The sequence below is a fragment of the Callospermophilus lateralis genome, chromosome 17 (assembly GCF_048772815.1).
Source record: "Callospermophilus lateralis isolate mCalLat2 chromosome 17, mCalLat2.hap1, whole genome shotgun sequence".
Classification (NCBI taxonomy): domain Eukaryota; kingdom Metazoa; phylum Chordata; class Mammalia; order Rodentia; family Sciuridae; genus Callospermophilus; species Callospermophilus lateralis.
In genome coordinates this window covers 72,977,383-73,121,561 of record NC_135321.1, presented here as the reverse complement: position 1 = coordinate 73,121,561, position 144,179 = coordinate 72,977,383, and the positions used below count along the sequence as shown (strand labels likewise).

The window sequence follows — 144,179 nt, the reverse complement described above, 5'->3', positions numbered from 1 at the left end:
ACTACTATGATGAATTAGGTTGATTGTTTTTAGAATGTTAAACCAACCTTATATTCCTGATATAAACCCTCTTGGTCATGATATGCTAAACTTCTTGTATATTTTGGATTTGATTTACAGTTCAATCCCTAGAATCAAAAAAAAAAAAAAAAAACAAGCAAACAAAATCCAACAACAAAACTAAAACCCCCCCAAAAAATTATTATAGATTTCTTATGTCAATGTTCATAAAAAAATGTTATTGTAATTTTCTTTTTCTGATTTTAGTTTCAGAGTAATACTGGTCTTTCAGAAAGAATTGGGAAGTAACGTCACATCTTCAACTTTCTGGATGTTTCTATGTGTACTGCTTCTTCCCTAAATGTTTGGTAGAATTCACCAGGGAAGCTCTCTGGGCCTTCAGTTTCTATTGTGGAGAAAATTTTAAACTACAAATTTAACTTTAACAGATAAACAGATATTCTGGTAATTTATTTCTTCTTGGGTGAATTTTGATAGTTTGTGCCCCTTACAGAATTTATGAAATTTTGGCATAAAGTTGTTCACAATAGTCCCTTATCATCTGGCATGTCCTTTTGATTGACTGACCCCTTCATTAAAATGCAAGGGCCCTGATAATTATAAATTGTACGCCAAATAGCAAAGAGTCATTTTTACTTTCTTAGGATTTATGTTGTGCTAACATAATAACATGGTCTTTTTCCATTTTTATGAACATTTAAACTATTTTGTGATTACATTTATAGTGCATTTGTGATAAGCAGTGAATAGTTATGTCTTAATTTTTATTCATTCTGAAAAATACTATTGTAATTAGACTGTTTATACCATTTTGATTTAAGGTGGTTTTCAATCTGGATAGGTTTGAGTTCTGTCACCTGGCTATTTGCTTCTATTTGTCCAATCTAGGGTTTGGTTTCTTTCTTCCTTTTTTAAACTTCTTTACAATTAACCATGTCTTTTCTGTGATTCAACTTTATCTCCTTTGCCGGTATTATAGTTTGGATGTGAGGTGTTCCCCAAAAGCTCCCATGTTAATGTAGGAATATTCAGAGATGCAGTGATTGGATGATGAGAGCTGAACCTAGTTAGTCCATCCCAGTTTGAATGGACTAACTGGAGGGTAACTGAAGGCAGGTGGGGTAGGAGTAGAGAGGGTGGATCACTGCAGGAGTGCCCTGGAAGGGTTTCTCTTCCCTATGACCCCTTCCCCTTGCTCCCTCCACTTCCTGGCTGCCATGAGTGGAGCAGAGCTCCTTCACCACAGCCTCCTTCCAAGATGTGCTTCCCCACTTTGGGCCAAGGGCAATGGAATTGCCCACCACAGACTGAAACTTTGAAACTGCCAGTCAAAATAACCCTCTTCTAAACTGCCCTTGTCAGGTATTTTGATCAGAGGAATGACAGGCTAACACAGTTGGATTACTAGATATGACTCTTTCTTTAGTTTGATGGTTGCTTTTGAAAGGTTATGGAAAATAATATTCCTACAAGAAAGCTTTCGGAGAAAAACGGAGGGGCAGTGTGGCTCAGGAGGAGGGAGGGAAATTAGCCAAACATTAACAAAGGGCCCTGAGGAAAAAAGCAGACTTTCATCCCTTCCTGGGTTCACCCCCAGCATCTCCACCAAAAACAAACATTCACCCCTTCCCAAACCACAGCAGGTCCTGAAGGAAGGAGGCAAAATGTCACTGGGCCCTGGACTTTTACCCTTTCCCACAGCCAATGAGTCCTGGAAGGAGAAAAGTAAAGGGTGACGGTCTAGGGTAAGAGCGGGTCCCAGAGATAAGCAGTGAACACTGAGTTGTGAGATTTTCCCAGTGACAACAAGTTTAAAACTTTTTACAATTGCCCTCCAGAGTTAAAATTTTAACCTACACAACTAGTTCCCTGACTGTCCAAACTGCATGTCTGCAGTCTCCAATGATTAATTCACCCTCATTATAATCTATAAAACCCAGATTCCTGGGCTGGGGTTGTGGCTCAGCCGTAGAGTGCTTGCCTGGAGCATGGGAGGCCCTGGGTTCCATCCTCAGCACCACATAAAATAAATAAATAAAAATAAAGGCATTGTGTACAACTAAAAGAAATAAATATTTTTTAAAAAAAACAAAACAGACTCCTTCTGTAACCCCGGGGACCATTTTCATACCCAGAAAATGAGCCCTCCCGTGCCTGATGGATTGACTGCGCTGCAGAATAAAGGAAAGGCTGCTGATCCGAGGATTGCTTTCTGTCTCCTGCCTCCGACACTGGTCGCCTGGTGCTTACAGCCTTAGTGCATATAGTATGCATCATCAACCACCAGTCTACCTAGTGATATTAGACCACTTTAAAAATTAAAACCTTACAATAGTATACTTATATTTTGCCTCTCCTAGTCTTTATCCTATAACTGTCATACATTTTGGGTGGGGGGGTTACTGGGGATTGAACTCAGGGGCATTTGACCACTGAGCCACATCCCCAGCCCTATTTTGTACTTTATTTAGAGATAGGGTCTCACTGAGTTGCTTAGCACCTCGATTTTGCTGAGGTTGGCTTTGAACTTAAGATCCTCCTGCCTCAGCCTCCGGAGCCGCTTGGATTACAGGCGTGCACCACTGCACCAGCCTGTCATACACTTTTATATATTTCATAAATCCTCCAATATATTATTATTTTGAGTAATCTATTCAAGATTTAAATAATATGAAAAAAATATGACTTCCATTTCTGGTGCTTTTCATTCCTTTGTGTAGATCCAGATTTCCTTCTGCTGAAAGAATTTCCTTTAGCATTTCTTATGAGTGATGAATTCTTTCTTTTTTTAATGTTTGAAAATATTTTTGTTTCACTTTCACTTTTAAAAGATATTTTCACTAGATATAGAATTTTAGAGTGCTATCTTTCTTTAGTGCATATTTTTAAGACTCCTTTTGCTCCATTGTCTTCTTGATTGGCTTGTTTCCAAGGAGAAATCTAATGCAATCTTTATATTGTTCCTCTGTACATAACATGCCTTTCCTACGCCACCTGACTATGATGGCACTGGTCTATAATCCCAGCTGCTCAGGATGAGACAGGAAGATTGCAAATTTGAGGTCAGCCTAGACAATTTAGTGAGACCCTGCCTCAAAGTTGTGTCCATCTAGAACTAAAAAATAAAAAAATATTTTTTTAAAAAAGGAAATCTATAAAGTCAGCTGTGGCAGACACAGTTCTGTCCAGATTTCCCTTCAAGGAAGAGCTTTTCACCTCCTGTGGTGGGTGTCATCAGTTTCCAGTTATTAGTTCTGTGGGATTGTCCTCAGCTATGCTAGTCACATCCTGTGACCAGCCATTCCAGCCTCCCAGGGGCTATTTTGATGGGTAATGCTGGTTCCAGAGTCTGCACCACAAAATATAAAGAGCTGGTATAAAGCTCAGTGGTAAAGCACCCCTGGGTTCAATCCCCAGTACCAAGACTTTCTCTTTATTATTAGTTTTCAGCAAATTGAATATGAGATTCCTTAGTACAGTTTTTCAGTGTGCTTTTTGTGCTTGAGTTTTGCCATTCCTATGGCTGTGACTTCGTAGCCTTTATTAAGTTTGGAAACCTTTGGTCATTATTTCTTTAAATAATTATCTTTCCCTCCCTTGACCTATCCTTTCCTTTAGGGACTCTACCTACTCCATATATTTGGGACACTTGCAGTCATTCCACAACTCACTAGTGCTCTTGAATTTAAAAGTAACATGTTCTTGTTTGTTTCACCTTGTATAATTTCCATTGTTATAGCTTCATTTTCACAAATCATTTGTTTCACTTCGAGTAACCTGCTGATAATCCCACTTGGTCTATTTTTTTGTGATACTGTGGATTTCGTCTCTACAAATTCAACCTGAATATTTTTAAATCTTCCATGTCTTTAACTTCTTGGAATATGGGATATAATTATAATACATTTAGTGTCTTTGCTAATTCTAACATCTGTCTAGGTTCTGATTTGATTTTGATTGTGTGGTTATCTTTCTCATTATGGGACATGTTTTCCTTTTTCTTTGCCTGCCTGATAATCTTTAATTGGATGCCAGACATGGTGACTTTGACTTTGTTGGTGCTGGTTATTTTTGCCTCTTATAAATCACACATTTCGCTCTGGGATGCAGCCGAGTTGCTTGGAAAGAGTTTGATCTTTTCTGGTATTGCTGTCATTATTTGCTAAGTGGGCCCACCAGCAGTGGTCAGTCAAGGGCCAATTAGTCCGCACTGCTGAGGCAAGACCCCCCCCCCCCAGAACTCCTCTTAATGTTTCACATGTAATGAGTTTTCCAGTCTTGCTCATGGGGACAGGCTCCCTGTTTAAGCTCCAATCACTGCCCCTCCACCCTTTCATCTGGTTCCTTCCCTGAGCTTGGAGAGTCTCCTCACAAACATGTGCTGATCAGTGTGCTACTGGAGCTCAGGGACACCTGCTGTCTCTCCCCTGGTCTCCAGGTTCTCTCTGTGCAGCCCTCTCCTCTCTGGACTCTGTCCTATGTGCTCTAACTGCCTAGGCCTCCACAACTCTTAGCGCCATCTTTGAAACTCTCACTTATGTATGAGTCCCCTCTTACAGTACCATGGCCTGGAAGCTCACGGTGGCAAGGAGGGGCCAACTGTACCTTCACCTTATGATTCCCAACTTGGGAATTACGGTTTTTCAAAGTCTGAGGTCCAGTGTCTTCAAAACCGTTGACGCATAGGTTTTGTGTTTATCATTGTTGTTTCAAAAGGGAGGGTTTATTCAATCCCTGGCATCCCATCTTAGCCAGAAAAGAAAGTAATAAACCCAGTTTTAACAAATAATTGTTTAGTATTAAAAAGGAAATCTATAAGGGAATGGAGTTATGGTTCAGTGGTGGACTGCTCACCTAGCATGTTCGAGGCCCTGGGTTCCATCCTCAGCAACATACAAATAAATAAGTAAAATAAAAGTATTGGGTCCATCTACAACTAAAAAATAAATAATTATTTTTTTAAAAAGGAAATGTACAAAGTCAGCTGTGGCAGACACAGTTCTGTCCAGATTTCCCTTCAAGGAAGAGCTTTCACCCTACTGTGGTGAGTGTCTTCAGCTTCCAGTTACTAGTTCTATGGGATTGTCCTCAGCTATGCTACTCACATCCTGTGACCAGCCATTCCAGCCTCCCATGGGCTATTTTGATGGACAGTGCTGGTTCCAGAGTCCACACCAGGACGGGCTGCTGCTTTGTCTGGTCTGCGTGGTTACTGAAGTTCCTCTTTGCTTCTTGCTACCTCTCCTCCTTTCCTTTTGCAGGTGTTGATTTACATACCTCGCAACCCAACTCTGTTTGCCTTCTGGAGTTGCTTCTAGAAAACCCAACCTGTGCTACCAATTCCTAGGTAACTTAGGAGCTACTGCCATGACCCATTCCATTAATGTCACTTGTCTACAAGAACTGAAAACTCGCCACTAGAATTTATTTCTAAATGACCACCTAATTTTCACTCTGTGTTTGTGTGTGTGTGTGTGTATGTGTGTGTGTGTGCACATGCACACGCACATGCACATGTGACTTGGAAAATTTTGTTCTCTTGGAAAATATATCCAGAGATTAGCCCTTAACATTTTATTGCAGGGAGGAAAAGTCATAAAATGAGGAAAGAGGGCTCTAGATGACGTGGCATGCCTACTTTTTCATCCTATAAGAGGTTGAATGATGTGGCCTTTAACTTCCCCTATTTGGAAACCCTTAAAGGATTCAGAATTTACCTGTTTCTTAAGTGCACATTTCAAAACTTGAAACATTTCAGGACAAACTTGAGAGCTTGTATCTAGAGAATCTGTAATATCTTCATTGCACTTAAGCACCGCCTCTGTCAGCTGGTGCCTTCAAGGGAAAACTGTTTGAACTGGAACCAAACATTGTCCTGCTGTTTACATGGAGAGGACATGAACCACATGAGCTATAACTCCACTGCCCGGGCTGTGAGCAGCACTGACTAAATATTCCCGGCAAAGCTAGATTTCCTCTCTGTGCAGGCACGAGCCATCTTGGCCACCTAGTGAGACTTGTGAACCCTCAAGAGCTTACAGATTCCACGTGAGGGCTCTTCATCACTTAGGCACGACTAATTGCAGAGAGAAAAATCATTGAAATTTATTTCCCTTCCCATTTCAAGCCTGCCCACTCAAGACCCGCCATAACCCAGGCTGATGACATTCTCGATCTATTCTTAAACAGGCAGGAAGTCAGTGTCACAGGACACCCTGTGGGAGGATAGAGGTGATGCTAGTACCGCTCTGATGATAATTTGGGAAGCGCATGCCACACTTGCCATTTCTTGGAATTCTTACAACAATTCTTTGCTGTAGATAGTGTGATGACTGTTTTTCGGAAGGCTCCAAGATGGTAAGTAACTTTCCAGGGAGGGACAACACTGAGATTAGAAGACAAGGTCTTTCTGATTCCAAGGCCAAAGCTCTTCCCACATTGCCATGCCACTTACCTCATGGGGTTATTGTGAGGGTTACGTGCAAGTGATGGCTATAAAATGCCAAACTGTGTCTTAGCAGGAGAGGCAACAGCTAGAAGGAGGAGCGCAGAGGCCGAGGATGTTCTGAGTGGCCCAGGTGACTGACTGGCTGAGGGTGAAGCATCACAAAGACCCAGACCGGTGAAGGACACACTTTTCATTTGGAACCAAAAGACCTGCTTTCAGAGCCAGCATTTGGATTTGGCTTCAGAGCATCAAGCAACAATGAAATTATGAATCCTCAAAAACGTCTTTGACTTCCTCTAAAGAAATCATCAATTTAACTGAAACTTGATAATTAAAAAAGCAGCCTAAACTTGGTGGCTGATGTTACATAATCACTGAAATGTGAAAATTCTGCCATCATCTGCCCCCGCAGAGTCATTGGGAGAATCAAATGGGCAAAACACTGTGGATATACTTTGTCAACAGTGAAGAATTAAATCTTCAGAAGCATCACGTCGGACACAGGGATGTGTTCTGAAATCAGGGCCAAAGCAGAATCACATTCAGCTCTCCAAACCATCCAACCCTCTTAGGCAATGCAGAAACCAACCAAAAGGAACTGTATGGTCCCATCTGACCTCATTCTCTTTCAGGTGACCAAGTGATGCTGAATTCACACAACTCTGAATGAGCTATGATGCCACTTCACTGTTGCTATTACTTTAACTATTGGAGTTCCATCTACCTGTGGTTTCTTAAATCCTCCTGTGGGCTGCAAGGCTTCACACAGCACACACACACACACACACACACACACACACAAAATCATCCATGGGCTCTCTTGTTAAGAATGAAGGATGCAGTCAACATCGGTGTGTGAATTTATTTATAAAATAGTCCTCTACTATGCTCCTGGTTCCAACTATTTAAGGTTCCAACTATTTAAGGTTGCTGAGTAATTTGACAGATTGGGAAACTAGGCAAAAATAAAAGAGTAAAATGTATAATTGAGTACCAGGTTCCTGATTTCTCTATGCTTTTCACACATTTGAGTGAGCTGTTTTTGCTCCTTGGTGTGAAGTGTTTTATGTGCTTCCTTAAACATTTCCAATACATTTTTGGCCAGGATATTTCTTTGTGATCCATTTGTTCTCTTTCCCCTTAAGTAAATGACCTGAAGCACCCAGAGCATGAATTTGTGGCAAATTCCCATGATTGTTACCTCATCTTGGGGGAAGGCTGAGACACTTCCCTTCTAGAGCACATAAACACTAACCAGGCGGAGGAAAGAACTCATGTCCCACCCTGGAGAACGCTGATAAGACCTTCAAAAGGAAATGACTGTGAGAGGCCTCCCAACCCCCATAAAACGACACCTCAGGCTGGCACTGCTTGTCATTAATATCAGTCACGAGAGCCACCACAATCTCTATCAGATAAAACGGGAACCTGCGTTCTTTTACCCTGCTTTATTAATTATTTTTCATCAGTACCCACTCTGTATCTGTTTAGTCAAATTTTTGCTGCTGTGACCACAAAAGACTTGACAAGAGCAATTAGAGGAGGAAAAGTTTGTTTGGGGGACTCATGGTTTCAGGTATCTCAGTCACATTGCTCTGGACTGAGGTGAGGCAGAACATCATGGCAGAAGGGTGTGGTGGAGGGAGCAGGTCAGGACATGGCCATGAGAAGGGGGGGGGGAGAGAGAGAGAGAGAGAGAGAGAGGGAGAGAGAGAGAGAGAGAGAGAGAGAGAGACATATTTTGTCTATGATGACAGAATATGAACTTCAAAGACACGCCCTCATCAGCCCATCTCCTCCACTCCTATCCTACCTATCTACGGTTAATGCACTGATTAGGTTAAAGCTCTCCTAACCCAATCACTTCACCTCTAAGCTTTTCTTGCATTGTTTCACACATGAGCTTTTGGGGGAACACCTCATACCTAAACCATAACTGTCTTCCATTGGAGATGATGAATGCTCACAATGACTCTGTGGTCGAATGCATGAGGAGGGCACAGAGAAGGAGAGACTGAGGCTCCTTGAGGGTTGAAAGCGGTCAGGGCTGGAGTCTCCAGAACATAACTCCAGAATGAGGCATTGAAGACCCAGTTGTGTTAGCTGTACATTTTATTGTCCATATTCTGATGCTTGGACATCTGTGCCTTGCAAAACCTGGAGGGATTACCTCTTTCAGGGATGGTAAATTTCCAAAAACAGTAAAAGACTCTCCTGAGAATGCTCTTTACAACTGCAAACCAACCTACCCATAACCTACCACCCCACACTCTGCCCTCATCCCCCCAGGGCCAGATATCAGACAACTAGGTATACCTGCGTCTCAAGCTCTGTGCACTCATTCAAACTAGCCAAGCTTGTTAACCACTCTTACCTTTTTCTTCCTGTGGAAACCACAGTAAAGGCTCTGTCCACAGTTGGCTTCTTCCTTGGCCTCACATACTTGGCCTTCACGTGGGCCCTCTGAGCAGTGTGACCCCTCCCCTTGGAGCTGTGAATTACAAACTATCTTTCTCAACAGCAATCATCTCCTGATCTGTTGGCCTCCTCAGAGGCAATGCAGGAGAGTGATTTCTTTTCTACGTCACTCAGAATTTCCCTCTAGAGGTAAGGAGTTGAGAGAGAAGGGTAGGGAAAACACACACACACACACACACACACACACACATTCAGCTCTGGAGGTAGGCACTCTGGGACATTTACAATGTTCTTCAGTTTACTTTGCAAGATCCCAGGTGCTGGTATTGGGTTCTGACCAATTCATCTTCCATGAAGTATTTATTCCACTGAACTATGGAGATTTAGTGGCATTTTACAGTGAGAACTAGGCTGGATCTATGGTTTGCATTCTAAATGACCCCCAAAGGCCCATGTGTTGAAGGCTTGATCAATACCCTGTGGCACATCTGGAAAGGTGGTGGAATTTTTAGAGGTGAGGCCAAGTGGAATGAAGTTAGGTCACTGGGGCTGTGCCCTTGAAGGGGCGATGGAGGCCCTGGCTTTTTTTCTCGTTCACTTGCCTGCCACCATGTGGTGAACAGCTTTGTTCTACCACGTGCTCCCTACCATAATGACCTTCCTTTCCACAGGCCCAAAAGGAATGATGCCAACCCATAGACTGAATCCTCTGAAATGATGAATTAAAATAAACATGTCCTCTTTTTAAGTTTATTATCTCAGGTCTTTTGTCACAGCAATAAAACCTGACTAATGCAGCTAGAATTCAAACCCAGGTCCACCTCCTCTCAAGCCTATATGTTCTTCCTTCCTTCCACCAATATCCAAAGAACCTGGAAATACAAACCATGGACCTTATAATCCAGCTGGGGAAAGAAATGCCAACAAAGTAATTAAACAAAATGTTTCTGCAAGAACCTATGATGTAGGCAATGGTGCACTTTCAAAAGTCAACATTATTAGGGTTACCTTTTCCAGGTTTGACATTTTTATTGGATCCCCATTACTCCAGAATAAAATGCAAGGCCTTTTACTTGACAATTAAACCTCCTTAAATGTGTTGTACTCTACCCTTCTGGTAGTGTATGATTTGGATCTTAATTGTCCCCTAAAACCCTGGTCGCCAGCCTGTGACACTACCAGGAAGTGGAAGAACCTTTAGGTGGTGAGTCCTACTGCAAGAAAGTCAGGTGTGGCTCCTTTCTTCTCTCTCTTTTCACTTCCTGGCTGTCATGAGGTGAACAGGTTTCTGTGCTTCTGCCATGATGCTCCGCTTTGTCCCAGCCCCAAAGCAACCAGGCTGTGACCATGGATTGAAACCTGAAGCCATAAGCCAAAATATACCTTTTCTCCTTATAAGCTGAATTTTCCAGGTATTTTGTTATAGTGACAGAAAGCTGGTTAACATAAGCATGCACTGTAAGTCCCCAGATATCTCCCACAACACCCTACCCTCAAGCCTTTCTTATCTGCTGCCCTTAAACTCATCTTTTCCCAGGCCCTCTTTCTTGGGCCTTGATATCTGCTGCTCTCTTCCGGGGCATGTTCACCATTCATGTCTCCCCTGCTTTATAGATTCTCCCCTGCAGTTGCCTCCTCTGAACAGTGCTGTGTCCTGTAGCACAGGGCAGACCTGCATGATGTGATCTTTTACTATAGGGAAAGCTTGAGCCCTCCTTGGCTTTGTCTCTGGGATCCTACCACAGTGAGAAGGCATCTAGTAGGTGCTCATAAATGAACCCCCATCCCACTGCATACAGACTAAGTGAAAGTTGACCATTCTGTTAGAACATTTTCTCCACCTGACAGGCCACCATGCATGTCCTCCTGTAGTTTCCACCTGTTGGTCCCTCAGTGTCTTTTAAGACTAAAGAAGAAACCTTCTCCAACTGTCCGCCTACAACCTTTCAGAGATGTGTGTTTGGCCCAAAGGACTCCATTTGGGGACCCAACATCCCCTGCTCTTCCATGGGCGAGGGTCTGATGGGTACTGACCAGAAAGAAAACTGCCACTTGACAGCAGAAGTCTCTCTTACTTTCCTGTCCTCTGGACAGAACTGAACACTGACATGGCTGCCATTCTACTAAGCCAGGATCAGCTTCAGGCTCTGTTTGCAGAAGCTGTGGGAGCAGGAGAGCAGTAAAACTGGGGGCGTGAGCAGCTGCACACCCAAGGGCAGGACAACACCACACCCAGTGCCTCCACAACCCTCAGCATGCATGTTCACACACACACACACACACACACACACACACACACACACACACACGCCTGCCTGGCTTCTAGAACAGGCACAGAATCCCTCTCCAGAAGACAACTCACAATAGAGCTGTGGCCAGGCGTGGCTTTCCTCAGGATAGAAGAAGCCAGGAAGTGCCTCAGACACCCCAGGGAACACCGGAACACACAGGGGCCAGCAACCAAATCCAACCCATCGCTCTTTCTGTACAGCTCAGAAACCAAGGAGGGTTCATACACTTTTTTTTAAGACATTGTAAAAACAACAAGCAAAAAAAAAAAAAAAAAAAAAAAAGGACATGCAATAGAAATCATCCATGGTCCACAAAGTCTTAAATATTTATTTGCCAATTTTTTTTTTCAGAAATTTTACGGTCTCTGGTAGTTTAGAAGATAAACATGACAGAAATATTTCTCCTCCTGTGCACACCCATTTGTACATCAATAGTTAGCAGGGACGGGGGACACATGGGGTGTGGGAGGAGTCCTGGGCTCCAGCTTCTAGCCCAGGACTCTCTGCTTGCCATATTATCTTGGGCTGGGAGCCTCCAGATGCTCTTGATCCACTGTCTGTTGAACTAGGTCATCTTGAACCCTTTTCTATTCTTCTGAAAATCCATGGTTTTGGCTTGTTCCTTTTCTTAATGTCTGTTGTGTATGTCTCACCTCCAGGAAGATCTTGGAACTAGGGGCTAGATTATGATTAAGAAGTAAAGTCCCAAGATCTGCAAAGAGATTGACCCAGACTTTGGACATTGATGTCAGTAAACTGCAGAAAGATCCCTGGAACCAATTCCCTGGAAACTTCCTGTAAGTAACAAGACACGCCTTTGGGACTGGAGCCACCATCAGTTGGCGGGTTCTGTTTCTCACTCTTGGCTCATGCACGAGCTTCCTGGAGGATTTGGCATTTGAACTGAGACTTGAAGGATGGGTCATGTTTGGACATGTGGATGTGGAGGAGAGAGTTGGGGAGAGGCATATTCAGGAAAAAGAGCCACTGGGATCCAAGGTGCGGAGCAGGACAGCAGGAGATTCATGATGCAGATAGCTAGTAGTTTGCTTTAACTACCTTAGCAGTTTCCTAGGCACCAAGGAAATTCAGGGCGTCTTTGACAGTTTGCAGGAAACAGTGGGAAAATGGGGCCTGGGCTAGAGGCTCACGGCTTCTCTGGAGGCAGGATCTGCAAAGTGGGGCAAGTAGGGGTCAGAGATAGATATTGGACTCTAAGGCTTGAAGATGCCATGGAAACAAGGGGGCTCCCTGGGTAAGCCTAAGAGGAGGAGCCCAGTTCACATCTACCTTGCAGACGGTCACAGTTGCTCAACAACCACCTGAGCACTGCATTTCCCAGCCTCCTCAAGTCCCTTGGTTCAGTCCAGGCAGCAGGACAGAGGTTAACCCCTGGCTTCCTCCGTCCGTAGCCCCCGTGAAGCAACCCAGGTTCTAGGCCAGCCCAGCCAATCCTCATGGGAGTTTAAAAGGGAAACAGGCTTTGTGGCTAAACCACTGAGATTTAGGAGGGAATCTGTTATGGTGACACAGTTTAGCTCAGGGCTTCTCAAACTATGGTAAAGGGCCAGTTTAAAAAAATTCAATCCTTTTGTAAAGTGAAATAAAAGTTATTAAAAAAAATACAAAAAAAAGGACATTCAGAATACAATCCTAATTTTAAATTCTTCTATTCATCAGCCATGGTCAAATTGGCAGTTTCTAAATCTTCATTCTTGCTTTCTGCACCCCACTTTCCAAATGGGGAATGCCCATGGAGGTGCACTGGCGGGGCCCACCCTGTCTCACCCCAGCTCCTCCATCTGGCCCCACATATGGGATGCCAGCAGAGGGGCAGAGGAAGCCCTGGGCTGAACTTCCTGTCGGTTCACTCTTGCTTGTTTGCCCCCTGAGGACTGTGGATTGTATATTGTACGTGGGAGTGTCCAGCAGGTAACTGGAGGATTGTGAGAGTGGATCAAGGGACAAATTGGGAGGTGTTATTTAAACTATTGAGAGTTGGGTGCTGCATTCGGTGTTCTGGTACACTGTCCCATCTAACCATAGGCAGTTGTGTCACATGACCCTGCTTATTTCTTTCTTTCTCTTTCTTTTTTGCAGTACTGGGGGTCGAATGCAGGCCCTCATGCATGCCAGGCAAAACTACATCCCCAGCCATCTCCCCACCTTTTAAAAAAAAAGAACTTTGTCTTGAAACAGGATATTGCTAAGTTGTCCAAACTGGTCTCAAAGTTGTGATTCTCCTGTCTCAGTGTCTTGAGTAGCTGGGATCACAGTTGTGCACTAATGTACCCAGATTTTTTTCTTTCATTTTTGAAAAAAAATACTAAAACAAAACAAAATTTACCAATTCTTTGGTAATCAGTGCTTCAAAGACTCAGGGGTCAGTGGCCCTCACTGGTGAAAATGAGCTAGGCTCTGGCTGGGGCCTATTTTGCTACCTCTCAAACAAAGCCAAGGACACCTTGGGACCTTGAAATGGGAAGGGATGTGCTAAAAATGTGTCCTTTAGACAGGTTGTGGGGAATGTGGAGAGAAATGGAATGACCCAGAGATTAGTAGAGGGCACGGGGCCAGATGGAGTTGAAAGACATTTGCCCAATAATCTATGGACAAATTAGATGGCCTGCCTCCATTACAAAGAGAAAGATAGAAGTGACTTCCTTAGGGTCGGAAAAGTATCCTGAATAAGAAGACAGGTCTCTGAACTCCTGGAAAATTTTTACCAGGATGTCTGGTTGCAAAGGTCAGACAGAGCCACCACTGTTCACTGTGCAGTGGGGACATGCTTGATGCCTGGGGTTTGCTGTTGCTCCCTGGCGAATATTCAGAGAGCAGCTCTCTGTGTGCTTTGGAAATGCTGGCCTCAGGAACAATTTCTGACTTGAAGGAGAGCAGAGAACCCAGCCCAAATCCAGGGCCCAAGGAACCTTGGCACAATCTTGGAGCCCCAGAATGTCAGAGGGAACATATTTCACCATCCTGGGGGAAGATAAGGGGTGGGTCAGGGTCAATGCTGGTTTGATTTGAAGATAGTAATGAAATGTGATATTTCTTGCTTATGTGTGTGTGTTTGGGGATGTAAAAGAAAGTGAGAGGTGGGGCTCTTTGCAATTTGTCACCAGAATGCCCCTCTAACTTTGCATGCACCCTCAACCTCTCCTCATGGTCCAGGGATAAAGACTTATTTGATCTTCTCAGAACAAAAGTACTCACATATAATGTTTCTTTGTCCAGAATTCACATCCCCCACAAGGCTGAGCCCAGGTGTCCCCTCCTATGTGGTCTCCTCCGTCTTCCCAAAGGACATGTGGCCCATAGGACTTGGCACGTTCCATGGTAAGGACTCATCCTGCCTGGGGAAGCAGCATGTTCCCAGGGTTCACACCCCTCCTTCACTGTGGGCTGCTTGGAGGCAGAACACTCTGCCATGCCCCTAACCCAGGGAGGACACCAAAGGTGAACCAGAGAGAAAGAATTCTGATGGCCCTGTATTTCCTTCAAATCTCTGATCCGTGGCTCTGGCACAGTCCTTCCTGAAGTACCATTTCTCATTAGCCTGAAGGTTTATTTTATACACGGGTTTTCTCCATGACTCAGTTTCTGGGCAGTGGCCAGGAGGCGCTCTGTCAGAATTCCTGCGTAGGAGGCCTCTGAATACCACAGCCTGACCTCCCTCCCTGCTCTGCTCCAGGCAGACAGGCTGAGACCTTTCCTAAGCCCTTTTAATGACATGGAGATTTGGGGGCCTTCAAATTAGTTTGTCCATGCCGATTGTCCAAAAATTTAAGTTGTTGACAAAAAAGTAATGATCGTGGTGATTACAGCTATATCTTCTCTGTAACTTTTAAATATAGAAAGCAGGAAGCTTAACATCTGGTAATAGAGGTTGTGTTCTGAATGGGCGGTGGCCAAAGAAAACCAAAAGGGGAAAAAAAAAAAAAAGCATTAGTCAGAGTCTAGAAAAATAGTATTTTACTTTTACCAAGTAATATTTAGAGATAGGGCTGAGGAGGGAATGTAAGACATCTGCTACAACACAAGGTTTTTTGAAAACTCAGTCCTTTAGAAATTCTCAAGAAAAAACATTTTAAGTAAAAAAAAAAATAAATAAATTCCATTTCATTTAAAAATATTTTAGAGTGTGAAAACAAAACTCCTACTGCAAAAATATTACATAGAGGTTTGTGGAAGATTTAGAATCAACAAACACCAAAGCTCAGTTGTGAAGTAGACCATTTGTTTTAACTTTAAAAAATATCATAGTTACTATGTGGGCACATTTGTGTTAGAAGAATTCATAAATACAGGTAAAGTTCAAATTCCCTGAAATATAACAATCCTTCTCAATCCCCATGGTGACTACTTAAATGATGCCCCTTCCAGAATTTATTTTTACTCATTTACAAATATTCTTTGCTTTCTTTATTTTAACAGACTTATTGAGGTAAAATTGACATGCAATATTTGAAGAGTATGATCGGGTAAGTTTTGAAACTGGGAATTGAACCTAGAGTCTATGCATTCTAATTACGTGGAACGCACATCCTCCACCACTGAGCTACATCCCCAGGCCCCTTTGACAAGTGTTGACATATGTATATACACACCCATGAAATCCAGTGCCACAATCAATGTTGTAGTGGATGTTTCCATAAACCTAAAAGTTTCCTTTATCCTCTTTGTAAGACCTCCTTCCTGCTCCTCCCTCTGCCCCCAGGCAACCACAGATCTGCCTTCTGATACTATAGATGACTTTGCATTTTCTAGAGTTTTAAATAAATGGATTCATACAGTATGTATTTTGTTGTGTGTGTATGGGGGGGAAGGTCTGGCTTCTTTCATTCCATATAATTAGATTGAGATTCACCCTGGTTATTGTAAGCATCAATAATTTATTCATTTTTATTGTTTAATAGTATTTCAAATATTCCACAACTTGTTTATTCATTTACCTATTCAGGGACATGTGAGTTGTTCCCAGTTCGGGGGTATTCCAAGTCAAGCTGCTGTGAACACTTGTGTACGAGTTGTAGGGCATGCATGGATTTTCTTTTGCAAGAATACATAGGAGTGAAATGGCTGGATCACATATTAGGTTTAACTTTTTAACTTTTTTAAGGTATTTTAACATGTTTAACTTTTTAAGGTATTGCCAACTGTTTTCAATGTGATTGGGTCATTGTATCTTCCTACTGACAGTGTACGAGAGTTTCAGTTTCTTTTCATCCTTAACACTTGATATGGTCACTTTTTAATTTGAACTATTTTAAAGCAGTGGTATCTCATTGGTTTTAATTTGCATCTCTCTAATGATGACTAATACTTACCATTTTTTCAGATGTTTACTTTCCACTCTATATTTTTTATGATCTATTAAAACTGTTTGTACTTTTTATAGTTTGTTTTTTTCCCCTTTAAGTTTTTTTTTTTTTTTTTGTGTGTGTGTGTGTGTGTACCGGGGATTGAACTCAGGGGCACTCGGCCACTGAGCCACATCCCCAGCCCTATTTTGAATTTTATTTAGAGAGAGGATCTCGCTGAGTTGTGCTTGGCCCTTCACTTTTGCTGAAGCTGCCTTTGAACTCTCGATTCTCCTGCTTCAGCCTCCCTAGCCTCTGAGATTATACTTGTGGGTCACTGCGCCTGGTGATTATTAAGTTTTGACATGTGCAAGGCCCTGGATTCAATTCCCAGTACCACAAGAACAGAGCAAAAAATATCACTGAGTTTTGAGAGGTTTAAAATAGGCTGAACTCAAATATATCCTTTATCAGATAAATCCTTTTTTTGGCAGGACAGCATGCTGGGGTGTTCCCCAAAAGTTCCTTTGTTAACACAGGAATATTCAGAGGTGAAACAATTAGATTATGAGAGGTGTAACCTAATTAGTCCATGCTAGTTTGGTAATTGTAGGCAGGTGGGCTATGACTTCAGGAGACATGACCTGGAAAGGCTCAGCTTCCCTGTGACTTCCTCCATTTCTTCTCTTGGTTTCCTGGCTGCCATGAACAGAGCAGCTTTCCTCCACCACCCTTCCACCATGATGTGGGGCCTCACTTTGGGTCCAGGGCTGTGGAAACAGCCAACTGTAAGCACAAATAACGGAGACAGGAGCAGACCTCAAGGGATTTTGCAATGTCGTTTATTAAGCTATGGCGTCAATCAGTCAGGCATCAGAGGGGCTCATTTTCAGGGTGGAAAATGACCACCAGTTACAAAAGAGGTCGGTGTTTTTTAGGTTGCAATGAGAGTGACTTAATCTATGGAGACTTCAGTAGCATGTGTGGGTTTGGGCAGTCAGGAAACAGGTTATAAGAGTCCAAACCCCATTATTGGTGGGAAAGGATGAAACATCTGGAACCCAGGGCTCATTGCTTGTCTTCTTCCTCTGGAATCCATTGCCACCGGGAAAGGATTAATGTCTGCCTTCTCCCCAGGGATTGTAATTTTCTGTTACCTTTCACCAACCATGGACTGAACCTCTGAAACTATGAGCACAGATTAACTTTTCTTCTTCTAAGTTGTCCTTGTCGGGTGTTTTGGTCACAGGGAGGAAAAGCTGACTGATACACCAGGCAAGCATTCTACCCCTGAGTCCCACCCTCATCCAGACATATGCTTTGCAAATGTTTTTCATTCTCAATAGTGTTTTTGAAAAGCAAACATTTAAATTTAAATTCAATCCAATTTTCCAATCTGTTCCTTTATGGATTGTACTTTTGGTGTTGTATGTATACAACTGATCTCTGCCTAACCAAGGTCACACAATTTAGCTTTTGTTTTCTTCAGAGATCTTGCAGTTTCAGAGTTTTACATTTAAGTCTATGATCCATTTTGAGTTGAGTTCCTTATATGAAACAAGAAGATACAGATCCAAGATTTTTGGTGCATACAAATATGCAATGGTTCCAACACCATTTGTTGAAAGACTCTCCTTTCTTCATTGCTTTGCCTTTGTCAAAAATCAAGCATTCATATATGTGTGAGTCTATTTCTAGACTTTATCCTGTTACATTAATCTATTTGTCTATCTTTACTTCAATACATTGATTACTGTAGCTTTTTAATAGTTTTGAAATCAGGTAATATTTACCCTCCAACTCTCTTCTTTTTCAAAGTTGTTTTAGCTATTCTAGGTCCTTTGTCTTTCCAGACGAACTTTAGAATCAGCTTGTCCATTTGTGCTAGAAAATCCTGCTTGGATTTTGATTAGCATTTCATTGAAATATACACCAGTGTGTGTGGGGTTAATAATCTTAAGTCCTCTGACTCATAGAAAAGATGTACCTTTCCATTTATTTGAGGTCTATTTAATTCCACTCAGCAATATTTGTAGTTTTTTGTATACAAGTTTAATCATACCCCTTCCCAAAAGACATCTCCATATCCTAATCCCCAGGACCTGAGAATGTGACCGTGCTGGGGACAAAAAGTCCTCTGCAGATGTAGTTAAGGGTCTTGAGATGAGGCAATCATCCCGGCTTATCTAGATAGGCCCTAAATCCACAATGAGATATGTGGATCACAATGTCCTTATATGAGATACACAGAGGAACAGGGCAGGGGGATAGAAAATAGAGGCAGAGACTCGGCACCAAGAAGCACCGAGGAGCATCTGATGCCCACAGAAGGTGAACAGATTGTCCCCTAGAGCCTCTAATAGGACCTTAGCCCCACCAACACCTTTGATCAGAACTGTGAAAGAATAGATTTCCATTGTTTAAAGGCACCAAGTATGTGATAATTTTTCATGGCCACCCTAGGAAATGAACTCAACAGCTCCTTCATATTTTCTGGCCATTTTAAAGCTTAGTACTTTATTTTAGTATAGTATTTTTGATGCTATGGTAAATGGCATTGTTCTTTTCAATTTCAATTTGGGGTTGCTAGTGTGTAGAAATACAATTGACTTTTGAATATGGATGTTTTATTTCTCCATTTTGCTGAACTCATTTCTTACCTCTAATAGTTTTGTTTTTGTAGATTCCAACAGATTTTCTACATGGACAATCATGTCTGAGAATAGAATGTTTTTACTTTCTTCTCTCCAGGCTTGTCATTTCATTTTCTTGCCCAATGGCTCTAGGTAGAGCCTCCAATACACTGTCAGATGGGAGTGGTGAGTGTGTACAAACCTGACTTTGTTAAAACCAGGAATGATGGTTGGATTTTGTCAAGTGTTTTTCTATATCTCTGACAAGGATCACACACTTTTTCTTTTCTCAATTTGTTAATATGGTCATTTCCTTAATTCATTCAACCATAGATCTTTGGGGTTTTCAGCCTATGCATCTCTCTCCTCTCTGTACTCTGCCCTGTCAAGTGGAGCTACTTTGGTCTCCCCAGATGCTCAGCTCCACCTCCCCAAGTCAGAGAACAAGCCAGGTCCTGTCTTGGTCCCTTTTCCTTCATTACTGTCAAGAAAGTTTCTCAAGGTGGATAGCTGTGGCAGTTGGGCAGCTTATGACATTTAGTCCTATCTCTCAAAGATCAATCTTTTGTTGCCTGAGGTCAAGCATCTTAAATACTGTTCTTTGTGTGTGTGTGTGTGTGTGTGTGTGTGTGTGTGTGTGTGTTGTTTTAGGAGGGACGTAAATCTAGTCCCCGTGACTCCATTTTGGCTGAAAGATAGGGTCATATATAGTTTGTGTAAGTTTAAAAAAACATTGTTTTTTCTTAGCTTTATATTATGGAAAATTTCAAATATATATAGAGAAAATTGAATAATAAATTTTCTATATCCATCATGTAACTTTCACAATGAAGAATTTATGGCCAATCTATAATTCTACTTACTTTCAGATCTTATGGAGACCTTTTTTTTTTAATTTTAAATTCTAATAGTTGCTTTGGAAACAAATTGCAGATATTACATCTCAGTCTGGACCCCTATACCATATGACTCAATTGCCTAGCTTATGAAAGGCCCTGGGTTCCTATCCCAGCATGGCAAAATAAATAAATAAACAAAGCAGGCCCTTTGTCCTGCATAGTTTCCCAGAGAATGGATACTCTGGTGGCAACCCCATGTCATCTTCAACATGGTTCTCAGCCACCTGTTAAACCTACAGTGAGGTGCAATTCAAGTTTTAGTTTTGGGCAAATATTTCAAACCTTGTGATGTATAATACCATCAGGAATTCATAATATCTTTTTTAAAAAATATTTTCTGGTTGTTGAGGTACCTTTATTTGTTATTTATTTATATGTGGTGCTGAGGATCAAACCCTGAGTCTCACCCATGCTAGGTACAATCCCAGCCCCTCATAATATCTTATTGTCTGTCGTGTCCTGAGGACATTACGCAGTACAACCACACACCTCAGGCTGCCGTAACAAAACACCACAGGTGAGGTGGCTTAGACAACAGAAATGTATTTTTTCACACTTTTAGAGGCTGGACGTTCAGGATGAAGGTCTGGCAGGGTTAATTTCTGCTGAGGGTTCTCCCTGGCTTGTAAACAATCACCATCTTGTTGTGATCCTCAATCTGTAGGGAAAGAGGTCTGGTGTCTCTTCTTTTTATAAAGGTGCCAGCCCTGTGGATTAGCACTCACCTGACCTTATTTAATCTTTATTAACTCTTCACAGGCCCTAATTCCAAATGTGTCCCATTGGGATTTAGGGCTTCAACATATGAATTTTGGGGAATACAAACATCCAGACTATAATGCACCTTAAAATTGTTCCTTTTAGCTGGGTGTGGGGGCACATGCTTGTAATTCCAGGTACTTGGGAGGCTAAGGAAGGAGGATGGCAAGTTTGAGGCCAGCCTAGGCAATTTAGTGAGATCCTGTCTCAAAAAAAAAAAAAAAAAAAAAAAAAGTCTTTCTTAAAAACAGTATTTTTTTTTTCTTCTTAAAGTTTCCAGTGATCAGAAAATTTGCCAAGACAGTACAGAGCATTCTGGTATGTTCTTGACCCCACTGCCTTATTGTTAGCACTCTATAATACCATGGTATCTTTGTTAATACTAACAAATTAACATTGATATATTGCTATTAATTAAATTTTAGGCTTTATTTAGCTTTTACCCATTTTTCCTTAATGTCCTTTTCCTGTTCCAGAATCTAATCCAGAATATCACAATATATTTAGTCATCAAAAAAAGTCTCCTTAGTCACCTCTGGTCTATGACTATTTCTCACGCTTCACTTGTCCTTAGTCACCATGATAGTTTTGAGGAACACATCCCAGGTTGTTTAAAAAGTTCACCTAATTTGGGATTGCCTAATGATCTTCTCATAATCTGGGATTCAGGGGTTTTTTTGGAGAAAGGCCATAGAGGTAAAGTGTCACTCTTATCCCATCATATCGTGGATACATGCTGTCAGCAAGACTCATCCTGAGGATGTTAGCCTCAGGAACGCAGCTGAGGCAGAGTTTCTCAGATATTTTCACTGTGAAATTACTCTCCATCACCATCCCTTTCCGCCTACTTCTCTACTCTGCATTTTGGAAGCAAGTTACTAAGTACATCCCACATTTAAGCGGGAAGAGAGGCCTATCTATATAAATTAGTTTGGAATTCTTCTGTACTGATTTGTTCCATCTCCCCCACTGACTGAATGTCCAATCATTGATCTGCATGTACATGGGCTCATGGATATTTATTTTATGCTTTTCCTTTGACTCATGCACCAGACAAGAACAAGTGTAGGCCAGATCCGACCTGCAGGAATGAGTCACGCCAACAATATCTCCTGAATTATTTTATGTTCGTACCAATTTGTGCTCTCTATACAGTAAGGTTGCTTTGGCTGGATCCAACATCCTTTTCCACCTATGTAAAGAAATGCCATTAGAATTCTGATGGGAATAGCATTGAGTCTGTAGATCACTTTGGGTAACAGTAATATCCTAACAAGGTATTCACTTGAGTATCTTAAATCACTGTCTTCTCGCACAGTGGTGATTTTGAAAAGCCTGATGTCAGTCTGGCTTTATTTCCCTTATAAATGTCTTGGTCTTTCTGATGGTCCAAAGAAGTTTTTATTTTCCCTTTGAAATCCAACAATTATACTAGAACATTTCATGTTGTCGGTCAGCTGGGTTGATTTCCCTGTGTAAATAGGACTTTCCAGGATAGGGTTTTCTTTTACTGAATTAGGGTGGTTTTTGTTTGTTTGATTGATTTTGCTTTATTTAAAAATATTTATTTTTCCCATCAGTTTTTCTTTTTTGGATGTTCTTCTTGTGTTTATGTTGAATATTCATTTCCTATCTTCTATATCTATTACTTTTTCTATAATGTCTTAAATCCCTATTTTTAAAAATTTAGTTTGTTTTCCTCCTTCAAAATTTTTTCAGAGACTTATTTGCTCTTGTGTTTCATGTAGTTTACTCTTTAGTTTCTGAAAGTTTTCCCTTTTCTAATTTTTTTCTTGAACTCATCATCTTTTTTCATATCTTCCTTTTATTAAATCAGTTCATTTAGGAATCTTTCAAATTCTAAATTTTGCCTTGCTTATATAATTTCATGGTTTTTTTTTAAAGCTCATTTTGAAATGTTAGGTATTGTCTTTACTTTATGAGCACATATTTCTGGCATATTTTCCATATTTATAGGGCTGTTATTTCTACACATTAGTCCATTAATATTTTATTCTATTAATAATTTTATATGGGATTTAACTATGGACCTCTAAGGTTGTTCATGATACTTGAATTGGGGCAGAACTGCTTTCCTAACTTCATGACTCAAGGGCTTCTATCTCTGTGGTTTTTGAAAAATAATGAAAAAAAATGGCCTCGAACTTTCTGTTCCTCTTCCTACTTTTAACTAGACTTTCTCTTTCCTTTGCCCCACATTTCTCCCTTGTCATCAAATTGAGTTCTTCCAGCAGAATCTCCGTAATTTGTAAAGCCAATATACTGTCAGGGATACCCTGGGGGTCCTGAGACCCTTCCAAGATTCTTATAAGGTTAAAATTTTTTATATTATAATACTAAGATATTATCTGCATTTTCACTCATGAATATACAGTGGAACTTTCCAGAGGCTGTGTGATATTTGACACCATGAAGTATGGAGTATATGCAGAAGCAGCTGGCTATAAGAATTCAGCTGTCTTCTATGAAATCAGGCCTGAAAGATACTTGGAAAGAATTAAAGTAATGCTACGTTAGTCAGCTTTTTATCACTGTGACAAAATATCTGAGAAAATCAACTTAAAGAAGGGCAGTTCCGGGGCTGGGGATGTGGCTCAAGCGGTAGCGCGCTCGCCTGGCATGTGTGCGGCCCGGGTTCAATCCTCAGCACCACATACAAACAAGGATGTTGTGTCCACTGAAAAATAAAAAATAAATATTAAAAAAAAAAGAAGGGCAGTTACTTTGGCTTATGGTTTCAGAGACTTTCGTTCATTACTGCCTGATCCCATGACTTGGTGCCAGGGCAGCATGGAGCTTCATGGTGGAAGTGCGTGGCAGAGGAGGTCTGTTCATCCCATGGCAGCAAGATTGCAGAGGGAGGGACAGAGACAGAGAAAAGGGGCCCAACATCTTCCTCTAAGGCACACTCCAGGGACCTAATATCTCCACTAGAGTCACATCTTACAGGTTCCACCACCTCCCAGTAGCATCACAGGCTGCAGTATATAATGTCATTTTTCTCATAGATTTTTTTTTTGGTTTTAGAATATATAGTTATTTTTCATAAAGATATTTATGCTAACAAGTCCCAAATGAGTTCATTATATTCTTTTAAATGAATTACTATTTTAGACTTGTTTTAATTTTTAGTATATAAATATCAATAGAATAATGCACATGAGCAAAACCTCTCTGAGGAATGTCTTTGGTTTTAGAAGAGTAAAAGGGTCCTGAGATAAAGTTAGGACTGCGCTGCAGTAGGAGCTGTTGGGGTGTGTGTGTGTGTGTGTGTGTGTGTGTGTGTGTGTGTGTGTGTGTGTTTCTGTTCTGTGTCCTTGCTAACTTTCTGTCTAGCACTTCTATTATATGCTGAGTGGGGCATGTTAAAGTCTCCAGCTATAAATTGTGGACTTATCTACTTCTCCTTTTATCTATATCAGTTTTTCAAAATACATGAAGCTCTGTTACTGGGTGTACGTAGAGTCTCTGAGAAAGTGATCTTTCTATCATTGTGCAATGTCTGCTAATTGTCTTTGTTCTAAACTGTACTTTGTATGATACAAATCTCTGCTTTTTTTTGGAATTCAACCAAGATATTTTATTGGGGGGTCTGCCTGAAGGAGAGGCAGAGAGCAGAGAGAGAAGAGGAGAAGGGCAGAAAGAAAGGGTAGAGAGGAGAGAAAGAAGAGGAAGAAGGCAGAGAGGAAGAGAGGAAGAGGGCCGATGGCAGGGAGGAAGAGAGGAAGAGGGCAGAGGACAGAAAGAAGAGAGCATGTGCTTATAAGCTTTGGCTGAAGAAGAGTTGCATAGGGGATGTGGTGGGTACTGATTGTCAGGGTGACTCAGGAACAGCAAGAGGACACTGTGTCCTATGGGTACTGGTCAAGAGGAAACCTTTGAATTCAGTGCTCTTGGCTTGGTGCCCTTTGGAGAGGAGGGGGGTAAGGGATTCCGTAATGTTTCTGTGAGAAGGGGGAGTCTCCCACACACCCAATATTCCTCCCTTTTTATTTTTGTGTTGGAAGTAGGTTGACTAGGGTGACAAAAGTTCTCTGGCTACTTCCTGCAGGAGAGGGACATGTGAAGGAAGGGAAGGATGGTCAGGGTACGGGGACAAGAGAAGCATCACTGTGAAGGCCAGGGCGCTGAAGATGTGAATTTCCTTGGGCTGAAACTGATGAAAGTTCCTCGAAGCCATAGGTCATGGATAGTCTCCATCCAATCCTTGTCCCTGCAAATGGGGGGAGTCAGCCAGCTGTCCTGTCGGAGGGCCTCCTTGAACTCCGCAAACCAGGTGTGCCACTCGATGAGCCAATTTGTAGGCCGATGGTGGATGTGAATTAGGCGATGGAGAAGATGGGCGCAGGTTGGTCTCCGCTCAGGTGGTGATCTCCAATGGGATGGGATCCTACTAAAGGTAGGGGAGCCCCATCCGAGTCAGGGCACCAATGAAAGGTGAGTGACTCACCTGAGACAGATATTCAACCAAGAGATTTTATTGGGGGGCTGCCTGAAGGAGGGGCAGAGAGAGAAGAGAAGGAGGACAGAAAGAGAGAGAGAAAGGGTAGAGAGAGGAGAGAAAGAAGAGGAAGAGGGCAGAGAGAACCAAATCTCTGCTTTTTAAAAAAATTAATATTTGAGCCAGACACAGTGGTGCACACCTGTAACCCCAGCTACTCTGGAGGATGAGGCAGGAGAATTGCAAGTTCAAAGCCAATCTCGGCAATTTAGCTTAAAAATTTTAAAAATAAATAAATAAAAAGGGCTGGGGATGTAGTTCAATGGTAAAGCACCCTTGAGTTTAATCCCTGGTAACACACACACACACACACACACACAAACATACACAGCAATTGCGTGATGTCGTTTTTAAAATGGTGTTACTTCTAATCTAGGTATGACATTATTTAGTGAATTCTTAGAGATAGCATGTTGTTAATAATGTTCATTAATAATCCACTTTGCTAATTTGTCTTTTACAACATTTGAATTTGATTATTGGTATATCATAGCTTAGGATAGTTTTTTATGGGAGGGTATGGGAAATTGATCTCAGGGGCACTCGACCACTGAGTCACATCCCCGGCCCTATTTTGCCTATTTTGTATTTTATTTAGAGACGATATCACTGAGTTGTGCAGTGCCTTGCTTTTGCTGAAACTGGCTTTGAAGTGATGATCCTCCTGCCTCAGCCTCCTGAGCTGCTGGGATTACAGGCATGTGCCACCATGCCCAGTTTAGGGTAGCATTTTTTTTTATGTGTGTTCTGCTTGCTTTCTGTGTTTCTCATTCCTCTGTTTCCTTTCTTAATTTCTTGTGTTCAAGGAAAATGTAAAATTCCATCTTGACATATTTGGTTTGAGTGTATGACTTTCCTAGTGATTGCACTAGGTCTTACATATATTTAAATGTAACTCAGAACAGTCAATTGGTATTGATGTTTACCTAGTTGAATGAAGCGGAAAAATCTTACTTCCATAATGTCCCCATGCCTTCCCTAGATTTTTTTTTTTTTCAACTGGGGATTGAACTCAGAGGTGCTCTAACACTGAGTTACATCCTCATCCTTTTTTAAAAAAATTTATTCTGAAGCCAGGCACTGTGGCACATGGCCGTAACCCTAGAGACTTAGGAGGCTGAGGCAGGATGATCACAATTCAAGGCCAGCTTCAGCAACTTAGCAAGGCCTTGTATCAAAAATAAATAAATAAATAAAAATTAAAAATAAAAAGGGCTGGGGATGTAGTTCAGTGGTTAAGCACCCCTGGGTTCAATCCCATGTACCAAAATTATTATTATTTTTTTTTAAATTTGAGACAGAATCTGACTAAATTGCCCTGGCTGGCCTCAAACTTGCCCTCCTCCTGCCTCAGTCTCCTGAGTTGCTAGGATTATAGGCAAGCACCACGCAGCTGGCTCCTTCCTAGTTTTTAAATATAATTGGCTTGGGTATTTCATTTATAGACATTAAACACCACATCAGAGAGTGTTATAACTTTTACCTTAACCATGGAGTATGATTTAATATTATATTTATTATGAGGACAGTCCATCATATTCACTCATCCCAATGTTCTTTTTCTTTTCAGAGGTTCCAGGTGTTCTGGTATCATTTGATTTTGTTTAGAGAACTCCCTTTAACTATTCTTTAATTAGGTAGTTACTTATGAACATTTATGAAATTATCCTCAAAAAATACACTATCACACTGAATTCAGCAGCATTTAAAAAGGATTATTCACCATGACCAAATGGAATTTATTCCAGAAATGCAAGGATGGTTCAACATTAAAAAAAACTTATCAACAGAGCTGGGGATATAGCTCAGTTGGTAGAGTGGTTGCCTCGAATGCATAAGGCCCTGGATTCAATCCCCAGTACCACAAACAAACAAACAGACAAAACACATATCAACAATATACAAAATATACCACATTACAGAACGAAGGGGGAAAATCCCACATGGTCATTTCAATCAATGAAGGGAAAAGTATTTGAGAAAATTTGACACTCTTTAATCATAAAAACACTAAAATAACTAGGAATAGAAGGAAACTACCTTGATAAAATAAAATCTATACATGAAAACCCCATAGCAATCATCATACTTGATGGGGAAAGACTGAAAGCTTTTCCTCTAAGATCAGGAAGAAGGCGAGAATGCTTACTCTTACTACCTTTATTCAAGATATACGGGGAATTGGGCCTGGTGATGCATACCTGTAATTCCAGCTCTTCCTGAGTAGACAGATACACTAAGCCTATGTCTTAGACCATTTTGTGCTTCTGTAACAGAATATTTGAGATGGGGTAGCTCATAAACAACATTTCTCCCAATTCTGGAGGCTGAGAGGGCCAAGATCAAGATGTTGGCCTCAGGTAAGAACTTCTCTCTGCTTCCAAAACAGAGCCTTGAACACTGCCTCCTCTGGGGGGAGGAACATGTCCTCACATGACAGAAGGTGAATGGACCAAAGACAGACTAAACTCCCTGGGTGAAGCTTCTATTATAACAACAGTAATCTATTCACAAGGGCAGAGTCCTAGTGACCAAAACATCTCCTAAAGGGCCCCCCCTACACTGTTGCATTGGGATTAAGTTTCCAAATCTGAAATTTCAGGAACACAAACATTCATACCATTCCATCCCACCCTGACCCCCCATTCAGATCCCAATAGCCTTAAGAGTCTTAACTCATTACAGCATTAATTTGAAAGTAATTATCTAAATCAGGTAGAGGTGAGACTCAAAGTACAATTCATCCTGAGGCAAACTGCTCTCCAGCTGTGAGCCTATGAAATCTAAGTTATGTATTTCCAAACCACAGTGGTGGGAAATGCATTGGATACATATTCCCATTCCAAAAAGGGAGCAAGAGGAAAGAAGGAAAGAGTAATAGGAGCCAAATAAATCCAAACCAACAGATAAACAATATTCAATTATGAGGCTTGAGAATAATCTAGACTCCATATCCTGCTTTCTAGACACACTGGGGTAAGCATTGGTCCCCCAAGGCCAGACAGTCCACCCCATGTCCTTACTGTGCTCAGCCCGTGCCTGCAGCTCTCCCAGCTGGTGGCTGGTAGCTCTCATAGGTTTCATGGACAGCCTTGCTCCCACAGTTCCATTATACATGTTCCTAGTGGGGACACTGCGGTGGCTCTGGCCCTGTAGCAGATCTTTACCAGGCCTGGAGGCTCTCTGAAGCATCCTTTGGAAGCCATGCCCCCACACCTTACATTCTGTGGGCCTGCACAATCAGCCCCACGTGAACCCTGCAGAAGTTCACGGCTTGGGCCTTGGGCCTTCTTGAGCAATGGCCTAGCAGCACTGGAGCCCGCTCGATCCTAACCAGGGTGGATGAAGAGCTCTGTGCTGGAATGTGAGCAGCAGAGACCTGAATTGACCTTGGGCAGCATGCCTCAAAGTCCCCCAGGCATCCTGGTCACCTTCCTGAAACTGTTCTATCCCCAAGGCTCTAGTACTCTGGGCCAGTGACAGGCATGGCTGCCAGAAAGATCTTGGAAATGCTTCCCCCACCCAGCTTTTTTTTTTTTTTTTTTTTTTCCTGCAGTAGGAGTAATGAATCCAGGGGGACTTTACCACTGAGCTACACACCCAGCCCTTTTTATGTTTTATTTAGAGACAAGGTCTTGCCAAAGGCCTGTGCACCACCTGGTCTCCCTTTGCTTTTTTAAAAAATATTTTTATTTTAGCTATAGGTGGATACATACCTTTATTTTATTTATTTATTTTTATGTGGTGCTGAGAATCGAACCCAGTGCCTCACACATGCTGGGCAAGCGCTCCACCACTGAGCTACAGTCCCAGCACCTGTCTTCCTTCCTTTCCTTATCAAAGGGTTACTTGGCCACACATTTGGTCTTCTCTCAATCATGACACAGCCAGGCTGTTGGCTTTGCAAATCTTTGCTTTATGCTTCCCTTTTCATTAGGAATTCTGTCCTTAAGTCATTTCTTTCTTTCATGAGCAATTATGCCACACAGCAGCCTGAATACTTTGCTTAGAAATTTCTTTTGCCAAATATTCTAGTTCATCTTTCTTTAAATATGCCTTCTACAAAGTAGACCTGGGACACAGATATAATTCTGCCAAGTTCTTTGCTACTTTGTTGCAAGGATGGCCTTTCTCCTTGTTTCCAATAAGATATTCCTCATTTCCATTTAAGACTTCATCAGAATGATCTTAACTGTTCATATTTCTACCAACATTCTGATCACAGCCACTACAATAATATCCCAAAATGAGGCTACCATGTTTCTCCTGAGCCCTTACCAGAATCGTTTCAAATGAATGCTGTCTACAGCATTCAAATTTGCTACTCCTTTCTTTCCTTTTTCCTTCCTTCCTCTTTCTTTCACTTTTGCTCCCTCCCTCCCTCCCTTCCTTCTTTCTTTCCAAGAATTCACTTCTAAACTGCTCTGCATTCTACCCATTACCTAGTCCCAAAGCTGCTTTGGTTTTGGTACTCATTATTGCAACACCCCACTCAATCTGGGACCAATTTCTGTCTTAATTCATTTTGTACCATTATAACAGAATACCTGAAACTGAGCAATTTATAACAAACAGAAATTTATTACTCACAATTCTCAAGTCTGAAATTTTATTACTCACAATTCTCAAGATCAAGATGCTGGTATCTGGTAAAGCTGCTTTGTTTCCAAGATGGTACCCTGAATGCTGTTCTCTGGAGAGGAGGAATACTGAATCTCCACATGGCAGAGGGCAAAAAATGACCAAACTCCCTCCATTAGGCCTTTTGTGATGGCATTAGTTCATGACGGAGTTCTCATGATCTAAACACCTCCCAAAAGGTCACCTTAGACTAGTATCTAACACATGAATTTTGGGGGCACATTCAGACCACAGGAGCTTGGCTCCTAGACAGGGGGATGAATGGGTGACTAAACAATTCCTATGTCTCCCCAGCATCAGCCTAGGCCCGAGCACACAGGAGACACAAATCTGTAGCTGAGAGAATGTAGGCTTCATAATGCTCTCTCAAATTTGTGCTGGAAATCTGTGAGCATACAGGATCTGTTGGAAAATAACTGATCTATTCATGACTTTATCAAACTTTAGGAAATGTCATCTACCAGACCCAGGAACATTAAGTTTAATATTAGGTGAACCATATGAAATGGCCAATTATTTGGCAATTTCTTGTTACTTATGAAAATTAAATATGGACCAGTCTAAATCAAAGTCTGCTTATTGATTGATTTATTTTTGGTAACAGGGCATTTAACCACTGAGCCAGAACCCCAGCCCTTTTTATTTTATGAGTTTAGGGTTAGGGTTAGGGTTAGGGTTAGGGTTGCTAGGTTGCTTAGGGCCTTGCTAAGTTGCTGAGGCTGGCTTTCAACTTGAGATCCTCCTGCCTCAGCCTCCAGAGCCACTGGAATTACAGGTATGCCCACGCCCAACAAAGCTTGTTTATTTTTAAGAAGAGAAAGAAAATAATAAAGTAATTCATTAAATCAAAACCAATGGTAATGCGACAAACTGCAATCTAATGGTCAGGTAATTAAGAACCCATCCTAAAAATATGTCACCCTAAAACAGGAAAGCTTAAGGATAAGACTTCTTTTCCTTTTAATTAAGAAAGAAACAAAGGTTTAACAACCTTCTCTCAATGTATTCAAGAAATTTTTTAAGTACAAAAGGTGTTGTGACATTTAAATCTTATTGGGATATTATTTTTAGTGACTGGATGACTTAGAATGAAGACTCATCAAGTCCTACTACTAAGTCCATTGTGCTTATTTATACATTAGTTTTACTGTCAGTAGTGGGCTAACTGGAGATCAACTTATGCCTAAAAGCATATTTAAAAAATAATAACAGGATCAAGGAGCAGGATTTGTTGAATTTCTTTCTGGCCACTTTGTTTCTGTAAACAATTTTCAGCCATCTAGCATTGAGAAGATTCCTGAAGGTAATGTGCTAATTTTGGGCCACATTCATAAAAACATAAAGCACAAAGAAATATTATTCTTGATTTAACCTGCTCTGCTAATTTGGAACAAGGGTCCTATGAGAAAACCCTTTTAATCACTTTTAATCAACCCTTAACATCATTTGGGGGGTTTGAGATGTCAAGAAATTAGTGCATGCATCTTAACACACTGCCCCTGAATATCCTTTTAGACATCTTAGACAATAGTCTGAAATGGCATCCAAGCTTATCAGCAAGCATTCTCCATTTAAGAGAAAATGGAGACACTTTTATGAGTGTGGTCAAAACATGACTATTTGATAAAAAAAAATTATATATATATATTGACTGTTTTCATGAAATCTGGAGTGGCACAACATATACTCATAAAACTGGGAAGCTGGTTGAAAACATGATGAAGTAAATCAGCATATTTGTGAGTTATGCAAATAAATGAAGCTCTACCACCAGCAGCAATTCCTCCCAACAGGCATCAGCAAGTTCACTGAAGTAGGAAAAACCAAGTGGTAAAGGAATCACTTTCCTCTAAATGCAACATGCCAGAGACCATCACATGTTAGGAACAGAGCTGGCTCAGCATTTCCCTAGAGCAGAAGATGTGTCCAGTTTCCACCCCAGTTACGGATAATAGGTACTTCTAATGCCATCGTTGAATCAAGTGCTTGAAGGGACTTTGAGGACCCTGTGGGTACTCTGGGCTGGGCAGCTGCTCCTGATTAAAAGCTGAATAGGCAGGCAGCTCAAGCAGGAAGGAGGGTGTAGTGGGCGTCCATGAGACTTGATGCCTTTTATCATATAAATATGAATAATGCCTTTGTCAAAGTGTTTCAAGAGAATTCAGGGACTTCATGTGGTTGGCCTATGTAGTAAGTTCTTAATGTGTATGTGCTCTCAACCTTCTGATTTCTGTTAAGCTAAATTTTACAACGTTAAAACTTCTCCCAATATGTGAGATTTCTATCCGTTGGGCTAAAAAGAACTCCTCATCTATTCAAATACAGGAAGGCAGGAATTTTATTGGCCTAGAGATTTCCCTCAACCATTCCTTTTAGAATTCACCCTCCATCCTTGGTCATTGTGAACCAACTGCAAGATGGAGTTGGGACTAACTAGAGTTTGGCTAGCTGACTGCTCCGTCTACAACTCAATCTGCCCATCAGATAATCGAAGGGCAAAACCTTGTCTTTACGGTTAGGATATGCGTGATGCCAAGGAGCGTCAAGGTAAAGAAGTACAAGACAAGGTTATGGGTTTTTCTTTTCACTTTTATTCAAATAAATACAACACTTGTACAGAGCTAGTGTACCTGGATTTCCAGATGTGCAGTGCTGTGGTCAAAACATGACTATTCAATAATTTTAAACAAGTACTTTGGACACACAGGCAAATAGCTGGTTTTTTGGTCAAAAAGAGACAGGAAAAAAAGCGCTGTGGTGTCACTTGCCCACTGAGGTTGATGGAGGCAAGGACAAGCATTTTTTTGGTAAAAATCTTATTTTTATAACGTAACTCTGGATAAAATGTGATTGTTTCCTTTCCTTCTTTCCAAGGGTAGGCACTTGCAACATGGGACATTTCAGGAGTGGGCAAGCCGGTTTGTCAATGGCTATTGGATTTGATTTCCTAAGAAAATTCAAACAGTGTGGAAGAAGACCGCAGCTAGCCTTTGCCACTGGAGTTAGTGAGACTGATAATGACTAAAATATTTTCTGATGTGCTAGACCCATAATTCAGAAATGAAAAAGCTAGAGAAATTTCATTCATTTTAAATTAGTCTTGCTTCCCCTGAAATTCCATCTTGAAAATTAAGTAGTAGATTCTTTAGTTTGAAATTGGTCTGATATATGACTTTTGCTCAAAAAGTTAATATCCTTTCTATGGCTTGGCCTTTGCTACTCCCATATATTAATTTAATTTAAATAAAAATTATGGCTTCAAGTGCTGATTGATAGTTTGGCCTATAAGACATGAGTTTGGGCAGTCACCCTTTCTTATCTGAAGCCAGTTAGGATGAATGCAACCTGGGATCAAATTCAATTTCAAAACTGTAATTCCCATAGTAAAAAAGCGGCCAAAGACAGAGGCCTGAGACAAGTGGGCCTGTGAAAGCCCACACACCATTTGGGAGTGTGGGGCCTGTGCCGGGCCATTGTCTGTGTGGATGGGGTATTAGCACAAGCAGGCCGGCCCAGCCCTGACCGCTTCTGGCTCTGAATTGCCTTTACAAAGAGGTTGTTGGAACTGGAAAGAGCAGGGCTGGCATGGAGCCCTGCCCCAGCACGACTGTGCTTTCTGTGGAGTCCCTAGGAGGACAAAGGCAAGTCCTGCTCCTTAGCAACTTCCCACACTGCCCACTCTGATTCCACTTCCTCAGTGAGGTGTGATTTGGCTCAGCAGGAACTCAGGGAGTGGGAATAAGGCCTGGTGTGTGAGAATTGCTCCTGCTTCCTGCGACAGCCAAGGCTGAGAGGTTATCTGGGAGCCCAACAAAGGGCAAGCCCACTTTCTACAAGTAAAAAAAATCACAGTCACTTCACAGTCTATCCACTAAAGTAAAACTAAATCGCTTTGAAAAATAATACACTTTGAAACTCTTTGACACATTTATAAAAAGAAAAACCAAGAAATTTCAAGCAAAGTTTTAAAAAGTCCTTTAAAAATGTATTAATAGCCTCCTTAGTAACAAATATAAAACTGTTTAAGACACTTGGTGACTTTTCTTAGGTCATGTGTCCAGGGGGATGCATACACAGTGAGGTTTTATCTATATGGTAAAATTTCTAGGAAAAGTTCCATCAGGAAAATAAATGTTTTGGAAAGAAGAGTTACTTTTTCCCAAAATGTCAAAAAGAATTAAGAATGTAAACACACATACTTAAAATGTTAACACAACAATATTAATTCAGTCGAATAAATAAAAGAAGGTGGCACCAACTTTATGGCAATTTTTCAAGACTAAGATGTAGCTCAAGGATATTTTAAAATAAATAATTGCTCCAAATAAGAATAATCATTCTTAGCACAAGCCAACAACATTCAAAATAAAGTGCTATGAGAAAAACTTCAGCTTATTCACATATGAACAGAAATGCTATCTTGCTCTTGAGTTCTAAAATATTCATCATGAGAAAAAATTCAGCTTCACAGGAGGCCTGGGTTGGGGCTGTCCTTTGCCATTTTTCTTTTTTCTTCCAAAATGTGCTTAAATATTTTCCTCAGAGTGTTGTAAACTATTGGTCCATTTTCAGAATCAAAATTAACCTGGTGGCAAAGAAAATTTCTATTCAGTCACTACAACATAAACAATTTGGGGAGAAAAAATGGGGTAGAAAAATATTAAGATTATATAAACAAAATTGTATATATTTTTTAAAAAATACACATAATAAATTTCACACATTTTAATTTATAGACGATATTAGAACTGTGTTAATTGTGTCAATACCAAACTATGAGTGAAAACTCAAAAATTAATCTCATGCCTGGATATTTGTTTAATCACATACACCAAAGTCATGAAGAAACCAGTGAATGTGAAGTGCATTTTTAATTTAGAGCTAATCGCTGATGCTGTAAGGAAGTCTCCTATACTAAATAAAGCTCATCAGTGGTAAGTGTGTGCTTCGAGGACGAGAGTCAGGGTGACCTTAGTGTAGCTCTCCACCTGCCAGCTATGTATCCCCATTCATACCGAATTTCTCGGGGCTTCAACTTCCTCCTCCACAAACTAGAGACCAAAATACCCCATGTCTTAGGATTTTTGTGAGAATAAGTGAAACGTGGTACCTGTGAGTATCTAGTATGTGTTCTGTACATATAAAAACCTCAGGAAGAGTTAGTTTTCTTTCTCCTTGCTAGGAAGCAACTATGTAAACATTCTTGGATTCTTTGCCAAGATTTACCACATTTTGCATTAAGAAAAAAACCCAAAGATGAGGATGTAGGAATGATGGAAGGGCTGAGAACCAGGGCGAGTGCCCCTGTACCATTCTCAAAGTAATGTGTGATCCACAGAGAGTTAGGACTTCAGGCTCATAGATTCCTTCTGGAATCACTTCTCAGATAAATTCTACAACTGCAGAGGATCTGAGATTCTATCCTACTTGCCTGCCAGTCATGGACATGGGCAGAAGAAATGAAGCTCCTGGTCAGAGACAGGTAACTTTATTCCTCCTGGTGGTGTGTGCTTTGTATTCTTATGGGTTTCTCTTAGCCTCTGAGTCCCACAGGGGCAACTCAAGGGCCCAGATAGAGTCTGAACAGCAGGGGTTTCTGTGTCACATCTGAGGAGGCCCAATCCTAGGAAATCCCTCTGTCTTTATTTTGCAGTCCTGGAAATCAAACCAGGGCATCATGTCTACTGGGCAAGTGTTTTACCAATGAGCTATACCCCCGCGATCCATGAAATCCCAATATTTTATAAGGAGCTGCAAGCTAACCTGCCAGTCTCTGCACTGTCTTATTATGTGGGAAGGCTGAAAAAGAAGTCTTCTGCCCCGCAGGAAGAGTTGTCAGTGCCCAGGTCACCAGACTACGCATGGATGCAGAGAGCTGTGGTTAATTGTCTTCTAATATTTTTACAGACAGATTCTGAACAACTGATACATCTAACTTTTCATTGGTGTTCCCTTAAAAGAATTCCTCCTGCTTTCTGAAAGGCAAAAACTAAGGATTTTTCTTCCAGGTCCAATTTACAAATATTATCTTAACCACTATAATATCTATCCTATTTGCAAAAATTCCTTATGAGCACTAATGACAGTTTAACTTGTTTACTTTCTTCAACATCAAATTATAACCCTTTTCCCACGAATGGGCAGATCTTCTGGCTACCAAAGTGCACACAGATGTAAAGGACCACGTGAGCTGCGGAAAACAGACTGCAAGTAAGTTGAGTGCTTAGTGCCATAAAACTCTGAGAAGGAACAAGGGAGCCAGCAACAAGGATATCACTTTAGAAAGAGCTGAAGGGAAGGCGATTGGACAAATATTAAAAATGAAGAATGTGGGCTGGGGATGTGGCTCAAGTGGTAGCACACTCACCTGGCATGCTTGGGGCGCTGGGTTTGATCCTCAGCACCACATAAAAGTAAAAAATAAAGATGTTGTGTCCACCGAAAACTAAAAAATAAATACTAAAAAATTCTCTCTTTAAAAAAAAATGAAGAATGTTCATAATGTATGAATGAGTACAAGTAGTAAGTGCTCCTATCATCAATGCTTACCACAGATGTTATCATTCAAAAGCTGAGTTTTCTGTTTAATGACATTTTCATACCACATGTGACAGATAACAAACAAATTATGTAAAGGGGCGAGGGTACTGTTCTCTCGTGGCATGAACCTGGCTGCAAGCCAAAAGGATGTGCACAGAAAGGAAAATTTTTTTTGAATCTTTGCTTAGGATTTGCCAATCAGGACATAGTACTGAATCAGGTATGTTGATGTTTAATTCTCAATAGACGGTTTCTTGTTTAAACCCAAGGTGGAACTGGCTCAACAAGAAAAAGTTCTCTGACTCCTAATAGGCACATGACTTAAAAATATTTAAAGCCCAATTGTTTCTCCTTTCTTCTATATAAAAGCTCTTTGTTCCAACAATCTCTTTCAAAAAAGCCCCAGTTAGCTTTTCCTAATATCATTGGAAACTTTAATTTTTTTAGCTCCAACTCTGTAACTACTTATAGAAATGCCAAACACATTTCCATTAAGGGGAAACACAGCTAGACAGTTTACATTAGAGGAGGAAGGTGACTTCTGGATTCCCAATCTACAAAGATGATGCTAATTTGTAGTGTGGAAAAGGGGTGGGAAGAGTTGGACTCACCTTAGTGAAAGCCTTAATGGCGTGGGCAAGGCAAGCTTCCTCCACTTCCATGGGAATCGTCTGCAGGTTCACTAGACAATGCAACACGCAAAGGATAGTCTGGTGCTGTCCCTGCATTTGCAGAAATTGAAAGCAAAAAGTTGTTTGAAAAATGCTGCAAACAGGAGGATTGTGAGTTCAAAGCCAGCCTCTGTAACTTAGCGAGGCTCTAAGCAACTTAGAGCGACCCTGTCTCTAAATAAGATATTTTAAAAAGGGCTAGGGATGTAGCTCAGTGTTTGAGAGCCCTAGGTTCAATCCCTGGTACCAAAAGAAAAAAAAAAGCCTCAACAAGTCAACTCAAAAAACAACAAGTGAGCAACTGGTTTGTGACCCAACAATCAATCTCAAGTGCTTAATTAAGTATCTACCAGGAGGGGCTGGAGTTGTGGCTCAGTGGTAGTGTGCTCGCCTAGCATGTGCGAGGCCCTGGGTTCGATCCTCAATTCAATTCTCAAAAAAAAAAAAAAAAAGTTAATTTTGTCCAACTACAACTAAAAAAAAAGGGCAAAATACAAAAAAAAAAGTATCTACCAAATATTTACTGTTATGTATTAATATAATCTGAAAACCTTTCAGAGTACATTAGCAAAGCTAGTTAGCTACTGTACAAAAGTACAACTGAAGATCAGTGCAGAAAACAAATGTTTCTCCTGCAGTGTACTGAATAGATTTTTTTCCTTCTTGCTGTTTCTGGATACAATCATTTCGGTTTGGCTAGTAGATGCTGACACATCATGGTGACCTGTGCACTAATCAGTTGGCACCAGGCAATTAGTACCTGTGTGTCCAGCCTGTTGCAGATGCTTCAGGGAGAGGTTGGCAGATGCAGAAAGTGAGAGGCCAGCCCCTTGAAGCAGTACTTAGGGAGACAGCCCCAGCCTGAGGAGGTGAGACTTATAAGGATGGGTCCATTGACTTGACAGCTGGGAGATGCTCCATCACCTGAACAATATATATCCAAGGAGTAACCCACCAATTTCAACTTCTAGAAATCTAAGAGCAAAATATGAAATACAGAAAAACCTGCAAACAGAAATTATCAATTCAGTGATACTTATGAAATAAAGAACCTGAAAGAACGTAAATGTTCTACACAGGGGCTGGGTGAATTATGATAAAACAGGTGTGACAGAGCTTGACTGGCAGAGCTTGCATGGGTTTGTGCCAAGGAGATCTGAGTCTGAATCCTGCTGTGACACCTGCCAGGATCCTTAGCAAGCTGCTCCACCTTGCCTTGTTTATAAGGGGAGTCCTCTATCTCCAAGCACTATCAAGATGAACAGAAGAGCCAGGGCAATGACATCCTCAAGGGCTTGGCCCACAGCTGCCCCACAAAGGTTCATCTCCTGTATCCCTCTCCTGTTTTATCTCTGAAATTTAACTACTGGAAAAAACAACAACAACAACAACAAAGGAACAAACAAACAAACAAACAAAAATACCCTAAGAAAAGGACTCCAGATACAGGAAAAATCTTTTCTTAAAAGATTTGCATCACACAACTGTGTGCTGTCTCTGTGTGCATGCATGTTTGTGAGGGTACGTCTGTGTGTGTGTAGTCAGATTTTTAATGGAGATTTGGAAACAATGAGACATTCTGAAAACAATAAGACATTGCACCATACTAAGTAATTCAAGGTTGTTATGGGATAACATTGTTTTCTGAAACAAAAACTTATTTTTAACAGAAATTTTAGTATCTTTATATTATTTAAAATACTAAATTGTATGAAAGTATTGTAAATGAAAAGTTTCCCTTCCTTCCCAGATCTACTGTCCCCTAGTGTCCTTCCCTGAAGGCAACCACTACAACTAGTTTCTTTTCATTCTACATTCTTCTACATTTTATAATATATAAATTATATATATGTATATGTATGTGAATATATATATATATCACACCCCTTTTTAAAAATACAAAGGAGTGTATATTCCAACCTACTTCATAGTTTTCACATATACATGTTCATACTACATAAGTCAAAACAGATGCCCAGCTGTGAAAAGGGGGTTAATGACATATCCCTGATTGAGAACCCCACACATCCACTGCAGCCAATTTTTATGAGAAGCTTATACTACTCGTATACTTTTAAGCAAAAATGAAATATAAAATTGTATGTTAAAATATTTTTTATTGTGGGCTGGGGTTATAGCTCAATGGTAGAATGCTTGCCTAGCATGTGTGAGGTACTGGGTTCAATTCTTAGCACCGCATATAAATAACTAAAAAATAAAGGTCCACTGACAGTCAAAAAATATTTTTTTTAAATTTTATTAAATCAAAATAAGTATGATAAAAGATTTGAAAATATTTAATGACTCTTCTAGGATTATGGACATTTTTCCATTTTATTTTTTGTATTTTCTAAACATTTATGCTATAGATTAATTTTTTTCTCTTTCTCTTTTTTTGCAGTTCTAGGGCTGAAACCCAGGACCTTGCACACACTAGGCAAGCACTGAGCTACATCCTCAGTCTTCAGTTTCTTCTCTTACCTTAGAACAACTATTAATTTAGATCTGGCTATGAGATTTTATATGAGTTCGCCTTTTGTAATGGATTTTTTTAGCCTGTGAAACTCATTAGCTGGTCCAGCAGCGACTTTACCTTCTCTAATAAGAACAGGGCTTCGGCAGCATCTGCTTGTCTGTCAACCAACATGTCCACATCCTCTTTGGTGATTACAGGCTCCTTTAGTTGCTCCACCCAAGACCACATCAAACCACACAGGATGAAAGGATCTCTCTCACCACATATTCTTTCCCAAGCTCCATCTCGGGAATTTAGTTCTTTCTAAAAAGGAAGAGAAAGAAATATAGAGACAGACACAGAGACAAGGAAGAAAGGTGCGTGGGCTGACGTGGATGCACAGGCTGCTCAGGAGAGCGAAGGCTCAGGCTCTGGGGTGCGATCTAGGATCACCCCCTGGACCCTACACATCCAGGTGGAGGCCACAGCCTGCCTCATACGTGCTGGGGCTGACCACACAGGCAGTTCAGGAAGACGGAGCCTTCCTTTTCATATGAACAAAACAGAGTACTGATGGCAAGGAAGCAGAATGGTGGATGAAAAAGGAAAAATAAGGGGCCATTTGAAAATTAACCCGTGATCTCAGGCAAAGCTTTTGCTTAAGACTTCCAAGTGAATGCAAGTTGCTTAAGTGTGAAATATGTATTCATTTTTAGAATTCTATGTAAAATTTACCAAACAACAAGCTAGGCATCCTGGAGTTTTCTAGAGTGAATATAAACTAGGCAGCCCTGCTAATACTACAAATACCTGGAGACAACTTGAGCTTGAGATTTTAAAACTTGACCTCACAGAGGGCTGGGTAAAAGTGAAATAGAATTTGAACTAATTTCTGATGGGGATCACACTTATGTTTTAGTAAATCAAAGGTAGTTTTGCAGTAATGGTGTTAATAATTTACCCATTTTCACCCATCTGATATTTACAGCCTACTAACTGTGAACATGAACCATAAGTCATCTCTGACTTTCACAGCAATTCCACAGGGAGGCTACTCACTGATACAAGTAAGAGATGAAGTAACTTGCCTGGGAGCAAGTGTTTCACCTCATCTGCCTCACTCCAGCTGTGCCTGCTGTGCCACAGAGACTCTCCGGTACTGGGTTTTTCTTTATTATCTTTTAAATAAACCAATACATTTAGTTGTCTGCATTCCTTGCCATCCTACAGATCATGTATATAACAGTAGCTTTTGATTCAGTTTTATGCAGCTCATGAGGAAACAACACCTGGATAAAACTGATTCTACTCAAGAACCTTCTCAGGGAAATGATTACTTTACCAGCCTCCTACAGGCTTTCCGGTAGGGGGAGGAAGACATAAGGATATAATGGAAAATATTACACACGTGGCTGCACCCGTCATCACTCTCTGTTCTCAAGCCATACAACTTTGAGCAAGTCACTTAACCTCTATGATCCCTAATTTCCTCACCTGTGACACTGAATTCATAAGATTAACAAGGAATCTATAAATAACGTCATTTGCCTCATAGGATTTCTGTGAAAATCACATGCACTAATATACATGAAAGGGCCTATTATAGGCACAGGTAGCAGTATACTATTCAAATAATGTTTCTTTTTTCCAGAATGTAACTAATTTTTTTAAATTACGGAAAGACCCAAAATAAAATCTAAAAAGGAAAAAAGATGGGGGAGGGGAACTATCTCAAAGGTTTATGTTCACCTCTAGAAAATGCTTTTTGTACATATTACTTGTTGAAATAGTCTGCCCAAACCAAGTCCTGACCTCATCAGTACAGGTGTAGCTCACACGGGCACTTGGCCCCCCAGTGGTGGGGGCGCCACATTCTTTACCTAAAATGGAAGACTCTCTTGCTTATTAACTCTTGACACAGGAAATGCTTACGGATTGAATGGAAGAGTTTTTCAGTTTGCAGTATAAAATAAAGAAAACAATTCATCTTGGAAGAAAAATAATACATTTAACTATTTGTTAGGCAAAGATGAACTTTTATCAAAATTCTCTCCCCTCATATAGCTTCAAAATTAATTTTCATGCCTCTGCATCTGAAGAGATACTAGAACTCGTAGAAATTTACATGTTTTCTTTAATTAATATTGTAATAAGACAAGGAACTGGGGTTTTGGCTCAGTGGTAAAGTGCTCGCCTAGCATGTACGAGGCCCTGGGTTTGATCCTCAGTACCACATAAAAATAAACAAATAAATAAATAAAAGGTCTTGTGTCCAACTACAACTAAAAAATATTTTTTTAAATAGGAAGAGTAATTATTAAAGTAGATTATGGGCTGATAAGTCAAGATTTTCACTGGTCAGGAGTCTCAAAAGTCAGTTCCATATTGGGGTGGTTTGCCTGTTTCTGATAACTGGGTTTATAATGCCCATCTTTTCTTTAGACCAGGCCTTGAATCATTTAGGGCAAAGAGTGTAGCCAACTTTGTGTAGTGAAAGTATAACACAAAGGGGAATTAAAATTAAAATTTCACATTCTAATTTAAATAAAAGTCAAGAAAGGGACCTCAAAGTCCTCCTTTCAGATAAAACTAACAGCATCGCGGTGGTCTGTGGTCATTCCTGTTTGCTCTCCTGAATGCTGGCCTCATGTGCTGGAGAGGGATCAGCAAGTCTGAAGGAGAAGAGGCCACGTGGGCAGGCTTAATCAACCCTAGTGCCAATGAGATTTGGGAAATTATTTATGTCTCTAGGTCAGTGGTTCTCAGTGTGGTTCTGTGCCAGGTCTCAGGTTAGAGATATTTCGGTTCATTTCCTAACGCCATCTTCTTAAGGCTGGCTGTTCCCACAAACCCAGTGAGAAGGAAGCTAGCAGCATCAATGCGTTGGGTGGACTAAGTACCTTCATGCACAGAGATTTAAATGAAACCCCACAACCACCCTGTCACTTTTATCACATCAGATTTGGGAAACCTAAAGTTCAAAAGTTAAGTATAACATAAACGTATCTCCACATTTTTATAACAAATAAATTTGCAACAATGTATTATATTTTTGCTTTGACATAAGTATTTCCTGAGCATATATAATTAAATGAAATTCAAATACCTGCCACATTTCTACCTTCCTTTTCACTTCCTCCTTTTCTACAAACTCATTTAAATTTGCCAGGGCTTTGGCTGCCAGTATCCTCCTTGCGTCAACACTCAATTCAGATGGCAAGTCAGCACGTGGCACTGCTTCAGATAGACCTTTGCTGTCCTGTGTTTCAACCAAAAACTGTGTCTTGGGACTGAAGCCACAGTCTGGAGGGCTGCAGCAAGTCCTGCCCTCCTCCTCCACAGAGCCTGGGCCCCACCCACTGTGTGGTTCACGACAGTGGGCCACTCGCTGATGAGAAGGATTTACATCCTGATGGACATTTGCAAAGCTGGGTGTAACTGGTTCCCCAGGGTTGCGTGGGCCTGAAATACCCACAGAGAAGGTTCGACTTCGTTGCATTTCCTTTGGAATGTCTCTCCTACAGAAAAGCGGTGATTCATTATCCTTGGGTCCTTCCAAACTTCCACACTTAGAGTGATTCCAGAAAGAAAACGTGTTGCGAACCAATGCCTCCTTCTGCAACTCTAGCTCTGGAGATGGTGGGACGTAACAGTGTCTGGTGGGCTTCTGCTGCTGGAGGTTGTGGCCCAGCAGGTCCTGCGCAGGCACGGTCCATGGAGTCTCCCCTTGTTCCAGAAGAGTTTCAGCCCTCTTTAAGTCGGAGTCACTATAGCTGAGTCGCCTTTTCAGATGAGTCAGCGGCTGAAGGCACTCAGCATTCCGCCTCTTCCAAAGGGGGTCAAACTCCTGATCGGTGGAAAGAATCACATCCTGATTCTCAAACTCTGCCACCACTGCAGTAGGGTTAAATGGGTCTGAGGCATCACTGCTGTGCCTCAGTAATTCTTTATCCAGCCGCATTGTGACCATCTCAGACATGGTCTTCTCAATTTCAGCAGAGAGTCCAGGTCCTTCCAACATGTCCTTCATCACCACTGGCCTGTTTTCAGCCAAGTCCAGCAGCAGTTTGCAGACCAGGTGGATGATTTTTGGCACATGTTTCAGAAGTCGTGCCTCATAACCATGAAGCAGGTGACGCTGGCGAATTAGGTACTGGGCTAATGTGACAGCATGTGCTTTGGGATCGCAGCAAGAGAAAATACTGCGGAGAGGAGTCAGAAACTGAGTAAATTCCCGTACACACAGCAGTTGTCCTCTGGTTTGTATGGAATTGGGTCGCTTTGCCCGCACAAATATAATTGCTTGGTCAGCAGTCATTCTTGTTGCAAAAACTAAATAACATGCTATTAAAACACCTAAATAGTGAAGAAGGGAAGATTGGTATTAGAAAAGCTTATAGTTTCATTTATTTTATTTATCCCTCTTTGAAGATTTAAAACTTGAATACATGTTATGAAGTCACATGAACACAGGCACATCTGAAGGGAAATTACCAGAATAACTTTGAATTTTGTGTACAGGCATTCATTGTGCTTCTCTCATTGAATAAACTTTATTTACCTGTTTGTGTGGTTGTCCCTCCCTGTGATGAGTCACCTGCAAACCCCAAGGATGGGTGAGCACAGAGCTGGCAGGTGAAGAAGCACAGAGCGGGAAAGGCATGGCTGAGCGAGCTGGGATCTGGCCTGTCCGCCATTCTTCTGCCCAACTCCAACACACAAGAAAGCAAGTCCTGCTTCTGTTTTCCACTCTGAACAGCTCTGTCCATCCAACCACTTGGTACCTGAACCCCTACCATCTTTGCCATCAGTCACCAGAATGCTCCACCGGAGTGCTCTCCTTATTCGGATATCTCTTTGGAGATTATTCACCTCTACTGCCTACTTTTCTTCCTGACAATCTTTCTTCCAAACTATGTCTATACTAATCTGTGTTTTCCTCCAGACCATGATATAACTGTTTTGTTATAAGCCAGCTTTGCCAATGTACATATTATGGATCTAATTAAGATGAGTAACTAATGAAAAGGTAATTATCAATCATTTTAAATATAATAACTAATAATTCAGTAAAAGGCAAATCAAAGATACCTATGAAATTCACAAGTTTGGGAACATTTTTTTTACATAGGAAACCAACCTCTGAAAGTTGCTTGCTCCCTAGTTTAAAGTAAGGTACAATGTATCTTTTTCACTGAGACACTGGCAGATCTTTAGTGCAAGTAAGATAAAGTATCTGGAGAGCTATCCGGTGCAATGTCTAGGGACGCTGACATGTCAGCTTGACCCTAAGAGCTAACCATCTTGATCAGAACAAAGTCCTACCTCTCAGGGAACTCTAGGCAGATGGGAAATCCCTGAGCAGATGTAGGGTACCCTGTGGACGGAACTGAGCTGCAGGTGGTTTGATCAGACTGAGCCATGTGACAATGAAGATATCAACCCAAGGCCTTTATTGCTGCCCTCAGACCAGCAATATAACAGATTCTACTGAATTTTTAAATAAAATCACTAATGTCTATACAGAATTCTATGTAAAAAATTGACTCTTTTTTTTAAAACACATCCTTACACCTCTAAAAGCAGAGAGCACATGACTCTGGAGTAAGCAGTCATAGATGCAAACGCAAAAGCAGCAAATTGCTTAACTTTTCTGAAACTGCAGTTTCTTCTACTTATACTGTTGATAAAAGTTTAAAAGAGAGCAAATATAAAACTCCTAGAAAGTAGTAGGTGAAACAATGCTTGCTATTTTCATTATTGGTTAAGAAAAATCTACAGATAAAAAAGACATTATGTATCAAAATGTGTTGTTATTCTTTAAAAGAAAACAGAGGGGGCATGTAAGTAATCTTAGAAATCTCTTCAAATATGCTAGGTTTTCAGCTCTAAGTCATTCAGAAAATACTCTTACCAACGTGCGGTTATTGTAACTACCCGTTTAAGATGGGGGCTGAGGATGTGGCTCAATGGTAGTGCGGCATGCGTGAGGCGCTGGGTTCGATACTCAGCACCACATAAAAATAAAATAAAGATGTTGTGTCCGCTGAGAACTAAAAAATAAATATTGAAAAATTCTCTCTTTAAAAAAAAAAGATATTGTGAATACATTTTATTCACATTTTCCATTTGACACCAAAGCTTTGATAGGATTGTAAAAAATATTTATTTATTTTTGTAAATAAATAGGAAATCTTATTCCTTATATATTTAAATGCCTACAAGATAATAAAACCACCCCCTAGAATTTACCTGTTCGGCCAAGCCCTGCGTGACAATGAATGGCTACTTTTCCTTCCTGTAAGGCAAATGTCATCACCTTCACCATATCTAAGATGGTGGTGAGAGATGCTACACCGTAATCCTTCCATCCAAAATTGTAGAAATAAACTGGGCAATGGAAAAGAGAAAGGCAAAACAAATTAACACAAAGAAAAAAATATTTGCAAAAACATTTGAAGAAAATGAGTGAATCATGGAAAGTATGCAGCTATATAAAGCACATAGATTTCACTAGACTTACAGGCCCCTTTACATTTTCAGTTAAGTTTGTTAACCTCTCTCACATTCTGTATCACTTAAGACATCTCTTGCCGACACTCAGCCATTAGGAATTAAGAAAAACTAGAATTACAAATTAATAAAATCTATGACCCCCCAGTGGAGGTAAAGCATTCATTCCTGTCTAAACACAGAAATGTACATATCTACATGACTGATAAATGACTAAAGATAGTATATTTAGGTTTTCTATCCAGAATTTAAAAAGCTAGACACACGTATCTTAAAAACAAGTTCTAAGATTGCACGTTTTTCCAGTTCAACCTGGTTTAAATAACATGCACTGAATGGATTCTATCTCAAAGTTCCTGTGACTGAGGAGCCTCTGTGATTGCCACAAGAATATCCTTCTGGAGGCAGGGCTGGCAGCAGTAAAATTAGGAACATGTCCAGCTTCTAATACTTATTGCCATTTCTAAGCTGTGTGATGTCGGGTAAATCAGTAACCTTCCAGGCCTCTGTGGACTCTAGTATAAAACAGAGATAACAACTGTATTACGCAACTCTAAGTCGTTCTGTGAGGATGAAATGAGGCAGCAGCAGCGAACACGCTGCAGGCATCAGCTGAATGGAAGCCTTATCCTGCAGGGTGTCCTCCCGACGTCCCTCTCCCAGAAACAAGAAACCCTGTATTGCAAAATAATCCCAAAGAATGAAAACATCATTTAGGGTCAATGTTAGCCCATCTTCATTTTCTATGAGCCATGCTACAATGCCATGTTTATTTCTATCACCTTTTAAGAGCCTAGCCAACAAAGGTCTCTGAGTGCTGGTCCTGCAAATTCACAGAGAGGAAGGTAGGAAGGAACTTACTGCCAGCTTCCATGAACGTCTCAGGAAGGTATGTGAAGCCACTTTCTTGTTCCAGAGAGTTCCCACAGCTAGCATGCTCACCAGGGCGCTGCAGGTTGATTATTGTTTTTATGCCATGACTTAAAGAAAAAAGCAATTAGTCATACTGTGAGCTGGAGCTTTTAAAAAAAAATCATCTCTGGCATTAATAAACATTAATTGCTTCCCAAACTTTTAACTTCTTTTAAAAGAAGCTCTTCAGTGACTATTTTTAAAACAAAAGCACTTTTTTACTTGAAGGCACATGCAACAAGTGAATATGCGCACTCAGCACGTGAGAGACGCAGACTCACCTGAGGAACTGCTCGATGATGTGGTACTTCTCGAGAAGCTCAGATGATGGGCGAGCCATGGCCAGGATACTGTCAGTGATCCTGCAGACAGGGAAGGAAATGGTGCACAGAACCCAGAATGTCAACCTCAAAGGACTGAGATATGGTTTTTTTCCTACGATTTCTGAAACCCTGTAAGAATATTCTTATACAAATCTGGCATTGCACTTCCCAGAAAAAAATTCAGGACATAAAGTATTTATGAACTCTAACAAAGTATCTCCAAGAACTCTTGAAAGATTCCAGTGGCATGATGGAGAAACCTCAGCTAATGGCAAAGGTAACAGTCTTGATTAGCTACCCAATGGTTAGTGACTAAATGAGGAGGGCCAACCAGGAGGCACTTCTGCACTCCAGTAACTAAACCTCAGTTAAGTAAGGTATTAAGTGGGGGGAATAATGTCTGCTTCACAGGGTTGGTGTGAGAATTTAACATGATCTGGACACAAAGTCTTTAGCACAAATCCTAGCCTATGGTTATAAATAAATGCTGAGTTATTAATTCAGCAAAAATTATGGGTTCCAGTCAGTTAGGCCTGGCTTAAATGTTGCCTTTTCTACCATCTAGTTGTTAAGCAAATTAATCTCTCTGGAACATCAATAAAATGGCACTAAAAACTCATAAAAAAGTTTTATGAAAACAAGTGCTAATAATTTGAAAGCATCCAGTGCAGTGCCTGGTTCATAGCCAAATGAATGTTTATGAATGAATGACTGGACATAAGCCCAATAAACAGCTATCACTCATGTCAGGTCTCTGGCTTTACTCTGTTCTGTTCAAAGTTCTCAGTAGCGGCTGGTAAAAGATACATAGTCTATAGTAAGCTGTGAGTCATATGAATCTCAGAGGAGTGACAGAGACATTAGATTACCAGGGAGGGATCTAAAAAGATAACTCCCCTATGGAAAAATGTGTAAGATTTAACACTGACCCCAAAGGTCTGGGATACCCCATATTTACTAGAACTTAGTAAAAAATGAGGGAGATGGAATGTGAAAACAGCAGAGGTGAAAAAGACTCACGTGATTTAGTCAATAATAAAGCCCAAACTATATTACTACAAATTTACTTGGCTGACTATGGCTCAGGAATAACATTTTGCTTCATCATACATTAGCACGGTAGTGCTGGATCTGTATATGGGAGAACAAGAAAGACAGTGGACCCCAGACTAAGTCACTACAAATGTACCTGGCAAATCCAATAGGAAACTCTGCAGGGTACAAGTCCAATAAGCTGGTTAACAAATATCTAATTTAAACATGAATTCTTGATGTATAAAGTAACTCATGATTAGAATTCTTTTTTTTAAATTTTTTTTTTTAGTTGTCAATGGACTTTTATTGTATTTACTGATACATGGTGCTTAGGATCGAACCCGGTGCTTCATACATGCTAGGCAAGCGCTCTGCCACTGAGCCACCCCAGCCCTAGAATTCTTTTAATTTCCCTAAGCATGTTTCAAATGTGATTTGATTATTCTAATTTCAGATGTCACTATATCAAAAAAGGTATACCTGACTAGTTTATTGTTACTTCATAAAAAGGCAGTATGATTCAAGAATGATATTAATTGCACTTACACATCAGAAACAATGCAAGCATCTTAGGCTGTCTACTGAGCTGACAACTTCTGCCACTTTAATAAGGCAGACTGAAGAGTATTTGTGTGAAAATATGTCCTTTCACACGGAATATAAGAACAAAATAAAAGTAAGGCTAAAACTTACCTGGATAAAACTGAAGAACTACATGTGTACCTCAAAATTTTCTCAAATTTACAGCTGAATGTTTTTATTATTTCTAGTAATTTCTAAAATTTAAGAGCTAATTACCCATTTATTTAAGATATGTTACATGCATCGTTTCTCTTAATTGAAAAACAAACCCCTATGGTTTTGGCTTAACTGTTTTCATCTCATAGATGAGAAACTGAAGTCGAGCAGGTCAGGATCCGACAGCTGGTCTAGAAGCAAAGCCAGAGATGGTGGCGAGGTTCCCTAGGTTCAAAGCCCACACTGCCCCTTCCACTCCCCTGCCTGTCGGCTCACAGGCGTCCTCCTTCCTTTATCCTATACTGCTACTGAAGACCCACAGGATCACTTACCAGGACGAGTAGATACCCTTAATAGCTTGCTCCTGCTCACTCCAGCGGGCTGGATTCTCATACTTGCATGCTTTACCACCACATGCCATGGAACACGCCATGTGTCCAGGGATGACATGCCGCAAACGCTCTCCCACTTTTGTATATTTCGGTGTTGGACGTTCTGAATTTCCTAGAACATAAGAGGAGGGAAGACTCAAAATCCCAATCTCCAAATGGAACTGATAACATGGGGAATAGTTCCTGTTTCATCTTAGCATCATAGATGAAGAGCTGGTGCTAAATCCCCTTCATCCAATATTAAAAAAGCTTTCCTATAGACACATTAAACTGGTAATGAAGAGGAAGAAATTGTAAGAGCAGATCTTTTCAAGGGGATGCTTTGTTCAAAACTACATTTTTAATGGAAAAAACAGAAAACATTCAATCATTTTATCTCCTCTTACATACTCACTCAACTTATTAGCCACTCAAATTATTAGCCTAACAGTAAAAAGTAAAATGTACAATTGTCAATATTTGAAAAGGCATAAATACAATAGTCTACTCAAATTCTTAAATTTAGATACAAAGGTGTAACAATCTATTAGAAGAAAGACAGTTTTACTTTTCCTCTCTGGGAAAGTTGGTTTCTCTTCGGCTCGGCTGACAGAGGACACAGCTACCATCACCTGGAGAGAAGAGGAGGACAGCAGCTTTGTGGCAGAGCCAGAGCCACGGCGTGCCTGCTGCAGCCTCAGGACCGGGTCAGAAGTAGAGTGCCGGCGGCCCTGTAGAAAGGAGCTCAGGAAGTGCACGGCTGAGGGTCTCCGGGGCGCACCCTGCACCTGCATGGTGCTGGCTCCACAGGGGCAAGAGTTGGAGGCAGAGAGAAACCAGCCCTGGCTTGCTCAGGGAGGAAGTACACTGAGACACAGGCAACATTCTGTGTGATCTAAGAGCTATTCAGGATAGGCTGACTCGTTTCCATAGGAACCAACAAAGAAACTACTGATTCCCACTTAGATCTGAACAGGCAAAAATCTTACATGAACGGATTGCATTTTGCACAAATTGTTCAAATATAGGGAAGAATAAGATGCACTTTAAAGAGATTATCCCTCAATCTAGATTACTCTATTTTGTTTCTCAAATACACTTAAGGATCTGACTGCTCAGAGAATTACTCCCAAAATATTGTAATGAACTTAGAAAAATGTCTTTATGATGCAAACACTGCCTTTTACATACATTAAAAAGCTTAAATTCTATTATTCTTTTCAAGCCTTGTCTTGATATTTAAAGAAAAAAAAATCACTTCTAGTCCTCTTTGAAACAGGGCAGATAAAAAGTTAACTATAATAAAAAATATACTGAATACCTTACAACATTATTAAAGATTATTCCATTTTTCATACCCAAGTTCCCCTTGATATTTTCTTGATCTAATTATTTAAGAAACACTTGGCTAGAACAAATAAAGACATTTTTAGAGCTGGCACAGTATCAGAAGACATTTAATTTTACATTTTTATTTTCAGAACATGAAAACCCAATTCCTGGCCATGCGACTGTTGGATGATAACCATTAGCCATGGGTACAAGTATCTGAGCAGCCCCACCTCTCAAAAACAAGAATACAATTCTTGCCTTTTGTTGCTATGGGGGAAAAGAAAGCTTCAATGTCCTAATAGAGGCCTACGACAAAAATTCCCTAAAGTATCACATTTTTTAAGGAACTAGATGAGGGGGAGGTTGCAATTTGAGGATAAAGGATATAAAGAAAACAGAAACTGTGACAACCCACCAATGCACTCATTGTCCGCCTCTTCCCTTGTAAATGTCAGGCCGTGCCTGTGCTCACTCGAACTCTCCCTGGCTCACACTCGGCACAAACGCTATTTCAGCAGAGCATGAACGGAAACATAACTACAGCCACAGATAAGGCTCTTTTCTGTTTTAACAATCATTAATGTCATGAGCAAGCTCCTTGTCGAAGGACACCTTCATTCTCCAAGAGTATGTACTTATGTCAAATAAGACAGGGCCACAGAAGCCCAATTTGGCATGAAGTACTGTGCCCTTGTTATTTAGTGTGCAACAATGTGAAAAGGCCTCTCTGTCACCAATCCAGAAAGCACAGCTTCTCTGTCTGTAGAAATGGCCTGAGGAATATTCTAGGCAATGGCCTCATGACCCTTAGGACAAGAGACATAGAAGTCCCACAGCACAGAGATCTGCATGAGCAGAAAGCATAAAAGATATGACAAGGAAAACAAGGTGGCACCTAATGGCAGGACTGTTAATGCTCCAACTAGGGAGTTGCGTGTTTGCTGCCTGGATGACAGGGAGTCCGAAAAGGTTTCTGGGTAGGGCTCCGTGCTCCTGAGTAGGTGAAAGTAGGAAGCCTGCGCTGTGGCCTGGTGAGGTCAGTGACTGTGGGGATGGGTCTGTCAGGGTGGACTGTGATGGTGATGGAGGTGATGGTGGCGCCCCAGCTCAAGTGACCAGTGAGATCTTTCAGGCAGTTCACATGGCGCCCATGCACTGAAGGCTAGACAGGGGCAAGCTCCACTGGAGGGGTGCAGGCATCTAGGCAACAAGGAGGAGTGTCGATGAGTGACACTTAGAGATCTGGCATTGAAGGACATCTACAGAGAAAGTCAAAAGTGATTCTGCCCCCAAGTTACTAAAAATAAAAGCTCATTTGATGAGGTGCAGGACTTACTCGGACTTCAACTAAGGAAGGTATGGTTTATATATGAGTAACTTCTGCTTTTGTAAAATCTTGAAAACTGGGCTGACCTCAACCCCGGGCTAACTGAGCTGACTCAAGGTATTGCAGGCAGTAACCCTGAGTCAGGGGCTGAGAAGTGGAGCCTAATACAAAGAGGGTCTGCCAGGCGAGAGCAACCTCTCAGCACTGGGAATACAACCTGCACCTACCTGGCAGACGAAGTGGAACTTTGTCCACCTCTGGTCATGAGAGGTGGGCACATAAACCTTCGCTTGGCCACTTGTCTAAAGGGCTGCTTCAAGACTATTTCTTGGCAAAATCCCCAATTCACAGCACGATCCATTTTTTTAAAATGAATTTTATTTATGCCATACAGAGCTTTACAACAGAGAAGCAGACCTTCAGGGTACCCATCTGGTTTCCCTTTCCCAATTTTTCCATATACTTTATAGATTCTCTTCATATTTGTAATCACATTGTGAATACATCTTTCCAGTCAGTGTAGGAGCATCTTCCCATTTTGCTTTCTCTTCCTTCAGATTTTTATTTAATGGGATCACAAAGATTAGGACACATTAATTTGATACATCATAGTTTACCTAGTTATTCCTTGGCTATTGGACATTTAGGCTATTATCAATGATTTTTATATAAAAATAAGACTAATATTAAACTATTCAAGACTAGAACCTATGTTTCTCCTTTAGTAAATTCCTGGGGATGAGATGATAGGTAAAAAAAAAATAATTTCCAAAGCTCATGCTTTTATTTAGTTGAGTCTTTCTTCACATCTTGATATTTAAACCTGGTGCCAGGGATTGAACCCAGGGCCTGGCCCATATTAGGGAAGCTCTCTACCACTGAGCTACATCCCCAGCCCTTTTAAAAATGTTTTATTTTCAGACAGGGTTTCGCAAAGTTGCCCAGGCTGGCTTTGAACTTGTGATCCTCCTGCCTCAGCCTCCTGAGCAGCTGGGATTACAGGCATTGCCACCGTGCCTGGGTGTCTTTACATGTTTTAAGAAGCATGTACGAAGAAGCAGAAAAGGAACATTTTTTGGTAACTCAATAGAGACTCCCCCCCTTACTGGGTCAGAGAGAAAAACAGCATGAAAATAAGGATTAAAGGACACTATACTACATCTGATACGTTTTTGTCTTAATATCCTTTGTCCCAGAACTCTCACCACCTCTATCACTTCCTGCTGTCTAAGCACACATTTTTTATTCATACTATGTTGCAAAAAAAAAAAAAAAAAATCATGCAAACAACTTTAAAGGGATTATTTTTTAATTCTTAGTTAGAATTAAAGATTTTGTACTGGAATCAAAGTGGACTTTTATATTCTCTTCAAAATACTTTTTAATTCTGTGGGTCAATTTAGTTAGTTCTATGTACTCACATTGGGTTTCATGCATCCATAAGAAAGCACATTTGCTCTAGCACTTGAAAATCAATTTGTCATTTGGAAAAATAAGAGGCCCAGAATAGCCAAAGCAATCCCTAGTGAGAAAAGTGAAGCAGAAAACATAACAACACCAGACCTTAAAGTATACCACAGAGCTATAGTAACAAAAACTGCATGGTATTGACACCAAAACAGACATGCAGACCAATGGTACAGAATAGAAGATACAGAGTGAAATCCACATAAATACAGTTATCTCATACTAGACAAAGGTGCCATAAACATAAGTTGGAGAAAAGATAGCCTATTCAACAAATGGTGCTGGGAAAACTGGAAATCCACATGAAATGAAATTAAAGCCCTTATCTCTCCCCTTCCACAAAACTTAACTCAAAGTGGATCAAGGGCCTAGGCATTAGACCAGATATTCTGCACTTCTAGGCCCAAATCTCCATGATATCAGCTTCGGAACTAAATTCTCCAACAAGACTCCTAAAGCACAAGAGGTAAAATCAAGAATCAATAAAGGGATGGTATCAAACTAAAAAGTTTCTTCACAGCAAAGAAAACAATCAATCATATGAAGACAGAGCCTACAGAATGGAAGAAAATCTTTGCCATCTGCACCTCAGATAGAGCATTAATCTCCAGGATACAAAGAACTCAAAAAACTTAACACCAAAAAAACAAATACAGACACTTCACAGAAGAAGAAATATGATCAGTCAACAAATATATAAAAAAATTCAACACCTCTAGCAATTAGAGAAAACTATATTGAGATTTCATCTCTCTCCAGTCAGAATGGCAATTATTAAGAATATAAGCAAGAATAAGTGTTGGCAAGGATGTGGGGACTGCATTTTTGCTGGTGGAACTGCAAATTGGTGCAATCACTATGGAAAGCAGTATGAGATTCCTCAGAAAACTTGGAATGGAACCACCATTTAACCTAGTAATTCCATTCCTTGGTAAATAGCCAAAGGACTTAAAATCAGCATACTATAGGGAAGTGGCTACATCAATGTTTATAGTAGCTCAATTCACAATAGCTAAACTATGGGACCAATGTAGGTGCCCTTCAACAGATGAATGAATAAAGAAAATGTGATTTTATATATATATATATATATATATATATATATATATATATATATATATATATTATATACATATATGTGATTATATATATATAATATACACATATATACATACAATGGAATATTACTCAGCCATAAAGAAGAAGGAAATTATGGCATTTGCCAGTAAATGGATGGAACTGGAGACTATCATGTTAAGTGAAATAAGCCAATCCCAAAAAACCAAAGGCTGGATGTTCTTTCTGATATGCAGATGCTAGTACACAATAAGGGGGGAAGAACAGAAGTTCATTTGATTAGACAAAGGGGAATGAAGAGAGGGGATGGGAATGGGAATAGGAAAGACACTAGAATTAATCTATAACTTTCCTATGCTTATATATGAATACTAAACCAGTATAACTCCACATCAAGAACAGCCACAAGAATGGGAAGTTATACTCCACGTATGTATAATATGTTAAAATACATTGCACTGTCATATGTAGCTAAAAAGAACAAATAATTTTTAAAACAGAAAATCAATTTGGGCTGGGGTTGTGGCTCAGTAGTAGAGCACTTGCCTAGCATGCGGTGAGGCACTGGGTTTGATCCCCCACACTACATAAAAATAAAACAAATAAAATAAAAGTATTGTGTTCATCTACGATTAAAAAAATATTTTTTAAAAAATAAAATCAGGGGCTGGGGATGTGGCTCAGGTGGTAACATGCTCACCTAGCATGCGTGAGGCACTGGGTTCGATTCTCAGCACCACATAAAAATAAAGATATTGTGTCCACTTAAAAAATTAAATAAAAAATAAATATTTTTTTAAAAAAAAGAAAATCAATTTAAAGACTTAAATTGAAGTGAATTATTAATTTCTATTGCTGAATTGTTCAAACTGATAGAGAACATTTTAACTTTTGTTTAAAATTGCCAATACAAAAAAATAGAAGTCTTATTTTTGGATAAACAGAACTAGCAAGACTATTTTAATTCCCATTTCATGTTTTATATAACGTGGCAATACTTTAGTGTGAGAGTAATTTTAAGGAGGGTCATGCTTTCCACAGACAATAGGTAAAGAACTTTTTCATGAAGGCCACAGAGAGTCTTTAGAACATCACCTCAACAAACCCTCATCATCTTTCTGTTCCTCTCTTCTGTCTCCATGGTCAGAATTTATTTGCAGGTCACAAGAACCAACACTGCTGTTGTTTTCTCACTTACCTGCTAACAACTGATCTATTTTTTCCCTTCTATGACAATGCATTTTTCTAAATAAGTACATATGAAAGAGGTGTTCAGTTTTCTTTATTTCATGAATATAAAATCATAGGGAATTATGCCTCAATTCTTGTCTTGCTCTTCTCCCTACTTTCAAACATACTGTCTCTAGGGAAAAAGTATGTTCTAAGAGAAAGCAGGAAAATAATGCAAAAGGAATCCATGTGGCAGATCAGTCCTGTACTCCCTGGCCACCAAAATCACCACTGCATAGGAAGCATAAAAATGATGAGTGCCATGCTATGGTCTCTAGATCGAAAATGGTTGTGACCACTGGCTTTCATAGCCATGCAATCAGACAGAACCAGATCTAGAATAATATATAAGGAACCAAATGAGGTACTGGTCACTGTAAATGCAAAGGAATCTACACTTGTGATAAGCACAATAAAAACCATAAACCTGCTAAACAGTACCAATGAGTACTCAGTCTTTTCCTCCTCAATTTCTATGCAATAGTTGGTTCAAATACAGAACATCCTAAGCAGATCTGGAATCAAGAATTGGTCATTCATTTTGTTCTATACTCAAGATTTGGCAAGGGCTATTTCTTCCTATTCAAACAACCTTATACAACAACAGACCCAGGAATGTGTGGGAGATGGAGGTCCCTAGGTCCATAAATGAGTCACTTCCAGGAATTTGGCTAAAATGATGACTTCCCAGCCTTGTGCTCTCCCTTTTGTGACAGGAAGTTCATTTTTCACAAGGCAACTAGCTGTTCAACTGTTTGCTCAAAATTTTTCTAATATTGAGGGACTGGGGTTGTAGCTCAGTGGTTGAGCACTTATCTCACATGTGAGAGGCATTGTGTTTGATTCTCAGCACCACATAAATAAATAAATAAAAATACTGTGTCCATCTACAACTAAAAAATCATTTTTTAAAAATTTCTACTATTGGGCTGGGGTTGTGGCTCAGTGGTAGACTGCTGGCCTAGTATGTGCGAGGCGCTGGGTTGGATCTTCAGCACCACATAAAAATAAATAAATACAATAAAAAGGTATTGTATCCAACTACAACAACAACAACAAAAAAAAAGCTTAAAAAAATTCCTACTATTGAGTCTAAATCCACTTCTCTATTAAAATTGGTTCTATACTTTTCCTCCAAATTAAGAAATAAAATTATATGATAAAATAAAACAAGCATTTCTTTGATTTGCAAGGTTTTCAGATATCTGAAGACAGAACTTCTACAAGACTTTCCTTATTTGGACTAGATCTGCTGTTAATGTTGTTCTAGTATGTGGCATTAGAAACAGATCTCAATATAACTCATCTTCTTAGTGCTTCTCTTCCCGATATGGAAGATTCTCTAAATAAAATGCTGACTGCCACTACCATTTTCATTTGTCCCGTGTCCCATCTTCAACCTGGTCAGCTCTGTCTCTGGACTCTGCCCACCTGTATGGTGGCCCACTCACCCTAACTGTATTCTAATATCCCTTGCAAGACCATGCCACTATTTAGGAGCCCTCCCACCCTGACCTGAGTCCTGCACCCCAGGCTAGGCCAACCTCCCATTCAGACCTCAGACTCACATCTCAGCACTGCTGGGCTGTCCCATATGAATTCCCCTTTCACCCTTTGTGGCCTAGTATGACAGCCTCACCCCATACGCTGGTGTATATGCCAACCTTGCTGGGCCCCATTAAGAGGCTTTTGGAATTATTCAGGTAGGAAGGGAAAAAAAAAAGAAGAGGAAGTTCTCCCTTTTCCTTCTTTCTCTTCGTTAACTGCAACAAACATGGATAACAAAATTTACCATTTAAACCATTTTTAGGCATAGGGTTCTCTGGTATGAAGTATATTCACATTGTTGTGCACTATCACCAAGATTCATCTCCAGAATTCTTTCCTTTTTTCCCAAACTGAAACTCTACACCCATTAAAGGATAGCTCCGCCTTGTCCCCCACTCCTACCCACTGTCCCTGGCAACCACCATTCTACTTTCTGTCTCCATCAATTTGATGATTTAGATGCCTTCCCTGAGCTGACTCGCCATTTTTGTCCTTTAGTGATTGGCTTATTTCACTTGACATAAGACCCTCAAGGTTCACCCTGTTGCAACATGTGTCAGAATCTCCTTCCTTTTTAAGGCTGAATAACGTTTCGTTACAGATATACATCACCTTGTACTTATTTTTTTTAATCTATTGGTAGATAGTTGAGTTGCTTCTACTTTTTGGCTATTATAATAATACTGTTGTGATCATGGGTATACAAATATCTGTTTCAGTCTCTTTTGAGTAAATAGCTAGAAGTTAAATTACTGGATCATATGATAATTCTATTTTTAAGTTTTTAAAGAACTGCCATATTGTTTTTCAGAGCAGCTGTACCATTTTATATTCTCACCAACATGCAAGAGCTCCCACTTCTCCACATCCTTAACAAAACTTATTATTTTGGATATATTTGTGTGTATGTGTATGTACATATATATGTCTATATGTACTCATATATATGTGTGTATACGTGTGTGTGTGTGTGTGTGTGTGTATGGTATTTTCCAATGAGCATATAATAGTATCTAATTCTGGCTTTTATCTCCATTTCCTTAATGGCCAATAATATTGAGCATATTTTCATGTGTTTATCTGGCCACCTGTATATCTTATTTTAGAGAAATGTCTTTTGAATCCTTTGCTCATCTTTGTTTGATTGGTTTTTGGTACCAGGGATTAAAGGGGTGCTTAATTACTGAGCAACCTCCCAGGCATTTATTTATTTATTTTTGAGGCAGGGTCTCACTAAGTTACCCAGGCTTCTAAGTTGCTGAGGTGGCTTTGAACTTGTGGTCCTTCTGCCTCAGCCTCCTGAGGGGCTGGGATGACAGGTGTGCTCCACTGTGCCCAGCGTTTGTTTGTGTTTTGGTTGTTGGGTTTGGGATGCTCTTTATATATTCTGGATATGTGATTTGCAAATAATTTCTTAGCACTCCCTTATTAAATATGTAATTTGCAAATAATTTCTCCCATTCTGTAGGCTGCTTTGTAATTCTACTGATAATATCCTTTGATGCACATGAATTTTTAATTCTGATAAAGTCCAATTCATCTACTTTTTCTTTGTTGTCTGTGTTTTTGGTGTCATACCTGAGAAAACACTGCCAAATCCAACATCATGAAGCTTTATCCCTAGGTTTCCTTCTAAGACTTTAAGCTGTTTAGGTGTTTGATCCATGTTGACATTTGTAAATGGCATAAGGGAAGGGTCTAGCTTCCTTCTTTTCCATATGAATATCTAGTTTTCCCAACACCATTTATTGAAAATACAGTCCTTTCCCCACTGAGTGGTCTTGATTCCCTTCTTGAAGACCATTTGACCATATATGTGAGGGCTTATTTCTGGGCTCTCTGTTCTATTCCCCTGGTCTGTGTTTGTCTTATGCCTTTGCTATATTGTTTTGATCAACATGGTTTGTAGGAAGTTTTGAAATCAGAAAATAAATCCTCTAACTTGGTTCAATATATTAGAAGATTATTTTGGCTATTTGGAAATCCTCTGAGAGTCTTGTGAATTTGGGGATGGATTATTTCTATTTCTGCATAAACCATTGTTACAGTTTTAACTTGGATTACAATGGATCTGTAGTTCATTTTAGGTTGTGCTGGCATCTCAACAATAATAAGTCTTCTAATCCATGAACAAAGGACATCTTGCATTTACTTAGATCCTGAATTTTCTATACTAATCTTTTTTACTGCAGCAAGTTGAGAATACTTGGTTCTAAACTGCTCTCACTCTACCTTGTTTATAGATATCACAAGTTCCACACTCAGGAAAGTCATGAAGACCAGAAGCTTCTGCCCCTACTCAGTTTGCAAGGCAGGGAAATTACTCAGAGAAGCCGGCCACTGTTCTGTCCCAAGCCCTAGAGCCATGGCCCAGAGATTCTGTCCAGAGGGAGAAGGTCTTTAAATTCAGAAGCTCTCCCCCAAAACTATCTTTATCTGGAACAAAACCTATGGATGCTTTCAAAAGCAATGGAGGCTTTGGTGTTAAGCAATTTAGAGGAGATTGGTGGCTCCAATCTCCTCTAAATTGCTTAACACCAAATCTGATATACAGTTTCTCTTATTGCTCAGGTATATCAGCTAGACTACCAGAGAGAACCAGAGAAAGAGATAACTAAGAAGTACTCTGGTGGAGTAAGAACAAACCTCAGAGTGACCTCAAAAACTACCACTGCTCAAACTTAATTAGATCAGACTGTGGAGCAATAGATGTTCCAAGGCTTTGTTAAACATCAGAGTAATCAGAGGGCAATTAGTGGAACCAGCAAGCTGCTGTGCTAACAGTTGAGGGTTAGGGGTTAGGGTTAACAGTAAGATTTGTGAAAGAGAAAGAGAGCCCTGATAGATTCATTGATATCTCAAGGTAACTGTTTGCCTAGCGGCAGATCATATCCTCTGAGGAGTCACATCAAAGGCCTTAAACTAAGGAGAAAACAGACTTCACTAAAATGGTCATCTTTTAACAAAGCCACAAGTAAACAACAATAAAAACAAGCCACCATCTAAAATTTCCAGTTTCAACAACAATTGGGAGATGGAAAGAAATAGGGGTCAATATGAACTATCTGTGAGAAAGCCCAGACATATGATACGCCAAAGATTTCAAAGCAGCCTTTAATTAGTGCATTATATTTGAAGACCTAAAGGAAATAATGCCTAAAAAAGTAAAGGAAGCTATGTATATACCTCCAACGTACTAAAAATCAGCACATTATATTGATTCATGTTTAACAACATTTATATCAGTGCAATTTGGAACAGCTAAGTTATGGACCAGCCTGGGTACATATCAACAGACAAACAGATAAAGAAAACGTGGTATATGTACGCAATGGGGTTCTACTCAGTCATAAAGAAGAATGGAATTATGTCATTTGCTGGTAAATGGGTATAAATGGAGAATATCAAGTAAAATAAATCAGACCCAGAAAGTCAAAGGTTGAAAGTTTTCTCTCATACGTGGAAGCTAGAGAGAAAACAAGAAAAGGAATTTTTAAAAAGGGTGAATCTCATGAAAAGAGAAGGGCAATCAACAGAGAAAAGGAAGGGGATCAAGAGGGAGGGAGGAGGCCATGGGAAAGTACTGAGAAATGAAATCTACCAAATGATGCTGTGTCCATATACGAACATACTATAATGAATCACAATTACATATAAATATAATGCACTAATTAAAATAACAATGACAATAATAGTAGGGAGACCAGTAGAGTAGAGCAAACAGATCAGGGAGAGGGAGGAGGAGAGGGAAAGGAACAAACTGGGAAATGAAACTGTTCAAATATGGCAAAATGAATCCCGTTATTATGCATAATTGTAATGTAACAATAAAAATTAACTAAATTAAAAGAAATACCAAGTTTAAAAAAGTAAAGGGGCCTGGGATTATAGCTCAGTGGAAGAGTGCTTGCCTAGCATGTGTGAGGTACTAGGTTTGATTCCCAGCACCACATACAAATGAATAAAATAAAGGTCCAGCAACAACTAAAAGATTTAAAAAAAAAAGTAAATGAAGCTATAATGACATTTTCTCTTCAGATTCATTATCAATAAAGAAATATCATTTTTAAAAGCAAGTGGCAATTCACAAACAAATAAAATGAAAAGTAAAAAAAAATGATGAATTCACTCAAGAGCAGACTTGAAGCTTCAGATGAATTGGAGAACTTGAAGACAGATTGATAGAGATTATGTACTCTGAAGAATAAAAAATATAGAAAAAATGTACAGAGCCTCAGAGAAATGCGGGGCAGCACTAAGTATATCAATATACACACATGTGAATATGTGCCAGAAGAAATGCAGAGAAAGGAGTAGAAAATTTTTTTAAAATGACAGCTTAAAATTTCCCAAATATGATAAAAAACAATCTATACATCCAAGAAGTTCAACCAGCTCTCTGCAGGATAATACAAAGATATATAACAGGAAACACCATGGTAAAAAATAAAATAGTAAAAATGCTCCAAAATGAGAGAAAAGGACAAGATTAACAGTTATTTCTCATCAGGAACAATGGAGATCAAAAAGCAGAGGGATGACATATGCAAAGTACTAAAAATAAAACCTTCTCAACCAGGATCTTTTCCTTTCCCCCTCCAGTGCTGGTCTTTGACTGAGGGATGCCCTACCTCTGAGCTACACCCCCAGCCCTTTGTATATCTTATTTTTGAGACAGGGTCTTGATAAGTTGCCCAGACTGGCCTCAAACTCATGATTCTCCTACCTCCGCCTCCCGCATTGCTGAGATTACAGGCACGCATCACTGTGTCCAGCTCAACCAACCAGAATCTCTTACCCCACAAGAGTATCTTTCAAAAATGAAGAGAAATTAAAGGCATTTCCAGGTAAACAAGAAACAGAATTTGTTGCCAGAAAACCCACCTTACAAGAAATACTAAAGGAACTTCTTCAGGTTGAAAGCCACGTAACCCATGACAACGAGGTGACTGCATGTAACAGGAAAGATGCCCATAAATTACAAAGGAGTGTAACATAAAAGACAGTAATTACATGAGATAATATAAATGTTTATTTCTTCCCTTTTCTTCCTTTAGGTGATTTTTAAAAATATGCATGTACAAAATAATAAGTGTGTAATTGCACTGTTAGATCTGTAACAAAACAGAAACGTAATCTATATAAAAATCATAAAGGAAATAGGTGGAAGTAGAGTTGTACTGAAGCAACAAGGTAAAAACAATAACTCAAAACTCAAAAGAACAAATGTAGGTTCAGTTCACACCTATGGATGCTTTCAAAAACAATGGAGGCTTTGATGTTAAGCAATTTAGAGGAGATTGGTGGCTACCTGAGCAATGAGAAAAATTGTACATCAGCTAGATTACCAAAGAGAACCAGAGAAAGAGATAACTAAGAAGTACTCTGGTGGAATAAGAACAAACCTCAGAGTGACCTCAAAAACTACCACTAGTAGTCTAGCTGATGTACAAATGAAGAACTCAAAACTCAAAAGAACAAATGAAGAAAGCCAGAAAGAGCAAACCAATAAACTAGTGTTAATAATAATCAATAATTAATTAACAGTAAACTAATACATTCAGAATATGTAAGGAGCTTACAACACAAGAATAAAAAGATCAATTACCCAATGGGCACAGAGTGGGCTGGGGTTATGGCTCAGTGGTAGAGCACTTGCCTCGCACGTGTGAGGCCCTGGGTTTGATCCTTAGCACCACAAAAAAATAAATAAAATAAAGGTACTATGTCCAACTACAACTAAAAAATAAATATTTTTTAAAATGGGCAAAGAATTTGAATAGACATTTTTCCCAAGAGGATATAGGTAGGTGAAGAAATGTTCAACATTATTAGTCATTAGGGATACACAAATCAAAACAATTTGACTTACAGTTAGTTCCTCAACATGTTAAACACAGTAATTCCACTCTGAGGTTTATGCCCAGAGCAAAAACAACAAAAAAAAATACATCCACATAAAACGTGTCTGCAAATGTTCATAACAGTTCTATTTGTAGTAGTCAAATGCTGAAGCAATCCAGGGTCCATCAACCCAAACGGAGACACAAAATCTCGTACACACAATGCAGTATTATTCAGTAATAAAATGGATGAAGTGCTGATATACAGTAGGGCATGGTTAAATCTTGAAAACATTATAACGTTATATTAAGTGGAAAAGGGCGGACACAAAAGACCACACATTGTATTATTTTTCTGATATTAAATGTCCTAAACAGGCAAATCCACAGAGACAGAAAGTGACCAAGGGCTGCCAGCGAGCGAAAAGATGGAAAGGGGACAGATTGCTAACTGGTTTATGGTATCATTTTGGTCTGAGAAAATGTTCTGAATTTAGATAGTAGTGATTGCACCATCTCATGTATACACTAAAAATCAATGTGTATACACTACTTCAAAAGGCTGAATTTCATTATATAATTACATAGTATAATTTAAATTGTCATATACTTATATGATTTTCATTATATCTCAATAATTTTTTAAATGTTTGAGTGGTAATTTCTTCATAAAAAAATTTTCCACACCTCATCAAATGAAACTGGGAAGTGCTGCAATTCCTCTGCCAAAGCTGTGTTATGAAGGCCTTGCTTGAGCTGAGCCTCCATCATCACGTAGCAACAAGAAGTCTTATTACAGTGTACGCCTGTAATCCCAGGAGCTCTGGAGGCTGAGGCAGGAGGATTGCAAGTTCAAAACCGCCTCACCAACTTTGTGAGACCCTTAACAACTTAACAAGACCCTGTATCAAAATAAAACATTTAAAAAAGGGGGCTGGAGATGTGACTCAGTGGTTAAGTGCCCCTGGGTTCAATCCTTGGTACAAAAAAAAAAAAAAAAAAAGTCTTACTACAGGTTTTGAAGCATAGATAGTTGACATTAGGCTCACCATCCATCCCATGTCAGTAACCCAGTGGAGAACTAAACCTCCACACCCATGCAGCATCAGAGACGTGCAAGCTGAGAACAGTGAGCACTCTGCTTTCCCCCAAATGTCTTAAGGAAGGCCGGTGGGGAGACAAACCTCCACATACAATACAAACCTCCACATACAATACAAACCTCCACATATATTGCAGCAATATAAATGAATAATGCAGCGTGGAGCCAGGCTAGCTGGCATGGCCTGTCTACCCCAGTGTTAGTGGAGCCCAGAAGGATGCTGAGCCTCCCTACTCCTACCTGCCATCCATGAGGAATAAGGCAGAATGAAATGGTGAGGCAGGATGACCAACATTCCCCACCCACTCCCTAGGGCCAACAGGGTCCAGAGGGATGCTGAGCCCCATGGTATCCCCACATGGTATCCACGAGGAGAAAAGCAGTGGCAGGAGGCAGGGTAGTTGGTACTATGCTTCCTACTTCCTCCTCCGATAGGGTCCCCAGGGCCTAGCAGGGAAATGAGCTTCAACCACATCTTGCAGCAACAAAGTGGTATGAGTCACCTTCGACTTCCCCTCTCAGGTGGCAGTGGGGCCTGCATTAGCAACCTATTTATTCAGGGAGCTGATCTTACGCCCCTACTCAAAGACAACATGACAGTGCAAGGCAGTGCCCCATCTTCACCATGAAGATGTCAACAGAGCTGGTGGGAGAGCTGAGTTTCCACCTGGCCATGTGCAAGGAGGCCCTTGCTTTTGTTGGCATGGTGTCAGCAAGGCTGAGCAGGGAGCTGAATACACACACGGACCTTGGTCTTGAGATAGACCCTCAACAGAGAGACTGCCTGCTAATAGGAGAAAACCTAGGATCCAAAATGTCCCAGATGCAGTTGAAAATCACTTGTCATATCACAAACTAGGAAAATCACAACGAGTGAGAAGAAACAATCAATAAATACATGATATGTTGAAATTATCCACAAGAATTTTAATTATAATGTCTTGGCATTGATTTTTTTTTTAAAGGCTTTTACAGAGATTATTTTTCTGATCATAATGGAAGCAAACTAAAAATCAATAATAGAAACATAACAGGGAAAATTTCCTAAGACTTGGAAATTAAACATCAAACTTATAAATAATTCATGAGTCAAAGAGGAAGTCTCAAAGGAAATTACAAAACACATAGAACTGAATCAAAATGAAAATACAACATACATAGCTGTTGGTAAAGCAGAGTGGTAAAGGAAGTTTATATCACTTAATGCTTATATTAGAGAATAAGAAAGGTCTCCCATCAATAATCTAAGTTCCAACATAAGACACTAGAAAAATAAGAGCAAATAACCCAAAGCAATCATTGAAAGGATAAAAAGTAAGAACATAAATCAAAATATAAAAACAGGGAAACAATGATGAAAATCAGTTAAACTAAAAGCTGGCTCTATGAAAAAATGAAATTGATAAATTTCTAGAAAGACTGACAAAAGGAAAAGAAGAAGACACAATGACCAATGTAAGAAATGAAACAGTCTATCACGATAGATCTGGCAGTCATTTAAAAAATAATAAAGAACTAGTACAAATAACTTGGTGCTCCTAAATTTGACAACTTACAAGAAATGGATCAATTCTTGGATTAGGTCAACATAGTAAAGATGGAAATCTCCTTGAATTGACTTATAGGTTTAATTCTCATCAAAATCCCAGCAAGGCTTTTGGTTGACATACATAAGCTTATTCTAAAATTTCTATGAAAAGTCACAGATTCTAATTAAAATGATCTTGAAAAATAAAAATAAATGGGAAGCATTACTCTACAGTAATCACAACAGGGTGGTATTGGTGGAGGGCAGATGTACAGATCAATGACACAGAAGAGAGAATCTATAAACAGACCCACAAAATTTCAAGACACTGGAACAGGCTGTATTCTGAAGACCTGACACCAAAAGTACAATACACAGAAGAAAAACTGGACATCATGAAATTCAAAACTTTTTCTCAGAAAAAGATCAGGAAGATCTGGAAAGGTAAGCTACAGATTGGAAAAAGATATTTTCAAAAGCATATGTCAAATAAAGATCTAATGTCCAGATTGTATAAATTGCCCAACAATTTTAAAAATCCAATTAAGAAAGTGGACAAAAGACACGCATAGACAGGTCAGAAGAGAATACACAGATGACAGATAAGAACATGAAAAGATGGTTATAATCATTAGCCATTGGAGAAATGCAAATTAAAGCCATAAAGAGGGGTTGGGGATGCCGCTCAGTGGTAGAGTGCCTGCCTAGCATGTAGGAGTTCCTAGGTTGGATCCCCGACGTCGGAAAAACAAACTACAACAACACTGAGATATTACTACATGCCTGTCAGAATGGCTAGAATAAACAGTGGTAACAACTAATGCTGCTGAGGACTTGATTGTTTATACAGTGCTGTAAGAATGTAAAATGGTTCGACACCTCTAGAAAACACTTTGGTAGTTTCATATAAAATGAAAGAGGCAACTATCATCTGACCTAGTATGCTTTTGAGATTTTACCTTACAACAATAAAAACTCATCTTCACACTAAAACCTGCACGTGAATGTTCAGAGTGGCTTTATTTCATAATAGTCCCAAACTGGAAACAACCCACACACCTTTCAAGGAGTGACAAGATAAACACACTGTTGTACATCCATATCATGGAATGCTACTCTACAATACAAAGGAATACACTATCAAAACACATGACACCTGGACGAAACTCAAGGGAATTACACTGAATGAAAAAAGAGCCAATCCTAAAGGGTTATGCACTGTATGACTTCATTTGCATAACTTTGCTAAAATGACAAATTATAAAACTAGGGAACATTAGCAATTGCCTTGAATATAAAAGGAAGTAAGAGGCACCCTCCTGTTGATCTTGACTGTAACGATGTCAAAATCTTGGCTGTGATGATTATGATACTATAGCTCCTTAAGATGTTACTATTAGTGGAAACTAGGTAAAGGAAAAGAGGGATTCTTCTGTACTATTTCTTACAACTTTATAGGAATATCTACTTATCTCAACATTTCAATGTATAAGAATATACAAATATATGTGTCATCAAGAAAAGAAAAAACACTAGGTAGCCCTAAGCAGAGGTCATCGAGCAGATGTCAGGGATAAGGCAGGGAAGGCAACTAGCAGAGTGGTATACAGTATGTGGCTGGGCAGAGTATGGCTCTGTGTGGAAAAAAATTGCTGAGGCAGGTAATGGCTGTGCAGGGTTGAAAGACTGGCCAGGTAAAGGGAGGCTGAGTACATAAGTAAGCACGTAAGGAGTAAGAAGAGCCAGGTTTCTCATTCTTTTTATCTTGAAACAGCAAATCATGCAAAAGTTTTATTTTATTTTGTAGCTGATGAACTATAAAAGGGAAGACTGTAGAAAAATATGGAATGCTTCATGAATTTGTGTGTTATCCTTGAGCAGGGTCCATGGTAATCTCCTGGGTATCATCCCAGTTGTAATATATGTGCTGCTGAAGTGAGCACAGGTCTCTCATTCTTGGAGAAGAAAATCATAAACAAAAAAAGGAAAATCTGGAACAATAGATAATGTTGAATTCAAATTGAAAGTAACAGTGTGAATTCATGGTTTTCAATATGTGTCAATAGAAATAGCAATAAATATACATGTAAAAAGTAGGTAGATACGTATGTATATGTACAAACACATATTCCCCAGCTTGGTCCCCTGAGAAGTCTGAGAATCTTAACATGCCAGTAGTAGTGAGCATGCCCAAATTTTGGTTCCTAAGTAGTACTTATTCTTCACTAAAAGGAACAATGGCTCCTTAGAGGAAGGGTTGATTTCAGGGTTGGAGCAGAGAAAGAACAAGATGGAAGATCTTACTGGGCCACAGAGTAAAGAATGCAGGAATGGTGAAGATGTGTCCAAAGAACATAGTTAACAGCTTGAAGCGGCTCCTACTGGACAAATGTAAGACAACTGAAGCATCAACTGATAATAAGATTATATTCCATTGAAAAAACAGGATTCCCCACTAAAATAAAATGATAAATAAGTGAAGAAAAAATTCTTCTTTACAGTGTAGAATGCCAAATAGTAAATAAAGAATGAGTGATGGAATTTGAAAATCTCCCTTTAGTTATCTATCACAATAATTAATTCAGGCAAAAAAACATAAATGGGTTCTAGAATTACTGGGTCAAAACTGGGTGTGGAACAAGGAAATTCACATGGTCTCAAAGCATCTTTCCATAAATCACTAACTATGAAGGGAGAAAGAATAACTTATAGTGGGTAAACCTTGGCAGATACCACTTTAATGATGTGACGACAAACATTTCGAATCATGGGACAAACGACACCTTGTGGCACTTGAGGGATTCGGTGAGAAAAACAGTCACTGCTGTGACATTTCTACCCAAAATGCATAACCTCAGACTCACCATGTGGAAACAGCAGACAAACCAAATTGAAGGGCACGTTACAAAAAAACTAGCCTGTGATCTTCAAAGATGTTAAAGTCAAGGAAGGCCCAACCAAGGTCTAGATCCTTGAAAGGGTTGAAAAAACATAAATATCCTATTGGGTCAGTTGACAAATTCAAATGAGGATCTACAGTGAATAATACGAGTTTTTGTTTTTGTTTGTTTGTTTGTTTTTAAAGAGAGAGGTGAGAGAGAGAGAGACAGGCAGAGAGAATTTTTAATATTTATTTTTTAGTTTTTGGCGGACACATCTTTGTTTGTATGTGGTGCTGAGGGTCGAACCCGGGCCGCACGCATGCCAGGCGAGCGCGCCACCGCTTGAGCCACATCCCCAGCCCCTGTTTGTTTGTTTTTAATGTGTTTTCCTTCCAACTGTTCTGTAAGTTTGAAGTTATTTCAAAATTAAAGAAATAAAAATCAACATTACCTAAAGGGGGACAGACATCATGGACATCCTTCCATGAGGAATATTGCATCCCTCATGAAATATTTTCTCCAATTAAAGAAACAATCTGACTTAACACTATATCCATCCTCTCGCTTAGAGGAAATATCTTGTGGACGTAATTAGCAAAATAAAGACCATGGCAAGCTTCACAGGAGAAAAAGAAAAAAAAAAAACTTGATTTCTTCAACTAATAAACTGTCAGGAAAAAGAGGAAAAACCCAAGTTAAAAAAGATCTGAGCTACATAGCAACCAACTATAATGTATTGATTCGACATAAGTGTTATACCTAAGTACATCTATGGGATATATCTATTAGGAATTTGTACACTGGTTTATATATTTGATTAAAATTACTTAATATAGTTATGGAAATGACGGTGGGTTATTTAATGAATAAAATGGCATAATGCCTCAAGTTTGCTTCAAAGAAACACAGATGCAAAGGAGGTGAGTGGAGGAAGTGAGTGTCTGAAATTGTTAAGGTTGGGCATGTACTTGGGGGATGATAAATACATGGGGACAAGGGGACATTTATCTTACTCTGTATAAAAGTGGTGAATTTTGTTTTGATTTGGAGTAATAGATAAACCAAAATTTAAATCTAGGTCTGTCTCATTCCAAAGCTAGTTCTTGATGAGTTTTCTATTTTTCTCTGAAAATACTTATTACATATGTACCTCCCATTAAATTTTCCTATGATTCATTGGTCAACATTTAAAAAACTACTTTCACCCTAAAACCCCATAAAGTATAATTATTTATAATTACCTTTATAAATATCCACTTTAAGAAAGTTGGATATAAAGTACATTTTATTTTCCCGTATTTTTTTTCAATTAAAAAAGCTGCACTTGTATAATGAGGGAAATTTTAATTAAAAAATATTTTTGTAAAGTAAAAATCAGCTTCCTGGTGGATCACAATAGAGATGTTACAACCTTCCCTTTCTGGAGGCATCTGAAAATGTGTAGGGATATTTTTTTTTTTTTTTTTTTTGGTTGTTCCTGGATTAGTAGGTGGGGCCGGGAATGCTAAATGTCATCAATACTTAGGGCTCCACCCCAAAAGCCAATAGAGCCCCTGTTGAGAAACAGCAACTAAAAGATAGCATTCTAAAGAAAAAAGAATAGTGCTGACTGTCAGACTTGTTGGCTGGAATGTTCCTTTTGGGGAAAACATAGTCTACACTGAAAGAACAAGCAGACATCATTATTGTATTTGTTTTTGAAAGTACTTCTCTCTAAGACCAGGGAAACTAACAGACAGTAAATTTGGCCCATACAGGCTGTCCACAAAGAAGTTACCAGCAACATTAGTGCTTTTTAAACCAGACATAACAAACAGGAGGAGGAGGAGGAGGAGAAGGAGGAGGAGGATCTACAAGAATCTGAAATTTAGCCAAGAGGGAGAGTCTTAGTTTTCTTGATGAAAGAGAGCTCCCCCTGGTGGAGTGGCCAGAGTTCCAAAAAGAACACATCAACTTTGAGAACAGACTGCTCACAGCAAGACACTGAACTGAAATCCCTTCAGTTAGCCCTTCCTCTTCTGCTCTTTCATCATCCAATCCATACTCTGTGAAGAAATTCTACCAAATTTCCCTATACATAGGAGTAAAGCGAACTTAGGTAAAACCCAGAGCGGGCAGTTAGAAAATAGTTATGAAGAAAAATTAATCAACATCCCTCCTGGCTAACATTTGTAAGCCAAGGTCACAGTTTGGATATTAAGTGTCCCCCCACAGGCCCATTATCCTAAAGGCTTGTCATGGGAGGTGACAGAACCTTTAGGAGGGGAGACTTAATGGAAGAAGTTAGGTCATTGAGAATGTGCCCTTGATAGGGATATTGGGACTCCAGTCCCTTCCCCTCTCTCTCTTTGCTTCCAGGCTAGCCTGAGGTAAGCAGTTTCCTGCACATCTGCTTCTGCCACCATGTTTTGTCTCACCACAGGCCCAAAAGCAACAGGGTCGCCCAACCATGGACTGAAACCTATAAAACCATGAGCCAAAATAAACCTTTGCTCCTTAAGATGAATTATTTCAGACATTTTGTCATAGTGATGGAAAGCTGAATAATACAGCCAACAAGGCCAAAGTAGAATCTGGGCAGGTCTCGGCTTAGAACTGTGGCAGAGTGAGGGGCAAGTGTGGCAGTAGGAGTCCAAGTCACAGCACGCTTCCTTAGCTGAGGTGCCACGGGAAAATCAAAACAGTGTGGGAGGGCAACAGAGGAGAGAAAAAATAACACAGAGAGAAGTAGGACTTGAGTGCTTATGAATGTGCTTTATAAGTGACACTTGCAAGTAACTACAGGAGAAAAAATGAATGGTTGATTCACAAGTAGGCGTTTGATGACAGGAACAAACGCATAATTTCAGTCTAAGATAATAATGTAGGAGACAAACACTGTTTGCAACATCCCTTCTGAAAAGGCCAAGATTATTATTCAGGGTTTTAACGAAAAGAAATTCTAAAAGGCCAAAATGGTAAGGCAGAAATAAACAAAAAGGCCTTAAATAACACCTGGATCTTAGAATTCTAAAATGAAGAATAGAACCTTTTCTTTTACATCCATTCACACAGCGACTTATTAAATACTAGTTTGAACAGAGATAAAAAGCATATTAAAGAGATATTACCTTTCATGTTTGCAGCATACCCACTATTATTCACCAATATGGAATATGGTTGTTCATTTTGAGGCAAGACTCCTGCAGCCATGGTAATCTATTGAGGGGGGAAAAAAGATTTTTAAAAGTTACCATGAGAGATATTTATTTACTAATCACCCATAATATGCCAGACCTCTGCTGTCTAATATGGCAATCATTTCTGATTACTGACACTTTAAATGTGGCTAGTCCAGGTTGAGATGTGTTAAATGCAAAGTACATGATTCTGAAGATGTAGTACCAAAAAAGAAAATAAAATATCTCATAATTTTTTTATACTGATCACTCATTGAAATGATATTTTTGATATAGTGGGTTAAGTAAGACATTACTACAATTAATTTTTCCTGGTTCTTTTCATTTTGTTGCTATTAGAAAACCTAAATCCCATTTATGGCTCACATGTGCTCGACAATAAGGAGGTGACAGAGAACAAAACATTCTCTCCCTTATGCATCTGGAGTCCACTGGGAAGATAAGATGTAGACATAAAAAATGCTACAAGTGCCGGTGATGGTGGGTTTCTCCACCCCTGCAGTCGAGGGTGAACTCTTGTGAGGGCTGCTTCCTGGTCAGTTTGTGGCTGAGTGCTTTATAGGAACCATGGTTAAGACCTTACTTACCCCAGAGCGAAAAGAGGTGCCAAGTTTTGCCCTTTTCCTGACTAAAAACTGGGGACGAGGGTCCAGGGTGATAGTCAACAGACTCCACACAGGTGGTGGTCAAGGTCTAGGGTCCCAGGAAGACTTAATGTTTTTGTTGTTGCAAAATCATATTCTGAGGGGCTGGGGCTTGGGCTCAGTGGTAACGCACTTGCCTAGCATGTGTGAGGCACTGGGTTCAGTTCTCAGCACCACATATAAATGAATAAAATAAAGATCTATCAACAACTTAAAAAAATTTTAAAAAATCATACTCTGAGTATCAATGATTATGATTGATACTTTATTAAACTATAGAGATTCTTAAAAGGCTCTATAAACCTACTGAAATCTCTTGCACCAAAAAATTAAGAATAGTAATTAAATTCAGCCTTAGTGTTTTTCCTTGACACATTTGTTTATTTCTGGAGGAAAAAAGATCACTTCATGGATATCTCAATGATTCTTTGAGAAATTCAATTTTGGTAAAATTTTACTTCTAAAACCAATTTTTAAATGCTCAAAAGGTATAAAATTTAAAATTTGATGAAATTGTGTCCCTTCCAAATACAGAAATTAAATACAGAAATGATCTAAAATATAAATAAAATTTCCTGCAATATTAATGTCATAAATATCATACTAATTAATGTAAAATTTTATAATGTGCTTAACATTTCAAAGGAAATGTTACATAAAGACATAAAATAGGGACTGGGGTTGTGGCTCAGTGGTAAAGCTTTAGCCTAGCATGTGTGAGGCCCTGGGTTCAATCCTCAGCACCACATAAAAGTGAATAAAATAAAGGTATTGTGTCCAGGTACAACTAAAAAGTAAATATTAAAAAATACATCAAATAAAAGGTTAATGAGTTCCAAGAAACTCATTAGCAAAAACTTAACTTGAATGGATACCCATTAAGGCTGGGCATGGTGGTCCATGCCTATAATATCAGCAACTTAGGAGGCTGAGGCAGGAGGATCATAAGTTCAAAGCCAACCTCAGCAACTTAGCAAGGCCCTAACCAACTTAGAGAGACTATATCTTAAAATAAAAAAAATAAAAAGGGCTGTGGATGTGGGTCAGCAGTTAAGCATCATTAGGTTCAAACCCTGGTACTAAAAAAAAAAAGAGAAAAAACCAAAAAGGATATCCATTAAAGATTAAACCTAGAAGGGCCAGGGCTGTAGCCCAGTGGTAGAGTGCTTGCCCAACATATGCAAAAATATGTGTGTGTGTGTGTGTGTGTGTGTGTGTACACACACTTAGAGGAAAAAACATTTAACATATTACTTATAAATTCTTGAAACATTTTGATGAGGAAAAAACAATTATAACCATATTGGAACCATAGAATTTTACCACAGTTGGGATTCTAGCCCTGGTTATTTTGTACATCAAAGTTATGAACCATGTTACAGAGAAGGTCCCTGGCCTGTTCAAGATGACCCAGCATGTTGAGGGACAGACCAGGAGTGGCAGTGCAAGCTAGGACCAGGCAGAACTTTCTGTGTTAAGCTTCCCTTGACTCCACCCTGTTCTTTGGCTATAATGGAATGAAACACCTCTACTTAACTGTCTCCCTGTAGATCATGCGGTCATGAGACCATGACTGGTTTATCTTTATGCCTCTAAAGAAGGGGACAGCCTATATAGGGCACATTCATGACATCTGTTGAGCAGTGTCTTCATGTGGAATGTATTCACATCTTATCTCTGTGTTCTAAAGTCCACCAAGAGATGGCTATTAAAAAACATGTGTTGAATTAATTGTATACTTTGATCACCAAGAGTACAGTATGATGGTGGAATACCTTAAGAATTTCTTTCTAACTAGCCCCCCAGAAATTTAAAGTTGTAAGGAACTTTACAAGTCCTCTAGCAGAATCCTAATTGAATGTGAGCATCCCTCTACTAGATCTTTGTTTGAACAGTAACAGTGACATCATTACACAGCTCTGGTAGCTAGAAAGCTCTTTGTATTGCTTCTACTCTCTAATTTTTATCCATTGGTTTTATGTTTGCCCATAGAGAACAATACACCCTTTCTTCCACAGATCTAAAGCTGGTGGTCATGTTCCCCTCATTCTTAGTTTATATTTTCCCAAACAATGGATCAGTGGTTCCCTTTACCATTCTTCATATAGAATGTTCTAGACCTCCTCACCAGCCTGGATACCTTTTTCCTATTCATTCATTTCAGTCCATTGTTGTCAATGTTCTACAGACAACAGCTGAAGTCTATCCCCCAGATGTGGTATGATGGAACAAAAACAGCCATCCCCCTTGGGATGATACATGTGCCTATCAGCACATTAGTTTTTCAGCAATCTCAAGACATAAGGATGCATCAACAGATTAACAATGGCTAACAATGATTTGTAAAACATCTAGAAGTTAAAAACAGACATTGACTATGGATGGTTAAACATAAGTAAAAGTTCAAAGTGAATAAATAATACAGAATGAAAAGTAAAAGGTCCCACCTCCTATCCCCCAAGTCATGTACTATTCTCCAGAGATTAACACTTTAGACATTTGCTTTGGTTATTCTGGAGGGTATCAGTATATTTAGACCTCTGATTCTTATGTTATCATCTCTAAATCATACTACTGAATTTCTGGTGCAAAACATGAGGAAGCTGGTTCATGCCTACCCACCCCATACCAAACCTTTTCCCATGTAATACATCATGATTACCTTTGTAATTTTAAATAACATCTTTTAACCATCTCATTTCCTATGAAATTTAAATGATGTCTTGATTCTATGTAACTTCCTATGAATTTTTTTAAGAGAGAGAGAGAGAGAGAGAGAATTTTAATATTTATTTATTTATTTTAGTTTTCGGCGGACACATCTTTGTATGTGGTGCTGAGGATCGAACCCGGGCCGCATGCATGCCAGGCGAGTGTGCTACCGCTTGAGCCACATCCCCAGCTCCTTCCTATGAATTTAAACGGTATCTTTATTCTATGTAAAAACAGGTCAATTAGTTTTCCTATCCATCCCTTCCTCTCTATTTTCAAGTTCTGCCAACTATACCTTTTCTACTATATAAAATTTTTGAATGTTTAATTTTCAGTTAATCTATTATTTCTCATGCTTTGTCTATAGATTTATTCTAAAATGTGAGACAAAATAATTATATACACATATAATCTGTACACGTAATTTTTTTTAAAAAATCAAGTACTGCACTCAGACCCATACAGTAAAAAGCACAGGTAGCTTTCTGTCCCAGTCCTGTGATGCTTACAGTACAACACTCCAAGCATCCATGTCAAATGGGTTATCTTTTCTTTCATTCTATCAGTTGCTTAAAACAAGGGCTTATTTTGTTCCACTGCAGATTTGGACAATATATTTCTTATACAGACTTCTCCCAGATTTCTAATCACTGTTTCCTTACTGACACTAGTAAATAAATCTTTACCACAGTCTAATGATCTTTCGACTTCTTAATCACTTTACCTTAATCTTATTATCTACCTGCTTTTTGAAGATATTTTTTTCCTGAGCTCTTTGGATTCCTCTTCTAATAAGGACCAATGCTTCATAGACCTACTACAGAACTGCCAGCCTGGGGTTCCCCTGAATCAAGGATATTGTTTCTTGGACTCTGCTTTGGTTTTGCTGATTTATCCACAGGTAATTTTTTCATAAAGGGGAATGAAAAGTAAAGCTTTCTACATCTCTTCATTCTGAAAATATCTTTATATTATCTCATACTCAGCTGATAATTTGCTTGATGAAATGGTATAGTTTTCCAGAGGTTTCTTATTAATTTCCTATTAATAAACTCCTGCTTCAGAGCTCTGCTCTTTCCCCTATTAGAACAGTTACTCCTTTCTTCCTCATGCATGTCAATTCTTTATCATGTGTGGCAAATCTTTTTAAAATAAGTTTATTATATTGTAATTACGGTAATTACAGTTGCCTGTCAGTCTTACCTTTTCATGTAGTCCAAACTGAAAAATCTTTCCTTTATACTTTCTGTCTCTACAGCCTTCTATAATAAGAAAGGCCTTCTCCAATTCAAGATGTAAATCCAAATTTAATGTCTCCTATTTGGGGGTGATAAGTATTGTCCCTCTGAAGCAGTTTAGTAATAGGAAATAAGAAAATTAATTAATAAACCAATATTAGTTTATTAATATTAATAAAATATATTGAATTAATTTACAGAATAAAAGGTAGTCCACTTCAAACTAAAAAAAAATCTTACTTGTAAGTCACCTACATTTGTAAAGCTTCATTACTGTGTTTTTTACTAAACAATTTGAGCTCAGACATTTTTTAATGAAAAGTAATTCTTCTACCTTTCTTAACCCTTTCTGCACAATCCCAAGGAAATATCCACTACTTGTTCAACAGGTCTCAGTTACTTTTTTGGGGGGATGGGGGGATAGTGTCTTATTAGAATAGTTACTGAGAATCAGTTGGATCCTTTCAAGGCTTACTTTCCAAGTTTTGTTACCAGCCTTTACTTTAGGCTAATTTAGACCTTTTGCTAAGGCAACATCTACCTGCTAGAATCTTGGGTACTACAAGGCCTTCCCACTGGCTGGGGGAGCAGGAAAAACTGCCAGTCTTCTGAGAGCTCAGGGTATTGTTCTGCCTACTTCTTGGTATCTCTTTCCCAGCTTCAGACATCTTACACAAATCAGTATTCCACCAAGCCCCTTGGGCTAGCAAAGCCTTGAATGCATCTTCACATCTCTGGTCATCTCCGTTTGAATCCTTATCTCTGCAAATTCTAGTTACTTTGGCCACCCTGAGCTCTACCCTCTGTATCTCTGCAAAACTTGGTCTGGGTTCCCTTCCTGAACAAAGTTGGTTAGAAGTGGAAATCCCCCTGGTCATCTTCAAAAAACTCAAATCCAGGGAACTCTGAAACAGTACCCATGTGTACTGCCTTCACACTAAAACATTATAGTCCAGTGGTACAGAACTATCCAAAAAATTATACAGAGTCAGAGTTCTATATTGAAATCTTGATTGTTGTCAGCCATATGAATCATTTTAATTTTCAATTTCTTCTTCTGTAAAAGGAGGATTGTGATATTTGCTTTCCTGGTTCGTGAGAATGAAGGAGATTGTGTGTGTTTCTAGCATTAGGCCTGGCAAAAAGGGTATTCAGTAAGTGTTATTTTAACTTGCAAACCACCACCTTCCAACTTGGTATTCACTTCATTTTGCTCATATTTTTATAAGAATTTGTAAAGGATTCTATTCATTACCTGTCCAATAGTCCTGCTAGTAGTTAGTAATGGCTGAGCTTCTAAAAGGACTTATGAAAACATTACATCCATTCACAACTGCCTTTATTTCATATGGTTGTAGAATCAGGGAAAAAAGGGTTTGAATAGCAATTCTGTCATTTCACTGCACAATCACATATTATATAATTTCCTTTCCTCATCCCATGACAAGTATTTTGCTTACTTTATCCTACAGTTTGCTTTTTATCCCTAAAAGCCCCCCCAGTGACTCAACTGTTTAGAATTAGTCACACTCTAATTAGTGCCTACTCCTTAAAACTTAAGTGCAGCAATGAACTATTATTACTCATAAGGTTAAGAAGAGTAGTCACGAAGTACGAGTTTGATATAAACAGTATTCGACTTCATAAAAAAGTCATTTCACACAGAGACCAGGTTCTGAGATGACTGAAGAATGCTTAGATCACTCCTTCCCCTTCTATTTTCCAGATACACTGTGTTCTGCCAAAACCTCCATGTGTATTTTTTGGAGAGAAGTGGGCCACTGCATTTAGCAGTGCCTGGGAGGTCAGAAACGGCGTAATCCTTCCCAGATGCTCCCTGCTCTGCACTCCACCTTTGGAATGCATCAAGATTACCTCGGGTATTTGTAGAAATGCAGATTCCCTGGCTCCAATCTTAAAGCACTTGAGTTAGGGAGTTTGGAGGAATGTAACAATCTATACCTCATCAATTTACACTTCAGGTTAATGTAGGAGGTCCTGTGCTCACACTTAGAGAAATACTGTCAATAGGATTAGATTCTAGACAGCAATCATAGAAGAATTTAGCTTGAAGAATTTAAACTTGCATATGGAAAACTAGCCATGGAAGTACATGAGTGAATTTATGAAAGCCATATAAATTGTTATGCTCATTCTTAACATAATAATAACCAAAACACAGGCACTGTTCCAAGGGATTCCTATATCTTAACTCATCTAATTCTCACTAAACCCTCTGAGTACCATGATTTTCCCACTTTTTAAAAATACTTTTGTTTTCTAGAGCATTTTTAGGTTCATGATAATATTGAGTGGAAGGTGAGATTTCCCATATGTCAATAATAATTGACAGCCTCCCACACTATTAATATTCCTTGTGAAGTGGTACATTTATGACTAAGTTGGTGAATCTATACCAACACATCACTATCACCACAGGCCCAAAGCTTAAATTAGGTTTCACTTTTGAGGTTGTATATCCTATGGGTTCCAACAAATGTACAATGGCGCATGGGCACCATTATGATATACAGAGTAGTTTTACTTCCTTTTATATATCCCATTCTCTGCCTATTCATTCTTCCCTCTTCCCACTCTCTAGCAACTACTGATCTTTTTACTATTCTACCCTTTTGCTTTTCAGAATGTTAGGTAGTTGGAATCACACAGTCCAGCACCTTTTCAGACTGGCTTCTTTCACTTAGTAACATGCATTCAGGTTCCTCCATATCTATTCATGGCTTGATACTTCAATTCTTTTTTTTTTTTTTTTAATTTTATCAGCTTTATTCAGGGCTGATATGTAGGAATGCATTTGATTTTTTTTTTAATTAATTTTTATTGTAGGTTGTTCAAAACATTACATAGTTCTTGATATATCATATTTCACACTTTGATTCAAGTGGGATATGAGCTCCCATTTTTACCCCATATACAGATTGCAGAATCACTTCAGTTGCACAACCATTGATTTACATATTGCCATTCTGGAGTCTGTTGTATTCTGCTGCCTTTCCTATCCTCTACTATCCCCCCTCCCCCCTCCCCTCCCCTCTTCTCTCTCTACCCCCTCTACTGTAATTCATTTCTCCCCCTTATATTTTCCCTCCTTTCCCCTCACTTCCTCTTGTATGTAATTTTGTATACCCCTGAGGGTCTCCTTCCATTTACATGCAATTTCCCTTCTCTCTCCCTTTCCCTCCCACCTCTCATCCCTGTTTAATGTTTAATCGTCTTCTCATGCTCTTCTTCCCTACTCTGTTCTTAGTTACTCTCCTTATATCCTTCATTTCTTTTTAGAATGGAAAAATACTCCATTGTCTGGATGTACCAGTTTGTTTATCCATTCATCTACTGAAGGACATCTTGGTTGCTTCCAACTTGGAAATTATTAATAAAGCTGTTATAAACATTTTGTATTGCAGATTTTTGTGTGGAACTAATTTTTAGCTCATTTGGATAAATAGATCAAGAAGCACAAGTGCTGGATCATATATTACTCTCATTTTATGGATGAGAAAATGAAGATAAAGAGAAGTCAAATAATTTTCTGGAAGCCCCAGAGCTATTAAATAGAAACAGTAGATTAGTTTTCATCAGGTTACTTTCTTTGCATAGGTTGAAACAGAGGGAACTTCCCTAGTGCACCAGGTCAGGTTGAATAGGCCCTGGTTTTTTCATTTTTGGAAAACTAGCCTGTTTGGAGATTTCCAGTTTTTTGAAGCTACAGTTTGATTACATGGCATTTTGTACCTGTGACTCCATTTCGGTTTGGTCTATCTATTGCAGGAGCTCAGTTCAAATCAATGGATTCCCATAAAGTTTATTCTATAGACCCTATGCTAAATAATGGGAAGTTGTTATTCTATGCATTTTAAATAAGCTATACTGAATTCTACATAATTGATTTCCACTTATAATTCCTTTGCTTGTAAGAAACTTGACAAATTTCCACAGATTTACAAATTTGTTTTGCTTTGTTCAGATAATTTTGTGAGCCTTCATCCAAATCTTTATTCACTGCTGTTCCCCTTACACAGTTCAGCTTCCTCCTGTCTAATAATAACTCAGTCAAAGTATAAGATTAGAAAATTGAAACAGATTTTTAGTAGAGTAGTTGGCACTTATTAGTTTTGTGATCCTAGGCACAATTATTAACATCTCCAAGACTATCAACCCTGCTGGGTTACTGAAAAGATTACATGAGAGCTGGTCACAGACCTAATTCCACGCCTGACACATAAAGCAGCCAGAGTCATCCTGTTGACTTCAGCCAGTATGTCAGCCTTCTTTTCTAAACCTTATATGCCACATACTTAAAACTTAAATCATCCCCGTTTAATTTTTCGTCATAGGATTTATGAAGAAAATACATCTAAGACACTGTGTAATTTACTTACTTATCCTGTTTATCATCTGCCCTCCCCTATTGGAATATAAACTCCAGAAAAGCAGAAGGGGTGTGTGTGTGTGTGTGTGTGTGTGTGTGTGTGTGTGCGCGCGCGCGCGCGCGCATGCACAAGCGCGCGTGTGTGTTTGATCTGCCTTATCAAATGTTGTCACCCCAAAGGCTAGAATAGGACATGGCATTGTAGGAGGTATTACTGAAACTCTAGGCCAGAGGCTGATTCTGGGGAGTCCCACCAGACCATGTCCAGTCATTCATCCTAAAAGACCGAGTAGAAAAAAATGTTAGTGAAGAAGGAAAGGAATTTATTCAATATAGTCATATTAGGAAAAAAACAGGGGGACCAGCATCCTTAGCCCTGTCTTCAAGGGGCCAATAAGAGCTACAGTGTTATAAACTGTAGCTTTATAACTTTTGTTATAACAAAAGCAGAGGGTGAGGGAAGCACACACAGTCAAGGAGACTTGGTCAAACTATGGCCCGGTGGATCATCATCTCAGAGTCGGTTATTTGGAGCCTTGTCAATGATAAATTGCTGCTGTTTTGACTCTTGTCACAACTGTTCATCAACAGACCTGCTGCTCCTGGAATCCAAGGTGATTGCTGGAGAGAACAACTCAGAGAAAGAATAAATCAGAAGGGTAAGATGGAGTTTGTTAGGCCTTTAAGTTTCAGGCAATGAAACTGGGTGCTGCAACTTCTGGGTGGTGCTCTGGTGGTATGGAAAAGAATTTTCCATTGGACATCTGCAGGCCCAAGTGAAGTGTCAATGCTTTTGGCAAAAGCAGCCTCTAAGTCCCTGATACCCAGGAATTCAGTATTTGTTAGATGAAGAAGTGGATTAATATTCAGTAAAATGTTGCTGCCACCACCACCACTATGACTATTTAAACCCTCCGAATCTCAACTTTTTCATCTCTAAAGTAGGAGTCACGTGATGTCACGCCTTTGCTGTCTCAGAGTCACTGCTAAGAGCATATGACTATGTGACAGAATGTGCGAATGCAAGAAGCAGCACAGTCTTTTGTAGTCTTCCTGATCACATTTATAGTCCTAATTTCTTGTAGATATTGCACCTGACAGATTTGTGTTTTTTTCTGACTCCTGGGGGGATGGATCTCTTTTCTTTTCAGCCAAAGATGCACAATGACAATAACTTAAAACCTCAGCCCAAATTTTCATTCCTTTAAGATGCCTTCCCTACTGTCAAATGCATATATTACTCATGCCCTCTCTCTTGAGTGCTGAGTGAAGATTCACCCAGGTCGATGAGGCTCAGACAGCGCAAAAACAGCCTCCTAATGCCATGGTAGCATTTTGTTCTTGAAATATTAAACCATTCCTTATGCAGGGAAACAAAACAAAACAAAACACACTTTTCAAAAATTGAATTGTCCTCGCCTCTAATTCTGTGACCTCCAAACAAACAAACAAACAACAGCAACAACAACAACAAAAAAAGAGAGAGCTATATAAATTCCTTTTTTTTCTTAAATCACTGCCCAGAGTCAGGCAAGCAATATAAAAAATAAAAGAGCTTTTCTGTTTTTCAGATGCCCTTCTACATTTCTAAGGAGGTCACTCCTCAGGGAGAGGGCTGGGGCCATCTTAAAAATACACTGTCTGCAAGTTCACTATGCACAGGCTTCTGTGACCTCACACCTTCAACACACCTGAGGGAAGTCTCTGGGCTCTGAGGAGATTAGTCACAGAGCATGGAAAAACAACACTTCAGCGAGAACCCTGCTATTTCATCATTTTAGAAACATGCTGTTTGACTCAGATTCTTCTAAAGACACCTTGTGATAAAACAGAGGAAATAAAATGCTAACAATAGATGAAGCTGGTTTTGGATAAAGTTTGGTCTGCTTTCTACATTCCCTAACCTTTTTCCATCAGCAATCACACCAAACTAGTTATTCCTAAAGGTTTAAATCAACCTCACAGGTATTTAAAAACTCATCAAAGGTAAACGATTCCTAATGCAACTCCCATTGGAATAATCTGGAGGGCCTTTCTTTTCTTTTCTTTTTTTTTTTTTTTTTTGAGGATTTTTTAACATTTAGTTTTTCGGCAGGCACAACATCTTTGTTTGTACGTGGTGCTGAGGATCGAACCCAGGCCGCACGCATGCCAGGCGAGCACGCTACCGCTTGAGCCACATCCCCAGCCCTGGAGGGCCTTTCTTAAAAACCTAGACTGCTGAACCCCACCCCCAGAATTTCAGACTCAGTAAGTCTGGGGTGGGACTGAGAATCTGAATTTCTAAGTGGAGCTTCTGTGATGTTAGTGCTTTGAGAATCACTACACCAGGTAAACAGTTTGCATTTACCTAAGAGTCAACAGTAATATTCAGAGAGGTTATCATGAAGGTCTGTTCCTGGGTTCTATTTAGCTCTCAAACATTAAAAACCATGTTTTTACAATTTCTGAGTCAATCCTCACAAAACCATACTTTTAAGAAGCACCACTGGCTCATATTCCTGGGTAGGCTATTGTTCCTCTACCAAAAATCTGTTTAAAACCAAACAAATTATCTGAAATTGAGGCTCTACTACCTAAATGACAGCATCATAAGAACAAAAACCCCTCACAACATCAACCACTATTCGGTGTACCAAATGCTCCAGCATTTTGAACACTACAATATGAAGTTCTAATCAATTGTATATTTGTTACGTATTTTGTTACCTAAATATGTAACAAATAAATAAATATTGTGAATATATAATTATGTTTACCTTTAAGTACATATCTTGTGACATTAGTTTAATTTTTTCTATCAAGAATTTTATTAGTTTAACTCTGAAAAGCTTAAAATACTGGGTAAAGCAGAATCACTTTTACTATACCTTATTCATTTAAAGACTATGAAGAATAAGATTTTCTACCTGTTCAATTACTGAACTAAGAAAAAACTGTGAAACATATTTCAAGTGCCTGATAACAAGCCTTGACAACTTAAAACATACCAGGTATGTGGCTCCTGGGACTTCAAAGCTGAGGTCAGCCCTTCCACAGCAGGATGCATAGGATGTCTGATTTAAATAGTGACTAAGTTCATATACTAGTCTCCCTTTCCTCCTTAGACCGTGGTTAAAAGATCATTACAGAAATTTTTAAAAGAATAAGGCTGCTGAACAAGGAGCAGAGGGGATTATTACTGAACTGTCTGAGCTATCTCAGTAAGCTTTTAGAGGACAGAAAGCAAATGGAAGTGAAGGGGCATTTGAAACTGAGTGGAGGAAGTTGTAGCCCAGATTATGATCATGCTGGAGATAATGTAATGACTGTGTCTCATCAGAAAAGATGGAAGTCAGAAGAGAGTAAAATGACACTTCTTCAAAGTGTTGAAGGAAAGAGATGGTCAATCAAGAATCCCGTATCTGCATCTTTATAACCAAAATATCTGACAAGAACAACATAGAGGGGGAAAAGGTCTGGCTCAGTGTGTCAGAGGTTCAGTCCAAGGTCAGCCAACTCTGTAGCTCTGGGCATGAACTGAGGCAGAATGTCATGGTGGAAATGTGTGGCAGAAGAAAGCAGCTCAGAACATGACAGCCAGGAAAGAGAGACAGCCCTACTTACCAGGGATAATACATAATCCAAAAACAACCCCAGGGATTTACTTCCTCCAGGCACACCCGACCTGCCTACAGTTGCCACCTAGTTAATCCATATCACTGGATTAATTCGCTGATTAGTTTATAGCTCTCATTATCTAATCATTTCACTTCTAAACATTCCTGTTTGGGGGGGACACCTCATATATAAACCACAACATTCTTCCCCTGTCCCCCAAAAGTTCATGCCCATCTCAGAATGCAAATGACATTTAGTCCATTTCCAAGAGTCCCCATAGTCTTAACAATTGCAGCATTCCCCAAAGGTCCAAGTCCAAAATATCATCTGAGACTCACAGCAAATTCTTGGATGTTCTCCCTTGTAAAGATCAAAAGCAAATTATATATATCCAATATATAATGGCACAGGGGAGAAGTAGGAGCATAGAAAGTATGGAACCAAAGCAAGACTGAAAACTCGCTGAGCAAACAAGTCTTGTACCTGCATTTCAGCACCTGGGGCACATCGCACCCTGTTGTTTTTTCCACAGGGCTTGTATACTCTCCCCTGTGGCATTGCTGGTTGCAGACCATATGGCCTCTCTGTTGGCTTGTCTCTGCTCAATTTCTGCAGCTTTCTTCAGCATACATTCCATGCTACTGGCATTTCCTAATCTTGGGAGTCAGACCCCTGGGACCTACAGAGGCTTCTGAGTACCTGGATAGCTGGGCATGGTGAAATAAATTCCCAGGCTCTGCTGTGCAAGCAGGGTGCTCCCAAGGTCTCTTTTTTCAGAGGAAATTTCACTTTTATACCCTTGAGTCTGAGATGGGTGTGGTCTTGCCAATTCCTGAGACGCCCTCAAGCCCTCTTTTCTGTGTAAAGTACTTAGCATCTTTTTAGTGGCTGTAATCTCTTGAACAACCACATCTTCCTTCTTCCTTAGTACCAGCTTTACTCACACTTTTCTGACCAAACTACAAGCTTTTCAAAACTTTCTGCTCCACTTTCCAGTCTTGATTATTACAGTAAACTTGGCTAAAAGCTGCCAGAAATATCCATGACACTGCCGGAATGCTGTGCTACCTTCATATTTTCTCTGCCAAGTCAATTAGTCATCACCTTTAAATTCAGACCCACAGAAAAATCTCAGGACATGGGCAAAGTGTGAACAACTTCTTTGCCAGAATGTAATGTAAATGGCCTCTAGTCTAATTTCCAATAGAGTCCTTCTCTGAAACTGCATGAGCCCAGTCTTTACTGTCAACAGTTTTATTGACATTCTGGTCTTCTGAACTCCTACTAGAATCGCCCATTAAACTCTAATTACAAAAAGCTTTTCCAGCTTGCATCCCTAAACTTTTCAAAATTCCTCCCACAAACCAACTCCAAAAGTTTTTCAACCAAATGGTTAGGTTCCTCACAATAATAATTCCACTTCTCAGTACAAATTTTTGTTTTAATTAGCTTTTTAGCATTGTGATCAAAATACCTGACAAGAACAACTTAGAGGAGAAAAAGTTTATTTTGGCTCATGATTTCAGAGGTTCAGCCCACGGTCAGCTGGCTCCATAGCTCTGGGCCTGAGGTGAGGCAGAATATCATGGTGGGAGGGTATGACAGAGGAAAGGAGCTCAGAATATGAAAGACAGGAACCAGAGAGAGCCCCATCACCAGGGGCAACATATAAACCCCAAAGGCATGCCCCCAGTGATATACTTCCTTCAGCCACATTCTACCTGCCTACAACTACCACCCAGTTAATCCATATCGGTGGGTTAATCCACTGGTTAGGTTATAGCTCTCATCATCTAATCACTTTGCCTCTGAACATCCCTGCATTGTCTCACATATGAGCTTCTGGGGGACAGCTCATATCTAAACCATAACAACTAGCTAAAGTCTCCTTCAAAGATGAAGGATGAATTAATAGATGTCTAGATTGAAATAAAACAAAACAAAATTTGAGAGAAATCTGTTGCTAGCAGACTTGCCCTGAAATAACAGTGCCCCAGGTTGAAAGGAAAAGACACGGAATAATAAATTTCAAACCCAAATAATTAAATATACAGCACCAAAAAGGTTAATTATAAACATAACTCTTTTCTTCGCCTGTTTTAAAAGATATCTGCATAAAGTAATAAATATAAAAATGAGTCAATGAGTATAGCATATAAAGATGTAATTGTATTTTATGACTGTAATAGCACAAAAAAACAGGAAAGAGAATGGAAGTGTACTGGAGGAAAGTTATGGTATACTACTGAAATTAAATTAGCATTTAATCTAAACTACATTGTTTTAAGTTAAGAGGCTAATTGTAATCCCTAGAGAAAACATTAACATACTCAAAAATATAGAAAAATGAAACAAGGTAATTGAAAAACACAATAAAAAGTACCTAACACAAAAGAAGGGAGAGCTTGAGAAATAAAGGAACATAAAATGCATAAGACATATATAAAACAGGAAAATAGCAGATACAAATTCTAATGTAGCAGTAATTACATTAAATGTAAATGGATTACACACTCCAATCCAAAAGCAGGGACCAGCAGAATGGATTTTTACAATGACCCAACTATACACTGTCTGTAAGAGACACACTTTAGATTCAAAGACACAAGTGAGTTGAAAGTAAAAGGATGGAAATTGATAGTCTCCAAGCAATAACCAAAATAGAGCTAATATGGCTATACTAACATCATATAACACACTCTATGACAAAAGCTGTAATTACAAACAAAAGAAGAACATTTCATAATAAGAGGGTCAATCACCAGGAAAATAAAATGATTACAAACATATATGAATCTACAGAGAGAGCCTCAAAATACATGAAGTAAAAACTGATAAATGGAAAAATGAAACATAGGCTCAATAAGAAAACAGAAGACTTGAACAACACCATAGAATACCTAGTTCTAAGATATATACAGAATATTCCAGACCCAACAACAGCAAAATTTATAGTCAGTATACATGGAACATTCTCTAAAACAGACCATATGCTAGGTCACAAAATAAGCCTCAACAAATTAAAAAAGAATGAAATCATACAAAGTATGTTCTCTGAGTACTGTGACATTAAATTAGAAATCAATAACAAGAAAATGTGAGAAACAAATACATAAAAGTTACATAACACATGCTTAAATAATCAGTGGGTAGAGGTCAGAGAACAAAAAAAAAACAGTGGAAATATGAAATACTGAATATGAAATACTGAAATACTGAGATGACTGAAAACAAACATAAAATATGAAAGTTTATGCAATAAGCTCAGTGCTCAGAAGAAAATTTATAGCTGAAAATTTATATTAGAAAATAAGAAAGCTCTCAAATCAATAACCTAATTTTCTTACTTAAGTAACTGGGAGAAAGAAGAGCAAACGAGTATAAAAGAAGTACAAGGTAAGAAGTGAAAAAACATCAGGGTGACAATAAATGAAAAAAACTATAAAGAAAAAATCAATGATTTTTTTATCTGAAAAAAGCAAGACAACTGTCATACTTTTGCTACATTGACCAAGGAAAAGAGAAAACTCAAATTACTAAATCAAGAAAAAAATAGGGGACACCATAACCAACTGTATTATAATGAAAAAGGATTATAGAAGAATACTATGGAGAAAAGTATGCCCACAAATAGGTAAAAAGGTGAAATAAATTTCCAGAAAGACACAAACTACCAACAATGCCTCCATAAGAAACAGAAAATCTTTAGTTCCATAACAAGTATAGATATTAAATTACTATTTAATATGGAAATTCAGGGCTGGATAGCTTCGTTGGTGAGTTTTACCAATCATTTTAAGAATTAACACTAATCCTTCTCAAAAATCTTTCAAAAAATAGAAAAAGAGCAAGCATGACAGAATTCATTCTATAAACATAATACTACACTGATACCAAAGTGAAGGAAAACCACTGACCAATATTTCTTATGAGTATATATTAAAGTCCTTTTAAAAAATCAGTAAACTGGATCCAACAACATTTTTAAAAATGACCAACTGAGATTAATCACAGGAATACAAGGTTGGTTTAACATTTGGAAATCTATTAATATAATATTGCACATCAACAGAATAAAAGGCAAAAACTACATGTTCATCTCAATAGAAAAAAAATTCACAAAAATACAACATCTTTTCAAGAAAAAAAAAGACAACAACTCAATAAACTAGCATTATAAAGGAATTTACCCACCTGATAAAGATCAACTATATACATAATCAACACCACATGTAACAAGATTAAAAAGGCCCTAAATGGCAAGCTCTATCTGTCCATAATTCAGAAGATTAGATGTTAATATACCAATTTTCCCCATTGTGATCTATAGATTCATTACAATCCAATCAAAATCTCATAAATCTTTTTTTTTTTAATAGAAACTGGTGCTGGGGCTGTAGCTCAGTGGTAGAGCATTTGCCTGGGTTCGATCCTCAGCACTACATAAAAATAAATTAATAAAATAAAGGTCCATCTACAACTAAAAAAATATTTAAAAAACAAAACATCAAATTCTTTATCAAATGTATGATATGTCAAGATCATTGTACTGTCATGTGTAACTAATTAAAACAAAAAAATTAAAAAAATAAAATAAATTAAATAAATAAATAAATAAAAATAAATAGAAACTGACAAGCAATTCTAAAACTTATATAGAAATGCAAAGGACCTCCAATAGCAAAAACAACTTTGAAAACATTGTCAAAGTAACACTACCTAATTTCAATCTACACTAATTTCAAGACATGAGGTAGTAGCTTAAAGACAGAGAAATAGGTAAATCCACTATAATTGAAGGCATCAACACCCTTCTCTCAGTAATTAATAGCTAAAGCAGGCAAAAAAGTCAGGAAGAATATAAATGACTTGACCAGCCCTATCAATTTGATCTAGTTGATATTTATAGAAAACTCATCTCAATGACAGAAGTATACATGGAACATTCATCAAGATAGATCCCATTCTGGGACATAAAATACACCTTAATCAATGCAAAAGAAATCAGACAAAGTATGTTTTTAGAGCATACTAGAATTAAATTAGAAATCAATAAAAGATTAAACTAGAAATCTATTTAAGATAGTGTGTCTAGTACAAATACTAGAAATTAAATTAGAAATTAAACAACATACTTCTAAGTAACATGTGGGTTAAAAAGTCTCGAGAGAAATTTTAAAATATTCTGAACTAAACAAAAGTGACTCCATGGCAATGCTGTTATAGATTGGGTCGGAAATGTCTCCCTAAAGTGGAATGCTGGTTTCTTCTTCCCACTCTTTGCTTCCTGGCTGCCATGAGGTGAAGGATTTTTTCTGCCACAAGATGTACTGGCATGCCAGAGGTCCAACAAAATAGTCAATTGATCTTGGACTGCAAACTCTGAAACCATGAGTCAAAGAAACCTTTTTTCCTTTTAATTTATCTCAGGAATTTATTACAGTAAGAAAAGGCTGACTAACACAAACGTGAATATACTTAACACCACTAAACTGTTCATATAAGATGGTTAAGATAGTAAATTTCAAGTTAAGCATATTATACAATTAAAAATAATTTTTAAAAAAATCTATCATCAAAATATATGAGCTACAGATTCAGTAGGGCTTAAAAAGACATTTAAAGAACCAAAAGCATACTTTAGAAAATAACTAAAATCAAAAACCTAAGCTGCCACCTTAGGAAACCAGAAAAAGAAAACCAAATTAAAACCAACTTAAATCTAAAGGAAGGAAATTATAAACCACTAATCAAAAAAAAAAAAAAAAACCCCAAAAACAGAAAAAGACACCAATTACCAAAATCAGGAATAAAAGAGGAGTGTCTATCTCTCTCTTTCTTTCTCTCTCTCTCTCTATATATAGATAGATATAAATATAGATATAGATATGGATATGTGTATGTATATATATAAATTATATATATGTATAATATATACATGAAATTGAATTAAAATATATATGTATATAAATTAATTTGATAACTTAGATAAAAGGAGTCAATTCCTTGAAGGGCACAAACTACCAAGCCTTTCTCAAGGAGATAATATAATAATAATATAAACAGCCTTAAACCTAAAAAGACATTATATTAATAGTAAAAACTTGAATCTGGAAAACACCAGACTCATATGGTTTCACCAATGATCTCTTCAAAAAATTAAGGAAGAAATAATCCCAATTCTACAATTTCTTTCAGAAAATAAAAGAGTAGGAATCATTTTCCAACTCATTCCTAAGGCCAGCATTAGTCTAATATCAGAAGATAAAGAACTCCCTTGTCTAATAAAAACTACTTTTAAAAATCACAGCCGACATCATATTTAATATTGAGAGACTCAATATTGTTATATTATTATATATAACAACATTGTTATATTGTTATAAAATAATATTGTTTCCCCCTAAGATGAAGAACAAGGCCAGCAAGTCCTCCCTCATGATTTCTATTCTATTCAACTTCACACTGAAGGTTCCTAGCTAAATGCTAAGACAAAAAAAAAAGAAGTCATACAGATCAGAAAGGAGGAAATAAACCATCTTTATTTGTAAACAACACAACTGCCTATGCAAAACATTCTAAAGAAACTATCAGAATTCTTCGTTACTGCTGGTGGAATGAATGCAAAATGGTATATAGCATTTTAGAAGACAGTTTGGTAGTTTTCTAAAAACAGTTAAACATAGTTTTACCATAAATCCCCAAAATATGTTCCTAGGTATCCGCCCAACTGATTTGAAAACTATGTCCACTCATCCTGAGGAGTCTGTAAAGTAGTGCTATTTATAATTGCTCCAAATTGGAAGTAATTGAGATATTACATTCATACTAGGAATAGTATTCTATGGTCAAAAGGTAAAAGCCATTAAGCTGCACAACATGGATAAATCGTAAGTGCATTATGCTAAGTGAGAAATCGCAGCTTGAGAAGGTTATGCACTATTGATTCCATTTCTATGACTTTGGGAAAAAAACAAACCACAGAGGCAGAAATGGATTGTTTTGTTTTGTTGTTTTGCAAGGGTATTGAAAAGAACAGAAAATTAAAGAACAGACTATTTTTCAGGGCCATGAAACTATTTTGTCTGTCCGTGTCATGATGGACACAGGATATTATCTATTTGTCAAAACTCACAGAAATTTTATAACACAGAGAATGAATCCTTTTTGGAGGGGGGGGACACAGGGGATTGAACCTAGGACCTGTGCACATGAGGCAAGCACTCTACCAACTGAGCTATATCTCCAGTCCCAGAGAATGAATCTTAATGTCATTCTTTAAAATGCAAGTTTTAAAAACCCAACTAGGAGGAGGTGGATCCCAGCATGGAATGCAGAATGTGACAAAATAACTGGATCCTATTACAAACATTGAACATGACTTCACTAAGAGGATGAGGAGAAAGGGGTAAGTCACTTTGGAAATGAATATAACCTGTAGTTGGTAATGCATCTTATGGAGGTGCAAATTAACATTCTGATACTGCTGTACATGTAAAATGGAACTAAAAAAAAATTAGTGAAAATTTGGTGAATGGAAGGAGCCAGGTATCTAATATGGACTGGGAAGTTACAGATGAGGGGGAAAAGCAGGACAATTTGAGTAACCAAATAAATAAGGAAGTATTCATTTATAACTGGCCAGCAAAAAAACAAAAAATAAAACAAAACAAAACAAACAAAAAAACACAACACATGACATGCTCAATAACAAAATCAGGTCATCTGTTTATATTTTTCCCAAGGAGGAGGGCAGAATATACCAGAAATAGAGCTTAATATGGACACAAACTGGAACATGTTTAAGAGGAGACCAAGTGAGAGGCTCACATGAATAACAGTCCAATTCAATAACTGGCGCACACCTGTAATCCCAGCAGCTTGGGAGGCTGAGGCAGGAGGGTTGGGAGTTCAAAGACAGCCTCAGCAAAAGCAGGGCACTAAGCAACTGAGAGAGACCATGCATCTAAATAAAATACAAAATAGGGCTGGGTAAAAGAGATTTCTGGGTTGGAGATATAGCTCAGTGGTAGAGCAATTGCCCAGTAAATTGAACCAGCCCCAGGTTCAATCCCAGCACTGCAGGGGAAGGTGGAGGAATCCTCCCCAAATGCCCAATACAAGATCCATTCTGCTGAAACTAATATATTTCACTAATTTATGTAATGAAAGAATATTGCTTCCATTCTATATTTGAGAATTGCCTAGAAGTTAATTTTTTTAAAGTATAAAAGTTTTAAAGTATAAAATATATTAACATAAAGAAAAATAGTTCAATTTTATCTGACTTCACTAATTGAAGGGGTTAAGATTATTTGTCTAAACAAGGGAGGTCTATAAATGATCCAAGTAATAATCTCTTAGAAAACCAAATTTGGAACACATAGACTAAAAGTATAATTATTTTACCATCTACTTTTAATAATTTAAATCATTAAGGTCATTCACCCTTTAGAAATCCACAAATAATTAGTAGAACTCTGTTTTCTGTTTTGAACCACCTAATCATTTACGTCAGATGAGAAAGAAGAAAATGATCTAAATGAGAATACTTTCCCCATGTGTACCAGGGAACACACACAACTAATCACAGAGAGAAAAAACCTCCCCTGTGGTCCTTGCTTATCATCTGTTTTCAAAAAGCTTTTGCCCAAATGAAAGAAAACACTAAACTAAAGTCAGCTGATTCTGTACAGCTTTTCCTGACAAAATAAGGCAGGCTAAGTGGAGGCATGCTAGGACCTTTGAAAAACAGGAACCTAAGACTGGAAGAAGATGTGGGGATGGGTTGGTATGGGGGCTGAAAATACTCACTCAGATATGAGGTGGAAAGGAAGAGAAAGCAGCCAAATGTGGTGTTCAATAGGATATTTGTTATTATTTTATTAATACTCATATAAAACATTAGTTTGACCGAAAGCAGCCAAATGTGGTGTTCAATAGGATATGGTGAAGAAAACTTGTTCAGGCAGGCCACTGACAGAAAGTACCAGAACAAAGCAAGGCACAGTGGCACATGCCTGTAATCTCAGTAACTCAGGATGCTTAAGCAGTAAGATCACAGGTCCTAGGCCAGCTTCAGCAACTTAGGGAGATCCTATATCAAAATAAAGAAAGGGCTGAGGGTGTAGTTCAGTAGTAGATCACCCTTGGGTTCAATCCCAGTATCAGCAAAACATAACAGAAAAGAGAGAGAGAGAGAGAGAGAGAGAGAGAGAGAGAGAGACAGAGACACCAGAAACATGAGACTTCTTCAAGAAACTATGGCAATGATGACAAATTACCCAAGTCAGAAAGGCCGGTATTGAGGAAACTTCAGATGGGAGGAGTTGGTAAAGATATGTGCTAACGTTTGCTGCAGTACATTATTTTGGCAATGTTAGCACATATCTTTACCAACTCCTCCCATCTGAAGTTTAATTAACATTAAAATATTAAAAAGTTTAATTAACATTAAAGTTTAATGAATGAAGTTTAATTAACATTAAAATATTAAAAATTAATTGATAAACCTACAACTTAAAGAAAGCCAAATACAAAACTGCGTATATTTTAGTAATAAGAAGTATACACAGCAGGGCTGGGGATGTGGCTCAAGCGGTAGTGCGCTCGCCTGGCGTGCACCACATACAAAACAAAGATGTTGTGTCTGCCGATAACTAAAAAATAAATATTAAAAAAAAAAATTCTCTCTCTCTCTCCCCCTCTCTCACTCTCTCTTTAAAAAAAAAAAAAAAAAAAAAAAGAAGAAGTATGCACAGCAAAAAGGACTTGAAAAAGACTGGCCAAAATGCTAATAAATGGGAGTATGGCTAACTTTTTATTTCCCTATATATTTCTACATTTTCCACTATATAATTTTCTTATTTTGTTATTATTTTATTAATACTCATATAAAACATTAGTTTGACCGTATTTTTCTCTAAAGATATAGGATGGCCCAAATGTCTACAGATAGCCACGGGAAGTCAATCTGGAATTAAAAACCTGCTGTGGTTTAAACAGAGGACAGAAAATCTGTGCTGACCTTAAATTAGGAATAAAACTGTTCATTCAAGGAATAGGTTAGAAATAGAAATAGACACTTAAGGGCTGCGATCATGGCTCAGTAGAACACTTGCCTAGCATGTGTGAGACCCTGGAATTGATCCCAGCACAGAGAGAGAGGAGAGAGGAGAGAGGAGAGAGGAGAGAGGAGAGAGGAGAGAGAGAGAAAGAGAGAGAGATAGATGCACGTGCAGAGGTGGAAAGAGATACTTAATGTATACATATTCAGTTCAAATACAGGTGCTAGATAAAAATTATTAAGTCATTGGAGTTACCTGCACTAAATGACAGGTCATCAAACTGACTTTCAAACATTAGAAGAATCAGAGCACCCTGTCAAAAGGGGCTCAGTTTACTTGAATTGGCATGTTAAGGAAAATCCCATTTTAACCTTAAAAGGAAAGTAACTTTGTAAAGACCAATCCACTTTTTGTTCCTTATTTCTGTTTCCCTTAGCTGTCTCTACCTATAAAAGCCCACTGCTTCTCATCTCTTAGGAGCACCTTTCTAAATCTTTTAGATGTGATGCTGTCAAGATTCATAAATCTCTAATAAAACCAATTTGATCTTTAAATTAAATTTGATGAAGTTTTGTTTTTAAAAGGAATTAAACAACATTCACAGGAGAGCAGTAATTTTAAATAATCACTCTGAATAGAATCCACCATAGATTAGGAAAGATAAAGGTTAATTAGGTTAGTAAACTAATAAGATATTAACAGTGCTGTGATTGCAAGTGGAATTTTCTTTTTGGTTTATTGGTATTTTTTAATATATATATATATATTTTTAGGTGTAGATGGACACAACACAATGTCTTTATTTTTATGTGGTGCTGAGGATTGAACCCGGGTCCTGCCTGTGCTAGGTGAGCGCTCTACTGCTGAGCCACAATCCCAGCCCTGGTTTAATGGTATTTACTAAATTTTCATAATTAGTGGTTTACTTTTATAGAAATAAAAATGCAATTTTTAAATGACTAATTGCACTGGTTATGATTTTATACACTTAAAGGAATTTATTTTAATGCTATACTTAAAATATTTTCCTACCATTTTTTTCAGTATTTGGTATAAACTGAATTTGTGGCCTGAGTAGTGTGTAAATAATTTCTCATAGATTATTAAGTAATTTAGAATGAAGAACAAAATATTGAGTATTTCAAAACAGGAATAATTTAATAATCAAATATATTTTTACATTAGTAGTAGACGAAAACAAAATTGCCAGAAAGTTTGAGGTTATATTCAAGAGGCAAAATGGAATTTTAAAGGGCCATTTTCTTTGGAAGTAAAATTTAAAAATTTGAATATTGCTCAACTCTTAACATATTTATTCAGGTGTCTCTCACTTTCCTACAATTCTGAAGAATTCTAGCATACGATATTATTTTCCCCTATTACTCAAATCCTCTTAACTTCATTTTTGATGTTTTGCCTCTAGCAGCAATAAAGTATAAACAAACACTCTGATGGGGTGACTGGGAAAGTATGAAGAAAGAATTACAGTTCAACTAGGATCTGATTAGATAAATCTTCCTTCAGAGACTCCCCCATAGAACCCTCTGTGTTGAGGATGGGGATAGAGTTGGGAATGGGGCAGAAATTAAAGAAGGAAAAGGGCAGAGAAGTGGATTTTGTTGCTGGGTCAGCAGTTTGGATTTCTGCATTTATCCAGTATGGTAATTTATTAATGAGATTCCCTGGTCCCAATTCTAACAATAAAACCTTTCTTTTAAAAAGAGTGAGCCAAAACCATACTTACTTACTATATATTATTAGATAAGAAAATAGAAGTTATAGAATAGAATGTAAAGTATGATCTCATTTGTATACATAAAATACAGACAAAAGACTGAAAGAATATGTACCAAAATTTTTATCAGGGTAGAGTTTAGATGGCTTTTATTTTCTTTTCTGATTATTGATATTTTCTAAATTAGATCCTCAATATCTTTGAAAGAAACATTATTTTTTAAAGATTATATTAAACTGCAAATGTCTAATGGGAAACAGTATTGGGAAAAGTAAAATAAAAACCCAATCAGAACATGAATTAAACAGGTAATTTAATCCCTAAAACAGAAGACTCAAGGGATGTAGGAAATATAAATTCTCTAGAAACTTTTCCTCTTAAGAGTTGAATAGTCTTTATAAGACTATAAGGCTAATTTTGCAAAGGTGTAAATCTAAATGAGAAAATATGTCCACGCAGCTAAGATCACAAGGCCTTTTTTTAACATATAGAAATTGGCCACAGAATTTTGTGGCAGATCTATTTAAACCATTACAATGCCTGGCACATAGTAAGTGCTTAAAAATTTTTGATGAGCTGGGCACGGTGGCACACCTGTAATCCCAGAGGGTCAGGAGGCTGAGACAGGATGACTGCAAGTTCAAGGCAGCCTCAACAACTTAGTAGGGCCTAAGCAGCTTAGTGAGACCCTGTCTGAAAATATAAATTTAAGGGCTGGGGATATAGCTCAGTGGTAAAATGCCCCTAGGAGTTCAATCTCCCAACCCCCACACACACAAAAAAAAAAATAACAAAAAAAACAAAACTTTGTTTTTGATGAAAGAAAATTGCCAGAGTTCATATATAGGGCAAGGGAACTTGCTCTTTGAAGAACAGAATGTCACAAGTTACTATAGAAAATAGTTATCTGTAGAAAAAAAATGGTGTTGCTTGAATCAATAGAAATGACTCTTAAGAGATTTAACAAAAATGACTTTGTTTCCCTCAAGTAATTATTTGTGGGCCTTCTAACCAGTCTCCACCTACAGTGGCCAGCTTCCTGTGCTATGTAAACATTATGGCATTCAGACAGGGCAGTGGGATCCAGAGACTGAAATTTATTCACCTCCACACAGAAAGATCAAAGACAGGAAGTATTCGTTTGTAACAACCAGAATCAGGCTAGGTGGAAGCTGCCACTCAAAGTTATTGATTAAAATCACAAGGTTTGGGCTGGGGATGTGGCTCAAGCGGTAGCGCGCTCTCCTGGCATGCGAGGGGCCCTGGGTTCTATCTTCAGCACCACATAAAAGTAAAGTAAAGATGTTGTGTCCACCGAAAACTAAAAAATAAATATTAAAAAAAATTCTCTCTTTCTCTTAAAAAAAAAATCACAAGGTTTACACCTAGGAGATCAAATGTTAGGTTTTAAACTGTAACAGAAAACTAATCTAAACAAATCCACACATTTATGGTCAACAACATTTGGCAAGGGCACCAAGAATATATGCCTTGGGGAAACAATAGTTTCTTCAATTAAGGTGTTGGGAAAACTTGATACCCACAGAGGGAAAAAAATGGAAACTGGGCCTCTATCTTACACCATTTAGAAAAATTAACTCAAAATAGATTAAAGACTTAATGTAAGAGCTGAAACTGCAAGATTCCTAGAAGACAGGAAGAAAGCTTAACAATGGTCTTGGCAATGAATTTTTGGACATGACACCAAAAGAACAGGCAACAAAACTAACAGGCAAAAATAAACAAGTAGGGTTATATTAAAAGCTTCTGCACAGAAAAAGAAACAATCAACAAAATGAAAAGGTGACCTATAGAATGGGAGAAAATATTTATAAACCATGTATTTGTTAAGGGGTTAATATTAAAAATATCAGGAATTTACACAACTCAGTAGCAAAAAACAAACAGAACTCAAATAATACAATTATAAAATGGGCAAAGGACCTGAATATACATTTTTCCCAATAAGATATACGAATGGCCAACAGGTTCATAAAAAGATGTTCACTGATCATGAGGGAAATGGAAATCAAAACCCAAAGAGATCTCACCTTATAACTGTTAGAATAGCTGTTATCAGAAAAGCAAAAGATGAGTGTTGGCAATGATGTGGACAAAAGGAAACTCTTATATACTGTTAGTAGGTATGTAAATTAGTAGAGCCATTAAGAAAAAAAAACTTGGAGGTTCCTCAAAAAAACTGAAAAACGAACTTTTATATGTTTCAGCAATCTCACTTCTGGATATTTACCCATAAGACTGGAAATCGAGTTTGCCAAAGGGCTTTGTGATCCCATGTTGGTGGTAGCCCATCATTCACAAGAGTCAAGATATGGAATCATTCTGAGTGACCATCAAGAAACTGTGGTACATATGTACAACAGGATACCATTCAACCTTAAAAAGGAAATTCTGCCATTTGTGACAACATGACCGAAACTGGATAACACTATGCTAAACAAATATGCCAGGCACATAAAGATAAATACCACAGGTTCTCACACATGGAATCTAAAACACTCAAGTTCATAGAAGCAGGGAGTAGAATGGAGGCCACGTAGGCAGGGAGAGGAGAAAAATGGGGAGACAATAGTCAAAAGGCACAAAATCAAACCCCTGTTATGATTTTTTGATGCCTATTGCACAGTGTGGTGAGTATAGTTAAAAAAAATACAAAAAACTCTGGGAAACCAATACAAAAGGTTCTTTTCGGCTACAATTTTCTAATAAACAAGGTACCCACGCTAGTGGCTATTAAAGAAAATGGTATTTAAGGAAAATAAGAATTATCAAAACATTGACATTTTTATGGAAGAATTATAAATTATGTCTCCTGGAACAAATGTAAAACATGAAAGGCCTGGGAAATCTTTAACTGTGTTCCCAGTCGCTTTCCTCCAACCCCCCATTTACTGACACACAATTTATTTTCACAATCTTCACTGAGATTTAAGAATTTAAGAAAATTTCCTAACTAATATTTTGTCCCAAATTTAAACTCAGTTGAGGTGAACATTTCTTAACCATGTTAATTTTGTTGATATTATTTATAGTTATACCATCTAAGCATTCATCACAACTTATAATTGCATTGTTTTATTTACTTCCTGTCTTCTTCCTATATGATCAAACACCTTGTCTATCTTCTTCATTGTTACATCACCTATATCTACATAGTGCCTAGCATGTAATAAGTATTTATAAATATTTGCTAAATTAACAATGTTAGTTAACAGCAAAACTGTCTAGCATATGCTAGACCCTGGTCAATTCCCAATACTATAAAAAAAAGAAGAAGAAGAAAGCTAGATAGTCACGGTGCCCTTAGTTTTCTTAGCAAAAACAAATTAAATATGGAATTTTGAAACATATACTAAATCCTCCCAAAAAATGCATCTTTTTTGGAAATCAAAATGATCTTAAGGCTGGGACTATAGCTCAGTGGCAGAGCGCTTGCCTAGCATGCATGGGGCACTGGGTTCGATCCTCAGCACCATATAAAAATAAACAAATAAAATAAAGGCATTCTGTCCATTTACAACTACAAAAAAAATTTTTTTAATGATCTTAATTATTACAGAAGGATTGGAACTCACAAATTTGCTCTAAAGAGAGTGAAACATAACTAATATTAATAGGAAAATAGCTGTGCTTAGCTTTCAAACTCCTGCTGTATTATATAACTCTCATGACCCTGGCGGCACTCCCTCCATTTTAAAGATTGGAAAAGTGAGAATCTGTGAGAGGAATTCACTCACTCAATATCAAAGCTAGAAACTATAGGAAATGGAATTAGAGTACGAGTTCTTCCTTTAACCAAAATAAACTTTATTTTCTTTATCCCACATTGCCTTCACAGGAAAGAGAAAAACAATATATATATATATTTCTAGTAACAACACAATTTGATGTATTAATAATATTGAAAACTAATATTTTGATTATTCTATTTATTTTGATTTTAGAAAAGGGACTTTATAAGTAAATTAAACAAACTAAATGCATATTTTATTCAGGATTAAAGCAATATTGAAATGACAGATAAATTCACTAGAAAAGATGACTTTTAAGAAACATTTCAATGTACTCGTTTTCACAACCCCCTATACTATTGTTTTAGAACTAAAGGACATCTTCAAATTGAGGTCGTTTTTTTGTTTGGAAAAATGATGAAATGAGCTTTTAAGAGAATTGTGATTTAAGGTTAAGCCTCAAGATAATTTTCAGAATTCCAATTCTAATTCTGAAGTTTAAGTCCTTCTCTCAGAAGAATTTTCTAAATTTGGTGAACATGAACAATCTATGTGCCTAACAGTAGGGACATCACTAACTAATTAATAAGAGTTTAGCTAGGCAGGGTGGCATAAACCTATAATCCCAGCAGCTCCAAAGGCTGAGGCAGGAGGATAACAAGTTCAAAGTCATCCTCAGCTATCTAATGAGGCTCTAAGCAACTCAGTGAGACCCAGTCACAAAATAAAAAATAAAAAGGGACTGGGGATGTGGCTCAGTAGCTAAGCACTCCTGGGTTCACTCCCCAATCTGTTAGATTATTGATACTATGGGTGAATTGTGTTAAACTTTTTTCATGGTGTTTAAAAGTTTGTTTAATGTTAACTTTAAAATAAATGCCTTACTGGGCACAGTGTCCCACACCTGTAATCCCAGTGACTCAAGAGGTTGAGGCAGGAGAATCGCCAAGTTCCAGGCCAACCTTGGTAACTTAGCAAGGTCCTGAGCAATTTAGAGAGATCCTGTCTCAAAATAAAAGAGGGCTGGAAGTATCACTCAGTGGTGTCTCTGAGTTCAATCCTCAGTATATATGTTTATATACACAAATAAATGCGTTGAGCCTGTTTTTTTAGGAGACTCAACAGCACTGAAGGAAGATCATATTATAAAAAATGCCAAGCAAAATTGTCAGGACTCTCAAAAAGAGAGCTGCTCAAGAGTGTAAGGTGGTATCTCATAAATCTTGGCTTCCCCCCAAAAAAGATTTATCTTCCAAAGTTTGTGTGGTTACTCTGTCTGAAGGAGGAGATGGAACCACTTCTTGGACATTGAAATTTGAGTCTCTTGGATAAAACAAACTCAACTGGTCCCTGAATCACCAATTGGGAATCACACAGGGAGGTTGTGAAAATGCAGTTCTTAGGTGGCTTCCCAGATATTTAATTCAGATTTTTGGAGGTGGGTCTGGTAATTTACACTTTTAAATGGTCATATGGTGAAATTCTTGGGTATGAAGATTTGGGTTCAATGGGAAATTAGGAGACATGATGAGTGATTTGGGAATCATACATACATGTGTTTAAATCCCAGTTCTTTCAGCTCTGATTGTGGTAAGCCATCCCAACCGTGTCATCTTCAATTTTCTCATATAGAAAGTAGAATGAAAGTTGCACATGAGGTCCATTCCTATAATCCCAGCTACTCAGGAGGCTGAGGCAGGAGGATGGCAAGTTCAAAGCCTGGGCAAACTGGTGAGACCCTGTTTCAAAGTTATTTTTAAAAAGGGGCGGGGGAGGAAAAAGAAAGAAAGCAGGCTGGAAATGTAGCTCAAAGGTAGCATACTCCTGGTTTCAATCTTTGGTACTTCAAAATGGAAAAGAAAAAAAGAAATTTTGTTGTGAAGATCCAACAAAATTGTGGGTATAGGTGTGCACGTATGTATATGTATGCATGTGCTTAAGAGTACCTGGCATGAAACTTATAGTATGATGTCGGACCTCTCAGGTTCTCCAGCTTTCAAGTCTGAGTCCAGAGTGTGTTAATTCTTTAACCTATACCACTATCACAGGACTATCTGCTTAACGGTTTCCTTAGTGCATTACATCTCGACTTTTCTTCCCTTTCCCCTCTGCTCCCAGAAAACTTTTGGGACATTTTCCTTCTATACCTGCGACCCCCGTAAAATCTCCATGCCACAGATACACTGCATATCCTTTTATGTTCTGTGACCCTTTGGAAAGCCACAAGTCACTGTTAATAGCTAAGACCTTTTCAGCGCCCCAAGAACATGAGCAATTGTCACCCATGTAGACAATGTATGTCCGAGAGAAAAGTGAGTTGATCACGTTTAAATTTTGACTAATTTAGCAGCAGAATTCGAACTAAACTGGCATTTGGGAACCAGCTTGTCGTATGTTAGGTTCCCCCAGTGTTTTGTTCTCAATTCGCTGCCGACACTTTACAAATCAAGAGACTGGACATAAAAAGCCAGACAGTCAACTTTTCAAGGGAAATCACAAGAGGGATCACTCGGAGCAGCACCGAGGGGCGCTCCCCACCCGGAGCGGGGTTCTCCCAGCACCGCGCCCCGCCTGGCCCCGGCCGGGCCCTGCAGGGCGACCCTCAGCCCAGACCTTGGCCCCAGGCTCACTCAGGCTGTGCCTCCAAAGCGCCTCGCCTAAGAACCAGACGTTGAAAGAAATGAATCCCGAGGGCGGGGCGGGGCGTGCGGCTAATCGGCGACCGGTTCGAACCTTTTGGGGCGCTTCGCAGTCGGGATCCAGAGCCCTCTGAACCGGCGGGTCGGTCTGGCTCGTCGTCCAGGGCCCGGGGGCGCCGGCGGACAGGCGGGGCCGGCCCGAGGCGCTGCCTCCGAGGGTCTGCGGGCACCGGACCTCGCAGGCCGCCCGGGGACCCGAGCTCCCCGCCGCGCAGGGTGGGCAGAGGGGTCCAGCCCAGCGCGCGGGGAACGTCCTCCTTGGCGCGCGCACGGGCCAACACTGCGGCCGCGCGCTCTAGCTGAGGCCGTGGCCCTGACACCGCCCTCTGCGCGCCCGCCCTCCAGCCAATGGTAAAAGCCGCCTTCCGCACGTGACACGCGCCGGCCAATGGCGAGCCGAGGCTGCCCGTGACGCGGCAGGCGGCTCCCGGCGCTTTCGAACCGGCGCGGGCGGCGGGGCATCGCGCGGGTACGGCGTGAGGACTGTCCGGTGAACGTGGGGGAGCCCGGCTGCAAAGCCGACTTGGGCGCCGGCTGCCAGCTCTCCCCGGACCAGGCCGGACCAGGCCGTGTGGGCGAGGAGGAAGAACCAGGAGAGCTCGGGGGCCGCGCTGACGGCACTAGGCGTCTCATCGCACTCCCTGCAGCGGCTTCCCGAGGTCGCCTTCCCGCCCCTGGTCCTCTCCGCCACTCTTCCAGCATCCTACCTCCGTCTGGCTCCAGCGGCTTTGAGAAATCTGCCTAGGAGCAGACGTGAGCAGGGGCTGGCTGAGTTCTCCTCCTTGAAACCCCGGTTCCAGGATCCTAAACTCCAGGTTTTTCCTCTCCTCCTGAGAGTTAGGTAGTTATCCCAGGGTCCCAAACTTTTCCTGCTCTGTCATCCTTACAGCTTGGCTTCATGGGTCAAATTTGCCTCATAGGTCAAAATGGAAGTTGGAACTCCAGCCGTCATGTCATTATTTTAGAAAAGGCCCTTCTACAAGTCCCACCCAACAAATTATACCTTGGCTTACAGACTGGAACTTACCAACGTGGGCTCATCAGCTGTGAAATATAAGTCTTAGCTGAGCATATTGCTTCCCTGCAGCGGCTTCCCGAGGTTTCCTTAATTGCAGAAAAGGGAAGAATGAACTTGTTTAGACAGCTGTCAGCTTCTGTACGTTCTATTTTCTAACTTCTCAAGTGGTCCTTTTATCTTACACAGCTCAGTAGGAATAGATCCTTCTCCTAGAACATCTTAGGAGGCACCTGGCAGACCCTGTGCTCGATACTTTATAAATTTTCCTATATCATTACTAGCCCCAGGATACAGATGACAGTGCAAGAAATAAATGGTGACAAACTGTAGAACGCAGACAGGCTGTTAGATCTACCAAATGGTCTGATATGAGTTGCTGCCCAGCATTACAGGGACCTAAGGGATATAATTCTGTGTTCTAAGTCAACAAAGGCCACTCTGCCTAAAACACAAGAATCAACAGACTGCTTTGTAGCTCAGGAAGCAGGTCCCATATAATACACCAATGCAAACAGATTGTCAAATCGAAACACCAACGTGATAATGTTGGTAAAACACGTTTTTAGTAAACAGTAGAGTAAGAGAAGTTGACTTGGTATTTCTCATCACTATCCAAAGGACAGCAGTGCCCATACTTGGGATTTCTAATAACTAATGGGACTGGTTTTATGTATTTCATAAGCAGTGCCTATTGTATACTTGTATACATTTCCCCAAAGTGTTTTCTAACACCTGTGTCTTGTTTTTTAACTTTAAGATTTTTAGTCCATCTGGAATTTATTTTTACATTGTTATTCATTTTATGGTTAGACTTTTTTGACTTTAAAAAAATTTAAAAAATACCTTAAGCATCAACACTTAGTGAGATGAACTAGACCTTGCCCTGCCCATAGCCTATGAGGAGACATAAAGGTATACAGATAATTTGAATACATCATGATAATTGTATACGGGTGGTGCAGTAACATAAAAAAGGCGTTCAACCCGGAGGAAAAGAGGGACTTGTCAGAGAAGACCTTCTAGAGAGGATGACAGCTGAGCCTTGAAAATCAAGCTTGAGAGGATCAAGCAGAGAGACGAGGTAATACAAAAAGTTGGCTGCTGAGGGAGAATGGTGCTTCATCTTGGTGGTTAAATAAGACAAATTCCAACAGAATTTAGAAATACTGATCAATACTCTTTCAAAACTATCAGGGTCATCAAAAACAGGACGTCTGAGAAACTCTCACAGCCAAGGGGTCCTCTTGGCATCACAGCAACTTAACATGACTTAACACTAACGATATTAACCTTGATCACTTTGCAGAAACAGTGTTTCTCCAATGTAAAATCACTTCATTTCTTTCCAATAGTGGACTCTTTGGAAGTCATTACATACAGCCCACACATAAGAAGTGGGGTGTGATGTTCCCTGTGCATTTTTATATTGTGTGAACGGACTGTCATTTTTTCTTCAGGCTTTCATATTTTCTATAGGAAGTCCTCTCCACTGAAGTTAGTTATATGAACATTTCCCCAAAGTGTTTTCTAATACCTCTGTTGTGTTTTTTAACTTTAAGATTTTTAGTCCATCTGGAATTTATTCTTACATTGTTACATTTCATGGTTAGACTTTTTTACTTTAAAAAATTAAAAAGTATTAATATGTATTTAAAAGTTGTACATATTAGTGGGGTAACAGGATGGGGATAATGTGATGTGTAATGTGTAATGTTTAAATCAGAGTACCTATCTATCTCCTCAAACATTTATTATTTCTTTTTTGGTAGAAACTTCTACCTTTTTGAAATGTATAATACGTTATTGTTAACTATAATCACCCTTCTGCACAGTAAGTAGAACAACAGTACCTCCTTCTAATTATAACTCCAAACAGTATTTTAAAGCAAGACCCATAGACCCATATCCTGCATACTGTTTCATAATCCAATTTTTACTTAACATATCTTAGACATGTTTGCATAGCAAATTTCAGAAACTTAGATGGTTAAAACACCACACATGGTCCCACAGTTTTCTTAAGGTCTGTCACAAGGCTGCAATTCAGGTATTGGTTGTAGTCTTACCAGAGGCTTAACTGAGGAAAGATCCATACCCAGGTCCTCTCAGTTTATTGGCAAAATCCATCTTGAAACGGTGATGTCATTTCCTTCTGTCAGCACCTAGAGACCACCCTCAGTTCTTGTGGCCTTCTCTGTAGACCTCACAGCATGACAGCTTGCTTGTTCAAAGACAACAGGGTACAGAGAAGCAATATTTTTAATGGCATCATAATATTCCACTGTAACAATTAAGTATTTTCTATAAGTGTTAGATTGTTTCAAATTTTTCTTTATCCTAAACTGTTGAACAATGAATATCCTCATGCTTATCCCTTTGTGACTTCTCTATGATAGTCCTTAAGATAACACCCAGAAGTGCAATTGCTGGGTCAAATGCTATGTACTTTTTGAATATTTTTTCTCCCAAATATCGCAAAATAAGCTCATTTATACTTCTAAGAATGTATGATAGTCCTGGCTTATACGCATGACTTGCTAGCATTGGCATTGTCCATTCATTTAATAGTTGCCAACCTAATAGGTGAAAAATTATATTTCATTGTTTTAATCGGTATTTCTTTGATTTATATAGGGAAATGTTTTCATGTTTACTGAACATTGTGTTTTCTGAATTTTATTTACTTTTACTGGTTTTGTAGTTGTGAAAGCACTTGGTGTGTTAAGTGCACTTTGTGGATTACAAATATTTTTGCTAGTTTACGTGTTAATATTTTTGTTATTTTCTTTCTTTGGATAATTTATGGAGGATTTTTGAATATACAAAAGTTTTAAATATTTTCCTGAAGTAACTTGTACTGATCATTTTCTTAATGTTTTTTGCCTTTGATGTCATGTTTAGAAATCCCTTTCTCACCTAAGTATAAAATTTTACTTTTTTTTTTTGGTACCAGGGATTAAACCCAGGGGCACTTAACCACGAAGCCACATCCTATCACTTTTAATTTTTTTGAGACAGGATCTTACTGAGTTGCTGAGGGTCTGGTTAAGTTGCTGAGGTTGGCCTCAGACTTGCAATCCTCCTGCTTCCACCTCTCAAATCACTGGGATTATAGGTATGTACCACCATGCCTGGCGGTTTTTTATCTGACATTTACATTTTAATTGTTCTTTAATTATTGTGTTGTAAGACATTGGTTTATGGGCCATTTATTTTTTTTTTAATCACATTATTGTAAATGGATAACTCTAGAATGAGTATCTCATTGCTGTAGACTTGTGGGAAATTGAGAACTGTGGAATGTTGTTTTCATCGTGTGGTTCTCTTGAGTACTTTTTTTTTTTTTTCCAATAATGCTCACTTTTCCCTGAGGTTTTGTGGAAGCATGTCACTGTACTACATGAAAGGTCTTAATACCAGAATTGGCTAAAGGGAACAAACTAGCGTTATTGCCAGGAGGACATGGACAAGGTCCAAAGCACAAAAGCCTTCAAGCAGGCAGTGATCTTGCCACAGCACAATTACTTTCAAAATTAATAACATGAAGACCAAGGGCACCAAAGCTTCTATTGAGAATGTGGAGTTATTCATCATTGCTAAAAGGCCACTGAAGATAGGTAGGAGTAGGAAGCTGAGATAGGCCAGGCCTGAGTGTAAAGTCTCTGAGGCACACTCCATTGTTCTAGTGGAATTCAAAGGAGAGTATGGTAATTAGGAAGCCACAGGAGCTTTCATGAGCTGAATTTCTGGTTTTTGTTTTTTATACTGGAAATTGAACCCAGAGGCACTGTACCACCAAGCTATCTCCCAAGTCCTTTTTTTTTTTTTTTTTTTGGTACTGGGGATTGAACTCGGGGACACTCGACCACTGAGCCACATCCCCAGCCCTATTTTGCACTTTTTTTTAAGAGACAGGGTCTTACTGAGTTGCTCAGCACCTCGCCATTGCTGAGGTTGGCTTTGAACTCGCATTCCTCCTGCCTCAGCCTCCCAAACTGCTGGGATTACAGCGTGCGCCACTGTGCCCGGCTCCCCAGTCCTTTTTAGGGATGGGGTCTCACTAAATTCCTGAGAGCCTCCCTAATTTGTTGAGGTTGGCTTTGAACTTGTGATCCTCCTGCCTCAGCCCCCCAGGTTGTTGGAATTGCAGGCATGCACTACAGTATCTTGTGAGCTTAATGTCCTTTAAAGAATGAATATGTGAAATAAAGAAATTGTCAATTTTAAATGCTGTGACTTATTTGCCTGGGATTCCCAGTGCATGCTGTGGTGCCTGGCTCTTTGTGGTTCTCAATAAATGTCCATTTCCTCCTCCTTTCTCCTGATCCATCCTCTTTTTTGTTTCAATTTCTATCACCAGTGCACAATGACTGATATATATATTTATACACATATACATGGCACTTAGTGAATCTTTTTGGAACCGTTTTATCACCATAGGTTTTAATAGTATGGGTAGTTTGGAGAAATAAATGTATAGATATTCATGAGAGAGTTACATGCTGGTAAACACAGTAGCCCTTTTGTTGGATGCCTATAGTTCTGTAGTAAGTTGTGTAGTAAGAACTTTGTACCCTTAGTTCCTTTAATCTTTATGGTAGTGTACAAGGAGTAAGTATTTCTATCATTTCTGTTTTATATGTGAAGAAACAGGGCTCATAGAGGTAAAAAAGAACCAAAATTATCCATTAATATGTGGAGAAATCAAGATTTGAAATGATTACAAAGTCTAAGTCATTTTCAGTGTTCTGCTACAGCCTCTTCAAATCACCAGATTACTCTGGTGAGAGAACCCTGGTCATTGCATAGGCATGTCACATACTGCATTTCAATTGGCTGCTCATCTTCTAAAATGGACAGGACCCAGGCCCCCAGATTGTGCAAGACCACATGGGCCAGAGAGAGCTCATTAACCTCCTTGAATTCCTTTAGCTCAGATCCCCAGAGCAGAAAGGCAGCAGATGGTCCCGGCACTGCTCATTTCCTCAGCTGCATGGCTATTTCTAGAGACAGTTTCGACTGGACAGGCTGGCTTGAAATTCCTAGGAGGCCGCTGGAGCTGGCACATTTAAGTTAAGCTAAGACCTTAATACCTGCCTATTAAATCTGTTCAGGAGGCAGGCAGTAGGCCAGTATAGTTGAAAACTGATTAGAGTATAGTGATTGATGGCGAGAGAGAGAAAACTGGGTTCCAGCTCTTTGTTATTTATTTTTCATCCATTTAGCAAATGCTTTCTGAAGTAGATCTGTTACATGCCAGGCTTTGTGCTCGAAGTATTTAGCAAGAAAGGGTTGAGGGAGACTATCACCTAATGATTTCTTTTGCTTAAGGGGGAAACAGGGTTAATATAATGTAATCATTATCCTTAAGCAAGTTACATCAAGGCCTGTGTACTCCTTTCTCAGAAAATAAGCTACACTATGAAAAGAGAAAAATGGGCTCCTACAGATGCTTGTGCTGGCTTTGCTCTCAGTGGTTCTTCAGACAATAGAGAATCTTCCTTCAGTATTCTCAACTAAGAGAGTCATGATTAGGTATTATCACTCACCATTTCTGCCCTAAGGAATGTTCAGAAGTGGCAAGAATAGACAGGTTGTGTTCGTTGCTGAAACACTGGCCTGGTCATCTCTGTAGTGCTTGCTCTGATCTGTGGAATAGTCTTTCTGAGTTAGATTCCTAAACTGACAAGGTGAGCCATGCCAGCTTGGGGGTGCCGGACAGTTCCATCACTTGAAGAAATTGCACCTGCAGCTGAGAGCCAAGCCACCTACAGAGTGGCTAAGCATTACCTTGAATAAAAATTCAATGGCCCAAACCCTTTATCTGCCCTCTGTTTCTTGGCACCCTAAACTTCCATTATTGTGACTAAAAGAAAGTTAAGTCTGACACTGCAGGAAGAGGCAGTCTCTGATTTTGTCACATCCAAAGAGACATAGCTTCCAACTCTGAGGATCTTTTAGACTAGCAGTACCATTCACTTGTAATATTACTTCACTTTGACCCTGCCAGATAGTGCCTTATACCTTAAAAGTACTTTCATATCCATCTTCTCATTAACCCTTACAAAAACCCTGCAGGGTATTATTCTTTTCATCTCACAGATGAAGAAACAGTGGTTCTATGAAATGTAATGATTGCAGAGATGGTGAGAGGTAAAGCTGATATCAAATCCATTCCTCTATGATGTCCAAATCCTTATGTGGGAGGCAGGATTCTGTGTCTTCCAAATTCCCCTCTCTACCACCTCCTTGTACACATCCCATAGAATCCTTGGGACTGTGAATTTGATGGAATTCACTGCCATTTCATGGCAGTAAATGTTACGTGGCACAGCATTAAGAAAGAGTACTTACAGCAGTAAGCCAGACCTCATCACACGGGACCTTAAAAAGAGCTCTCTGGCCAGTGGCAGCAGCAAAACAAATCAGAGATTTGAAGAACAAGAAAGATTTGATGTTCTGATTTTTGCCTTGAAATCAAAGAGGGTCACCAGGAGCTGAGGAATCTTTGACTGGTGGCCAGCAGGGAAACAGGACCTCCCTTCTACAACTAGAAGAAACTGAATTCTGTTAGAATGAGCTTGGGAGTGAGCCCTTCCCCAGTGCCTCCAGATGAGAACTCAGCCTGCCTGATACCTCCATCCAGGCTTTTGAGGATCTGAGCTGAGCCACTCTGTGATGGACATGGAAACCGCAAATTGTGGGCATTCTGTTAAGTCTTTAAATTTGTGGAAATTTTGTTACGCAACAATAGAAAACTATTACACCTCGCTTTTCTTGTTAAATCTTAGGACTTGAGACAAGTACTTCACCTTTTCTGGTCATAATTTTTATTTGAAAGAAGGTCATATGTGATCTTTATTGTCCTTTCTAGCTCAGATGATTCTAAGATTCTTTTAAAAACAGTGTTTGGGCCTGGGTTTGGTGTCCATGCCTGTAACACCAGACTCAGGAGGCTGAGGCAGGAGGATTTCGAGTTCAAGGTCAGACTCAGCAACTTAGCAAGACCCTGTCTCATAAAATTAAAATAAAGGGCTGGGGTGTAGCTCAGTAGAAGAGCATCCCTGAGTTCAATGCCCAGTTTGGGGGCAATGGGCAGTGTTTTGTAAGTATTGAAGGAAAACAATTCATTTGAAAGCACTTTAATATTGAGAAAATACCATGCAAATGAAATAGTATTCAATCCAATAACATCATCTATGGCTTCCTGAGATCTTATAGGACAGTTCCTCACGAAAAGTAATCAGTTATTTTAGGGCTTCAGCTATGGATATATTGAAATATGAATTTCTGACTCCTGACTCCTCCCAAAGCCCCCAGCTCATCTGGGGAAGACAGTGGGAGTCCATGGAGGGAATGATGTGCTTCAATGTCCTGGGGCCCAGGGAACATTCAGAAGTACTGCAGGAACAAAGCCCAGTCAGTGCCTGCCCTCTCTACATACACATGCAGTGACTGCAGAGTGATCAATGATCTGTATTTTTCCAAGCCCAGAGGGGGAGAGGGGGTGGCATTGGGGGACATAAAGCTTGGGCTGGGATGGACATTGAAGCCATGTGGTCTGCCAGGCTATTGGCACTGCAGCAGCCCAAACAGGCAACAGCATGTGGGAAGACCCAGGACATAAGACTGACTGCAGATGGCACTTGCTGATTCTAAAGCCTAGGGTGGTATTCAGTAAAGGGGAACTGTTTGTGAATAGATTATTACTGGAGCATTTTGAGTGGTGAAGCTAGAAAGAGATTGGGAAACAGGACACTCAATATGTTGAGCACTGGAGTCAGATACCACCTAATTTTAATCCATATAATTGTTATCTACTCATCCTTGAATCTTGCATGTATTCCCTCTGAAGGATAGTATTGGTTTTTTTTTTTTTTTAAAGAGAAAGTGGGGGAGAGAGAGAAAGAGAGAATTTTTTAATATTTATTTTTTAGTTCTCGGCAGACACAACATCTTTGTTTGTATGTGGTGCTGAGGATCGAACCCGGGCCGCACGCACACCAGGCAAGCGCGCTACCACTTGAGCCACATCCCCAGCCCCAAGGATAGTATTGTTGAACTTCACTTTCTGGAGTTAGAATGGCCAAATAATAATATATTACTATTCTCAATTACTTCCCTTGCTCCCACCTGTCACCCAATGCAAGATCCAATTAGACTTTCCTGGGGATTAAATGTTCAAAATATAAATTTATTGTGAATAATAAAATCACAGTGTCAAAACAAGAATTACTGGATAGTAAATACTTCAAGGAAGGAGAACGTCTGTCTACATCTCAGTATCACCTGAAGCACTCAGCACTGTCTCGTAGGCACAGCAGTGCTCAGTATTGAATTAAACTTTATTTGAGATAAATTTAAATTAGCATGTAAATAAAAAGGGAGCAGAGATTATACTAAAACTTTCTTGATGGTTGTGCTCAGGGTTTCTGTATATGCCTAACCAGAGTGGTTTCAGAACAGAGTGACTTCAGCACTCTTCAGGAGAAATGCCACATTTCAGATCCTGTTCTGCAGAAAAGCCATTCAGCTTTTCTCCAAAGGCAGCCTGCCAGGAGGAAATTTCTCTCTATGCTAGATCTGAGCTATTCTCATCAGTCTTTGGAGACTTGGTTAAAATTACTATAGATGACTACTCCGTGAGATGGTGGTTATATTACATTAATAATTGTGGTTAATAGTGTGATGATAAAGAATTATTAAATAGTTTATAAGCATTGCTAATTTTTTCCCACCATTATACAGAGTATAGGACAGAGACTTAGTTGATTCTCGAAAGAAATATTTTAGGTGATAACTAAAGGTGAATGAGTTATTAAGAGGATGGAAGGAATAAAGGGTGGAAGAGATTGCAGGCTGAAGGAATAACCACATTCATGTAAACTAGTTCTTATTAAATTGAAAAACCAGGACTAAATTTGTAAAAGAATAGGGATATTTTAATCGGAAATCCAAGTGAGATTTCAGACTTGGACAGAACTCAGTTCTTTACTAAGAATTGTGCCATCTTGTGGCAGATAACTGTCAGTACATGGTGCCAACAGGTTTTCTTAGAATCATAGTTCTTTTTGAGCTGGAAAATCATGGCTTTAGAAAATAACTGTTTTATTGATTCCCAACTTTATTAAATACTATTTATTATCTTCCATGCTTCATGGACCCATGTTTTGAAAGGTATAAATCAAGCAAAAATGTATTTTTTTCTTGGTTACTTTATAAAGCTGACATAACTCCACATAAAAGCAAAGAAATTCAATATGTCTTATTTAACTTTGTAAAACCCCAGTTCTGCCTTGGTAAAGTCATCTTTCCTCTCTGTTGGACTATACCCTCATCTGAAAATGAAAATGGTAAAATAGGTATAACACCTTCCTCATTAAGTAACTATGAGGAAAACAAGCCTGGGAAGTGGGTACTTAGGAAATATTTACTCCTTTTCTAGCCTTTTATGGGTGAAAGTTTGGCTTCATTAAGCTTAATGACCCCTGTTTGTGTCATTGAAGGCCCCTGGGAATTCCAGCTCTGAAATCTGATTTCAATCTAGTTTAACCTTCTTATTTTACAGATAAAGAAACTAAGACCCAAAGAAAGAAAGGAAGGGCCCTCTCTCTCTCCTGCTCTTGATCTTAAACTGTATACCTCAAAATATTGAGTTTAGAACGTTTTGGCATTCTAAATTTTTTTTTAAAGAGATGACATTTATTCCTTTTCCAAATGTTACAGTAAAACCAGGTGGAAGAGAATGATTTGGCCATTAAAAGTTATTTACAACAATGGGAGAAAAAAAAAAGACAACAAGAAGTTGTTTCACATTATAGACCTCCCTCCCACCCCAAAGCCTAATACTTGCTTACCAAGTCAAAAAAGAGACACAGTTGATTCACAAGCTGGAGGTTTGAACTTGAGTAAGACATTTATAAAAACCTAGACAGGGGCAGTGTCCTCCCCAGCCCAGGTGCCACTAGGCACAGCACAAAAGACTAAAAACTCAACAGGGTTTGGGAGTACAAGCACCCCACTTCTGGCTCAGGGATTGGGGAGTGGAATAAACAAAACCTACTTGGAAAAGAACTGGGAGAGAAAACCAGCAATTGCCTTCTGCAGGGCTGGGGACAGGGAAGGAGGTAGGGTCAGGGACAGGAGCATTTCACATCACCAACCTAACTTGGGAAATCCGTTAGGGACCATCTTCACTGGCCTTAAGAGAAAAACCAGATGGCGGATGGGAGAATCCACAGGAGGGAGAGGAGAAAAGGGAACGTGGCTGGGAGGGGGCAAAAAGCCCCTTCCTTTCTGGGCACAGGAAGGCAGCCAGGGCACCAGGTCCAGGCAGTGACCTCACAAGGACAGCACAGTTTCTGCAGCTTAGAGATCACCCACCTGTCCCCACCCAGCTACTCATTCTGCTCAACGCTGGCTGATGCAGGGCCACTTTCTGACCCCAAGGGAGTGGACGGCTCTGCAGCCTGGGGCCCTGCCTCTTCTTCTGTGTCTCCTCCCTTGGAGGCAGCACTGGCCTCTGCCCCTTTGGCCTGGGGCTCCTGGCTCTCGGGGGTGGCAGCAGCCTTCCCTTCCTGGGCAGTGCCCTCCTCGCTGCAGGCACCGATCTCCCCCTGCTCCTGCTCTTCCTCTGTGGGTGAGGAGGCAGAAGAATCGCCCCCACCCTCCTTCCGATTTCTCTTGAAGGACAGGCCACTCAATTTAAAAGGCTTCTTGAAAGAGAATTTCTTCTTCTTCTTAGGGGTCTCCTTGGGAGCGGTCTCCCCCTTGGCCTCAGCGCCCTGGCCAGGGGGTGCTGGCTCGATGGCATCACCAGTGGCCCCCGCTGCCTCATCTGTTCCGTTCACGGGGGGAGGGGGGGGAACTCCCCTCACCCTTGGGGGATAAGTCTCCATTGCTTTTCACGTGGCCATTCTCCTGTCCATCGGCCTTCGCGGGGGAAGCGCCTGCTGCCTCCTCGGCGGAGCTCCGGCTGCCCATAGTGGGGGGGGGGGGTCTGCTGGGGGGCGCCCGGAGCCGCCCAGGCTCGCGCCGCAGGGGATAGTCCAGAGGGGTCGGCCGGGCGGGCGGAGGGGTGGGGCTGGCGCCTGAGGGGGAGGGGTATGGGGGGGGCGAGCTGCACCCCTGCTCCGCGGCCGACCAGCTAGCTGCGCCCGCCGCCGCGCTCCGCGCCAGGATGCCCGGCATTCTAAAATTCAACTCACTCTTCTCCTGCATATTGCTGCTTCTAGTTGGAGTTAATGTAACCACCACTCTTGGTCCATCAGTCCAAAGCAGAGACTGGGGAGTCATCTGCAATCCTTACCTTTACCTCCTCCCAATGGTCACCTCTTTTGTAGATTACACCTCCCCAGAACCATTTGGATTCATATGCTCTTCTCTGTTTCTACTAGGATTGCACTATCTTAGATCCTTGTCAGGGTTACTGCATCTGCCTGGATGGTCTCTGCCTAGTCTTAACTGCTTCCGGTCCATCTCCCATACTGCTGTGTAAGAAAGCTTTCTAAATGCAAATCTGATCGTGCCATTCTCTCTTCTAATGCCTTTATTGTTTCCACCTCATTTCAAGTCCAAACTCCTTAGGGTGGTGTTCAAAGTGCTTCCTCCCACCCCCGTTTCTCTCAAACCGAACTGTGATAACTTTGGCCACTTTCTCAAATGGGACAGGTCCTCTCTCACCTTTGCCATGTTGCTATCTTGGCCCAGAATGCCCCCCCTTTCCTTTCATCATCCTTCTTCATTCAGCTTAGTTATTAGTTTTTTTCAGGAAGGCTTCCCCCATCCTCTGTATCCCCAGCTTGAGCTAGGTACCCATTCTGGATATACATTTTTATATCTAAACTTTACATATAAACTTCTATATAATTAAACTTTGCAGTTTACAAAGTGGTTTTATATACATAATAATATAATAATAATATAACAATTTCCAAAAGACCGGATCAGGTAGATTTATATCGACTGTATAGGATTTGACATCCAAGGTCAGGCAGCCAGGTGATAGAGATGATGACCTGGGTCTTCTGACTCCTAGCACAGTGCTCTTTCCCCTCTACCTCCTGAAAAAGAATCATAGAGCAGAGGGTGCACCACATGTCAAACCATGACACAAAAACAGAAATCCCCCTGTCCCCTTCCCATACACACATAGCCGCCTGTTCACGCTGATTTGGCCTAGCAGGAAACCACCTCTGTATAGCCCAGCATTTCGGGTTGGGGGATGCATTTTTATACTGTGAAAAATGTCATTTCTCCTGACATTTCTAGAAGTGCTTCCAGAAATGAAAGCCAATTAACCAGCAACTTTGTTCATTAATTCATTACCCAATTACTGTGGGAAGGACACTTTGCAATAGGCAGATAAAAGAGGCTGGGATAAGGGCAGTGAAGCAGGAGCTTTTCCTGATGTTATAACCCTGGGGCTGGGGGCTGGGGGAGAAGTGTATACTCAGATCAGAAAACAAGGAATAGAATTCTTCCCTGAAAAGAGTTATTAGCATTCTGATCAAGTTGTCGATGTGAACGCTTGTGGAAGAAGGAAGACTACAAAGAATTCACACCTGCCACTACTTGGTTCTGTGATCCAGCAGAACCAGTGACAATCACAATGTCAGTGCCTAATAGAATCATTGCCTGGTAGGTTCTCTGGCAAGCAGCAGAACACAGTGCAAACCCCTAAGATTTGGGGAGTAAATTTATGCTCTCTTCTGTGGATAATTCTTCTCTTTGAGAAACAGCTTCTGGCTTGATGTCGGGCCTCCAAGAGACTGAACACCTAGTCATGGAATGTAAGGTGAGCATGTGACCTCAGCACTCTATCATGAAGATGGTGTTGTCTAACCTGCCAAATCATAGGATAGCATACACATCAGCAATCTATCCACTGGGCAGAGGGGCAGCACCTGTGATCCTGGCTACTTTGGAGATTGAGGCAGGAGAATCACAAGTTCAAAGCCAGCCTGGACAACTCCGGGAGACCCTATTTCAAAATTTAAAAAAAATAAAAGGACTGGAGTATAGCTCAGTCAGTGGTAGAGTGCTTGCCCAACATGCATGAGTTCATTCCCAGGATTGCGAACAAACAAAAAACAGTTCTGAAAGGTCAAGTAAGTGGCATGAACAGATGACTCAGCTGCTTCAACACTGACTGCCATTGCATTGTCCTCTCTCTCGCTCCTGAGACATGCTGTTTGTCTCTCACAATGTCCCTTATAACCATGGAACTAAGAGAGAGAAGATTCTGAGTCTGGTTTACCACCCAGGAATGAATGATTACGGTATGTGACCCCATTCAAGGGTGACCGTGAAGAATAGCCATAAAGAAAAATTGTACCAATAGGTAGAACTTTGAGAAGTAAATATTATTATTGGGGGGAATATGAGTGAATTTTCCCAGAAATACAAATCTAAATGGATTGAATATCATGAAAACTTGGACTTCCCCTTACCAAGGCTGACCTACTGATGCTACTGCTGGGTACCTAATCTTCCCACAAAGAAAAAAAAAATCAACATTGAGTCCCCCATAAGATGAATGATGGCAGATAGATTACATCAGAACTTTTCTATGTAGTCGGGCAGAGACTTGTCCTCATTGGAATAGACACAGTCTGGTTATAGTCTTGCTTTCCTTCCATATACTCACAGAGTATTTTATCTCCTATCACAAGGTCCCTAACAGCACTGTGTCTGATCAACAGACTAACTTCACAGCAAAGAAAATGTAGCTGTGAACAATATGCTGCCAAGAGACTCATCTCATAGGAAAAGACATCCACAGACTGAAGGTGAAGGGTTGGGGGAAATCATACCACTCACATGAACTGTGGAAGCAAGCAGGGCTTTCCATCCTCATACCAAATAAAGTAGACTTCAAGCTAAAATCAATTAAAAAGGATAAAGAAGGACACTACATACTGACCAAGGGAACCACACACCCAAGACTTAACAATTGTAAATATATATGCCCCAAACAATGGAGTGTCTACGTTCATCAAACAAACTCTTCTCAAGTTCAAGAGTCAAATAGACCACAACACAATAATTTTGGGTGACGTTAACATACCTTTTTCATCACTAGATAGATATCCCAAACAAAAGCTGAACAAAGAAACTATAGAACTCAATAATACAATCAGTAACCTAGACTTAACTGACATATATAGAATATTCCAACCTTCAACGAGAGATTATACTTTCTTCTCAGCAGCACATGGATCCTTCTCTAAAACAGACCATATACTATGCCACAAAGCAACTCTTAGCAAATATAAAAAAGTTGAAATACTACCCTGCATGCTATCAGATTATAATGGAATGAAATTAGAAATCAATGATAAAATAAGAAATAAAATCCACTCCAACACCTGGAGACCAAATAATATGCTACTGAACGAACAATGGGTTGCAGAAAACTTTAAGTAGAAGATTAAAAAAGGTTTAGAGGCTAATTTGTTCTACCAATTGCTCTGAGAGACACATGTTTAAATCTCCAACTATAAGGGAGAGTCTATTTCTCCCTTTTACTCTATGGGTATTATTTCATGTACTTTGAAGACCTATTATTAGATGCATACTGATTTAATATTAAACCTTGCTGGGCATGGTGGCACTGGTTGTAATCCCAGTGGCTTGGGAAGCTGAGGCAGGAGGATCACAAGTTCAAAGCCAGCCTCAGCAAGTTAGCAAGGTCCTAAGAAGCTTAGTGAGACCCTGTCTCAAAATAAAAAATAAGAGGGCAATGGATGTGGTTCACTGGCTAAGTACCCCTGGGTTCAATCCATGGTTCAAAAAAAAAATTAAATCTATTTAAAGAATCAATATAGTTATCTTTATATATTGTCCTTCCTTATCTTTGTTAATATTCCTTGTTCTGAAGTCTACTTTGTCTAATATTGCTATAGTTATTCCAAATTGTTTGATCAGCATTTGCATATCATATCTCTTCCATTTTTAAAGATTATCCTATTTATGTTTTGATATTTAAATGAGTTTCTAGTAGAAAACACATAATTGGGGCTTGCTTTTTATCCATCTATCTCTGTCTTTTAGTGTAAATGTTTTAACCATTTTCACTATATGTGACTCTCTATATGGTTGGATTTGGGTCTGCTGTATTTATTTTTTAAATATGTTCTTTGTTCCTTTTTTTCCTCTTTGCATGCCTTCTTTTAAGATGAGTACTCTCGCCCATGTGCTGTGCAGGTGATGGAAATGGGGTTCCCCTTGGTGGAATGGGCTGGCTGATAAATAAAAGCTAGGAAAAATAGAACTATAAAAAAAAAAAAAACATGAGACAGAGAAAATAATTTCAGAAAGCAGGGGTGGAATGGGAAAGCCAATCATACGGATCAAACTACTATTCCCTGGCAAAATGGAGCCTGCACCTGCTTTATTTATTGGGAAATGTCAAAGACCTTCCATAGAATGTTCTTCACCAAAAAAAAGGTTAGAGGTGGGCTGCCCAGTTCTCAATGGGTTACACCCATCTCCAGAGCAACTACGAGGGATCCTCCTAGTGGAGCAGAGATAAAGGTCTCCAGCATTGGGCCATCTATTGCTAGGGGAGAGCCATGGAGAGTGCCCAAGGCCAAACCTAAATCTCCCTGTCTACCGTACTGAGAGAAGACCCTCAGGTAATTAACGGATGGCTTCCCACAGAGTACTTTCTATGACTTTGTTCTGTCTCCCTGTTTAGCTTATTATCCAAATCTCTCCTTATTTTTTCCTTTTTAGTTGCTCTAGGATTTACGCTGATCATAATCTACATTTAAATATTCTATATGTAGTGTATGAATATTAAAATAGTATACTTGCATTTTCTCCCCCCATAATCTTTATACTGTTGATCTAATATATTTCAATTTTACATGTGTTTTAAACTCCATAATACATTGTACTTGTTTTTTGTTTGTTTGTTTGTTTGTTTGTTTTGCTTTAAACGATTATCTTTTAAAAAGATCATAAAATTGGAAAATATGTTTCATTTTATCCACACATTTGCCATTTTAGGTACTCTTCATATCTTTTAGGTAAACAATTTCCATGTGGCATCATTTTTATTTTCTTGTGAAATCATTCTCTTTGTGACAATTTGGATTTACATATCTCTTCAAATTTAGAAAATTTCAGGCAGCATTTCTTTCAATATTCATCCTTCCATCACCTGGGATTCCAATTACAAGTGTGTTAGACAAGGCTCATGGCTTGCTGAGGTTCTGTTTTTTTCTTAGCTTTTTTTTTTTCCTCGTAGAATTTATTTTGGATAGTTTCTATTGCTATGGCTACAGATGAACTGATCTCTTCTTCTGCAGTGTCTAATCTGCTTCTAATCCGTCCAGTGTGTTTCATTTCCCCATCATTCTTTATCTCTACAAGTTCCATTTGAGTCTTTTTAATAGCTTCCATTTCTCACCTTGTGTGTATGTTTTTACTTTTTAGGCTTTAACATACTTATAAGATTTTTAAAGGTTGTTGTAAAATCCTTTTCTGTTAATTTTATTATCTCTGTCATTTCTCAGCCTGTTTTTATTGAATGATTTTTTTTTTTTGGCCCGGTTACAGGTCATATTTTCTTGCTTCCCTGTATATATCGACTAATTTGTGATTGGATGCTGCATAATTGAAGTTCCACAATGTTCAGTTCTAGACATTGATAGAGTATTTTAAGGGGTATTGAAGGGGTATTGCATTGTTCTGGCTTCAGTTAAATTTCTTGTGCATCAATTTGATTCATTTGACACTTGGTTTTAAATGTCAAAACTTTAATTTTACTAAAGTGATTCCAGAGAACTTTTTTTCTGGGTATTATTTAGTCCTAGTACTAAGCACAGCCCTTATGAACATGCTACCTACCCATCCGTGCATTATGAAGTTATTCTCAAGTTGGACTTGTAGGAGAACAAAATATTTTCTCAACCTCCCCCAGCTCCAAGAATTAGCTCTGCTTACGGTTTTCTGGGATTCCATCCCTTTGTCTTGCAGAGTTTCCTCCCAAATATGCACAAATAAGTGGATCCTCTGACAGAGTCAGTGGAATCCTCTGCAATTTTTCTAGAACTCCGTCTCTCTGCAACACCATCTTCTATACATTGTTTTAAAGTTTACAACTTTCTTGACATCTCCAGACTCTAATTTCTAACTTCTCCACTCAGTGAGTCACAGGTCCTGTTTGAATTTCTGTGTGCCACCCTGCACTGCACCTTGGAAATTGATTCCAGGCAGTTGGTCAAGGTATTTTCTTCCTTCCTTTCCTTTCAGCTTCTCATTACTGTGCTGTTTTTTGGTGTCTGAACATTTTGTCTCAGATATTTTGCCTAGCCAGCCAGCCTGTCTGCCTTCTTTCCTTCTTTTATTTATTTATTTTACAGTCTGAGGGAGTAAATTCTATAGTATTTACTCCTTCATGGACAGAAGTGGAGTCATCAATTGAGCTCTTAATTTCAGTTACTATAGTTTTCAATTCTAGAATTTCTATTTGATTACTTTCAAAATTTTTCAGTTCTCTAAGAGTTAACCATTTTCTCATTTGATGTATTGAAGATGAGAAATATGAAACTTAATTATTTTGAAGTCCCTCCATGGTAACCCCAATATCTGGGCATTCTGTGTGTACATAGTTTTCTTCTACCTTTTCTGGTCAGTTCATGTCTTTTTGTATGCCTTCCTATTTTTAATCAAGTGCCAGCTTTTGTGGTTGAAAAAAATCATGAAAATAATATGAGATTTTGAATTCTATTTCATACAGAGAGGATTTGCTTTTGTTTCTGGCAGGCAATTAGTGAGGGACATATAATTGTAATTAAATCAATTCTTGAATTGATTTAAAATTGGCTTTGAGGGCTGGGGTTGTGGCTCAGTGGTAGAGCACTTGTCTTGCATGTGTGAGGCACTGGGTTTGATTCTCAGTGTCACATATAAATAAATTTAAAAAGGACCATCATAATCAACAACTACAACAAAATTCTTAAAAAAAAAAACAAAACAAAACAAAAAAAACAGGCCGGAGCCTGCGACCAAGTAGGAGTGGAGTGGAGCAGCGGTTGTTGCCGACTCTTTCCTCCTCCCTAAGGTCCAGTCAGCGGGTTGATCAGGCCATTGGCCCTCAAGCCGAGACTTGTCTCTTATTTAGTTCTGGGGAGCGTCTGGCCGACATGAGTGACGTAGAGGAGAACAGCTTCGAGGGCAGATGAGCGGCCGCGTCTCTGTTGGAACCGGCGGCGTTGCGTCTATAAAGGCGAAAGCCTTGAGGTTGAAGGTGGGACGAGCCTAATGAAGTGGTTAATGTTTGAAGAAATCGAAGAGTTTTTTCCAAGAATGTGGAAGATAAATCAAGATAAAAGAAGGCTAATGAAAAGTATTAAAGATCAGAAAATTAACATTGAATGGGGGAAAAAAATTGAACAGAAGATTGGTCAGATAGAAGCACTTGAATATTTTTTTTAAGGCTATTTTGAATTGTTTGAATTGGGGAAGAATACACGAAGCATGAAAAATGAAAAACTCAATGAAGAATGAAGAGAAGTAGAAAGCAAGAGTGAAGTAGAATTAAAAGAATCTGGAAGAATGAATGGGTCCCGCTCTCAGCCAAAATCTCCAACGGGAACTCCTGCTCGTGTAGACTCGGAGGGCAGGTCAGGGTCGCGTAGTCCATCAAGGGTCCCCAAACGCTCTGAATCCCGTTCTCGGTCAAGATCAAAACCCAGGCCAAGGTCAAGAAGGCATTCCCATAGACGGCATACTGGATCCAGATCCCACTCTCACTCTCACAGGAGAAGATCGCGAAGTAGGTCTACACACCAGAGCACCGACGGCGAAGGAGCCCAAGTCACTCTCCGATGTCCAACCGGAGAAGGCCTACAGGCAGCAGGGCGAGTCCAGACCCCAACCCTTGTCTTGGGGTTTGGGGGCCTCAGTGTATACACAACCGAGCGAGATCTTCGTGAAGTATTTTCTAGATATGGACCATTGAGTGGTGTCAATGTGGTTCACGACCCACGGACTGGACGATCACGGGGATTTGCTTTTGTGTGTTTTGCGAGAATAGATGACTCAAAGGAGGCTATGGAAAGGGCAAATGGAATGGAGTTGGATGGTGGAAGAATTCGTGTGGATCATTCTCTCACTAAGAGAGCGCACACACCTACACCTGGCGTCTACACGGGCAGACCACCTCATAGTGGTGGTGGCGGCGGGGGAGGAGGTGGAGGTGGTGGCAGGCGTCGAGATTCTTACTATGATAGAGGATATGATCGTGGATATGACAGATATGAAGACTATGATTACCGGTACAGAAGAAGGTCGCCTTCTCCTTATTATAGTCGATACAGATCACGATCAAGATCTCGCTCCTACAGCCCAAGACGCTATTGATAACGGAATGGTTGCAGTTGAAGACTTCCCCCCCCCCTCCTTTTCTCCTTCCCCTCTCTCTTTTTTATTCTGGAGTTTCCCAAGCTTCTGATTCTTCCTACTCCTTAAAAAAAAAAAAAAAATCCTTGATTTATTTAGCTTCTACCCTTTTTCAGTTGCATTGCTGTTTTCCACCCCTTTTATTATACTCTTAAAGGATGTAATTGTTGTCATTTTGAGTAGTTAAACACCTTGAGTTAAAAAAAAGGAACCCAGTGTTAAGTTTTTGTATCATTTTTCTTTGCCTTTACAGAGGATTAACTCCTAGCTAATTATATGAGGAAAGAAATGATCTTTTTAAAGCTTTCATGTCAGATATTGTATTAGACACTGTATTAGAGATCTGCATTTATGAGGACTCCTTTTTTAACTTTTTTTTTGGGGGGGAAGATAGTAACATATGAAGTAGTTCAGTCATGTCACATTTGTCTGAGGTGGCATAGAACAAATAGTTGAGTGTAAAAAGTTTGAAGCTATAGAAGAAAACACTTGGACATTTCTTTAGAAGAATGTAATTTTTGAACCCTAAAAATTAAGTCACTTTTTTAGAGATTAAAAGCTTGTGGATTCCTACAAAACATGTTGTATTTGAAACACATCTGTTAAACTTTACAAACTTAAAAAAAAAAAAAAAAAACCCAAAACTGGTTTTGATCCTTTTGAGAGTTGAACTGCCACCTATTTACCCGAGAGCCCGGGGTGTTTAAAAGGGCCGTCTCTTTTCCTTGGCCAAATTTGTGTGAGAATCATTGTCCCCCAGGCCCACGTAACCACCTATAGTCTTGCTCAGCCTCTTGGCCTCTGCAGCAGCAGCAGCAGCAGCAGCAGCAGCAGCAGCAGCAGCAGCCCTTATTACTAGAAAATGCCTTCAGAAGCAAATATACCAGGTATCAGGCTGCCCCTCTGGACTCCTTGTCTCTCTGCAATATGGTTGAAAAGACACATTTTATTCAGCCTTTCTGGTTGTTCTTGGTGTAAGGGTTAGTTGGAACCAACTTAGTCCACCATCGCAGGAAGTGAAACTCGGTCTTGATTCCTATTTTCAGTAACACCTTTGCACCCAAGAGGGCAGATGTAATGTCCCATGATGAAACTTGTGCAACTAAAAACATCCCTACCCTGAGAATTGGAGTCAGCATGGACTTAAACAAGGAATAGACCTCTCCTTAAATAGCTAAGATTTCAGGCAGAGAAATTTCCCACCAAAACATGTATAGACACTTTATTGAAAAGAGCACTATCGGACTGGGGTTGGGCTCAGTGGTAGAGCACTTGCCCTGCATGTGTGGGTCACTGGGTTCGATTCTCAGCACTGTGTATAAATAAATAAGATAAAGGTCCATCAACAACTAAAAACAAATTTAAAGAAAAGAGCACTATCACTTAAGCTATCACGTGTAGGAAAAAAGTCTGTATTAATATCTCAGAAAATAATCATAGTGGTATTTACTGGCATAGCCAGGCCTCAGAAGTTGTTTTTTTCTGACCAGAAATATTCAGCTCAGAACCTCTCCCAGTGGCCTCCAGGGTGTGTCCTTGCCCTCCAGCGTCTGAGGATGCCTCAGTGTCAATGGATTCAAGGATTCTTCTCCTTGTGTCCTATTTTTCAGAGAAAATTTCTGGAAGTATACACATGAAATCGTATCAAGTGGGAAGGTGCCTGGGAGAGTTGAACTGGCATTGAAGAGGCCTTAAGGGACTTGACTCATACCTTTTATTTCTCTAGTCTAAATAAATAAATAAAGCTAAGAACAGGTACACTCTGAAAACACTCTTAAAACAAACCTGTCTCTTCTATGCTCCCTCTAAAAGCCATCAGAATGCACCCTGGACCCCTCCTTGGTGTCTGAGGCCACTCCTTCCCATCCATTTGGTGACAGATGTCTTTCCAACCCCACCATCTTTCCTTAGATGCCCTGTATCAGCTCCAGTGTGAACAACTCCTGCAGCCTCCCACTGGGTCTTCCACCTTTCCCACCCCATGGCCAGGCTGGCTCCACTACTACTAGAATTCCCTTTATCACTGTGTACCTTACATACCTAGGCATCTGAGCAGTAATGGCTCTTCATCACCATACCACAGGATACAGTCCCAAGTCCTTGGCATGGAGCAAGCCTGGCCTCAGCAGCTAGGTGAACCTGAACCTGGGCCCCATCACTTATCATATCCATGCCAGTTTCTCAACATCTCTGAGGGGCTTAATCCATTTTTTGTTGCTATAATAAAATACCCAAGACAGCATAATTTATAAAGAGTAGAAGTTTGTTTGACTTACAGTTCTGGAGGCCAGGAAGTCCTGGCATCTGGTGCTAGAACCAAGTTAGTGTTGGCATCTGGTGGTGAGGTCCTTTGTGCTCCATCATAACATGGCAGAGGGTATTATGTAGCAGCAGGACAGAACAAGCATGTGTCAGAGAAAGCTTGTTTTTGTGGTAAAGCCTCTTCCTCCATAATTTATTAATCCATGAATGAATTAATGCATCCACAAGCATAGAGCCCACATGACCCAATCACCTTCCCAAACTCCCACCTCAAAAATGCCATCAGCATATCAATATGAGGATTAAATATGTTAGCTTTCCATTATTGTAACCAAAAAACTTGAAAAGGGGAGTTTACTTCGCCTCACAGTTTTGGAAGCTTCAATCCATGTTCAGTGGGTCCCCTTTCTTTCAGGCCTGAGGTAAGGCAGCACGTCAGGGTGGTCGAGCCCACTGTGACCAGGAAGCAAAGAAAGGGCAAGAGACCAGCATCCCACAATTCCCTTGGAGAATGCTCTCAATAACCTAAATTCTTCCCTAGGTCCCACCTCCTCTAGTTCCCACCACCTCCCAACAGTGGCCAGCTGGAGAGCAAGTCTTTAACACATGAGCCTTTGGGAGACATCTTAGATCCAAACTATGTCAATTCTGAAACCTCACGAAGGTGGTCTTGGGATGAACACGTCTGACAACCAACTGCTGGATACCTCAAGGTCTCTAAGTAACTTCAAAATGTGGAACACGGAATTGACGTAAAGGTAAGTCATGAGTGTGCACTAATTTGAAACTCATGGACAGTCATCCCTTGGTATCCTTGGTTGATTGAACCTGTCGATTCAGAGCCATGGATACAGAGGAAGGACTACATGTCATGAAATTCAGTGATAGCTGCAGCAATTGTTTAGAGCTTAAACCAACAAAAGATCTGAGGACAGGGAAGTCTTTCATGAATGAAGTGGATACAGGATGATACTAAATAGTAATCCACTCTTAAGTTAGATTTGTTATGATTTTAACATTCTCGGCAGATAACATTCCCCTAGTGGCCTCCTTGCCTTGGCCCCACCCTTGGGGCATTACTGGGAGGCCCTTGACTGGACTTTGCAACACCTGATGGCCCAGGTTTTTGTTGAAATTCCAGCCTGGGTTTTTTCTTTCTTTGAGGAATGGCTGTTAAGCTTATACACGGATAAGTTCCAGAACACAGCTGATGTCCACGGTTGTGTGGATTACTCTCTTCATAGGGGCTCCTGGTTCGGGAATTCAAGCCCAGCCTGGGTTGCCGCTGTGTCCACCCACAGGAGGGGGTGCCTTTGTCGAATTTGTCCAAAAGTGCCATGGGGGAAGTGTTGGGGGGTGAATTATGTTCTCCAAAAAGACATGTTGAAACCTGAGCCCCCCAGGAACCTGAATGTGACCTTATAGGGAACCAGGTCAGGCTCAGTTATGGTGGACCCTCACACAGCCACTAGATATGAGGGAAGGGGCATTTGGAGACTCAGGTGAAGGAAGAGTCATGGGGTGATGGATGCAGAGATGGGGTGGGGCCCCAAGCTGAGCAGGGCTGAGAACTGACTGCTGGCTACCTCCAGACGCTGGAAGAGACCCGGAAGGATCTCCCCTGAGCCTTCAGAGAGAGCACTGCCCTGCGACACCGTAATTGCTCTAGTTTGAATCTGGAGTGTCCCCTGAAAGTCCATGTGCTAATTAATGGCTTGGTCCCAGCCTGTGGAGTCTTTGGAAAGTGGTAAGAGGTGGGGCCCTAGTAGGAGGAAGTTACGTCATCTGGCCCCTGATGTTGGGACCCTGGCTCCTGCCTTTCTCTTTGCTTCCTAGCCACAGTGAAGTGATCAGGCCTCCTCTACCATGTATTCCTGCCATGATGTACTGTGTCACCACAGGCCCAAGGAGACAGGACCAAGAGACCGTGGAATAAAACCTCTGAAACTGTGAGCCAAAATAAGCCTTTCTTCCTCATAAGTTGATTATCTCAGGTTTTTTGTCACAGCAACAAAAAGTGACTAACACATTGATCTTAGACTTTTGGCCTCTAGAATTATGAGTCAATGAACAGCTGTTGTTCTGAGTCACTCCGCATATGCTTTCTTACAGCAGAAAACTAAGCAGGCCCCATGCTAGAATTTTCTTTTATAGATAGCATTTCTAAATATCAGAACTTTTCCTTATTTCCCCCAGAAATTTCTCAGTACTGGGGTACAGGTGAGGATTGGTGGATCTTATTCTTAAGGAACTGAAAGGTCTAATGACAAAGATTTTTTGAAAAATATAACAATAGAGGCCTCCTTTCCCTAGGGAGTCCTGTTCTACCAGAAGAGCCAGCTGGAGAGAGTCTCAGACTGTAGCTAAGTTGTAAGGTCTAACTGACAGTAAGCTGCACTCAATACCAGATGAATCCATGAACAAGTCACTGAGCAGGTGGGTGCTTTGGGAGGAGAGGCTGAGCCTGGCTCCCCACCCACATGATGGATAAATCACAGGAGTGTGAAGGGCGCTCAGCCCTTCAAGCCTGGGGTGTTGGTGGTTTCACCGCAGTATCCTGTCTTGACCAACACATTGTCGCAATTGTGTGGCTGAGTCCCTCTACTCTCTGGCCTCAGTTTCCCCGTTATTAAGTGAGGAAGTAGTGGGAAGTGTTTTCATCCAGTGATGAGGCTACAGAGTGGGATCTAGACCAAGGCAGAGGACAAGGGAGTTTGGATGATGAGAGATGAGAAGGTTCTAGAAACCATGGCAGATGCTGGATGGTCATCGAGGATAGAGACAGAGTACAGTTCCAGGGAGGGTGAGGGCCCTGGGTGGTGGGTGTTTTTCAGAAAAGGGACTTTATAGAATCCCTTCCAGTGCAGAGTTCAGGAAGCTGCAGTGACCATGACCTGACTCTGAGTCTCCTTGTGTTGGGGACAGAAGCTCCAGGTTATTGAGCACCTGACATGGGCCAGGTTCTGTCCTGGGAACACCTGGGTGTGTCCCATCTTCATGCTCACCTGGGAGGAGGTGTTCACAGAAGCCTGGAGCACGGTCCTGCCAGCAGCTGCTCATCTGTCAGCCAGCAGAAGTGAAGAGACTCACCCTGCCAGAAGCGGGGCTGCCGGAGGTGGGGAGAGCAGGGGAATGCCCAAGTGCGTGGGGTGGGCGTGAGCAGGCTGTGCGGGAGAGTGAGCCGGGACAGGACCATGAGGAGACAGGACCCATGTCCCCACCACCCTGTGATCTTCCCAAGGCAGTGGTTTTATAGGAACCGGCCATAAAGACCTTCAGGGAGGATGTCCCTGGCGTGCGTGTCCTGCACAGAGCCCCATCCAGCCTCCAAGCTTGCTCCGGCTTCTAGTGCCTGGCCCTTAGAACTTCCTCCTGGTGCTGGGAAGGGGGTTAGGCCATCGTCTCCAAGGCCCAGAGAGGACTCACCAGGCTCCCATTATAGCCCAGAGGCCCAAATACAGAATGTTCCCAACGTAATGAATTCTTGACTTTCTAGTGGTGTGGAAGAGATGAGCCCTCACAGAAACCATGAAGTGGGTTGAATCAGGCTGACGATGCAGGATTCGACCTTTTCTGGTGGTGCTGGTGACTTGGGGAAGGTTCCTGGTGACCCAGGGCAGGTTCCTTCTGTGTGCCTAAGTCCTTTTCTTGGAGAAATGAGGATACTACTGGCGCTTACGCCCCAGAGCATCTGCTGGATACAGATCCACAGTCCCCAGACCAGGCGCCTGGTGCCTGCTGGAGAGTAATCTGGTGAATGAAGTGGCAGAGGGGTGTGGAAACCCTGCACTGGTGGTGAAGCCGATGGCAGATGCCTTGGCACTACCACCGTCCTCCCACGCACCCCTGGCCGCCTCCCATGCGTTCTGGGCCCTCTTAGACACTGCTGACCATCAGCATTCCTTCAGAGCACTCTGACCAGCACGGATGAGCTGCCCTGGCAGAGGCTGTCCTCAGTCAGTGGAGTAAAAACAAATGAAGCAAGTGAATGGAGTGCCCCAGAAGGCTTTTGTGGTGCCACGCACAAGGCCTTGGTGTCCTCCCCCTGAGCTGGGACAGGGAATCTGCCACAGAGTCTGCGAACCTCAGAGGGAGCCCTACGCTTCTGCAGAGGCTCATCAATCTGTCCTGTCTGAAGATGTCCCCTGGACAAGCTCTAGCCTGTTCCATGAGACAGCATAGCTGGTCTGTGAACGCACCGAGGCCACAATGGCACCAGAATGAGACTTGGGATTTGAGTCAGAAAGATGAGCCAAGAGCTGGAAAGGAAGTGATTTCCCTGCTGTGGCCAGGTGTTCATGAGCCTAAGCAGAGCTGGCCAGCAGGGGAAGCAGACGGGGGCATGCTGTTTCCTCTTTCTCGATTCCTAGTCACCTACCTATCCTGGGCTCTGGGGTGCAGGACAGGGGAGACATGGAAGTCGGCCGAGGCAGGGCTGCTCTGCTCCTGGTCTTCAGTGTGCTCTGTGGCCATGTCCCTGCCACAGCCCCAGGGCTACCCAGCCCGTCTCAGGGGTTGGATGCTGTGCACAGGAAGCCACCCTTCCTCCCCTCAGCAGGCCTCAGCAGTGCATCCCAGCCTCACCTGCTGGACCCACATTGGCTCTGGGAAGGTTCCTGGCACCAGGGCCCAGGTCCCCCTGCACACCTGACATGGCCTGGGAGACGAACGTTCTGCCAGCCAGGCCCTGGTCAGCATTGCTCTGAAGTGTTGTCCTGACCACTGCTCTCATTCTCCCTGTTCTCTTGTTTCCCCCAAATTAGGGAGAAGAGGAGGTGCATGGTGGCTTTGACCCACATGACCCATCTCAGCTACTGCAGACACTGGGCTATTCCAACTCAAGACCGGCTCCAGGGGTAGGGATGGTCTCCCTTCTTTGGGTGGGGTTGTCCTCTGATTCACTCTTAGTCACATCAAGACAGCAGAGGTGGGACATTAAGACACGGGCTGACCAAAATGTGTCCCTCATTCCCTACCACAGAGGTCCTGTCTATGCTGCAGCCAGGTTCCTTCCTCAGGCATCAGGAGGTATTGCAGGGACAGAGAGCCGTCCCGGTCCCCTGATAGGAAGGTTCATTCACATGGGGGACTCCAAGGTTTACCCCTGTGTAATGATAAAGAGCAAAAACAATCAGGGGTGTCCTGGCCTCTTGAGTTCTATCCCCTCAGGCAGACACCAGGTTCTGCTCACATGCAACTTCCTTACGGAATTAGTTTGCTCCTGCAGCATAACAAATCTCTGCGAATTTGGTGGCTTTCTTCTCTCACGGCTTCTGTGGGTCAGAAGTCTGAGCATGGCTTACATGTTCCTCTGCTTAGGCTCACAGGCTGCCAGCAAGTGCCGTGGGACTAGGTCTCACCTAGAGCTCAACTAAGGAAGGATGATTTGGACTGTGTGTAGAATCTCTGTCCTTGCTCTTCAGGACCTGTCCATGAAGCCTTTCTGAGGACCAGCTTCTATTCTGCAAGGCCAGCAGATCATCTCCGACTTCAGGGAGGATCCCAGGCCCTCTGAAAGGGCTTGTCCAGTGAGGTTAGGTCAAGGATAATCTCCCTTGTGATCAACTCAAAGTCAACCAGTTAGGGACCTCAGTTATAAAGTAACAAACCAGACAGTCCTATCCAAACACACTGATAGGATCCTAGGATTCCAAGAGATGGATTGTGCATGACGTGGACACCAGGGGGCGATCTTAGAGTTCAGCCGATCTTGGAGTTTCCCTTATTCAAAACTGAAGGATGAATTTAACTTTGATCTGTAATAGAAACATTAATGGCCAGAGAGTAAATTTCTAATTTCTAAAGTGGATTTTTATCAGTAAATGTGCCAATATGATGTTTTCCTCCCTTGTTTCAACATGTCACTTATTCTCTGGGAAAGATAAGAATGACAACAGCTTAAAGCAATAGCAGTTTTTTGAATCATATCTGGTTCTGTGAGAACAGAAGGAAACAATTGGCAGGACTGCTGGGCACAGTCATGTGTGTTGTGCACCTGCACACTCAGGAATTGCACTCGTAGAAGTTTATGTGGTTTATATATGACAGTTCTTCTGTCCTAGAGTGATCTGTGGTGGGACAGGATTGGGGCTAGCACAGGGACTTGCCCATGGGAGGGCCCAGTATCCTGGGTATCCTAGACCAGACTTGAGCTCCCAGCACCCTGTTCTCTGACTGGAGATGCCCTCCCCGCTGTGTGTGCTGCCTCTGTGGCCCTCCCTGACCAGTGGTCAGTCTGCAGGGGACGGCTGTTTCAGCCCATCTTCTCCACTCAGCACAGGGTGAGATAATGGGTCCAGATGCACCTGGAGTGACAAGTCTGAACCTCAGCAATAATCAGAACTGGAGGGGAAGTGGGGCCAAGTTAGAAGGTGGAGAGCCCTAAAAAAGGCCACTGTGGTGCCGTGGAGAAGATGCTGGTTCAAATCCCACGTCTGTAACTTGGGCAAATGAGGTCACCCCTTTGCTTCACTTTCCTTGCTTGTAAATGAAGGGTAAAAAATTGTCACCTTCCAAGAATGGAAGATGTAAGATTGAATGAGATCATGTTGGAGGATGGGGTACACAAGGCCTCACATGGAGGACGAGCTGTTAGATGGTGGCCAGGGCATGCACAGTGGAATTCATAGTTGTTCTGAGAAATGCCCCTTGCCAGAAGTAGACTCAGAAAACAGGGAAGAACCTGGGGTCATGGAGCTGAGGCCTCTCATGACCCTGAAGGCCAGAGGGGGTTGACTCCTAGTTTTGGAATGTTTATAAGCCAACTTTGTGGCCAGTCTTTTGGTCGAGACACAAAAATAACCTGCAAAAAAAAACTTCATCTCATGTGCTTCTGAAAGTTCCTTGGGTTCAGGGCCTGTGGTGTGCCACCTGCCATGGGAAGCTGTCCACCTGCCTTGCTGTGTCCACTGCCTTCTATGTGCTTCATCCTTGCTATCTGTCTGAGCTCATCTGTCTTAGTAGAGTTAAACCGAATTCCCCGAAAGCAGATAAAATGTTGTTTTCTTTGTATCTACAGCATCCAACAAGGGGTCTACTTATGTAGAGAGGAAAAGAAAATGTGCATTTCTTTTCATCATTTAAAAAAAACTTCTTTCAACTTTATTGAGGTATAATTAACAAATAGAAATTGTATACATTCAAGGACTACAATTTTGGTATTCACATACATTGTGAAATGATCACCATGATGGATAGAACTAATGATTGGTTGAACTAATGAACATATCTTCACCTCTCGTAGTTACCATTTTGTATGGTGAGAACTCAAGATATACCCTCAGCACATGTCACAATACATCATTATGAGTATACAACATACGTTATCGACTAGCGTCCATATGCTGTACATAAATCCTCAGAACCTGTTCATATTATAACTAAAAGTTTGTGCCCTTTGACTGACATTTTCTCCACCCCGGGCTCCAGTAGCCACCATTCCAGTCTGCTTCCAGGATTTCCACTCTTTAGATTCCACATGTAGCAGGTCATGCTGTCTGGTTTTCCATTCAGGAGGATTCCTGGTGATCCTGGTAGACAGAATGTGACCAGCAGAGGGCACAAGAACCACAGGTCATGGGGAGATGTGGCGTTGGCCTCCCCCAGAGCAAGATTTCCTGGAAATGCTTTTAGCCAACTACACATTTATAACAGCTATTTTTATGTCATATTCTTTCCCTTCACTTGTTTCTTGCAAATTCGTCACTTGGCAGCTGCAAAGACTCAGGGCTTGGGAAACTCCCAGAAAGTCAGGGACAAAGCCTTCTGTCTGTCTTACATCTCAGCCACTGGAGGGGATGTCAGTGGAATGAGAGGAGATGGGAAAGGACATGGCCCAAGAGGGAGTCATCTCACCAGCAGTGGCCTTCCCTCTTGCTGGGGGCTGCTAGTCCAGGTCAGGGGACTCTCAGTAGGCCCTTAGGACTGCCACTGAAGGTAGTGAGCACCCTGTAATTAGTAGTGTGTAAGGAACCAGAAGGCAAAGGAAACAATCTCTGCTCCAAAGACCATTGTGAGGATTAAGTGAGAGGATGATTTTGCCTCATTCAGTCCAGTGTCTGTGGACAGTATTCATAGAAGGAAAACTTTTAATTGTTGAGAATTCAGAAACAGGAGTAGGCAATGAACCAGGCGGGGATTCTATGTTTCTAAGACTCACATGCTATTAAACAAATGGGTGCTTCCCTGGAAAAAAAAGAAACTAAAAGAAAAAGAATTTTAAAAATAAGGGAACACTTCTCAAATGCAAATGCACATATTTGTGCAATCAGCGGAATTGATTCTAAACCAGGAATTGGCAAATCGTGACCCTCTGCCCAATTTTATAAAGCCAGTAAACAGAATGGATTTTAAATTTTCAAATGGCTGAAAGAAATCAAGAGAAAAATATTTTATGACATGTAAAAATGAAATCAAATTCAAATTTCAATGTCCATAAACAAAGTTTGATTGGAACAAAGCCATACTCATTGGTTTATGTATTATCTGCAGCTACTTTCACACTACAATGGCAAAACTGAGTCCCTGCAACAAAGCTTTCTGGGCTGCAAAACATAAAATATTTACTTATCTAGCTCTTTGCAGAAAAAGCGTTTTGATTAAGGCTGTTAAAACTGGCTAGGCGAAGGTTTCCTCTGTCCTTTTATTTGGGGAACCTGAAGTTTGGACAAGGAATTCTCTTGATCAAGGGCAGGGACAGGACAGGTGTAATGTGGGGAGACAGGGCCCAGGAAATCAGGGCCTATGGAGATGGCGGCAGCTCCTGTCTCTCTCCCCTTAATCATCTCCAGCAGAAAGCAGAAGGACTGGCCTAGAGCCCTGGCATGAGGCTGGTCCTGGCCTGGCATCTGAGGAGCAGGGTGTTGTGGTCTTTCTGTGTTCCCTGTAGGCCCCAGAATCCTTACCTACAACATAAGCATTGTGCCTGTCCTTCCGTCCCCTCCCAAGGGCTGCGAGGCATCCAATGGGAGGTGCTGCTGGAGGAGTCGGGGCAGGCCTCCTCCTGCCCCTCACTCAATTTTCAGAGCAGGAAAAGACTGATGGTCACAGCACTGTCTGTGTCAGGGAGGACAGATGCAAGTGTCCATCCACCAACCTGCTGGATGGTGGGCAAAGACATCCTGTAGGAGGCACTGCGTTCCAGCTCCCCCTACTGATGGGGCAGGGCCTGGACTCCTTCTCCCACAGAGGGCTGGCTCCCCAGGGTGCCCAGGCTCCAAGACCCGGGCCACAGGGCTGTGAACCCTCCAAGGGCTCTGCCTATAATGGAAGCGACAAAACCCACAGTGGCTGGTATCCAGTAGTGTGAAGATCCCGTCTCTCATTATTAGGAGGACAGAACTGTGGTTTGGTTGTCCTGATGAAAAGAAAACAGGAAGAAAAAGAGGGGCGGAGAGAATAAGAGCGAGAGCGAGAAGCAGGGGAGGATGGGGAGAACTTGTAATAAAGAAGACGGGAAATGGACGAAAAAAGACAAGAAAGCAAGCAAAGGGAAAGTAAAGAAAAGCGCGGGACGTTCCCAAGCGGGTGTCCTCTGCTGGCGAGAGCTGGCCGCCTCGCTACAGCTTGCTCCCTTCCCGCCGGCCGGCCTGCAGTGTACGTGAGCTCCTGGCGAAGTGCGGCCTCAGAACAGAGTCACCCGCAGCCTCAAGAGCTCCGGCAAGGTCCTGGGTGCGAGCTAAGTGGCAAGTAGGCGACAAGCACCTGCCGCGAAGGGGCCAGGAGGGTCTCTCCAGGCAGTCATCACCTGGCTTTCTCTCTCCCTGCCCCCCACCCAAGGTTAGAGCGCTCCAACACCCGCACTGAGCTCCCCAACCTGCGCCCCGACCAGTCAAACCTCTCCTTCCCCGCACTGCACTCCAGGCGCCAGAACAGATGTCCGAGGTTCAGTTCTCACAGTCCCACGGCGGGTGGAGGTCCTCTAGATCTTCATCACCCGGCCCCAGCGAGTCCCGGCACCCAGCGGCCACCACTTCCTGGTCCTGGAAGTGGCCTCGAGCGCCGCGGGTTCGCAAGACCCGACTCCGATCCGAGGTCGCTGCGGGACCCGCCCAGGCTGGCCAGGGGTGGGTGTAAAAATGGAGAAAGAACTGGCCAAGGACTGCCCCAGGACCCTGGCCACCAAGAACTGGGTCCTGAAGTTCTCTCAGTCTCGGAAGGCCGTCGTTTTGTACCTATGTATCTTTTAAAACTCACACTTCTAAAGGGAATTACACATTAAACCCCCAAACCACCTTATAAAACAACAAAAAATAACCAATTCCAAAGGATCAAATTCATGGAGTGCTCTGAGAGGGATAACTACAGACGGAAAGAGGGGTGTATCCAAAGGCGCTGTCGCCCCAAATACGATTTGACCTCCGGGTTCCCAGACATTTGAAATGACTCAAAACGAAAGTCCACGCTCGACGTCGAAATTTTCATTTAAAAGGGGTCACAGAGAATGGTTTCTCCGAAGGAAAACGTTTGGCGGTCTCCAGGAGACAGCGAGATGCGAGCTTAGGGACGGAGAAATTTTATAAGCCTGTTTGAAGGCAGAACAGAAGTCTTCAGTCCCGGTTCCAGACAAGGGCCGGGCGGGACGGCAGCCCCGGCCCCCACCGAGACAGGCCCTCGACCCACGTCAAATGCCACCACCACTGCCATCCCCTCCAGCTTGCCCCTGGTTAGGGGCAGTCAGAACCTCAGGCTTCAAGAAAGAAAACGGGGAAGAGCCCGCGCCCTTCAAGGGCGCTAGCGACGCGTCCCTGGAAAAAGGAACGTGCCCTTGGCGCGCGGGGCTCTATGGCGGGCCGCTCAAAGATCGAGGTCCTCTTGGTCAACTGGGAGGAAGTTGTTGGACCGCTGGGCTGTTGGCTATTTAGAGGATTCTACCAAGAGGCGAGGTGACCGTTTTAAAGAAACCTTCCCTACATCTCTGGTCCCAACTTCGTTTGGCCAAGTAAGATAACAAACCCAGGGCAGGTAAGAAGAAAATGCAAAGAAATAGGCCGGCAGTCCTGGGAGGGCAGAAGCCCCTAGACGCTGGACGCTGACCTGTCCCAGGGTTGCCCCCTTGGGTACTCAGCCTCTCTGTCTTTATTCTGTGACCCCTTCGCTCAGGAGCCGTTCCAGAATGCCATCTGGGAGGCGCTGGGGCAGGAGGAAGGTGGAGGAGGAGGGAAGGGGGCCTGGAATCTGCACACCAGTGCTTAAGAGTTTCGGTTAATAGGGTGAGGAGACCCCTTCTCCGCTTCGCCCCGCCGGTGCCAGTTGAAAATGTGGAGTCACCGGGACAGAGCACTGGAGAGGGAACGGTTCTGTGCTCTGGAACCCCCATCTTTCGTCAAGGCGCAAAGGACCCCCTGTGGCCCAGAGCCCCTAGCTGCCAGGCTACAGGGGAGGGTGGCTGGCCCCGGGCGCTGAGGTCATCTTTTCCACTGCGAGCACCGCAAGTGGACGGTTTCCGGGATTTTCGCAGCGGCGGCTGGAGGCCCCAGCGGGTCCCAGGCGTCGGGCACCGCGGCTACGCCTCTGGGTGGCGACTCCCCTTCTTCGGGCAGCCTGGGCTGGAGAATGAAGCCCCATTCACTGTGAGCCCCTTCCAGGGCGCCAGTCCTGCAATTCCTGAACAGCGGAGGCCTCGCAGTCATTCGTTTTGAGTTTTTCGCCCAAAAGGGGTTTATCTGAGGATTTGCCTTCAGTTTCGAGGACGTGGCTGTCCCAAGGAGGGTGAACTAGGGGCAGGTCCGAGCGGTAGTGTCTCTGCGCACTGGAGGGGAGGGAGTGTCGTGGCTCTCAGCCTTTCCCTCCAGGCCAACCGCACAACCCTGGAGGCCTCATTCCCAGAGGCTGCCTTCCGAAGGCCTATGCCTGGGATCAGGAAATAGCGCTGGCCAGAGTCCAAGCAGCTGGGGGGCACACCTGTGGAATGGGGAGGAGGCTGGGTCATAGTCCACTGAGTCCCTGAAATCTAGAGACCTCCACGCTGAAAATCACTCAACCCCCACCACCAACAGCCTGACCAAAGAGTTACCCTAAGAAGCTGACAGGTGGTAAAATAGATTTGGTGACAGCTGATCAACAATCTGAATGCTCAGATGTAGGACCCCAATCCTGAGCAAGTGAGACCCTCAGGGCTGCAACTGGGCTGCGCACAGGGGTTTCAAATCTGGGTGACTTCTCTCAGAATCCAAATAAGAGGTGAGGGCTGGGGTGGGGGCTGTCTGGGCCTAAATCTCTAGAGAATACCCCGGTCTAAGCCCCTTGGAAGGTGTGAAAGCAGAGAGGAAGAGGAGGAGGCAAAGGACACTGGGATGGGGAGGGTGGAGGCCAGGGGAAAGACCCCGAGACAGAGGGTCACGGAAAGACAGTCCTATACACTGGGGTGCCTGGGTCGCTCCCTTTCTCTTGTTGGCCTCAGTTGCCCACCTGAAAAATGAGGTGGTTGGACTTCCCATCTAGGGAAGGGTTCTTTGTGCCCACTCCCTGGGGAGAACCCCTCCGGGCTTCTGAGGACCCCAGGAGGAGTTGCTTTCCTCTGCTTGCCCAGGAGGGGGTAGGGTGGGTTCTGTGCCAAGAGAAGCAGTCACACAACCCCTACTGCTTGGTCACCAAGAGGCCTCCTCGGTGTGGGCCACTGTTACTCTTAGTAGGTCTCACATCACGCCTTCCAAAAAACCATTTTTCCTCACTGAACCACCTACCCTGGGGAGTCGGAAACAACTGGAGGCCACAGAGGCCACCTTCTTTCAGTCATGATGATGACCCTAGGATTCAGAAAGTCACCCAACAACTGGGGAGCAGTGGCTCAGAGCCTCCGGAAAGACATTCTTGGTCTTTTACCCCAGTCCCTATGAACAAGGGGTCTTGACCACCTCCTAGTCTCCCCAGAGTCTGGGCCAGCTGCCACGGTCTAGGGTCGTCTAGGACGAGCCTCAAGATCGCCCCTTGGCAATCCACTGAACGGAGGAAACTGCATCAGCTTAGGGAGAGGGCAGGACCTGCTGCCCATTTCCCAGAGGTGAGGACTTAGGCTCCGTGTAGAGCTCACTTAGGAAGTAGGAGTGGTTTAAGACACCAGCTGGGAGCCAGGTGCTGACTGGTTGTGGTGGTTGGGGCTGGAGGTAGGACCCAGTCTGCGGAGTGGGAAGGGGAGGACAACAGCTCCTCCTCTTGCCTCCTAGGTACACCCCGCCCTCCTAACTAGGAGCTCCTGTGGGTCTTGGGTAAGGACCCCCTCCCTCAGTCCTCACAAACTCCTTGGTGTCAAGTATATCTCTTCTGGAAGGGACAGAGAGCTGGAGCCCAGAAACAGGCAGTGGTTTACCCAGCAGTGGCAGAGCCAAAGGGCCGAAACTCCAAACTCGGTAGAGAGTTTACTTTGGGATTGTTCACCTCAGGTTTGGGATTATACTCTCTTTACAAGACAGATCTAGAAGAGGTGCTGCCGATTTCCTCAGTCCTGCAGGAGCCTTTGAGACTCAGAGATGGGAAGGCAGACTCTCAGAGCACCCCCAGATCCCTGCCCTCAGCTCCACCTGGTTCCTTTGATGATCCAAAGGTGGGAAATGGGGAAGTTGCATCCTTTCTCTTCCTCTCCATGGAATCCTCTAACTAGGAGGACATAACCCAGCCCACAGCGTCCCGTGTTGCCAAGGAGAATGTGTCCACGTATCACTTGGGTTTGCATTTCAATCAAATGCGCCTTCAGAACGTTTTCCTCTCAGGGCAAGTTGGAGGGAAAGGAGGCTGATCATGGTAAACTGAGGCGGAGGTTGGCCCGGGCGGTGGTGCACAGGTGCGACTGCCACTCTTTGAGTTGCACCCTGCCCACTGCAGACCCCTACGCGGCGTTCGGCCCTGCACCCTGGCGGGAGGCACACCGTCACTCTTTTCCCGATTGAGATGCGGGGGCCTTTGCCCATTCTCCTCCCTAACCCCTGCCTAGGCCGCGGCCCTTCCTACCTGTCTCCTCTCTTTACTGTTCCCTCCCTCTGTCCGGCCTGCCTCTGTGCCCTCTGGCACGTCCAGGCCGCGGACTCTCGCTCTCCCGTCAGTCTCTCTGCACACGTCTCCACGGCATCCCAGGCACCGTCACTCTCTTATCTTTCCTGGTCCCCACTGTCACCGCCGGGACCTTTTCTCACCTCTCTCTCGATCCCTCGGTGTCTCATCTCTAGGGGAGGGTCTCCTTTCCCGAGTTCTACGTGGGTCCTTCCTGGGCGTGCGCTCCGCTGGTTCTCTTTCGGTCTCGGTCGGCCGGCCCCTCTCACGCCGGCCTCTCCTCCCTTCCCTCCTCCCTCCCTTCTGGGTTCCTCCCTCCGGCTCCGCTTAGCGGGTGGGGGGCCGCAGCCTGGAGCCCAGCGGAGCAGGGCGGGGCGGGGCGGCGCGGGCGGGGCGGGGCGGTGACGCGGGTCTGGCCGGGCTAGAGGCGCGGCAGCGCGGGGCGGGGGCGCAGTGCCGGGTCCGACTGGCCGAGCCCCGAGCGCCCCGCCCGCGCCCTGCGCCTCCGCCCGGCCCGCCGGCGGGGGAGGGGGCATGAGCCGGCGCCCGCGCGCGGCCGGGAGCTGCGGGCCGGCCTAGAGCCCCGCGCGGGCCCCGCGCCCGAGCCCAGCCGCCGCCGCTGCCCAGCCGCGGGCGCATCCGCGGGCGCAGCGATGCAGCGGCCCGGGGAGCCGGGCGCCGTGCGCTTCGGCCCGCCCGAGGGCTGTGCAGATCACCGGCCACACCGCTACCGAAGCTTCATGATCGAGGAAATCCTCACCGAACCGCCCGGGCCCAAGGGCGCCGCGCCTGCAGCCGCCGCCGCCGCCGCGGGCGAGCTGCTCAAGTTCGGCGTGCAGGCTCTGCTGGCGGCGCGGCCCTTCCACAGCCACCTGGGTACGTGCGGCGGCCTCGGGGCCTTGGGGCTGTGGGTCGGTCTTAGCGGGAGAGTAAGAGCCACGCCGTGGGGGCGCCCAGAACCTACTCTTCTTACCTGGGCCCCAGAACCGTCCCTGGACATTGCTTTGAGCGCGCAGGCCCCGGGACAGATTTCTAGGCGCGCTCCAGCCTGGAAGCGGAGAGTGCGGGCAACAGGCTCCGTAGAAACAGGCCTCGTGCCCGAAGGACAGGCCAGGGAGGGCATTTGCTTTTGGCTGCATGGCCGCTCTTCGGCCTTCAGCACAGGATAGGGGGCTGGGCCCGGGGAACAGAACCCGCATTCCCATCTCGGGCGAACGACCGGTCTGCGGATTAGTGAGGGTCAAAATGATCTCAGATCGTGGGCTTCTCGGCTTCGCGGTGGAGAACTGACAACCAGGAGCCTGTGACTACCCAAACCCCGGTAGCTGGGACCTCTAGAAGAAGCCCGCGGCTTCCAATGCTGGGTTCAGACACTGGCCCAAGTCGGCCCAGGGTATCCTGGAGTCCAGTGCTGCAGCTGGGGACAATGAGGCCTCCGCTGCCGTAGGGCCTTGCTGTGAGTCAAGAGGCCTGTGAGCCGCTGCCGGGCTGGACCTTCCACTTCCAGGGCGGCTAGGTCTGGGCAGAACTTGAACCACTTGCTCAAACCGTTTTTGCCCACCCTGTCTCTTTCTCGGTGGCTGCCTGTCCTGGCCTGCAGTGCCCTCTCCACCACCTCCATGCCCTTCTGAACCTTTCTCATCTACTCTCTGCTCAGCGTTTGGCCTCCCTCATCCTCTCGGTTTGTAGATCTCCCTCTCCCACTTTTCCCTTCTCCCCTCTCCCCCTCCTTACCTTTACTTGGGTCCCCTTCATACTTCCAAGGGAAGGGAGGCCTTCTAAACTTGGCGGGGACCCCAGCCCCACCAACCGCCTTTTCTGCACTCCTTTGGTCCCTTCTTGGTTGAGCTTGTCGCGCTGGTGGCGGCAGAGCCAGTTTGGGACGCGGTGTCTCGGCTGCCTTTCACTTCTATCTGTTGTACTGTTAGTAGTTCGTTTGAAGCGGGCAAAGAAAAAAAAAAAAAACAAACAAAAAAAAAACCTTTTAGGACTAGAGAACATGCAAGCATCTTCACGGGGAAGAGCCTGGACAGAAAAACAAGAACACAAATTTCGTGTTCACAGGGTGCTTTGGAATTTCTAGGAAGCGCCCGACCCCATCCCAGAGGAGGGCACGGCCACAGCCCGCGGTGTGGCTGCTGTGTTGAGCACAGGAGAGTGGCCGTGCACAGTCCTTTGGGTTCTTTTTCCGAACTCAGCAAGCCGGATTTGGTCCGGGCAGACGCCCACCTTCTTAATTCGCACCGGTCTCTTCTTAATTTCCTTTTTTACGAAAGAGACACTGCATGCGTCTCAGACCTGTGAACTTGTTTCTGGAGAACGCTGAAATCCAGAGGCGGTTGGGGCATGGGGAATGCCAGAGCAGAGCACCGGGTTGGAGAGGCCCTTTCTTCCAGACTCTGGAGGACAGAACATTGAGGGGGCTTGTCTTCTGCGCTTAGTTCAAATCCTTGCGCGTGGCTCACATGCTTGCTCCAGGCCGCCAGGCGTGGAGGTTTTGCGTGTTCGATTCTCTGAGCTGAAGCTCCCGTGGCCCTTGGTGCGGCCGACGCCGAGGCAGAGAAGCGCAGCTGGAGCTCACTGGGCTGCTCCCTCTTCTCTCCCTGCAGCAGTGCTGAAAGCAGAGCAGGCGGCGGTGTTCAAGTTCCCGCTGGCGCCGCTCGGCTGTTCCGGGCTGGGCTCAGCGCTGCTGGCCGCGGGGCCTGGGTTGCCTGGCGCCGCGGGTGCGCCGCACCTGCCGCTGGAGCTGCAGCTCCGCGGGAAGCTGGAGGCCGCAGGCCCGGGTGAGCCGAGCACGAAAGCCAAGAAGGGGCGCCGGAGCCGCACTGTGTTCACCGAGCTGCAGCTGATGGGCCTGGAGAAACGCTTCGAGAAGCAGAAATACCTCTCCACGCCCGACAGGTAGTGTTGGGCAAGGCTGGGGCCAGTAGGCGGTGGGAGGGTGGCCATCTGCCCTGCTGAAGGTGCGCCCTGCTCTTTCTAGAATAGATCTCGCCGAGTCCTTGGGCCTGAGCCAGTTGCAGGTGAAGACGTGGTATCAGAATCGGAGGATGAAGTGGAAGAAAATAGTGAGTGTGCCTGGTAGCTCGGTAGGCCCTCGGTTTCCCGGGCCCTGCCCCTGTGCCCTGCAAGAACTGTTCCTCCCTGCTCCGCGAGGACCTCTTCCCAACCCTTCCAATTCCCTCTGCACCTGGTGCATATGAGGACCCTCTGCCTCTTTGGGTGCCCTATGGGGGTCAACAATCCTTGGTGTCCCGCGGAGCCCTCAGGTCCGCTGGCAGCCTTGAACCCCTCTGCAGTCTTAGGGGAGGCCTCTTCCCAACGGCTCTCAAATGGCTGCCGTTTCCCAGGGGCGGGGAGCGGTCCTTGATGACCCGGTTGGGTCCTTCCGTCACCCCTGGGTGCTGGGCACAAGGGTCCCCAGTCCACCTCCCTGCCCATCGAGGTACTGGTCATCCTTCGTGTAGGTACTGCAGGGCGGCGGCCTGGAGTCCCCTACCAAGCCCAAGGGGCGGCCAAAGAAGAACTCCATCCCCACAAGCGAGCAACTCTCAGAGCAGGAGCGCGCCAAGGAGGCGGAGAAGCCGGCGGAGGTGCCAGGCGAGCCCAGCGACAGGAGCCGCGAGGATTGAGCTCGGCAGAGTGCGGGGCCAGGGAGCCAGAGAAGCAGTGGCCGCCTGAGTCCGCGGGAACCTGCGGACCGTCCCTTCTCGTCCCTACCGTTTGCTTTCTAAGCATTTTATTATTACTTCGAATGCGGACAATCAGGGGTCAAACAAGGAAGGACAGAGACCCTGAAGCCAAACCCAGGCCCCGGCGCGCTCCTGGTCCTTACTTGGGACGTCCATCGCGGCGGAAGCAACTCGTCTTCCTTGGAGCTCCGCGGCGCCGTGCGCTCCACGTGCATTCACGCCCTGCTCCTTGCCCACACCCTCACCCCGTCTCTGGTCCTGGACGCCGCCAGGCACACACTCGCTTCCGCGCGTCGGGGACCCAGCGGCCGGGCGCAGGACATCGGAGCCCGAGACAGCGCCGGGATAACTCAGCGGCTCGGCCTGAGGCCGGGTCCCCGACGTCGCTGGGGCTCCTACCCCCCATCTTGCGAAGACGGTGACTTTTTTTTTTCCAATAAAATATTTTATGACACAGTGGGGTGTGTTGCGGGGCCTTCTCGATCCACGGGGGCTGGAGGTCTAGGCAAGGTAAGAAAGGCACTCGCAGTCGCTTCTGGAACATCCTTTTCTCTGGCTCAGTGGAGGTGAGGGGTGCCCTGCTCCCTGGGACCCAGGATAGGAAGGGCAGGCTGCTGGGCTGCTGCAGGATTCTGCCAATCCTTTTCACTCTGGGCGCCAAGGCTCAGTGGAACTCCATTTTCCTGCCTTCCCAGCCTGGGGGCCCATCGCCAATAGCGGTCCCCCATGGGACTCCGAAGTGGCCCAAGGTTCAGAGCTGCATAGGTTTTTGGTTCTGTCTACGGGATTTGAAAGACCACCGACTGTGTGGTCCTTGAAAAGGTCCAGATCAGCCCCTTTTGAAGCGAACCAGACGCTCAGGTACCCCCAGAGCCTTCAGCTGCAGAGAGCACTTGAGTTCTTTTCAGCAGGGCGATACCTGTTTGCACATTTTCCGCTGTACACGCAGCAGGGTGGCATCTGGGC

The 144,179-nt window shown here is 41.3% G+C and overlaps 2 protein-coding genes, 1 non-coding gene and 2 pseudogenes across 3 annotated transcripts; 2 read left to right on the top strand and 3 right to left on the bottom strand.

Moving 5' to 3' along the window:
* Nucleotides 1-32,645: 32,645 nt before the first annotated feature.
* Nucleotides 32,646-103,094, bottom strand: Ptpdc1 (protein tyrosine phosphatase domain containing 1). The gene is made up of 10 exons (XM_076836740.2): nucleotides 102,880-103,094; nucleotides 71,940-72,027; nucleotides 49,455-49,626; nucleotides 47,308-47,388; nucleotides 46,976-47,094; nucleotides 45,854-45,991; nucleotides 42,708-43,957; nucleotides 39,740-39,925; nucleotides 37,087-37,197; nucleotides 32,646-34,520 (listed from the first exon to the last, which is right to left on the bottom strand). The coding sequence occupies exons 2-10, from the start codon at nucleotides 72,019-72,021 to the stop codon at nucleotides 34,401-34,403; spliced, it is 2,259 nt and encodes a 752-aa protein (XP_076692855.2). The 5' UTR covers nucleotides 72,022-72,027; nucleotides 102,880-103,094; the 3' UTR covers nucleotides 32,646-34,400.
* On the bottom strand, nucleotides 67,784-67,890 carry LOC143383043 (U6 spliceosomal RNA). The gene has a single exon (XR_013089093.1). It is a non-coding gene; the product is annotated as a U6 spliceosomal RNA (small nuclear RNA).
* An 11,166-nt stretch (nucleotides 103,095-114,260) lies between the features above and the next one.
* On the bottom strand, nucleotides 114,261-115,053 carry LOC143382714 (MARCKS-related protein pseudogene; annotated as a pseudogene).
* Nucleotides 115,054-122,018: 6,965 nt separating this feature from the next.
* Nucleotides 122,019-123,258, top strand: LOC143382746 (transformer-2 protein homolog alpha-like; annotated as a pseudogene).
* A 16,916-nt stretch (nucleotides 123,259-140,174) lies between these two features.
* On the top strand, nucleotides 140,175-143,153 carry Barx1 (BARX homeobox 1). Its single transcript, XM_077105646.1, has 4 exons — nucleotides 140,175-140,397; nucleotides 142,131-142,422; nucleotides 142,505-142,589; nucleotides 142,989-143,153. The coding sequence occupies exons 1-4, from the start codon at nucleotides 140,175-140,177 to the stop codon at nucleotides 143,151-143,153; spliced, it is 765 nt and encodes a 254-aa protein (XP_076961761.1).
* The last annotated feature ends 1,026 nt before the right edge of the window (nucleotides 143,154-144,179 follow it).

Coding starts and splice junctions, on each gene's coding strand:
- Ptpdc1 (XM_076836740.2), bottom strand. CDS start 72,021: ATGGCTGCAGGAGTCTTGCCTCAAAATGAACAACCATATTCCATATTG. Junction 37,198..39,739: donor CCCTGTTCTTATTAGAGAAG/GTAAAGTCGCTG, acceptor CTGCAAATGCAG/GGACAGCACCAGACTATCCT. Junction 34,521..37,086: donor CCATTAAGGCTTTCACTAAG/GTGAGTCCAACT, acceptor CTTTGCCACCAG/GTTAATTTTGATTCTGAAAA.
- Barx1 (XM_077105646.1), top strand. CDS start 140,175: ATGCAGCGGCCCGGGGAGCCGGGCGCCGTGCGCTTCGGCCCGCCCGAG. Junction 140,398..142,130: donor GCCCTTCCACAGCCACCTGG/GTACGTGCGGCG, acceptor CTCTCCCTGCAG/CAGTGCTGAAAGCAGAGCAG. Junction 142,590..142,988: donor GGATGAAGTGGAAGAAAATA/GTGAGTGTGCCT, acceptor TCCTTCGTGTAG/GTACTGCAGGGCGGCGGCCT.